Below are 144,179 nucleotides of genomic sequence, written 5' to 3'. Positions count from 1 at the left end.
TATTTTGGGGAATACTCTGACTTCCTGTGGCACTGTGTAAAGGAAATGAGCAGCCTGTTCTACATTTCCAGACCACTGGCTCCTTTTCCAACTTAATCAATTCAATCCCTTCCTTTCTACCAATAGAAAGCCAGATTTGGTAAGCTTCTCAACAGAACAGAAGCTGTAACTCACTAACGTTCTCTTAGACAGTTAGTGACTCCTGTCTTAAATTTATGACACTGAGAAGGGACATTCTCCGACCAGTAAGTCTGTTTGGGGTTCCCTGTAATCTTTACTCCTACTTATAAGAGGGAGTAACACGATTTTACTTTTGTCTCAAGGAACCCTCTTAATTTCAGCTTTAAGAGACATCGATGCAAAAATATTACTAAAGGAATAATAGGCTTATTGTCTAAGAAAATAATTGGACTGACAACTTTGAGAAGTTTAGAAGAAGGGATGAGAAGCCACAACTGAAAGAATCACAGGAAAATTCTGAAAAAAATATCCCTCTTTGGAATGATGCTGAAGACCCACTCCAGACTGGGAGATACAGGCTTATTCTCTAATGTATTTTATTATTATTATTATTATTATTACCTAAAGAAAGATTTAAAATATTATTTACATGGGAGCAAAATAATCCTATATGAAAATAACTTGCTAACTTAGACTCAGTAACAACTTCCTTATTCCTCAATATTGATTTTGAAACACAGAAGCATAGTAAGTTTAGGTATAAGAGCAAACATGGATTCTGATAATGGACAGAATGGGGTCTTACTAGCTACTAGCACAAAGCATTACTCAACTGATCCTTCCGATTCTTCATCTATAAAATGGGAAAATACTACCTTTTTTTAAGAAAAATTGAAGTCTAATTGGCATACAATGTTACATTAGTTTCAAGTGTACAACATAGTGATTCCACACTCTACATTATCCCATGCTTGCCACAGTAAATGTAGTCACTGTCACTATACAATGTTATTACAATATTACTGGCTATATTCCCTATGTGGTATTTAATTCATCTCCATGACTTATTTATTTTATAACTGGAAGTTTGGCCCTCTTAATCTCCTTTACCTATTTCACCTCCCTCCCCCCATTTCTCTTCCTCTCTGGCAACCACCACTTTGTTCTCCATAATTATCAGTCTGTTTCTGGTCTGTCTTTCTTTCTTTCTTTCTTTCTTTCTTTCTTTCTTTCTTTTGTTTTTTAGATTCCACATATAAGTGACATCATACAGTAATTGTCTTTCCCTGTCTGACTTATTCCACTTAGTATAATACCCTCTAGGTCCATCCATGTCTTCACAAATGACAAGATTTCATTCTTTTTTTAATGGATGAGTAATAGTCCTATGTGTATTGCAGCACGATTTACAATAGACTAGATATGGAAGCCACCTCAGTGTCCACTAACTACATTTTAAAATTGTTATGTGAGTTAAATAAGATGATGGACATGACAATATGTATATACAGTGTGCTTCTACTTCTCGGCTCTGTGATTTCATTGATTTACTTAACCTCTGGACCTAAACTACCTCAGGGATTATTAGGAAAGTTAAGTACCTTATACCTGTAAAGTTCTTTGAGGAATGCCTGGTGAGTTTACATGCTGACCCTGATGCTGATAATGATGGCGGTGGTGGTGATGGTTGTAGTGGTAACGACTCAGTGACCGCCTTGCTTAGAACAACCATCAGTCGATTTTCATCATTAGTTTACAGTCTCAGTGAATGACTTTTTAACTGAAAGACCCCCATCTTTGGGCATTTATTGTTCATCAACTAATAAATCATTTGACACCTATCTTTACAATGCATTAGATTATGTACAAGGACAAGCAAAGCACATACATTGAACTAGAAGGAGCATCAGGCTTAATATAAAGAGACAATTCTAGCCCACACTCTGACAATTTCTATGAGAATTTAGGATGGATTATTACCTTAAATTTGATCAAGTTCATTACTTCTGCTTTCAAAACTCAACTCATTGAGGGACTATTACAGTTCTTCTTGTCTCTTACCCTTGAACTATCCCATGACCTTAAAGCTTCTACTTGTGCTGCCAATTCTGTTCTTTCTCTCTGCAGCATCCTTTTCAAATTTGACATGACTCACTGACCACATCATGATTGTCTTGGAAGAACTTTCTCCACCAGGCTGTCTCATAGACCACGGACCAGTTAGATTTGTTGGCCTTCGGACTAGCACTCATCGCAGTCCAAAGAGCTGACAAGAGTAGAGGGGTCAGAAAATACAGAATAAAATTTAGAGTATTCTCTGTTCTGCAGGGCTGATGTGAGCAAACATTTTCCCTAGAAGGCAACAGATATAGGAGGCAATATGACTGATACATTTGAAACAGTTGAATGCTATATGCCTGGGCCAGCATTTGGCACCAAAAAAAAAAAAATTAAGATGAATAAGACCCTTTTCTTCCTCTTGAGGAATTCAAATTCTAGTGTGTTAAACAGAAATTTCACACACAATGGGGGAAAAATCAGTGTGTAACTGCTATGATAAAGGTATGCGCTTTCTGCTAGGGCAAAATGAAGGAAGAGGACTTTGCTTGTTTTGGATGTTCAGGAAAATTTACTTCAAAGGATATAGTCTCTGAGTTTGAACCTTAAAGAATGGGAAAGAATCAGAATGAAAAAAAAAAGGTAGGTAAGCCATCCTGCAGTGCCAGACATGTCTGAACAAAAGCAAAGCCTTGTGGCAGAGCACTAGGGAGGGAGCGTGTGCCGCCCGGCCCCTCCAGCAGCTCAGCATGACGTGACCGGAGTCTGGAGGGTTGGCAGGTGATGACGCATGCATGAAAGGGGAGTGTGAAGAGAAAAAAAAAAAAGAAAAAGTGGGAGTTAGGAGGGCGGTTAACAATGAGAGAGAAGAAGTAGCTGACGGATGGGAAATGAGCAAAAGTGCGAGTAAGAGAATTTCTAGAGAATTTCTAGAATTTCTAGAGCAGATGCCTTACAGGGGACAGAGGACCTCTCTCTGAGAGCAGAGGTTAGGAGAGGATCACAGGTAGATAAACATTTAGATGGGGAGCAGGGATATGGCTGCATTCTGCCTAACAGCTTTGATTCTTGTGCTAAGGGTCTGAGGGGTTTACCTGCTGTCAGGGAGGGTATTTGGCAGTGAGAATCATGGGAAGGGCAAATTTGGGCTGTATGGACTAAAGATCCTGAGAAAGGAAGCCATAATTAAGGGCAAATAAAACCACCAGTGATTAATAAATAATCAGATGTAAATAAAGTACCAGGCAATGTAAAGTCCCATCTAAGATGGTATGCTATTACTTTAATGACAATAATAAGAAAAACTGGGTGATTTTCATTGACAATAGCATGTTCTCTGGCTCTAGGAGGAGAGAATGCAGACTGAATGCAGTATTGATCTGCTCCCATCTCTTCAAAAGTTCTTGGTTATTGTCCTGCTTTTATTAGAAGAAAAGGTGACAGGTTTTCACATAAAAGATTCAGAGATCAACCTTGGGGTTCAGGCTGCCAAAGTTTATGGGAAAAGCCAAGTGGGGGTCCGTGAGAAGTGAACTTCCAGAATAATGTAGGGGATCATTGAAGAGGAGAACTTGATGAGATTGGACAACTGGCCCAAGGAGAAGGACTATTACAGAGCTGTAAGACTGAGCTTATGTGATGAGTCAGTGTTGTAGTATGAGATTGTTGGGAATTACTGATATAATAATGCTGTGCCTAGTGCTATGGGGGTCTAATAACACCAAACAGGTCTAATATTCAAACACAACAGGAGAGAACGCAAATGAAAGAAACATATCTACTCTGCCTTCTTCTCCGTGATCTGGCACGATCTTCTTAAGGAATGGTTAGTTAAAATTTTACACTTATTACATAATTCCTGGGGGCAGGAACAGGACAGGATGTTTCTTGCCTTGGTACATTTGCAGAAACTGTGGATCAGGAGAGAGTAAAACAAGAACCACAAGATAGATAAGTATCAGAAACCTCTATCCTCCAGCTCCTTTTGTTACAAAGGTTGCCATGGTGCTAGAAAGGGACAGAACTCAGGGCAAACAAGAGAATGTACTGTATTATGAGGAATTAAGGTTGTTGTTGTTTTTTTAATATTTTTTTTCTCTCTGAGTCAGGCTGGGTGAGAAAATTTCCTGACTCACACAGTGTGTTGTATGCCATGTTAACGGTAATGTTTTCCAAAATACCATACACCAGAGTAGCCTCTGCCTTTCCTGTTTAATCCTGGGACTCTTCAGGGACAAAGCTATAGGGCTGCTGAGTGCCGTTTTCTGGTGATAAAGATTTCTGACATATAGGACTTCCGGGTAATGACAAGGTCAAAGATGGGACCAGGCTGTAGATAATCAAAGTCCTTTAGAGATAAAGGTTTCTGGCTTTTAAGTTGTAAAACCACCTCTGCCCTTTGTTTTCAAATGAGTAATTTCTGGCTGATGACAGTAAACACTGTAGCACCATTTGGATGTATCCTCTGAAGGAAAATTCCTGTTCTGGGCCAAATGCTGCAGCAGTGAGACTGTTCCTGCCAAAGTGAATTTTTCCCTTCTTTGTTCCTCTTGATAATCCTGACAATCTTTTTTATGTACACAGAGCTGAAAGCTATAATGGCCCCAATTTTATAGATGAGGTAACTGAGGCTCAGAGACAGAAAGAAGCTTCCCCCAAAGTCTACAGGATTGCAGGATGCAAGGACTGAGGAGGTCTTAGTCCTCAGGTCCTGCCGCCTGCCTGCTTGCAGAGCCGGCCTGGTCTCTGGGAAGGAAGACCGAGTCTCCCTCCGCCCCACCCCGGCCTCCCCCCGGTGAGTTTAGGCGCGCGTGGCGAAGTGTGGGGGTCCTGTGTACAGCCAGGTCTCGAGGACTTTTGTCGTCATCCAGAATCACTGGTCTCTGAGCATCTGAGCAGGACAGTCTCCAAGAGGCTACACTCCCCTCGAATTTTTTTTTTTTTTTTTTTTTTTTTTTTTTTAGCACACTGGCACATCTGTGTGCGATGCGGTGGCCGGAGCCGCAGCATCTGACCCCCGAGGCTCCGCCAGCTGCGTCTGTCCGGCGTGCTCTTCTGCTTGACCCGCACTCCGGGGAGGCGCCGGGCTGTTTAGCCGCCGTATCCCCTGGCAATCTGTTCGGGAAAACAGACCGGAAGGGCTGCCGAGGGCTGCGCCAGCTTCAGAATCCTGCTGCCATCTAGGGATGGGATGGAGAGCGTCTTCCCGCGGGCGGAGCGGCGCCGGCCGCCAGGCCTCGCGCGGGGGGCGCCGCCGTCCCTGCCCCGCCGCAGGGTTGCCAACTGCGCGCAGCCCGGGGCCCGCCGCCGCGGCCCCCAACGTCCCCCGCCCCCCGCGGGGACCCCGGCCCGCGCCTCCCGGCCCGGGCTGAAAGCCGGGCAGCAAGTGCAAGCACACACAACGGTGTGAAGGAGGGAGAGCGAGAGCAAACAGCCGGGGAGCCAGGGGCAGACGCGCGCGAGGACACACGCACACACACGCGCGCGCACACGCACACACACTCTCCAAGGACAGGCGCGAGAGCGGGAGTAAGCGCGGTGACAGGGTCCCTCGGGAAGCCAGGCTGTGCCACCCTAACGAGCCCTGTGTGTGTGTTCACGGAGTCTCTGTCAGCACGCGGGGCTCCACGCGCAGCCTAACAAGGTCCACAGCGTCTTGCGACTTGATTTTCCATATGTAATTTTCAAGGTTTCCTCTTCCGAAGGGCGGGGTGGGGGGTGCGGGTTGCGGATGCCTCCTTTAGGAAAGATTGTATAGAAAATCCGGAAAAAGGAGACTGACGGAGTTAACTTTATGATCTTATTGCGGTGTAAGCATCGCTTTCTTCTACAAGCAGAACAATGGGGCTTTCAAAGGAGCGAAGGGGAGAGGGTTGACTGGAGGGGAAGGGAGGTGGGGCACGTGGACGGGGGACGGGGCCCTGCTGTTGACTGCGAGGCCCTGCTGGGAAACTTCAAATCAAATGCTTTCTGAAAAGAAGTGTTATTAAAAGTAACTTTAATCCTTCCAGCCAGACGGCTCATAAAAGCATACAATTAAGTCAAACAAATGACAAGAGCATTTTCTCCCCTACCTGTTTCCCTCTTCGGAGAGTAATTACTACAGGCTAGTCTTGTCTCATTTTGTGCAAACGGAAACGGAGTGCTTTGGTAGGTGCCAGGCTCTCTTTTTCTTTCCTGCCTCTTCCTTCCCCGCTGCCCCACCGCACACCCTTTCAGCTCTTGGTACCAACCAGCCTGTCTGCAGATCCAGCCGAGAACAAAGGGGCGAATTTCAATATTTCCTCTTTGTGCAAGGTTAATTGAAAATCAAAAAGTCACTTTTCAAATGTCATATTAAGCCCGCCACTGCATCAATTTCCTTTTGGTTCCCATCTCTGTGGGCCAGAGAAAAGTGTTTGGGGGGATGGTGGGGAGGCGGGGAAAGTAGGGACACAGTTGAAGAAAAAGAGGAAGAACGAAGTGAAAGGATAAAAAAAAAAAAAGAAAATATCACAGATAGACACAGACTTTGATTGCAGATACGCTAACATGCAGTGGAAAATTGTTTCCCAGAGTGTCCTCGGTCAAAGGCAGCCTTTGCATTCGATACTGTTACTTGATATTCCAGAGACAGAATTGCATCCTAAACCTAGGGAGATTAGGCCTCCATGTTTTTACGTTTCAGTAGATGGTTCACAATATGATTGTCATAAATGCCGTGTTTTAAAATCTTAAAAGGGTAATTTAATAACCTGACCATCTTCATCCTCCTTTCCCATTTGTTATTCCCCTCTGAAACAGGCGCCACACACACACACACACACACACACACACACGGCTTGTGCACACAAACACATCCTCAGAGCAGAGACACAGTCCCACAGACTTTTGACCCATTCCTTTCTGTCACAGGTTATCTTGGAAGTTTGGGGGCTGGAGTTTAGGGGCCCAGCATTGTTAACTTGGCTATTGTTCCAGTAACTGTTCAATCTCTCTCTCTCTCCCCTTTTAGCTCCCTCTCTCTCTCCCTCTAGCTTTCCCAAGACTCCATTCCTTCATCTTAAAATGGGGCATCCTATCTACCTCCCCAGTCACTGCTCAGACCGCATGAAGCACCATAGGAACAGAACAAGTGCATATTAATTCTCAGGTTCCCCGGGCCCTGACCCTGACTGGGTGATCACACCACACCAGTTCAATATTCTGAGACTGGAACTGGTCTTATTCCTACCAGTGTTCCCAAGGTCTTGACAGAATGGCTGAGGAAAGGTTGCCCCTTGCCTTCAGCATGCCCCTGTTCTGTGTGTCTCTCTCCACTCATTACTGGTCCTCCCTGAAACCAGTTACTTCTGTGCCCAGTCACTCTAGTCCCTCTAGGATGCACTCTATTGGTGCATCCCTCCTAGGATGCACCAATGAATCTTTTCCCTTAGGATCACACTTATCATAGTTGGCTTATCTAGTGGGAATCGTTTGACTTATCACAGAATGAACTTTTTAATATACCCACAAATAACTTTTTTTATCTAGTCAGGGGCAAGAGACAAAATTGTGGAATAAGTTCATTCGGAAATAACCCACCTGCATAAAACAGGCCTGTAAACCTTTCCTTTTCAATTATATTTTGTTACTATCGTGATACCACGATATGTCCACTAACCCTACATGAAGGATGGGTGAGAAGAAGTTGGCAATTCTCTAAGCTCATTACAATGTGTATATGGAGAGATGCATAGTAGGACATCAACCATCCAGCTTGTGTCAGAATTCTACAGCATTGTCTTCACTACAAGATTCAGTAGATTAAAACACAGGTTCATCCCTCAGAGTTTTACCAACTTACACTGTATGAACGTGTGCTGTGTCCTGTTGGACCCCTTCTTATTTAAAGCTTTTTGTTAAAATATTCCATCTACTAGGCAAGTTTTCTTAGCATAAAGCTGACCACTTCTTTCGGCAGAGCCTGTTCCCATATACATTTCTATTAGTATATTTCTAATATAGATCACACATACTTGTTAAAATATGTGTGTCCTTTCCCTACTCTTTAAACTTGTTGAAAACAAGGATTGTTGTATCTTCCATCTTCCTAACCCAGGAAGTTAGAGGTAGATGCTTACTAAGTCATTGTTGGAAGGCGAAGAATTATGAAAAACAAAACAAAACACAACACAAATCTTGGGCTGTACCAGCATAATATCTGGATAATTTCTGCAGCAGTTTAGTGATAAAAACAAAACTGATGGTTGTGTTGGGTCAGCAAAATGTGGTCAGATGAAATAACTCCAAATGATTGTCTTAGAATTGTAAATATGATCCAAGTTGACAAACACACATGTGTATCCAAAAGTGTTCTTTTATCAGATGAGGCTATTGACTTAACACAGGGTTACATTGAAAATGTGTTGATACGGCCTGCTATTTTCTTTTTTTTTTAGTTAAAGGGTTTCTTGATCATTTCCTGAGCTCCCTGTCCCCAGTACTTACTTTCCATAAAGAGAAAGAGAGAGAGGAAAGAAAGGAAGGGAGGGAAGAAGGGAAAGAAATCAACTACATTTAACTCATACATTTACTCTGGAGTTGGTGTAGAATTCCGGCAAACTGGCTGGACAGCTCTAAAGAGAATCTTTTAAATACCAACCTTTAAAACATTAGCACATTTACATTAATGTTAAACATGTTTATAATATTGTTCCTTACTAATATTGTGTAATATTTTCAGAAGATTCTTTAGAATATTTGTAAGGGTCTTATGTATGTGTATTGCAAAATTAACACATTCGTAGAATTTATCTTTAATGGCATCACTAGGTATTGCAAACTATGGCTATGTGTAGTGGAAGAAAAGTCTCAGGATTTTCTTTTAGTAAAACTGAAATCTTACATTGACACTTACTTTAATCTTCTATATAAATGTAGGCAAGGAACTAAATCACTTAGATACTCGATTTTTTTTTCCCCCAGGCAATGGGGCAATAATCTTGAACTTAACACATGGATTATGATAAGAATCAAATGAGTGAAACCTGTGAGATTGTTGTGAAAAAGTTACATGTACAATATAACTAGAAAATGACATTTTTTTTAAAAGATTTTATTTGTTTTATTTGACAAACAGAGATCACAAGTAGGCAGAGAGAGAGAGAGAGAGAGGAGGAAGCAGGCTCCCTGCTGAGCAGAGAGCCCGATGTGGGGCTCGATCCCAGGACCCTGGGATCATGACCTGAGCCGAAGGCAGAGGCTTTAACCCACTGAGCCACCCAGGCGCCCCAAAAAATGACATTTTTAATGTACTGTATCTTAGTAGCCTATGTGAACATACAAATGCCTACTGTATGATGACATTTTTGCTCTTTGGAGGCCAGGAGCTGGCCTGCAGGAGGAGTCTCCTTGATTTTCTTCCTTTCTTTCTTTCTTTCTTTCTTTCTTTCTTTAAGGTTTTTTTTTTTTTTAAAGATTTTATTTATTTGACAGAGAGAGAGATCACAAGTAGGCAGAGAGGCAGGCAGAGAGAGACGAAGGGAAGCAGACCCCCTGCTGAGCAGAGAGCCCAATGCGGGACTGGATCCCGGAACCCTGAGATCATGACCTGAGCCAAAGGCAGCAGCTTAACCCACTGAGCCACCCAGGCGCCCCAGTCTCCTTGATTTTCTATAGCAGTAAGAGATGCTAGATTTGAGTTTGCCATATGACAATTTTTGTTATGTTTCGGTGCATACAGAAGCTAAAATCTCAAGGAAACATTCCCTTCAAAACATGGGTATAAATGCTGCACGGTCGGAATGGGAAGGAAGCTGAGGGAAGGTGGGAGAGCTAGGATTTGCCAGACCAATGTGTCTTCTCATTTGCATTGCATGCTTTTTATTTCCTCTCTCGCTCTTTCCTTTTGAAAATCTCTATATCCCCCTTACTGCTAGTATTTTGTGAGATATTCAAAATGTGTATTTAATCCATCCAAGTTTGTAGTCTCCAGTGTCAAAGCTTCTGCTTAATGCTGAGTTAATGCTCGGTCGTGCCAAAGCTGGAAACTTTCAACGCAGCCCTGAAACCAGCTGCGACACATCACGTAAACGGAGGCTTCAGCTCCAGAGACTGCTGCCGGCATGCAGTAAATGCATCATTTTTTAAAGCTTTGTCAGTGCAATCTAAGAGCTGTGTAGAGCGTAATTGGGGATCTTTGAAAAAAATTCATATTTGAAACCATTTTACAGGACTTGTCGGGGGAGGCTTGCTTGAAACTTTGTCTTCTACATATCTCACAGGCCCAGAAACAGGTGTATCACTTTGAGCAGTTTCTGCTTTTGATCAGGTTGTGTTTCTTTCCCTTCCTTAGCCGTCTTTCTCCTTTGAGGACCACACTGTGGTCAATACCTGGAGACTCTGTCTGTAGTCTTAAGAGTTACTGATCTTGGAAGAAGAAGAAACTGTTATAGCCTAACCTCAGTCAGTACTGCTCCAGGGGTGGTCTGTGGACCAGTGGCATCAGCATGTCCTAGAGGCTTGATCGAAATGGAAATTTTAGGCTGAATCAGAGTCTCTGGGGCTGTTGCCAGTAGTTTTTATTTTCACGAGACTTCTGGGTGATTTTGCTTAAGAGTAAACTTGGTGAAACACAGTTCTAGGGTCCCCGGGCTCAGAAATATCCGATCTCGCATCCTTCGGAGATGGTCAGACAGTCTTGCTCAGAACATCTGAAGGATGGGAGACTTATTGCATTAAAAACAAACTGTTTTATTAATAAAAACTGTTAGCTTCCTTTTAAAAATTATTGAGCACATATCAGCTTCTATAGCATTTATTTGTTTTATTCCTCTTAACTCCAATGCTTGGCATATACTGGGCCATCAATATACTTGCATTATAAAGAAGAAAATATTGATCTTTGTTTTGCCCTCTAGATATACCTATCCAATAAATCCACTTAATTCCTTTCCCCTGAGGCAGCCCATCACATATGTGAAAACTACTAAGATATCCAAGTCCTCTCTACTTCTGGTTAATGATGGCTGGGGTTCTTACTATCTCCTAAGAGGCACTGTGTCTTGGACTTGCCTCTGGATTCGGGCTCTTTCCATGCTCAGAACAATGAAAATCGCAGGACCTTATAGAGATTTGAAAACAAACCAGATTTCTTTATCTTATACAAGGGCAAATCATTTTTTAAGTAAAATGAGAACTTTAAATTTGGTAAAATTGAAATTTTGGTAAAATTGAAATGATCAGTTCTGGCCCTTTGAATTTTTGCTCTATTATCACTTCTTTGTTGATAGTATTTTCTCCCCATTTTAGAGATCTAAAATAAAATGGGCAAAAAATAATAAATGCTTGCTGAAGAAAAATTTTAGACTAAAAGGTATAAAAGAGAAAACCAGATACCCATGATTACACAGCCCAGAAGAAATAGCAGTTAGTACTTCTCTCTGTAGATAGATAGATAGATAGATAGATGTATATTTATATAGGTAGGTAGATACATAGATAGATAGATGATAGATAGGATCTATGCCTACAATGGATATATGTACATATAATCAGTTAAATCACTTAGAACAAATGATGATACCAATACAAATACATATATATCAGGCATGTCAGTTTGGGTCTAAGTAAAAATTAGAGATATCCAATAAACCTTATGAAATCTCTGGAACCTCCTGGAAAGATGAATGATGCAAGCACCACAGCATGAATTAGAAATCCTTTAGTTAGAAGTGACTGTCTCTTGAGTTATCTCCCAACCTAATCCCCATTTGACTCATATTAATGAGCTGTAGAGATTACATGACATGTACTTTGAACAGAAAGTGCTATTTTACCTACAATTCTTTATGCTGTCAGAACTCAAGCAACACAACTGACAACACTGGGAATGGGAACCCCTTCCCCACCTCGCCAGAAAGTAATACTCAACTTTGGCCTTCAGAGAGCTAATTGGTATCACAAGATCTGGAGAGGGTAGCCAGAGAACATCAGGCCCAACCAGAGCCTGGAGCGCTGACACTGGATACAGAGAGAAACAGAGCACAGTGAACTGTGATGCCTAGAAAAGAATGTCAGCATCCCCATCATGCCAGGAGGGACAGTGGCTTCTGAAGGGAAGATGCTCTGCCTGATGCAATAGCAGAAAGGATTGCTTGGCCAGTAGGGCAGGCCAGAGCCCTGGTTGATCAGGTTTAGAGACGACTTTAGATGATGACTTTGAACTGAGCATCCACAAAACGCTCCCACACAATCTTCAGAAACTTGAGACAGTGAGATTTGATATAATTGTTAGGTTCATGTGAACAGATGGGGCAAGAATAAGGTAAATGTAAAATATATATTATAGATCTGAGGGGTTTTTGTGTAATTTAATAAAATTAGTTCTATATTCTAAATAATTTTATAACCCATTTTTAAGATTAACTCTTTGCCAGGAACATTTTCTTACACCCTTAAATATATTCCCAAAATATAATTCTTAGTAGCTGCAGAGTATAAAGTACACATACCATAACTATTTTAATGGATTTCCAACTGTGTGACTGTTATGGACTGAATTGTTTCCCTTCTAATCCATGTTGAAATCCTAAGCCCCAGAATCTCAGAATGGAGCTGTATCTGGTGATAAGATCTTTAAAGAGGTAATAAATCACAATGAGATTAGGGTGGGCCCTAATGCAAAATGACTGGTGTCCTTATGAGAATGGGAGAGTAGGACTCAGAGGCACACAGAGGAAGGCCACATGAAGACAAAGGGAGAAGATGATCTACAAGCAAAGAAGAGAAGACTTAGAAGAAACCACCCTTTCCAACACTTTGATTTTAGACTTCCAGCCCCCAGAAATGTGAGAAATAAGTGTCTCTTGCTTGAGCCACCTGTCTGTGGTACTTTGCTCTGATCTTCCTTCTGAGCTAATGCAGTGACTATTAGTTCTCTCACAACATTTGCTTTCATAAATCATGCTTGAACATTCTGGTATATAAATAGTCACTTACTTTGCTGATTATTTTCTCAGAATCAATGTCTATAAGTGGAATTATTGGATCCCAAGGTGATTAGTAGTTTGGAATCTTGATTCTACCATAGAGGATACTGATTATTCTTTATAACTTTCTTGTTCCACAAATGTAACACATTTTATCCTTTATCTCCACGTTGAACCACACAAGACCAAATATAGTGTCCTAAAGCCCAAAGTTAAAGCTCTCCCTTCTGATTAACAGGCACACCTACACCCACACATTGCACTGTAGTTATTCCCTAGGCAGTAGATTCATTCTCACTCAGACTACCTTTTATCCATCTTAATAATGTGGAGAAGATGCCTCCCAGAATCAGAAGATTCCTCTTGGGGAAATAAAGACTAGAGAGCTGTCTCTCGAGAGTACTTTTAACATCCACATGTCAGCTGGAAAGGGAAATATTATACATACAAGGGTCCTTTAGCTTGTTAACACCTTAGGATGTTTGTGTTATTGTTTGTTGGTTTGATTTTTCAAAGCAGTTAATCAAGTCATTGTTTACCAGGAAGGAATAAGATGTTTCTCTACTTTTCTTCCAGGATAGCAGTACTGCTATTTTTTTGTTTTGTTTTTGTTTTTTTGATGGCTATATCAGTGGACCCCTCTAAAAACAATAGATCTAGACTATGGAAAATGGCTACACTTAACAGAACCCCCATAGAGGTGGTAGTCGTCCTTGTAGGAGGGTTACTTGGGACCTACCAAGACCACTGGAACACGACATAATTGGTATAGATAATCAACAAAAGGTACAAGGTATACTTTGATAATTCCCTTAGGAAACCAAATTCATTTGGGAACACATGTGGGGAATATTCCAAAGATTCTCAGGAGGGGAAAAAAAAAAAGAGAGGATGAAAACCCTTTAAGGGTAGGTAGTGGTGAGCCAATAAATAAGGGTTGTCACTAGTTTAAACCCTAGGTAAAAGAGGCCTGGGAAAGCAGAGAGTGATCAGGCAGCACTAAAAGCAACGAGAAAAATTACAGGGTCTAGTATGCAAGTTTCTGGCATTTCCTCAGAGCAGAGCCCCTGTTCTAAGGGTGACATGGGATTGGAATGGATTGTCCAAAACCACCTGGACCTCAGGGTTTAATACTGTGGCTTAGTCTCCATGGAGGGCAGCTGTAGCAGGATGGTGAAAACAGAACCTCTCGGTTTTACACATTCACAAAATTAAGATATTTGAACTCCTATCAGTTAAGATCATTATGTATTGCTACTTTGACTCCTTCCCCTTCTCGTACTTCCTACTTTTGGGAATGGCATCAGAAATTTTGGGATCCAGCTAAGAGGAAGTTGAGTTGGGGATACGTTTGGTTTGTATTTAGTGAGATACAGTTTGTGGTTTGCAGCTCTTGCGTGGAGGAGTAAATTCTTGCTAGCTATCCCAGTGCAGCTATGGCTTCCAGGACTATTCCCACTGCCCACTGTGCTGACTCACAGGGGGCAGTGATGTGATAAATGTGCAGGGTCAGAGACTGACTCAGCATGATTTGGCCACGTGGTACCTGGCATCCAAAGGATGACAGATATGGAGAAAAATCAAAGCTTTATGTACAAACTTAAAAATATGGAGAGCCAGAGCTAAAAAAGTCTCCCAAACCTTACTGCTCAGGTATAAAGAAATTTGAAAGAATTTGATAATAACCTGAAAATTTTGCCCAAATTTACTAAAACAAATTGATATAACTGAAAGACATTAAAATAATATCAGCAGTAAAAATCAAATTTCAATCATGGTAGGAGAAAGAGAAAATTTTCTAGTATCTTAGAAAGAATATTATAAAATCTTTGTTGTCCCCAAATGTAGAGAAAATGTTATAAAGAGATCAACTGTAAATGCATTCACACAATGGGATACTACCCAATAATAAAGAGTACAGAACTGTAGATACACAACCATTTGGATAAATCATAAAGACATTTTGTTAAGGAGAAAAAGTCAGTCTGAAAAGTTTACAATAGTATATGATTCCATTTGTATGACATTCTGGAAAAAGTAAAACCACATGGAAGGAAAAAAGAGTCAGTATTTTCCAAGGGTTAGGATTTGGGGGAGTATGTTTAACTCTAAAGGAAAAATATGAGGAATTGATAGGGTGCGATTAATGGTTCTATATATTCATTGTGTTAGTAGTAGCATGAATCCATATCTGTTAAAATTCATAAACTGTACCCTTAAAGTTAATTTAAAAGTATGTTAATGAGAAGTTTTAAAATACTTTAAATATTAAAAATATTCAAAAATAACATTCTCTGTGTCTATATATAGTAATACCTGTGGGATTTTAAAGGTTTTAAAATTAAAATTTTAAATCTTGATTTCTCTTATTATACTACACAAATATTAATTTTTATACATTTTTGTCCATAATATTGTGTTGTTTGAGGTTTTTTCTTTCTTTATTTTTTGCTTATTTTATATTATTTTTCTTAAAGAGACTGTTTAATTAGATAGTCCTCAAGTCCCACCCAAAACTTAGATCTGCTCCTGAAGGTCTGGAACAAACATTGAATTGGAGACACTATGTAGTGAAAGATTAGTTATTAGTCATTTTTTCCGTTTGCCGGGGACTTTACTCTAAAATCCTAGCATCAGCCAGTGGTTATATAGAAATGCACTGGCAGCTACTATGGGAGAAGGTAGATGAAGGAGACACTCTTAGACACTATGATCCTATGGACAGAGCTCCATAGGGAAATGTGCAAAGAGAGCCACAGGCAAGGAAATAGGGTTTAGTGATGACAGGACAGCAGAGTGTCTATTTCTAGGAGGAAACTTTGCTGGCCATGCCACAGAGGATGCCTTTCAAAGACTTCAGCCACAAAGTTTCATCTGGAGGACATTCAAGGGTAGGGTGGCTAACATGGTGGAAAACTGTTATGATGAAACTAGAATGAAATAGGTTTCCGTTTACTAAGTAAGTTTCCATATTTGCTACAGAAAGTGGTTTTTATTTTGAGTGAGAATGAAATACTTCAGCAAAGATCCACTGGGAGAGTAAGATAACCCAGACATCAGTAAGGCACAGTTATGCCACAACATTTTGTTCCGATTTTGGGCTTGACCACTGGATTGGAGGGTGATGTGTAAAGGATCAGGACCCCAAAGAGGGAATCCTGGGAGTCAGAGAGATTCTGAAGTCCATGGACCTCGGTTACATTTGACCAGAAGGCTTTGGAATCTGATGATTTAGCTCAGGTAGAAGTGTGCTGCACTGGATAGGGAATATGGGTCATCTTTATGAACATGTAAAGGAAGGAGATGGCATGTGGACTCTGAGAGTAACAACTACTGTCACCATGCCCTACAGTGGCTCAGAGCTGTGAACAGGACAATGACACCTTACAAAGTACAGGAACAGATAAGCCCACTATGGAATTATACCTAAGGGTCTCCAGCATACTTTAGAAATAGATAAATCAAGACAGAGTCTGTGGCCCCTCTCACAGAATGATGACATAATCACATCGTGTAATTGGAGCACCTGGGTGCCACTCCTCCCCCCCCCACCCGCCTCCCCAGCCAACTAAACGGAGAAGAGAAGTGTTACTTGTGGTGACGTACAGAGAGAAAGAGGAAAGTGCAGTGGTGAACATCTTTGTCTTTGAAGAAAGATGGCATGAGTCTGAATCTTCACCCTGCAACTGATTATCTATATCACTCCACAAATGTCTTACTCTTTTAGCCCTGATTTCTTCATCTAAAACAAGAACATAATAATATGAACTATCTCATTGGTGTGTTGTATGCAGAGTACTTCATACAACACCAGCCATATAGTAAGTATGTAATTGCTGTTGTTGTTCTTAAACATTGGATTTGCCATCTCCAATGGTATAAGGCTTCTTCATACAGGTGTTAATATATTTTCAGCTTATGATAAGCTTATTCAGGGAATGTCAAATGGAAATTGTCTGAAGTTTAGATATCTTGGATAGAAAGTCTGGTACTTCCACTGGGGGATTCTGGACAGTGGCTCTGGAACATGCACTGGTATTGGCAAGGAGAAATCTTGGAGGTCAGAGTCCAGAAGTTCACTGATGCGGTCAGTAGGAGTTGAGCATGAATATTGCAGAATGTCAGAAAAAGGAAATTTTTTTCCTTCATCTGGCTACCCAGATGAATTTCTAGGGCTCAGATGTCTCCAGCCACTGGGTCAGATTTGATGGCTAGAGATAACCATTTCTGCAGGACAAAACAAAAAGGAGGTAGGGAGAGAAAGAGAAAGACAGAGAAACAGAGAAAGAGGGACTTCCTTCTAGATGTGGGGTCCATTAGATAACCTTGAGGTTCTAACTTTCATTAAGTTTAGTAAATAAGGAGGTTATGACCCTTTGGATGAGTTCTATTGAAACCCATTCTCACAGGCTCTTTCCTCGGTTTCTTTTTCTGGGGCTTAGCTGATAGCTAAGGTGCCAAGAGCCAGTGTCCAGCTTCCTAAGATGTTGACAAATAAGAGTTCAGACACTCTTTTTCAGTAATAATCTTTGTATCTATTACACTGATGCTAGATTTTTAAAAAAGAAGAAACAAGAACCTCTGAGATTAAATAGTGATTTTCTCATTTTTATATCCCATACTTCTTATTTTATAGTATCAATATAGAAACTAAATGAAATAGCTCCTGAGCAGCTTTCTCTAGAGGAATAAAATTTTCCTAACCATTTCAGGAATATAATTAGCAGAAATAGTACTACTAATCAACAATTATACAGAATATTGATTGTGCTCTTCTCTTCTTGGCCAAGATACATAACCAGTGGTGTATAAATCACCCTTATCTCAAGTCTCTTCATTTGACACAAACCTCTGCAGTCGAGATTCTCATTCTAGTCCTGCCATCACTGATGACCATGTATTACTCATAAACAGTTGAATAATAAAGCAGAAAATAATCAAAGACAAGAAGGCATTGGCCACAGAGGCAAGGCTGCCCCCAGCAAAATGTGAGGCAGCCAGATTTTAACCTCCTGTAAGGCCATTGCCTCCTTTGATTAGTCCTTCCAACAAACCTAGGAGAGAAAGCAATACCCTCAGGTGACGGCAAATGGAAACTGAGGCCCAGTGAATTTTAAAATGTATCTGAGATAGCGGGAGCAGCGCCCCAAAGAAAGTTGGAAATAAGTTATTTTTTTAAAGATTTGATTTATTTATTTGACAGACAGAGATCACAAGGAGGCAGAGAGGCAGGCAGAAAGAGAGGAGGAAGCAGGCTCCCTGCTGAGCAGAGAGCCCAACACAGGGCTTGATCCCAGGACCCTGAGATCATGACCTAAGCCGAAGGCAGAGGCTTTAACACACCGAGCCACCTGGGTGCCCCAAGTTATTTTTTTGTACCAGTGTGTATAATGTCAGAAATACCAGAGAACTAGTGTGTTTATTCAGTTAGAACCATAGAGGCCCTGACAGTTTGGGGCTTGTGTTATAAGTAGCTGGGACTTTACCAAAGACTTCAATTCTTTTCATCACTACCATCATTAGTGTGGCCATCACACCTCTCTCACGGAATTTGCTGAACTTCAGCTATTTGTCCGTCTGTTGGATTTCCACACTGGACTGTGAACCCTTCAATGGCCAATGTCTATTCAACCAAAAAGCACAGCTATTTCACAATAATTGGTTACTGAATAAATAAGTGGCCACATTTGGCCTAGAATATTTTCTGCAAGTTTTAAAATCTAGCAGAGATTTACAAATGATATAAACAAAAATTAAAGTCGGAATTTTGATCTAACCCTATGAGGCGTTCATTTTTATTAATCAACATTTCAATGATGAGGAAGTAACCAAACACTGAATTCTGAGTAGAAATGAAGAGGGCTATTTTAGGAAACCTGATGTAACATACAAGGCCATGCACATTTGGGGATGTTGGCCCCACCTGGCCGCGTGTCTGACAGCAAGTTAAGCATATTGATGGTTACAGTCTTTGTATGAAGCTGCCTGAGACATCTCACTTTTAACTAACCTTGAAAAAATAAACAGGAACTAAGAAGATTACTGAATGGAGTAAACCTGGGGGAGCATAGGTCAGACTCTGTAGGATCCTTTGGAGGAAAAATGTACACAACATAATTTCTGGTAACCAGTTAGAGTGGGAGTAGTTCCATTTGGAGCATTTGGAAAAAACAAAAAACAAAAAACAAAAAACCTGGAGTCAGCAGAGCGAGGGGCTGGAGTCCGCTTGCAACAGAGCTACTCTCCTACAGCCACAGAGATTCTGCGTCAGCACCTTGCTACTTTCTCCTTAGTGTTCGTAATTCTTGTCCCAACTGGTATCGTCTGAACATTTGGGAGGGGTTTAGTAGCTTTATCCTCTGCACTAGAGACATCTGATTTGTCTGTATGTTCTTGCATCTCTACCTCAGGCCACTTTGGTTGGTTTCCTTAGGCAGATACATCCTGAAATATCCTTACCTACTTATCCTACCTGTATTCCAAAACCACCACAAGACTACTCTCTGTGAAGTCACATTTGTTTGATGAATTCTGGAAATGTTCTCTTTACCAGGCATTCCTATTTAAAAAGATATATTAAAATTCAATGTAACATATCCTTCATTATTTGCTTCAGGGGTAGAATTTAGTGATTCACAGTTGCGTGTAACACCCAGTGCTCATTATGTCAAGTGCCCTCCTTAATGTCCATCACCCAGTTACCCCATCCACCCACTCACCTCCTCTCCAGCAACCCTCAGCTTGTGTCCTAGAGTTCAACATCTCCTACGGTTTTCCTCCTGTCTTCATCTTATTTTATTTTTCCTTCCCTCCCCCATGTTCATCTGTTTTGTTTCTTAAACTCTACATGTGAGTAAAATCAGATGGTATTTGTCTTTCTCCGACTGACTTATTTTGCTTAGCATCATACCCACAAGTTCCATCTTCATCGTTGCAAATGACTGAATAACATTACCAGGAATTCCTCTTTTGATCCAACATTTCTAGTCTGCTCTTCATGAACATGAGCCATCTGCACAGCTAGCTCTTTCACAGACTTTACAAATTTCTATAATTCACACACACACGTGCATGCACAAGTGCACACATGCACACGCACATGCACACACTCCTACACCCCATCAGATTTTCCTTCTCTAACTTGTTCTCTGTCTGAGTATCCCAGTTAACACCTCAGATTGCCCTCAGATCTGGGAGTTCTACCAGGTGGCCTGGGGTGAAACATGTCCCCACATTATAGCAGTTCAACTTCCTGGAGGGTCTGTTTCTGTTTATTAGTCCATTGCAGTACGGTGTCACTCCACATGGAAAGAGTTACCAGAACCACATTTCTCCCAGCACTCCACAGTGCTTGACTTTATATATTACTTCTCAGTAGAGTTCCAGATGCTATGCCTATAACTTATGTTTTGACACCATACTTCTCAAGCAAGATTGGCACCCACTCTGATTACTCATACCAGGCCAGTTTTCCCAGCAGTGTATCCTCTTGCTATTAGACTCCTTGGGACCAAGCTCATTTAATTTGCAATCACTTCTCTCCTTAAACATTTGTTTGAAAATGGTAAATTTACATTTCATTGATGTAGTCCTTAAAAAAATCGCCCTATGATGTATTCCCTCTTGACTACCAATTTAAGATCCATATTCCCTTTGTTCTATAAAGTCTATCTTCCTTCTTTTCTTTTCCTCAGTTTTCTTCTAATGCATGATCTACTTTGCAAGATTTGGCAATTGCTCCCTGTCCTGGTCATTGGTGGAATGTTTTAAATGATCCTTGTTTTCCTTTTTCCAGGCTCATGGGAGGATTGCACTTTCACACCCATTTCAGGTTGGGCATATCCACTTGGCTTGCTTTTTTGTTTTGTTTTGTTTTTGCCAATAGAACTTTAAGAGCCAGTGCACATTCATGTTGTTCTTTTCTTCTACTTTGGGCATTGTGAAAACACAGAAATGGAACCTCTCTCACACTGATCCTTTGACTTGGATACATTTAAGAGTGGAGCCACCCAGCTGACCTATGATGGTCAAACAACATGAGCAAAAAATAATTTTTAATGTGTCTTATTTCTGAGAGTTTTGGGTAATTTTTTGCTCTTGATAACTAAGTCCAACCTGGCTGATATATCTTTAAAAGTTTTGTGTCCTAGGTTACATTGTCAATAGGATTGTAGAACTTAGGAGAAATGATTTTCTTCTATTTGTTTTATCTCTTTTATGTATTTGACAGAGAGCTAGAGATATGTAGGCAATAATTCATTTGTTCAATATAAATTGATTCAACACATATCCCCGTTTTATCTCTTGTGACAGTGATTTTTTTTTTTTCTTTAAGAAAGAGAATTGGATAATGAGAGTGCTTACTGAATGTAGTCAAGGTCATTTGACATCGAAAAATTGGCCAAATGTCATCCTAAGGAGAAAGTGAGAAGTTGCCAGGATGTAGAAACTAACTTCACAGTATAAGTAACAAATGGCTAGTGGGAACCTCAGGGCATCAATATGAGACAAAATCATCAAAATAACACTACCTCTGTGTGTGTGTGTGTGTGTGTGTGTTTCTTAGTGTCATATGTCATATGTTTTAGGACCACCTAAGAAAGTACTAATGAAAGCTGAAGTAGGACAAAAAGACACCATGACATCTCAGTGGGAAAATATATTGCATAGCTATGATACAGTTAAGTAACAATGCAAAATATATAATGCACACAACACGAGAAGAGCAAAATCATTCTGGAGGGAAAGATCATATGAACTTTATGGAATTGCTGAGACTGAAGATGAGCCTTATGTAGGTAGGAGACACATAAAGGAAGAAGCATTTCACCAAGTTGATCTTGTGGTTGGGTACTTTAAGAGTGGAGCCACCCAGCTGACCCTTGATAAAGACCATAAACAAAATACGTTAGAGAGAGCGTGGGAAGATCATGAAGCACCTAGTGTATTAGGTGTCCATTCATTCAACAAATATTGATTGAAATTTTTCCACACATTGACCATGGTGGTAATAAAGTGGCAAACAGTCTATCTAGAACCTCTCTATCTTCACTGAACTTTAGTTAAGGAAAAACAACAAACAGATGATTGTTTAACTTAGAATTTTGTTGAGTGCTGTGGAGAAGTACAGTGTAATTTAAAAGTACAGGTCAAAATGGTCTAGACTTGCCTGGAATGGCAGAGTAGGGAAAGCTCTTCAAGGAGTAGCTTAGAAGGTATTAGCAAGAGTAGAGCTAGAACACAGGACACCAAATTGGATGAGCCTGAAATTAGTTTAGTCAGGAAGACAAGGGCTCTATAAGAAGTTTTGTTCTTCATACCAAAGAAAGGGTGTTCTTGAGGAAAGCAAAGACATGACCAAATTTGTATTACTTTGTTTCCCTTGTCAACACTCCTCAGAATAAATTTCTCTATCTGACAGAACTTGGTTCATTTAGGGGATGATCCCATAGAAACATTTAAGGCCATGTCTTGAGAAATAAGAGTTAAAATGGCAGTTTCCAGTTTCCTCAATATGCCTATTAATGTTGTATCAAAATCTCTAAACCATGGTAGTGTTCAAATTAAGTCTTTTATAAATGCTGAATTTTCAAAAAAGGGGGATGACTTCCTTGAAGATTAGTGGGTAGCAGCGTATTTTTTTTCTAAGATGATCTTATGTGCGATATATTTATGTGTTCATATATGCATGTATGATGTGAATTATATATATGCAGGAAAATACCAACACTACCTCTTCTGAAACTTTTGTACTAAACAAAAGGGAATTATTGGTATTCACTCACTTGGAAATAAATCTATAGAGAATGTATTTGGGTTGTTTCCCTTAATAATTGCTTTCAAAATGTCATTGGAGCTGCTTTTTTCATTCGGGTTCCAGAACAACATAGACCAGCTTTATTTTCTGGGCATCAGCCAATTTTACCTTCTCCTTAGAGGCTGTCATTTGAAGTAAGTGGAGCGATGTATGGCTGGGACCTGGGGGACATTTGTTGAAAGCTTGGCATCATTTCTTCACTTCATTGGAACTTCTGTAAGGGAGGGACTTGATGCTATTGAAATCTTTCTGAAATGAAAAGATGACATCCCTGGGAAGCATCATAGCCTAAAAAGTGTTTCAAAGTCATCTTGAGGGAAGACTGGTATGATGGAAGCTGCATCTTTCCACACCAGGACTGTGGGGTCAGACTCGTGATGCTCTCAAATGACAGCAGAGGTAGGCTGTTGCATCAGCTGTAGAGGAAAGTGATATTAAGCGGGCAGACTGCACAATGGGAAGGAAGGAGAAATGCTCTGAGGAGATGCTGAAGCAAAGATTCAAACAGTGTAACTCAGGCAGATGGTTGGGCAAACCCACTGGCAGATGGGCCAATAGTATACACAAGAATCAGGAATCATGCGGGGCATCAAAACATGGGTTAAAGCCAACTTTTCAGTGGTGAAGCCTGAGGAAAAAAAATGAAGACGTTCTGGCTTTTGATTACCTGTGGTGGATGGCATAAATATAAGGAGGAAAATACCCTAAGCTTGGTGGTCTATGTTGCAGTTTCCCTGTGAATGCATAGGAAAGTGTTGTGTGGTGTAGGAGGTTCTAAAATAAACCATGAGATGCAATTGTTCCCCACTTAGATGAGAAAATTTTATCAAGCACTTACTATATATCAAATATGAAGCTAATAAAAAAGAATGAAATCTTGCAATTTGCAATGATATAGATGGAGCTAGAGTGTATTATGCTAAGCGAAATCAGTCAGTCAGAGAAAGACAAATACCATATGATTTCACTCATATGTAGAACTCAAGTAACAAAACAGATGAACATAGGAGAAGGAAAAAAAAAGAGAAGGAGACAAACCATAAGGGATTGTATTAACTATAGGGAACAAAGTGAAGGTTGCTGGAGGGGAGATCTGTGGGGGATGGGTTAAATGGGTGATGGGCATTAAGGAGGTCACTTGTTGTAATGAGCACTGGATGTTAAATGTAAGTGATGAATCACTAAATTCTGCTCCTGAAATCAATATTACACTATATGTTAACTAATTTGAATTCAAATAAAAACTTAGAACAAACAAACAAAATATTAAGCCAGACACAGAGGTAAACATGATAGCCTATGGATTCTGACTTACAGAACTTATGGTTTGGTGTCAAACACAGATACAACAAAACAATTCATTGTCATAAATGACACAAATGGAAAACTGTAGGGCCCGTTGGGAGCACAGATGAGAGTTCTTTTGGTGGGTAGAAGGGGCTCATGGAAGTGTTTCAATAGAATATAGGCAGTAAGTTGAACTTGATATCTGATATCAACTAGAAGAAGACTGAGAAGTGGGTAGAGGAGGGAAAGAAGGCAAGCTTCACAGAATGGGTTCCAATCAGGAAGAAGAGCAACAGTGTTTACAAAAGTCTGATGATGAGAGAGTTTGTTGCAACTCAGACATACATGGAGATTTATTTATCGTTATTTCTGATGTAATCGTGCTTAGTGAATGGTTTGGAGATATAAAGTGCAATCTAGTTCTTAAAATGGTTTCTCTTTTGCTTGTTGAATTCTAAGCCACTTAGAGGTGGGACATAATTACATTATCAAATACGAGTCTAAAAGAACTCTCTGGGTAGAATTCTTTCATGATATTATTCTCTCTTCTCTGTGTTCCTTCAAAGTTTAGCCTCTGTTACCAGAGTTTTGGAAGAGTGGAACCAGTTCTTACTATCTGGAAACACACACGTAAATACTCACACACACACCCAGAATAATCTATTTTTCTTTCTTCATAGTTCATTCTATGTCACTCCCTAATACTTTCTCCATGTGAAAGAAATAAGTCCAGCAAAATGAGATTTTTTTTTCGTCACAATTGAAACAATATTTAGACTTCCTAAATATCCATTTTAGAGAACACGTTAATTCAATTCACAGCATTTTAAAATATAATTTTAGGGCGCCTGGGTGGCTCAGTGGGTTAAGCCTCTGCCTTCGGCTCAGGTCATGATCTCGGGGTCCCGGGATCGAGTCCCACATCGGGCTCTCTGCTCAGCAGGGAGCCTGCTTCCTCCTCTCTCTCTCTGCCTGTCTCTCTGCCTACTTGTGATCTCTCTCTGTCAAATAAATAAATAAAAATCTTTAAAAAAATATATAATTTTAAAATATAATTTAAAAAAACTGGTTAAACACAAAATGGATGGCGAAACATAAGTGTGGTTAAAAATGCATCCAAACATATCCATGGGGTCTTACAATTAGTCTTATTACACTTATGTATGAATACAGAATTAAATAATGTAACAAGGTTCAGATACCAGCACACTGTCAAGGATAAATGAAAGCTCATATATGAATATTTTGTAATGGATTCATTGCCCTAAACATTTTGTTCACTTGGATGGTATTTTCCCCCTATTCAAGCATTCTGAAACTGTTTTTTTCTTTTTCTCTTCCCTTCTTGTTGGCAAGAGAGAGTAAATAGGGCTCTGCCAAGGAGGATCTTGGATGAATATTGTCTAAGAACTCCAAACTGAGTGCCAGGGTGGACTGGCGTCCATTTTGGTGGGCTTACAAGTTCTGAATATTGGTATTTGAATCCAGATGGGGCCCACTCTGGACGTAGGTCAGCAGGACTTGGAGTAACTCTGGCTGAGAGCTGATCTACATACAGGTCACACACAGATCGTTTTGTGGTGGTGGAGAAACTGGGGTCTGCTCATAGGGGAGTCCTGTTGTAGAAGAACCAGGAGTGAAGTAGGTTTTACTTTTTAAGGAGCAACCCATTAAAAATGAAAACAAGAAGAGGCCTTTGATCTGTTCTTGGAGCCCTAGAGAACCACAACCAAAAATGGAATTAGAATTCCATAGTTCGAAGGTTTGTGACCAAACTCCTAATCCACAGCCAGTACTTTTCTTTTACTTATTCAGCCCAGCACTTTGAAGATCTGAAATCAGCTTCTTTTCTGTCATGATAGGTTTTACAGGAAGCTACCCAAATCTCCCCAGTTTCAGCATTAAATGAGATACATAAAAACAAAAGTTAATTCACTGATGTTAACTGTCTTTATAACTTATGGAAAGAAGAAAGACTCAAAGCTCACGTCACCCTCAAATTTACACCTAAGTTAAAGAATGCTAAGCTGTTTTCTTCCTTCACTGTTATACTATTTTGAGAATTAAAATGGACTGTACAACATTTCCACATACATATCACTCCAGAAACTGCCCATAAAAGAAAAAGAGCTTTTCATCATTTGGGAAGGTATTTCTTTGATGGGTTTGTATTCATCAATAAACGATATCTTGCTTCAAAATGCAGACATGTAGGGCTGCTTCTAGCATCTCAGCAGGCTCTTAGAGTGGATTCCATAGCAGCTGATAAAAAACAGAGGAACCAGAGAGAAAATATTGCAGTCTGCCTATAACTCACCTCGAGTGAGTTACCTACCCTCACCTCTCTTTCTGTCTGTTGATTCAGAGTACAAAATAGGGATGAAAATAATATCCACTCTATTAGTGCTTTCTTACAACAAAATAAGACAGAGCTTGCAAAACATTTAAAACTCAGCCTGACATTTAATAAGTGATCAATACATGTGTTGCTGCTGTTGTTTCTATCATTGTTGTTGATCTTACAAAGCAACTTCTGCCAGGGAAGTTGATGACTTTGCATTTTCAGAATAACTGGAGAAGTATAACATCTCAACTAAACCTGAGACACTGCTTAGGCAAGAGCAGAAGAGAGAGAAACATCATGGAGAAAAGGGTTAGTTGAATACATGAATGAAAAAATGCCTACCAAGATGTGGAAAGGGAGCAAAAGAATGTTTATGAAGATCAGCATGCATCTACCCTGCCTAGGATTCAGGCCAGTGGCCCTATCTTAAAAAAAAAAAAAGTACAGACAACAGAAACAAAGAAAAATTAAACCACATGGCCAAACCGACAAGATATTTGTAATTTGATCAAAAACCATCTCCGGTTTTGTCTATCATCCTGGGAATAGCTCAAGTTTTGAAGAGGCAATGCCAAAATAAGACTATGTCTGTTCCTGAGAATTTTCTGGGTTTCATTTTCTGATTAAAAATCACAACTGCTTTTTGGTGGTGAAACTGTGTATCTCAAAGCCACCAGTGAATACGGTTTACATTTGTGTTCATTTCTAAAAATAAAGGGAAAAAAACCTGAGCAAACCTTTCTCTGTGCATTAAGCCTTCTGACCTTTATTGAAATAACAAAACAGTTATTCAAAGGACACAAGGATGAATCAAAGGTAACTTTCTATTTGCCAACATTCAAGGGTGGGGGGGATACCTTGCCTCCCCTTCTCAGAGGGCTGTTTAGACAGAATATTTGCAAAGCACTCAGCCCTCTCAGGAGGATGTTGAATTATGATTTTTTAAAATTTAAATGTCTGGATATAAAAAAGTTTGATATGTTAACAATAAAAAACTGCATTAGCGACTTGAGAGCATCTTGAAGAAACAACCAAAAAGCATATGGGGAGAATAATCAAGAATCTTGATTTTGAGTCCCAGGTGCTTCTGAGTAGCCAGGTGGACTTAGGCAAAATACTTAAAGGAATCAACATATTTTGTTGTTAGTGGTAGTGGTGGTTTGTTCTGTTTTGTTCTGACTCCAGAATTATATGCAAAATATACAAGTTTCTGAGAGAAAGGGACTTGGCGAATCCTATGAAGTCTTTGAAACAGCTCTCACATCTATCCATCTATTTTCTGTTCCCAATGCTATTACCTAGTTCAGGTGTAACAATTGTAATAGTCTCTGAACTGATCTTCCTAATCCAGCCATCCCTTCTTCGATCTATCTGATATATTTACCTTTATCATTTCCTTATTTATAAGCCACGAATGATCCCCCATTGCTTCAAAATTAAGTACACAAGTCTGTCCAGTATTCAAGGGCTATAAAGTACGCTTCCATCCTTGTTTTCTATATGACCTTTTATTTTTCTTCTAATAATTTATTTTCCAGAAAAAGTTGGCTTATTTTAATCTCTGAGGTACTTCTTGCATTTTCTTGCATTTGTATCTTTGATAATATGGATCCTACTTCCCTGCACCCTGCACAATGTACTGAAAACATACATGCAACAGGTATGCATGTGTGCATGCACGCACACACACACATACACACACAATCCAATTGATCAGTTTTGGGAAGGTATCCAGGTAAAGAACTCACTGAATTATAGAAATCATTTGCATTTCCATACATTAACAATGAGACAGAAGAAAGAGAAATTAAGGAATTGATCCCACTTACAATTGCACTGAAAACCATAAGATAACTGGGAATAAACCTAATTAAAGAGGTAAAAGTTCTGTTATCTAAAAACTACAGAACACTTATGAAAGAAGTTGAGGAAGACACAAAGAAGTGAAAAAACATCCCATGCTCATGGGTTGAAAGAAAAAATGTTAAAATGTCTATCTCACCCAGAGTAATCTGCACATTCAATGCAATCCCTATGAAAATACCATCAACATTTTTCACAGGCTAGAACAAATAATCCTGAAATTTGTATGGAACAAGAAAAGACCCCAAATAGCCAGAGGAATGATGAAAAAGAAAACCAAAGCTGGTGGCATCACAGTACTGGACTTCAAGCTATATTACAAAGCTGTAGTCATCAAGACAGTGTGGTACTGGCACAAAAACAGACACATAGATCAATGGAACAGAATAGAGAGCCCAGATATGGACCCTCAACTCTATGATCATCTAATCTTTGACAAAGCTGAAAAGAATATCTAATGGAAAATGATAGTCTCTTCAATAAATGCTGTTAGGAAAATTGGACAGCTACATGTAGAATAATAAAACTGGAACATTTTCTTATATACCACACACAAATATAAACTCAAAATGGCTGAAAGATCTCAATATGAGGCAGGAATCCATCAAAATCCTAGAGGATAACACAGGCAGCAATTTCTTTGTCCTTGGCTGCAACAACTTCTTTCTAGACATGTCTCCAAAGACAAGGGAAACATAAGCAAAAATGAACTACTGAGACTTCATCAAGATGAAATAGTTCTGCATAGCAAAGTAAAGAGTAAACAAAACTAAAAGGCAACCTACAGAATGGGAGAAGGTATTTGCAAATGACCTATCAGATCAGCTAGTATCAAAGTTCTATAAAGAACTTATCAAACTTAACACCCAAAAACCAAATAATCCAGTCAAGAAATGGGCAAAAGACATGAACAGAAACATCCAAATGGTGGCCAACAGACACATGAAAAAAATGCTCCACATCTCTTGGCATCAGGGAAATACAAATCAAAACCACAATGAGATACCACCTCACACCACTCAGAATGGCTAAAATTAACAAGACAGGAAATAAATAATGTTGGTGAGGATGTGGAGAAAGGGGAGCACTTCTACACTGTTGGTGGGAATGTAAACTGGTACAGCCACTCTGGAAAACAGTATGGAAGTCCCTCAGGAAGTTAAGAATAGAGCTAAGGATGAATACTGACCATTTATATAGACGTGAATGGAACTGGAGGGTATTGTGCTGAGTGAAATAAATCAGTCATGGAAAGACAATTATCATATGGTTTCACTCATATGTGGAATATAAGATACAGTGCAGAGGATCATAGGAAAAGGGAGGGAAACTGAATGGGAAGTCATCAGAGAGGGAGAAAACACATAAGAGACTCTTAACTATAGGAAACAAACTGAGGGCTGCTGGAGGGGAGGGGGTGGGAGGATGTGGTAAGGAGGTGATGGGCATTAAGGAGGGCACATGATGTGATGAACACTGGGTGTTATGTGCAACCGATGAATTACTGAAAACTATAGCTGAAACTAATGATATACTCTATTTTGGCTAATTGAATTTACATAAAAATAATAATAATAAATAAAAGGGAAAAAAGAACTCACTGGTTTCATTATTTAAGAGACATTTTTTTTTTCTTCTTAGTGCTGAGTTGTAGAGGCTCTGCCAAGATTTGAAGGTAACGCCATTCCTATTGACTCAATATGCCCTTGGGAATCTATTAAATACGTGATTTTGACATGAGACATTTTAACTTACATCATCTGATTTTCCATCTTTAGAATTATAATTGGTAAATCACATATTGAGGGAACACTATACACATCAGATTGTTTGCTGTCACAAACCTGGGAAGAAAAAACCCTCTTGAGGTTTGGGACTGAATGGGAGATAAAGGCTTCACCATGGTACTTCTAGAGAAATGCTGAAGTTATCTACATAAGTATCCAGCCACTTATTATTATTTTATCAGGAAAGCATTAGGAGCTGAGGAAAAGCCCTGATTCTTAGCTTCTCATTTCTAAAAGAACAGATAAACTATGCTCTCAAAGTTCTCTGACAGGACCACTCTCTGATTCTAGAAACCCAGAGAATATGTATTAGTTGCCAAGTCTAAGAAATAGGATTTCTTTCTTTCTTTCTTTCTTTCTTTCTTTCTTTCTTTCTTTCTTTCTTTTTAAGATTTTATTCATTTATTTCAGAGAGAGATCACAAGTAGGCAGAGAGGTAGGCAGAGAGAGAAGGGGAAGCAGGCTCCCTGCTGAGCAGAGAGCCCAATGCGGGGCTTGATCCTAGGACCCTGAGACCATGACCTGAGCCGAAGGCAGAGGCTTAACCCACTGAGCCACCCAGGTACCCCAATTTCTAGGCTAACATATTAGAATACTAATTAATTCTTACCCTTATTATTATTATTATTTAAGTTTTCCTAAGAATTCAAGGAAGTGACAGATTTGTATCAATAAATCTCAATTCTAGTGATTCATCTATTACTGCTTTATTTATAAGCTTGAACACTCTTTTATTGTATGTTTAGATGTCTTTCCACTTGTAAAATGGGGTAATAATAATTATCATACAAGGTTTGTATAAAGCTAACTTGAGCTATTGGATTAAATATGTAGATATAGGTATAGCTATAGATATATAATGTGCTATCATTGGTTAGTCATTCTCAGACTTTTCCCTCCTTACAAAAAAATCAGATGTTGTGAACATCTATAAATATCTCTTCAGTAATGGTAAGATGTATTATCCTACAGACTTACAAAAAAACAAAATAAACATCTGTGTATTTCTATATGATACAAATAAAGAAATCATCAACATATTTTTCTCTGTTCTTTTTAAATTGCTTGAAAAAGAACAACTTTATACTTTTCGATGATGGAACAAATGTAGGAAATTGTCCCTCAGATGCTCATACTGAGATGATGCTGGGCTATGCAAATTCAATTCTTTTGGCAAATTTATGTAGTTATCACAACTGCTCTGTCACACAGAGCAGACTCAAGAGTGGTCTGGAAATGTGTAATTTTAATGATAATAATACACATCTACTAACCAATCTTTACAGATCAAGATATTCCTAATGAGAATAAGGCACCAGGTCTAAAATAATAAACCAAATTCATTTTTGTATTAAGAGTCTTCGTAGAAAAGAAAAGAATCGCCACTCAATCTAAATGACAAAGAAAAAGGCATTTTACAAAGATAGGATATAAAGAGTCATATGGAACCCAAAAAGAGGAATTTGACTTAACATTAAGGACAGCTAGGAATTCAGATCCAAATAGACTCTCTCTCCATCTTTCCTTATATTTCCTTCTTTGCCACAATTGACCACTTAAATGTTTTTCTGATCTAATGAATGGAAGCAAATCCACCAGCAGCTCTCGAAGTATAAAGTAGAGCCTCTATCTCTATTCACAGACTTCCCAAAATTTTCTTGTTTTTTTTTTTTAAAGATTTTATTTATTCATTTGACAGAGAGAGAGAGAGATCACAAGTAGGCAGAGAGGCAGGCAGAGAACAGATGGCCTGATGTGGGGCTCGATCGCAGGACCCTGAGATCATGACCAGAGCTGAAGGCAAAGGCCCAACCCACTGAGCCACCACAGGCATCCCCCAAAACTTTCTTGAGCCAAAGCTCAAACATTTGTGACAGGGAAGGTTTAGCATGCATAACAAGCTCATCCAACAATCAATTCACAGATTGCTCCCTGTGAAACTACATGGATGGATTTGGCAAAGGGACAATTTCCAGAAACAAAAGAAAGGAAAGGCACAAAGTCCCAATGAGAGGTCTTCCCTGATTTCTTTGTCTAAAGGTAATTCTTGGATACCATATAGTTTTTGTTCCTGTGGTCTAGATGTACTAGTATTTGATTACACATTGTATTACATTTTTGTTTATTACACAGGTACACACCTTGTTTCCACAACAAGCTACAAATGTTTTAGTGTAGAAGCATACCATATTTCTTTTGGGTATTGCAGAAGGCTTAGCATGGTGCTAGCATGGTGCTGTACATGCAGGAGCCACTTCGATAATAATCCTTAAAATTAAGTAGATCTTTTTATGTGGGTAACTTCAAGTGTGTGTTTAGTTCAATAAAAAATGGCTTAACCGAGTTTGTTTTTCTGCAACCATTTTTTGGGAATTTACAGATAGGTCAGTTTAGCAAGATCAATAGAACCAATCATTCATGTTGAAGCAAGTTCTAAACCCTTTCCAATGGTATTATTTTTTCAGTGACTCCTCCATATGTGTACGAAGGGTCAGAAGGAGGACAGGAGTTTTAAGACAGTTGCAGAAACGAGATTGACAGAAGGACAGAACAGATTGAAGTAGTTAGCCAAATGATACTACATCTCAAACTTCAAAGGAGAAAAGTACCTGTAAAGGAAAGGTAGACTAAGACTCATGATGAAATATCATATTCAAATTTTTAAAATACTTGCAACCCAGAAAGGTTTTTGAACACACTTGACCAAGATAGTATTTAATTTAGAATGGTTCAGACCAAAATTTTTCTAAATAAAATACTCGGTTTTAAGTACTTTACGAAATTGTATCTCAATCTATACACACATTGATTAATATGGTAGCTAAAACATATGCACATTTTTAGTTAAAATATCTTGGAAGTGGATACACAACAACATTTTACTAAGATTTTTTTCCAACAATAAGAATACTTTGTTTTCCTCAAAATCACTTATAAGCATTTTCACTTAGGACTTTTAGCAAATACATGTCTCTGGTGGAGAGAAATATAGACATTATTATTTTTGCTATTAGTATTAGGATCAGTATTATTGCTGATTACAATCATTTTGGTATCATCATTTCTATGAAATTTTGGAATACTAACTGTTCCTAGCCTGCATTATAAAATGTTATTTGCTACAAAATGTTCCATGTCTGTTTTTGTGAGTTACCACCCATTGCTATGTATTTGGTATTTACAGAAAAATCTGCTTCTGGTTTATTTACCTACGTCTAACATGCTAATTTTATTTATTTTTTTAAAATATTTTATTTATTTATTTGACAGAGAGAGATCACAAGTAGATGGAGAGGCAGGCAGAGAGAGAGAGAGAGAGAGGGAAGCAGGCTCCCTCCTGAGCAGAGAGCCCGAAGTGGGACTCGATCCCAGGACCCTGAGATCATGACCAGAGCCGAAGGCAGCGGCTTAACCCACTGAGCCACCCAGGCGCCCTAACATGCTAATTTTAAATTTTAATTTTCTCTCTGTTCCCCAGGAATAGTTTTTGATATGACTTTTTACTATAAGTAATACAAAGACGGAGGGAGATGTATGCTTTCTCAAGGGCCAGACTCTGTTTCAGGAACTGGTAAGATATCTTTATCATAACAATACAGTAAGTTGAAGAGACTTGAGTCTTTTACAAAGTTTTAGAAATGCTTCTCCTGCCAACCATAGTCTTTACTTTTTAAAATAAATCATGGCTAATTTCCTCTCAGGTGATGGTTTTTGTTGGCAAACAGATGAGTGGGAGTTGGGAACTCAGGTCTAACCTACTTAAATCAGAGGGAGCCTTAGCGCAAATATTCTTAAGTAAGCATTCATTGTCTAATCAAACAAAACTGGCTTACTCAATGTTCGGTAGCATGTCTTTTCAAATCCTGGCTCAGGCTCTTGACTAATGTGGGCTGCTCACTGTGATCCCATTGGGGCTGCAGAAATCTCCTATTTCCTTTCATTTTCGGCTATGCAGCTGCATTTCTAAGCCATGACTACATTGCTAAATGAATCATTGATTTGGAAAATCTGAAGTGACCTTCAACTTGTTCTCAAGCTCTTCCTCAAGAGAAGAGAGGGAAAATCAACCAAATATCGAAGAAGTTATTTTTCTAAAGGTATTTTTGGCGGGTAGAGTGTCGGGAGACCAGTCTGTATACGTGTTAAATGTGTGTGTTGGAGGGAAAGTACAGTCTGTATTCAGAAGTGACCTTCTTCATAATAATCCGTGTTTTGGGTATAGTTCAAAAGGCAGAGTCTTTTTCTTGTAGTTCAGAGGCAAACACTGCCCTAGCTTCTCAGCTGCCCTATTAAACTGTATGCTACTCAGACATCCAATAGTTCTTCACTCGAGAGGCTTGCTTCTGTTCGGGATACTTACCCAGTCAGCTCACTGATAGTCTTTCAGAAGAGTCAATACTGTGAAGCTATATGATGAGAAATTCTACTTTCATTATTTTTCTTTAACTTCACCTTTCATTTTCGGTTATGTGTTGAGGTATAAGGTCTGTTTTGCCAACGACTCTAGACTTGCATATAGCCGTGGGAGCAGAGCAGCATTCCTTCAACACTGACTTGCTCCTCTACATGAGGAGGTGACCTAGTTAGACATATCAATATTCAATGAAACATATAGATTACCCTGATGGAGCTGCTCAATGAAGTTCATGTAAGGTCAATAGAAGATGCAGGTATTATAGCCACTGAGTCACTAATTGGTCTCATGCCTGAAGTGTCCCTTTTCAATACAGTCTTGTTAACTTCATCTTCCTGTCCCTGAGTCTCTTTCCCCTTTGGTGCTGAGTGTTTCCAAAGGCTCTTCTGGATGAAGCAAGTATTAGAAAAGAAATTGCTAAATAAATATCAACACTTAGATATAAATGGCTGACAAGTCTCAATCCTTTTAAAAGTAGAAGAATCTGGGGCACCTGGGTGGCTCAGTCAGTTGAGCACCTGACTCTTGGTTGTGACTCAGGTCATGAGTCTCAGCCCTTCATCAGGCTCTGTACTCAGTGAGAGGGTCTGCTTGAGATTCTTTCCATCTCTCTCCCTCCCTTTCTAGCTTCCCACCTTCAAATAAATAAATAAAATCTTTTTAAAAAGAAGTGAAAGAATCTGCAGTTTGCCATGCTTGAATGTTTCTACTGTGTTCCTGGAGCGGTAATTTAAGTTTCCTTTGAGTTGACCTAAAATGAGTGACGATGTTACCTAGATGACCTCCTAGGTCCTTTCTCACGCTAACAATGCACAGATTTTTGTCTAAGAATTTCCTAAGAGGTGTTGTTCATTTATTATTAACTCCATTTTAGAGCTAAGGAAGCGGAAACTCAGAAAGGTCTAGTCGCAGAAGAGAGTGCAGCCTTCTGACTTGCGGGTTTAGTCACATTCCTGATCCAGAAGCTTCCCAGTTGTTCTTACCTGTTGTGAGGCTTGTATTCGCTAGGTTCTTCTCAGGAACTTCCCAAACCAAACCATGTTGACAAACTTTGCTCCTGCCTCTGCGGCCTCCTAACCTTATCTTCTCACAGTGAGTCATTTTGCAATCTCTCATCCTGTTCTTCCTGTTCGGGTGGGTGAACGCGAGCACTGTAAAAGGCAAGCAATCAATATCGGGGGTTAGACAAAGCTCTGCAAGCCAATCTGCAAGCCCGAGCAAAGCTTCTGGTGTCCTTAACTGTAACCTTGGCACATGAAAAGCGACTTCCATTCCATTTTACCAACGTTTCGGTCAAAGATCAATTGCCATTGTAATTATATCATATATCACAGGACGAGGAATCAGTGAAAGGGCAGGCCCTCTAAACTAATACATATCATTAGCATTTAAGGAACACGAAAAACAAATTGAACATTAGTCCTCATGTAACTCTTTTTTCTAGAGCAAATAATTTTCCAAATTAAAATGAATAAATTAATGAAATCGCCACATGCCTGAGAATAAACCATGTTGGTAATGTCATCGAGCCCTCAGCAAAGTTTAGCTCATTGTACTCCTCTGTCTGATCATTAGAACATCTAATCAAGGAGAGCTTAAATACTTCAGTGAGCTCTCAAAATAAATTTGATCTGAGCAGCTCAGGTCTCGTGGATTCCTAGGGTTACTGACTGGGTGAAACATGTTTTTGTTTTAATCCCCGTCTCAGCTCAAAGAGGATTAATGCCCATAATTCTCCTATCCCCATTTAATTGAGAAATGAAGTTTGAAGAGGCACCTCCTGGAACACTACACTTTGAAGTATGACCTATCAACTGTCTACACAATAAATCTCCCTCTGCTCACACACATTTACACACACTCTTCCCACCCAAAGAGGGAAGAAAGGCATCGTGTGTGTGCATGGATGTATGTTTGCATGCCTTAAGTTACAAAACTTAAACCATTGCTGTTTTCTCTTTTCCTTTTTAGGAATTATCCTAAGGAAGGCATTCTCTGAGAAGCTCAAACTGTCTCAAACTGCTGTGACCTCGCACGCTAATACCCCCATTGGTACAACTCACCATTTTATTAAAAGCAATACAATTCTTGCATTCATTTTATCTGATCTGGATTTTTACTTTTGCTTTGTCCATACCAGCAGAGGTAAAACATCCAGAGGAAAGAAAGAGAGAAGATACCACACCCTGGAACTACCTCTTCAGGAGTTAGACAGGCACTGGTAGAAAAGGACCAAAATTCCAAATATAGACCCACCCTTGTGTTCTCAAATAAACCCAGTGCTAAGATCTAATATAGAAAGGGCACAGAGAAGCACAGGAATATTTAATGTCAGTCTCACTTTTTCCATACAAGTTGATATGAGGATTTAATGAGGAACTTAGCACAGGTCTGTGGGCACAGCAAGTCTTCAGCAAGTTCTGGCTCTTATTATTTGTATAAAGAATATTCACATCTTGCACCCAAGCCTTAAGACTTCAGGGACGACCAACTCTGACGTCCCGTGTCATTTCTGACATACTCACAGAGGTGACATATTATCATTTCAGCTATAACTTCTTGGTCACACAGACCAACCCTAGCCAAGTGTGGGATGGCATTACCTAAGGGTGGGAATACTGTGAAACAGGGGCCACAGGAGGCCGTCTTGGAGGCTTGCAACCCCAACAACCTAAGGGTTGCTGAAACCTTTATCAAACTGCTCCTCTGATATTTTAGCCTTCAAGGACCAGGTTTCTGTGAAGTTGTTGTATATGGGATTTTTGCAAATGATGGCATACCCATAAATATCAGTATTTAAGGACTGAACTGAATCTCTGTTATGAGATTACAGATTTGTAATGTAAGATCTCACTTGAGCTTCAAAATAACCTTTTACAATAAGCAAGAGAGGCTATACTATAATGATTTCATAGATAAAGAAACTGAAGATCAGAGAGATTTAATGATTGACCCAAGATCTTAACTAGATATCTTCTTAACATTCCTGTGGCATTCTTCTGTGACTAAACTGCCTTGTTTATTTGCTAAACTCCTACCTCCTTATATGCCTGTCAGAGGGTTTGCAGCAAATCACAAGTACAGAATCTTTGACTCAGGAGTATTTTCTCCACTTTCTAAAAATCACTAGATTTTAGCAACTGTTTTCTGCTTTTTATTTTCCTCCCATATTTGACCCCACCCCCCCATCCCCACTTATAGATAGATATACATGCACACACACTCCTCTTTCTGGTCTCTTGTATTAATAGCAAACTAAATTTCCTTCAGAAAATATTAGTGGTCATTGTGTCACAGAGAAATCTCCCTTCCATGCAAGTTAAAATATGTAGAAACGTTGTAGCTTTTCTTCCTTTATTCTAAAATAAATTATGAAAGGTTGTATATTCAGGCTTCAGGCAGAATTTTTCCTGTTTGGGGAGACATTTTCAACTTTCTATTTGAATTGGTAGCTATGTGTATGAGAGGAAAATGAATACTAATGGAAAAGCCCAGAGTGGATTTGGAAAATCATTACAACTGTTCTGCCATAGGTTTGGGCCTTTGACAAAACACCTATTCAAGGATGGAAAATCCACTGTTTCTCTTCTGCATTTCTTTTTCTGAATAGAGCTGGGTTGAATAACCAGCGCTGATAAAGGATTCAGAGCAATTGCCTTACTAAGTAATAGTGAGCCCATGTTCTAACCAGTGGGACAGACACTGGCCTTCAGTATATCTGACTAGGCTGCTAGATTTGAAGTGGAGAAGCTGGGGGAGGAGATGGGTATAAAAAAAAAAAAGAAGAAGGGCCCCCGTAATTTTCACTCTTCCTACAACATCCTTCACCTAAGCACCAATTAAGATGCCCCTCTCTTAAATTCTGCATACCTGCAGATTTATTTATACCTCTAGACATTTTTTCTAGGTTTCTCCCTTGTGCTTACAATACATGCCTGCCTTCTTTCTGCATATTCAAACACTATTGACCCTCCTTGAAACCTCCTCAACTAGTAATAATCATTTACATCCCTGCTAGTGCTTATGATTTTCAAAGTGCTTTAACACAAGCTAACTCAGTGATCCTCACACAACCTTGGAAGTTTAGCCCAGCAAGTATTGTCTTATTGTTTTCATGGATGAGAAAAAGGAGATTGAAGTGGTTCCATTAGTAAACAAGGTCATGGAGCTCAAAAGGAAGCAGCCCTGGAGTTGATGCCTCCTACTGCTTTTCAACCTGCATGAGGTTTCCCTTTTCTGAATGCTTCTGAAAGCTCTTAGTCGGTCACATTCCAATGTAGCCTCTAGGTACTAACTGCCTGGTGGTTTGCTATGGGCACGTCACTCCCTGGTGACCTAGAAATAGATTGCTCCTCCACATGTTGCATGCAGCCTTCTTCTCACTTACCCAAAGATGGCATAATAGGAAGAAAGGAAACAATCGTGCTAACGGGGAAGAGTGAATTAGATGTTGTAGGCCCTTTTCTCTTTTCTGCTCCAGCAATTCTTGAAGAAGAAAACAGTCAGTTGAGATCTAGAGTGAAACGCTTCACTCACTCACTCATTCATTCATTCATTCAACATAGTCCAGGCCTACGATGCAATGTTCCTTGTCTTAGTCCCTGGAAATACGAGTTCAATGTGGCATAGTCTTGATCTCCAGGAATTTACAATTGAGTGTGGAAAATTCCATCTTTTCTTTGAAATGAAAACAAATGTAAGCATCAATGTACTAGACAAAAATATATTGTACATTTTTTCAACTACATTGCATCAGGAATAAGCACACGATTGAGGCGAATGTTGTATATGTTGCTCCTACAGGGCACTCCAAAACTGAGTATTCATGTTTAATGGTTACATTGCACTTACCTTGAACTGAACATTATCCATCAGGATTTACATTTGCAGTTGGGGGATTATGAATGTTAAACTTTTCTTTTTCTCCTTTTCTCTCTTAGACCCAATCTGAATGGAAAAGACAATATGAGTGTAATCAAATACTCCAGGAAGTGTGTCTTGGATAAAGACAAAAGAAAACCATGCATTCTACCTACCTTTTACGTGTTTCACAGATTATATGAAACAATTTTGAAAGGCTTGGTTCTTTGACCAATTCTTTGATAAATCCAGAAGTCAGACTTAGAAATTATACATTAGCTTTTTGCCCAGACAACCATGGTACAGATGTAAATTCACCCTCCGTGAGTGTACTCAACAGACACTCAACATCCTTTGACCAGCCTATTGCCTTTTACAGTTTATGATCTTATGGTCACAATTCCTGTTCACATTCTTAGAGATTCATATTCTCTTCACTTACTAGATTTGAACTCTGTAATGTCTCTGGCTGATTTTTCAATAGATGAAGATTTATGAAACAGTCACTATGCAGAAAACATATTGGGGAATTTGGGGACGAACCTCCAACAGGAAAGTAACAGTAAAAGAATAGCAATTGTACAAAGCTCGATAGAGATGGTCCTCCAAGGGAGTAATGTGAGTGGGGATGGGACACTAGTTCTGGAGCACTAGGGGTGAGAAAACAATTACCACTTGTAGGGAGCTTCATCTCAGGAGATGCTACAGATGAACTGCATCCCCCCAAATGAATACAGTTTGTACAACAAAAATTGTACTGACAGAAATAGTAGGCTAGCAGAACATCCTAAGCAGGTAAGAACATTGACCATGATTTTCCATAACTATGTGTTGTTCAGAACAATATTGATACTGATTCTCTGTTCTATATATTTAGCATATCTGTCAGATCCTTTGTTTGGTCCTTAATGTATTTTTCCATATAACAGCCTTCTACATAATCTGATACTTACTTAAAAAAGTTGATGTCATTCACAAAATTATACTCTATATGCAAATTCCAGAGTTAAAATTGAGGCCCACATGTTTTACCATGACATAATACTATGTTGTTTTATTGGCAAATTCTTGTATTCCCTAAAAAGCTCATCACCTCATGGCGACATTTCAAAACTGCTTCTGTAACATTAGGATGATACTAGAGAGCTTGAAAACAGTGAGCGGTTATTCCCATGATATATGATCTTCCTGGACCTCTACCTCATAAACCCCTAACTTCCTTTCAAATCATATAGAAAGGCCCATTTTTCCTTCTTTGTATACAACATTCATTTTTTCTCTCTCTCTGGGCTATTATTTATTATTTAACTTGGTTACTGTATTATTTAAAGAAAAAAAGTAGTTTGCAATATTGCCTGTGTGGGAGATGCTATACAGGGTAAAGCAATATTGATTGCATTGTAGCTATTAACTACTGTTCTAAAAACAAGGAAGGAGTGTGAGACAGTGAAGCAGGGCAAGAGTTATCTTCACCCTCCTACAGCTAAAAAAGGGAAAAAAATTAGTAAACCACATTCCAAGTAATTCAAAAACTTTGGAGGGTATATAAAGAATGACCAAGATTTTGTAACTTGGCTCCCATCATATTTTTAATAATAACTACTAAGTCCTTCACACAAATATACTATCTGTAAGACTGTTTTTCCTAGAATTCCCTAAATAACTTATTCTGGTTCTTGCTGATATTTTCCTTCCTGAAAAGTTCAGATATACAAATACTTACAAGTATTTCCATTCCTTTATTTTTCACCATTAATGCCTCTGGATCTCTCTGTCTGGTTGTAAATGTAGAAACTGGTGGATTCTTATTACCAGTGAGAGTTAAACAAGCAAATGGAATTATAAGTTTCACAAAGGGAAATCTTCCTAAGTGAATTTGTAGGAAGTCTTGGGACACAAAGAACCCAGTGGACAAAATGCAGTCAGTAAAGCAAGAAATGGAAGAGCACATTTTTTATCAAACTGAGAAAGAAAAGAAACAGATGTCAAAAGCTCAGTATGAAGTCAAAACATAGGGACAGTGGAATCCTGAATAGAGAACAGAGGTCAAGAGATTAAGTGGAAGGTTATTTCTGGAAAAAAAATCAAGAAGAGGTGTAATTTATCACTGACATTTAATTGGCCTCCATGGTGAGATGCATGGAGATACCACCAGTATTTAAGAGGCCATAGACAGGGCAGACAGAATTAATCAATCAGATTTCCAACTGGACTCATCCCTGTTAGGTGTTATGGCAATAGAAAAGATATCCTTTTTAAAAGGAAGTTAGAAGACCAATGTTGTACATACATCAATTAGAAAATTGTTTCACAGTACAAAGTATTGGTTTCTATAGTCCTTTCAAAATACCTTGCTCATAATGATTGATCAGTAAATACTTGTTAAATCAACATGAAAGCTGTCTGTGTTTTCCAGATTCTATGTACTATAAAATTGGAGGAAAGGACGAATTTAATGAGAGGTTGACAATTAGGAAGGTCTAAAAGGAGGTGGAGTTTGAAACATGTGCTAGATAGTAAAAGAAAGAGACAATATGAAGGAAGACCGTATTGGAGAAAGAAATGTGTAAAATCATTTCTCCACTAATTAAATCACTCCTCATGTGCTGTACCAAAATTCCAGAGTCAAACTCTCAACTGTCTAATCTCATTTATTATTATTTCCTCCAGAAAATACCTGACTTCTCTCTAAGTAATTCCACACTAATATCTGTTTCTGGTGTTCATTAATGAATACCACATAAATCTCCTTTCTTACTTTTCCATGTGTGTATATCGTAAATACAAAGTCCTAACCTCTTGAAGTCATGTCAGCGCTCAAGAATGACAGATCAACCGTTTTTGGGCTCTCACACTCTTTACCCTATGAATGAAGAGTATCATAGGCCTACATTCTACAGTGTCTAAATCTGAAGCAAAAACCCAACCCCACTGCACCAGTTTCTATTTAAATGCCATTAATTTAAAGACATGCACACATGATGGTCAAAATGAATATATTGATTTCTGTACAAATTAAGGTTTTGCTAATTTCCACTGATATGATTGAAACCATCAACCCAGTGATAACAACAAAAGAACTAATTACATTGATGATCATTTAATTTTACTTTTGATAATGCATATGTTTTTATTTAGACTAATACAATGTAAATTATAATCAGCTAGTTTTAAATACCCTCTCGTTTGAAACGCCTGCTCAATGAAGAGGAACCGCAGAAATGTGAATGTCTCCTGCTGCGGCGGGTTGTGGGAAGGCACCGACTTGAATCTCACAGTGGTCGGTGGCCTGATCATTGCACAATCAGCTTGTGAAATGAGGGACTTGTATTTGTTTATACCTGCCTACACAGAAACACACTAATAGTACATTCTGTTGGTTTAAGAGAAAAAAAATATGTGAAGGCTATTGCATTCATTCAGTTCTACACTCATTCATTCATATATCCGTCCTTCCATTCATTCATTGGTGAGACCCTTGTGATACAAAACTGAAAAAATTCATGCAACCTATCACAGTGAGTCTCACATCCTAGGTGCATGATTAAGTACCTCTATGAGAAGACCAGGGAACATAATTTTATTAAGTATTAGGAACAAGCAATGTGCCAAGGGCTGAGCCTAAATATACTGAGGAGAAACAGGCAAACCAGGGAACTGGATGTGACTTTTGAGCTAAATCTTAACGATAAAGGACGTGGTGCAGATCATTAGAACAAAAGCAAAAGTATAGGGCTTGAATGTTTTTCCTATTGTACTGGGAGTGGGGGACACAAGAAAGTTCTATGTATCTAGAAAATAGAGCACATTTGGCATGATGATGGAGGAAGACATGAGGAAGTAAGCTGGATCAAGTAACTTAAATGTTGTGAAAGGCAACTTGAAACAGAACGTCTGCTATAAGTAGAAGAAAAGTAATTAAAACCAAAATGCCAACTAAGTGCCACATTTCATAAGGAAAATTATGATGGTATTGATAATGAGAAATTAGTGAGGGAGGACACTGGGGGAGGGAAGTGGAAATATCCCATAACACAAAAGTCTGTGAGCCAAAATAGTGAGAACAGAATTGTACGGGAGGGGTGAGATGAGAGACATTGCACAAAGAAACACACACACACACATACACACACACACAACTGTATTCTGCAACTCTCTGTGCTAGAAGTTACTATTGTTCTCTAACTACTGGACGTCTAAAATGAAACAACCAACATTATTTTACATAGTCCATTGGAATACTAGGGTTAGATGTGTGGCCACATTGGTTTTCTAAGTTGTCTTAGTACTTTACTTACCCTGTCCAGTGCAGACACAGATAATTAATTATAGATCTGCTCAGCAGAAGCCTCAAGAAGTTGGCATCATGGTGAAATATTGACCAAAAGTACCCTTTCCATAAGTAGAAGGACGAAAGGGGAATCCAGAAGGGTCAAGCCAAGCATTCCCAGGTTTTTCTCTTACATTCTCAATGCAGACACTGATTCCATCTCCCAGGGAGAAGAGTAAGTGATAGTTGTGGAGTATAGTCACTAGTGTGGAAATCACCTGTGAATCTTGTTAAAAATGCAGATATTGATGAATTAGGTCTTGGCAAGGGCCTTAGATTTGTATTTCTAACAAGCTATGGAGAAGTTTTTATGCTGCTGATCATTGGGGTAGTTAAGACCCCTATGGGGTCTATAGGGAGCCCAGGTTGGTTACTGTGGCAAAGCTTCCCAAAGTTAAAGTGGGGTCTGTGACTCTAAGTACAACATCCTAGTTGAACAAGGTGCTCTAATTCTCTGATTTCCTACAAAATTCAGGACCAAAGAGCTTTTTTTTTGCACATTATAACTGGCTAGGCTCACAATAACCAGTAATTGCTGAAATTTTGATAAATGTGCCCCAATATAACTGTAAGAGGATAATTCAATTAAACACTCATAAAACATCCAGACTTAGAAATGTTGATTCCAACTCTTTCATGCTTTTCATATATTCTCCCTTCTGGCTCTAGAGGGTTTAAATATTTTTAAATTAGCTCATTCTGCCCCCAGAGGTCTTCATTTCTTCATTTGTTTTATTTGATCACATTAACTTATGAGCTGCCTGATATAATTTTGGAATATGTTTGGGGACAGAAATGCAATAATGGAATTAGCATTTTCTTCCCCAAAACTTGGGCTTCAGTGTGGACTCTGCTTATCTGTCATCCTTACTTTCTTCATCCCAGTGCTCTGCACATAATAAACCCTTAATATGTATTTCTTGATTGATGTATACATTTGAAATTTTTCATTACTTCTTTGGGTCTGAAATATTAGGTTTCCCAAATCTATCTCTTCTTTCTCCCAGCAGAACTTTACTCAATTCTCTCTTCTTCAAAGTGCTAGTAAGCATCTCAAGTTTATCCTTTCAGCTTGGAGGTGATAATTTTCTATTCTGGGGGAAATGAATGCGATGCCCCAACATTTGTGCACTTAATTAAAGCACAAGGAATGCTTAATTAGTGTAATAAATGCAATTAAAAATGTCTCTCATGGAGAAACTGCTGCTCAATTTTTAGAGCAACAGAGAGGTGATGGCCAGGTGGGTTAATTAATCAGTGTTAACTTTCATTTGATGAATACTTTGAGGTTCTGATACAATGAGATTATACAAATGCCGTACGCTGCTGTTACTATGTCGAGCTAGAATACCATTTCGATCTTACTTCCTTAGGCCCCTCCATGTAGCAGGATTTTCCTTTTCAAAGTTGACTTTTGCTCTCTTTAGGTGTAATTCTCTTATTTCTATGTCCCAGTCATAACTTAAGCTCTATCACAATGGAAGAGAGTAGATGTCAACTTTCAAAAACTTGAAAGAGATTTGTTTACTCATTCAGCAAAGCATGGCTTCATTTCTTTTGAGAGAGAAAAATCTTTTGCTGTCACCGTCATTAAACTCTTTGAGTACCAACATCGTTCTGGGAGCAGAAAAGACTCACTTTCCATGTTATGCCATTGAGTCTCAAACTTCCATCAGTCAGTCATTTTTCAGCACCCACCATATATGTTTTATGAAAGAAGTTTTGGTTACTTTTTTTTTTTTTTAAGATTTTATTTATTTATTTGACAAAGAGAGATCACAAGTAGGCAGAGAGGCAGGCACAGAGAGAGGTGGAAGCAGGCTCCCCGCTGAGCAGAGAGCCTGATGTGGGGCTTGATCCCAGGGTCCTGGGATCATGACCTGGGATCATGACCAGAGGCTTAACCCACTGAGCCACCCAGGCGACCTAAAGTTTTGGTTACTTCTGATGACTCTTATTAATAGACTTTGAAAAAATGATTAAACCCCTTTACCACACCTAGTGCAACATATTTCTTCTTGGATCAGATTTGTGGTTGAAAAAAGAATAAATTAGTACCAGAGATTTGAATGACTAAAGGAGTTAACCCTGGTTCCAAGGGCACAATCAGTGACTTCCTTTCTTGTGCATGCACACTGGTGATAGCCTCTTGGCACTGGGTAGCTGGAGAAAACAAAGGTCTGTGGCTGCCGTTGCTCTTTGTCAAGGATTAACACAAAAGTACTGACTGTGCTATAATAGGGAATCAGCTTGCCAAAACACTACACGAGGCTGAAGCTTCTAACTCACTGAAACTCTACTTAAGTTATTATATGCTTGGGTGGTTGCAAGAACAACAGATAGCTATGTAATTAATGCAAACCATGTCAGCCTCCCTCACTTCCTTCTTGTCTTTGTGCAGACCAGTAATGAGGCGCCTCCTGACACACAATCACAACGCACTGACAAACCATCGTGGTGTGTGAAAAAGACACAGAAAAATCCAAGAACCATGACAATTCTAGCAAACATAGTTCCTCTTCACCAGAGATTTCACATCATAGCTGTCCCTGAGGCAGAGACTCCTGGCTGGAGGAGTCATTATTTGCCAGACTACTGGTCAACTTCCAGGTCTGAAGGGCTCCGATGCCATCCTATGGAAAATAAAAGTTAATCTACAGGAATGGTTTTCTTCTTTCTTCTTACATTAGTATTGCTGAGAAAATATTGCAAACAAATAAAAGATAATGATGTTAACTTTTATTATTAATTAAAAAGGTGGGATTTCACCCGATATCCCATGATATACAATACTCACCACTGAGCCTTCTGGATCTGTCCATTAGCATCACTGTCAACTGACATAATTAATGCACTGTTTCCTTATAGAACTGTGCTAGTTGCTACAGGTAATACTTAAAAGCATCAAAAAAAAAAATAGTCTTTGACCTTGTGCTTTATCTTAATGCAATTAGTGAAATGAAATTTGTATGTAAAAGATCCAGAATTATTAAATTCAATAAAACCTAAGTCTAAATGGAAAACATAGACAAGATACATCATGAATGGCTTAGAAGAGAATGACCATTGGAGAGGGTGAACCAAATGCAATTTCCCTAGGAACAGTAGACTCTGAAAGAAGTGAATTTAAGACAGGAAGATATGTGGGAGAATCAAGAGGACTCCATACTTACCAAATCATAGCCACTAAGAATGTCCTCATAGATAGTGATATGATAAGCAGTAATGCTCTGCACTGGGAATAAAATTGGTTATTAAAGGAGGAGAGACAACACAAATGAAAGTTAGAGTTAGAGACCTTGAAATATATGCTCTAGATTTTTAGAGAAGACTAACATGTGAAACAATAGTGAATGATTAAAAAGGAAAGATAGCAAGGTTAATTGCTAAGCCCCATAGTATAACTCTAGCCTGTATAAAAATTCACACTAAAGAAATATCAAATGAAAAGGACTATCCTGTAGGATAACCTGAAGGTACTAGGTCTTGACTTGCATTCTGACTGTTAGCTAATATTTGAACTTAACAGCTTATAGAGAACAAATACTAGATGGAAGTAAATCATAACATAAGCCACAAAGTCAGTATTAGATATTGCATGTTTACAGGGCAGTAAAGAACTTAGTTCAATTAAAGAAAAGTTACAGTAGGGAATAGTGATCTACTGAAGTTTATAAAATAACAGGTGAATAGTATATTTTATATAGATTAGTCAAGGTCAGTGATTCCATGCCTTGAGTTTTAGACCCCAGAGAGGCTGTGGAAATAAAGCTGCCTGTTTACTTGGCTCCAAGTACATGTTGAAACATGTATCTACTAAATAATGGATATATTTGCAACATACATGTACTTTAAATATGCATAAATTTGTGCATAATGCATAAGTGTGAGTAGTACAATGAAAATTAATTTAATAAATGAAATCTCTTATCTTATGCATTTTGTACTTTCTCAACTAACTATGTGTGGTTATTGTTTCATACTGGGAGGCAAACTACTTTCTCAAATGTTAGGCCAACTTAACACTGATTTTTGTTTTTATAAAATGCATATAAAATGCATACAAGGGGTGCTGGGATGACTCAGTCAGTTAAGCATCTGCCTTCCACTCAGGCCATGATCCCAGGGTCCTAGGATAGAGTCCCACATCTGGCTCTTTTCTCAGGGGAGTCTGCTTCTCCCTCTCCTTCTGCGCTGCCAACCCCCCCACCCCCGCCATGCTCGCTCTCTCTCTCTCAAATAAATAAAATCTTTAAAAAATGCATGTGAAATGGTTAACACATTTTCATTGTTTATTGTTCACTGAGTTATAGTAACCAAATATGACCCTGAAAACTGTTTTATTTTTTAATATTTTATTTATTTATTTGAGAAAGAGAGAGAGAGAGCACGAGCAATGAGAGGGGCAGAAGGAGGGAGAGAACTCCTGCTGAAAGCCCCACAGGGGGCCTTGATCCCAGGATACTGGGATCATGACCTGAGCTGAAGACAGACTCTTAACTGACTGAGCCATCCAGGTGCCCCACCCTGAAAACTATTATACTTAATTGTTTTTTCTTTTCAAGTCTCACTGATTATTTCAGGATCCATTTAAAAAATATATATATTTATTTATTTGACAGAAAGAGACACAGTGAGAGAGGGAACAAAGGCAGAGGGAGAAGCAGGCTTCCTGCTCAGCATGTGGGGCTGGATCCCAGGACCTGGGGATCATGACCTAAGCCAAAGGCAGACACTTAAGGACTGAGCCACCCAGGCACCCCCAGGATCCATTTCTAATATATTAATTTGTACAATATGCATATTCCCAAATGACATGAGGGCCTTCCTACTCTATTTCTCCCTGTAGAATTAGACTGTCTTTTCTTTGTCAAATGGCATTCGTAGTACATTTTTGAAGACCAGAAAATAAAGATAAGTTTAGGATTTAGCTGAGACTGGCACATTTCGAAGCCAAACAAGCTTTTTTCATGTACCCCACACTTTGGCTTTTCATCACTTACAACATGTCATCTTGCTAAGCACAAATATTCCATCCTCCAAAAAGCACTAAATATTGAAAACAAGATTTGATGAGATAGGGTAAGTAAGATAGAAGTGATATGATGAAACAGCTCAAAATCATGAAGAAGTTCTATTATAAACAAATAAGAAAAACAGCACCCATTTTCCCAACCTCATCCATACCCCTAACACAGCTATCTACCCCTGTAACTTATTTCTGCAATAATAATACATTTATTCTTTTTCAGGAAATGGAGAGTCCTGCTGGATATGTGCTTGATAGCAGGGTACCAAGTCACTTAGAAGTTGAAGTAAATATTTTAAATTGAATTTACACTTTGACTTGGGAGCTTTTCTTTCCAAGCTTCTTTGGCAGCAAAGGTTCACTCAGTAGGACTGAATTGCTCAAACCCTGGACATTCCATAGAAAGGCCTGCCTGTAAGACTGACCCTTGACCAGCACCTGGGAGGTAACTAACTTCTGAAGGAGTGGAATATTCTCCTTGATAATGAGATTGGCTTTGTATGCCTTAGGTGTCAGGCTGTGAAGACCAGTTAAATCATGTAAATTAATCCTGACAATGTGATGTCTGATAAATACTTGTTTCTCTTCCAGAAGCAAAGGGAACTGGAGTCTGAGATCAGTCATCTGGGAGACATATGTCCATAACGACTGAACCCCAATAGAGCCCCTGGACACTAAAGCATGGGTTAGCCTCCCTAAGCGGCAACATTTCACACATGTTGTCACACGTTTTTGCTGGGAAAACTAAATAGACTCCCTCTGGCTGTGGATATGTAGAAGTTTGCGTCTGGTTTCTCCTGGATTTTACCTAGCCATATGTGTAATAGATTTTTGAGTTATCTAAGTCCTTCTAGAGAGTTATCATGCTCGAGAATGGTCTTGGCCGCCTTCAATACTATATAGTCTTTGCTAATTCTCCATAGAGACTTCCTTAATTTGGCCCTCATTGTCTTTTTTTTTTTTTTACCCCCTAGTCTTACTCTTATCATCAATACAAAACAATTTAAAAGATTGACAGAATGCTCTTTGGATTGTTTATTATTGTTTCATATATTATTAATTTATCAGTTAAATTAATTACTTATTTTAGCACAAAGCCTATGATTGCCTTTTTCTCTCCAAAACTTGCAATGTTTTCATAGTACTCAGCACTAACTAAGGCCTCAATCAATACTTTTACTTTAGTGACCAGTCAAGAAACTGATGGAACTAATAGTGAAATAGAAATATCTATTTGTGATTGATCTAATTATGTTTGACCACATATTGGCAGTTGTCCAGAAACATTCTGGATTCCTATTATTGGACTGTCTAAGCATTGATGGAGCCTATTTTGGCCAACTTATATCTGTGCCTTGCACATAATAAGCACCAAATGTTTATGAAATGAATGTGTGTAAAGGAAATCTTTTGTTGGATTCTGTAAGAAGCATGGTTGAATTTCCTATGATGACCAAGGAAGGAGAGACTGAATGGAAATTCTGAGTTTGAATTAAATATTTTGGGTCGAAGGATTGTTTCATGAATCTCAAATAATCCTATAGATTATTTTGCTTCCCTTTCTGTGTGCTAATGTAATGCATAATTTAATGGATAGTTTATATGATATAACAAAATTTCTGTGCTATGCTGGCAGTAACTCTCAAGTAGTTTTGAGTATTAAGTAAAGGCTCTTTCTCATCATATTTTTTAAAAAAGAGTACATATTGCTCTGCACAGATTCTAAAATTCAACTCAATACACCAGTATGGAAAGGATGTAATAGAGGTAACACTAGGTATTACCAAGCTAATATAGCCAGGAAAGTGACAATGAAGTTGAAGAGAGTAAATTTTTTCTAACTAAAATAAAAAAAGGTATATATTTGGCTCATTGGCTCATTGTCTTAAATCAGACTCAGAAACCTGAGGTCAGTGCAGAGTGATCTCTTAGGGAATATGTTCCCAGGAGAAACAGATAAAGGAGTGAGGGATGCCAAGCAAAAAAAAAAAAAAAAAAAAAAACCAAAGGAAATTGGAGGGAGAGACAAACCATGAAAGACTGTGGACTCTGAGAAATGAACTCAGGGTCACTTCCTTGGGTGATGCAAGACTTTCTTCACTGACCTCTTCTTTTTAAGTCCCCCATCCTGATTTTATTCTAACATGAGCAGTATGACTTTTTTCCTACATGGTTACCACTGGGACCTGCCCTCAGAGGTCACTTCATTCTAGATGTCTCTAATTATAGGTTTTGGAGGGTTTTGGAGGGGAAAAGGGTGGGGGGTTGGGTGAGCCTGGGTATTATGGAGGGCACGTATTGCATGGAGCACTGGGTGTGGTACATAAGCAATGAATGCTGGAACACTGAAATAAAATAAAATTAAATTAAAAAACAAACAAACAAACAAAGAAAAAAGCGAAGTAAGCCAAGTAAGAGTATGGTTTTAGTCAAAGTCCTGTAGAACACGATTCCTCCTGTCCACAGGGGGATTGGGTTGTGTAACAAACACCTCAGCGTTATTGCTTCTCCAGGTCAGGGGGCTGAGTTTTCAAGCCATCAAGTTATTCACTAAGGACTGCCTCAGGGATCTGAGGATCTTCCAGGCATTCTTCACTTTTGTGAGCATAAGAAAAGCTCCCTCTCTTTCTCAAGGACATAATTGTGGGAAGAGTCAGAGGTATAGGCTGTTAGAAACAAAATTTAAAAAACAAAACAAAACAAAAAACCTAAAAGGGATCCAAGAGGATCCAAATGGAGGAGCACTGACAATTTTCACTGCCAATTAATAAAAATATGTAGTTATTAAAAATAAATAAAATAAAATAAAAATATGTAGTTATCCTATAAAATAGAATCAGTGGATTACTTGTGCCTCAAAGAATGATACTTGCAAGAATGGTTGAACAAGAATTTGAAAATTGTTTGCCGTAAATACACCAGCCTTAAAACAAGTTGTCTCATTAGTTGTTAGGAGATACTGATCAGGGTGGGTATGGAGTGAACCTAATGGAAAAGAGGATATAGTACAATAAAAGAGGAGCATCTAGCCAGAAACAAGATGAAAAGATGTTTAAATCAGCTGTGACTTGGAAAGTCTTTGCCAGGAATATGTTTACTTACAATACAAATACAGAATAGGTTTGGAGTGTGACTCCTTTGGCTGAAGAAGAGATTTTGAGCCTACAATCACTGTTATCCAAATAAATAGAATTTAATTAAAAGCATATTTAAGTGCTAAATTTGAATAGTACATGAATTATGTTAGGGAATATTTTGTTTTTGTTTTTAACTGTTTGTTTTGTGTGTTTTCCTGCTGGCAGTTTTCTCTTCTATGGACCTCTGTGAGAACTTGGGAACGAATTTTTCTGTGAAGATCTGAGGACAACCTGGGTTGTGGAAAATGAGAATTTCTATAAGTGGTAAATTGCAAGAAAGAATTTAAAAACTCTATTCATGTACATGTGGCCCTTTGATTTTGAATCTGCCACTTCTCTTCTCCAGAGAAAGTGTGTAGTCCTCTACTTGTTAGGTCTGGGATGGTTTTGTAACTTGGTTAGACAAGTAAAATTCAGCAGAAGTAACGTTGTATAACTTCCAAGTTCAGGCCTTAAGAATCTTCTATCCCTTCTCTACTCCTTTTGAAATGTGGTATTGTCAGGTGAAGAAGCTTGGTCTAGATTGTGGAGGATGAAGCAGAACTGAGTCTCCTTAAGGCTGCCCCCTGCCCCCATAACTGAGCTGCCTGCCAGTAGACCGTGGCCACATAAATGATCCCAGAAAATCTCAGCAGAAGAAAATCCCAGCTGGACCCAGACTAAATGGCTAACCCACAGAATTATAATACAATAAAATGGCTGTTATTTAAATCATTTAGTTTCAGGGTGCTTTTTAAGGTAATAAATAAAAATTGATACACCGTGGCACACAACACATGCCAGGACACACAGTGTGAGTCTTGGTGTCTGGGTTTGCACCAAGTCTGCTACAGACATTATGCTTTTATACCAGAGGCTCTTGTGAAGTTGCTTCAAAAACCTCTGAAAAGAATGCAATCAAAATCAGAGTATGTTTTGCTCTACCTGTCCCTCCCTTAATTACACAGACTGCCACACTCTTGCATATACCTTGAGCAATCAAACCCAGGAATTCCTCTGGAATATATCTTGGGTCAGGACTTGGTAAAAGTCTTTGTGAGAAGGAGTTGAGAGAACAAACCTAGAATTATATGTGTTTTTTCTATAAATAATAGCTATTTATCTATCTATCTATCATCTATCCATCCATCTATCTATCATCTATCTATCTATGCCATCCATCTTTCATCTACCTATCTGCAGTTGAAGAAAACTAATCCAGTTATTGGCTGATGCCTTTATTCATCACAAAGGGATCATCCACCCAATTACTATTATAAATACATGTAATGTGTCTTGATCAGACATAAGAAATTACCTATTATCTGTGGAGCTGATGGAAAAAAAATGGGGCACAACTGCACCTTCACTTTTCCAAAGTACCTGTGAATACCTTGTTCAGCAGCAGAATTCTGAAATCTGTAGAAAAGCTTATTGCCATTAATCTCAAAGCCCTCCTCATCAGTCATGTTATGATGTTCTTGGTAGCAAATGCTCTAATTAAGATTATAAACAGACTTCACAAACATTTTCTGATTGCCTTCTCATTAAAAAAAATTTTTTTTTAAGTTGTCCTCTTGGCTGACACGGTTTATATTTGTTCCTCTGTTATGATTTCCACACAGCAAAGTGAGAACTTCCAAATAGAAGGGAAGACTTAGGGAGAAAAATAGCAGGTGCAGACAAGTAATGTCAGTCTGTCTAAACTTTGTGGCTGTTCTACTCCTTGAAAGATGATGGAATGTATGTCTCTTTGACAAATCCCAAATAACTCGAGTCTTTCAGCGATGTGTTAGAGAGTAACTTAAGGAAAAGCACTGGACAGGTTAGGTGAATAAAATATATCCTCTAAATGTGTGGGAAAATAAAAATACCATGTCCTCATAAAGTCAGTGATCATAAGAAAACATATTTGCTTTACTGACTAGTTATTTTGTGTATTTAATGTACTTACTTTAAGGGTCTTCTTTCAACATGGGAAACAGACAAAAACTGACTTAGATGAATTCATGTTCATATTTATACATTCAGCTTTCTTTTTGCTCACTTTTCACTCCCAAACTCTTTTATTTTGTTTCACATCCATGTTGTCACTTTTTGTGCAGTGTTTCATACTGTTAATCTTCTCACTCCCAATATTTAATTGTCTTAAAGGAAAATTTATCTGCCCAGTATGGACATATGGCTAATCTCAACAAATGTACTATGTATGCTGGAAGACAGTGTGCTTACTGCAGCTGTTTAGATGTAGTGTTCCATAAACACCAATGAGGACAAGGTGTTTCATACTGTTTAAATCATTTTTGTACTTACTGCCTGTGTCTGATTTTTCTATTAATTGCTGAAATAAAGGTGTTCACATCATCTACTATAGTTGTTGAATTTTCTGTTTTTCTTTTAGTTCTGTCCCTTTATGCTTCATGTATTTTGAAGCACTGTTATTTAGTTCATAGGAATTTATGATTTTTATGTCTTTTGGATAAACTGACCCTTCGTCATTATGCTGTATCCCTTTTACCTCTGATAATATTCTTTGTCTTGAAGTTTGTTTTGTCTCATATTAATACAGCCACTCCAACCTTCTCAGGCTCACAGCTGCATAGCATGTGCAGTGCAATTACTGGTATGGTTGAATTTTGGTCTATATACTGTTATTATTAGTTTCCCTATTTTTTCTGTATTTTGTTGTTGTTCATTTGCAGCCCTTTTTCTACCTTCTCATGAGATAAGTAAATATTTTTCAGAATTATATCTAATTTTTCTATCTTTTTAGATATAACTGTTCACATTCTTTCTAATAGTTGCTGTAGATATTACAGTATGCATCTTTAACTCTTACATTCTGATTTGCTTGATTACTATACCACCTCAACAGAAATATTGAAACATTTAACTTGTTTATTTCTCCTCTCCTTTAGCTATAGTTTTCATTTGTATTGTATCTATCTTCATTATAAATGTCACAAGAAAGTTTTATATATATACAATACAATGATAATATGTTATATAATAGTGTGTGTGTGTGTGTGTGTGTGTGTGTATGCATAAAACACTTCTAGTAGTTAGAATTTAAAATAAAGAAAAAAGTTGTTTTAGAAATATATTTACTCATTTAACTATGCTTTCATTCTCCTGGAGATTTTTTTCTTTCCTCTATTATTTCTCTTAGCCTAAAGATTTTCTGTTCACATTTCTTACAGTGAAGATATACTTGTAATGAATCCTCTAAGTTTTATCTAAAAGTGTCTTATTTCTTAAATAATGTTTTCACTAGATATAAAATTCTGGATTGACAAATTTTTTACTATGTTTTTCTTCTATCAGCACCTTAACTGCTCTGTCTCATTCTACTCTGGTGCCCATTCTTTCCAATGGAAAATTCACAGCGATTTCAGTTGATGTTTAACTGTACATAATATGATGTTTTTCTCTGGATATTTTTAGGATACTCTTCTCTATTTCTATCAGTTTTACTATGATATATATAAGTGTGGTTTTCTTTATATATATTTTTCTTGAGTTTATCTAATTTTTGTGCATATGAAAATTTCTGCTCTCTCCCCAAATGGTGCTGTTTGTGTTCATTATTTATTTGACTCTTTTTCCCCCCTATTCTTCCTCCCCTTATTTCAGGAATACATGTGTTGAACTTTAAATATTTCTCCACAGTGCCTTGAACTCTTGAAAAATTGTATTCTATATTTTTATTCACTCCTTAAGATTGTATAATTTCTACTAGGCTGCCTTCTAGTTTACTGTTCTTTGTTCTGTCATGTCTATTCCTCAATCTAGTCAATTTTAACTTTCATTTTGTTTCTAAAATTTTCACTATTTTAATATACATTTAATCATTTAATATTATATATTACTAATATATTTATATATCAATATTTAATATATATTTGTCACTTCTCTTTTGTGGTTTCCTCTTTTTTAATTTATTAGAAACATATCTTCTTATATGTCAGGGAATAAAATTATAATAGCCTCTATTAAACCTTGGTTTGATAATTCTGACATCTGTGTCAACTAGGGTTGGCTTTTGTTGATTATCCTTTCACTTGAAATGAACCACACTTTCTTATTTCTTTGTATTCATATGTTAAGTAATTCAGTATTGGATCCCGGATGTTATTAAATGTTATTGTGTTGAGAAGGTGGATTCTATTACATTCCTCCAGTGGATGTGTATGTTTTCATTTTTTGTTTCAGAAGACAATTAACTTGGTTAGTCTCAAACTGCAAACTCTGTCTTGTTTACAGGGGAGTGTTGCTCAAATTGCAGTTCTGTTACTTTACGGCCTCTGTGGAGAACTGATTTTATTCTGCTCCCACATGTCTGGTTCAAGATTCAGCTAGAGATTGGACTAGGGTTCATACACACACTTTTGAGCTATGCTTCTCTAATTCCTTCATCCTTCATCTGCTGTTGCTCTGGGTTTTATCCTCTGCTTTGTGCCAATGCCAAGTTATCAGGATTTTAAAAGGAATATCAGTTATCTTATGCCTTTGTGCAAAAGCATTTTTCCCTAATTCTGCAGCCATATTAACAAGAAATACCTGGTGCTGGTCCCTTCTTCTAAATTTTAAATCCCTACCAAAAACTGTTAAATTGCAGGGATTGTGTGTGTGTGTGTGTCTGTGTGTATGCACACACGTATATGTGTACATCCAGACTTTACAGTTGCTACCTACATGACGTTTAGTCTAGTAGGGATTCATTCCACTATACTGAAAGAGAAACTTCGTTTATCATGTTGGCAGAAAAATGATCAAAACTTTACAGTGAGTTTCTCAAAAAAAAAAAAACAAAACAGAAAACCAAGTGAATTTCAAATAAATTGTGTGAGTTTATATAGTCATTTAATTTTTAAGCAAATATTTGTTAAGCATACTTACTTGCAAGGCAGTGTAATAGCAGAAAGAAAAAGAAATATCATTCCTTACCTCAGAAATATGACATTTAAATCACATTCAACAAAGATACTTTAACTTTAAAAGTATTTTAAATCCAATGCTTTCATTGAGCATAGTAACATTTATATGCACAATATAGTAATGTCTTCATTGCTAGAAATAGTCCCTCTTTGCTAATCTTTAAAGTAATTTTAGAAGAAAATATTTTAAGGCAGTAAAATCAAGTATATTTCAATATCTGCAATGATATGCACCTTCCATTAACTTTTTACTGCAACTAACTTCAGCAGACAAAATTTAGTGAATAAACTATATTCTTTCTTCCTTTTCTTTTATGCCTGCCAGTCCCCCTCTGCCTCTTTCTATTACTTTCTGAAACAAATATTTGAAGTTATGTGTGTGGCACATTCCAAAGCAATGGAGATGAAAAATAAATAGATCAGGTAAGGTATCAGCTAATAGAACTTATATTTTATCAGAGGGAAAAAATTTGGAAAAACATCGGATATATTAATGAGTGTAATGTAGAAAACAAACAACATGATTTAGTAGAAAGTACTGAGATAACTTTCTGACACAGGGTGTTGAAATGGAAGCTGAATTATAATATTCAGTTATTATATTAAAGATTTTAAGAGCTAGTAGTGGTCAAAATTGAAAGGTCATCTAAAACAGATGGCATAGCCAATGCAGTGGCCCTAGGAAAGAACAAGCATGGGGTAGTCTAAGAACTGACTACAGGCCAGCATGGCTCTGATTGGAACGGAGCCAATACAGAGGAAATAAGGCATAAGATGATATGGAAAAGATAGGCATCACCTTATCATATTGACCTGTGTGTTCCAAAATACGAGTTTATATTTTACTCTAATTGCAGATAAATGGTATTGGAAGATTTTAAGCAGAGAAAAAACATTCTCTGATTTACAATTCCAAAATGATCTTGGCTTTTGTTTGTGGCATAATTTACAAAAGGGAGCAAAAGCTGACAAACAAAGGCTAATCAAAATAGTTCAAGAGATGGTAATGATTTGAACAAAGATTGTCATATAGAAAATAGACAAAAAATGTGGAGATATTAAGTTTTAATTTAGAGGAAAAAAATCAGTTGGTCTTGGTAATGGTAAATTGGACATTATGGGAGATGAAAGAAAGGTTGGAATAAAGAAAGACAATTATACTTTGGCTAAAGCTACATAAGACATTTCAAAAAAAAAAAACAGTTGTATTAATTACAACAGTTCTGTTTTAACTGTGTTTGAATTTGAGGTAGACACCTAAGTTCAGATGCCAAGTACATAAAGGAACAATTTTTGTAATTTAGTAATTTAAAGTTTTATAATTTAGAGGAAGAGTCAGATCTAGATATAGGGATATGGGTGTTAAAAGTATATAGAGGGCATTTAAAGCCTTATAGTTAGATGATATTTCTAAAAAAAATAAATGTACATATTAAATGGAAGGATGTCAAGACTAAGTTCTAGGGAATTCCAACATTTAGTGGTCCATCGCAAGAGGAATATCCAGGAAAATAAATTCTAAAAATTAGTCATTAAGAAATAAGGAAAACCGTGACAATGTATTGTCACTGATTGGAGAGAAAAAAATTTTGTTAAGAAGAGAGGGGTTAAATATTTTATTTTTTTAAAAGATCTATTTATTTGTTTTTTGGGGGGGGCATGTGAGTTGGGGGAGGGGCAGAGAGAGAGAGAATCTCAAGCAGACTTGGTGCCGAGAGCAGAGCCTGATGTGGGGCTCAAGTTCAGGACCCTGAAATTATAACCTGAGCTGAAGTCAAGAGTCCAACGCCTAACCAACTGTGCTGCCCCAACGCCCCAGAGAGTGGTTAACTATTTTAAATGAGACATTAATTAAAGTAGGTAAAGACAAATAGGCATTGATATAGGCAATAGGTTAGTTGTCAGAGACCTTAAGAGCAGTTTCAGTGTTATGAAGGGGCATCAGATTTTTATAGTAGGTTGAGTAAAGAAGTTATTAAGAGAGAGAAGGAGAAAAAGAAGATAGATTTTAGATAAATCTTTTAAGAATTTAGCAGAGAAATGTGGAAATGACTGAAAGGGATGTATGTGAGTTTTTCATTTTTCATTTTGTCATTCTATTTCACTATCTTTCTCTTTCTGTCTGTCTTTTTTCTTTCCTCCATTACTGACAGAAAAGAGAAGATACTAGAATATGTTTGTAGCTCATGCAATAATATAGTCATTAGAGATAAAGAATTGGAATTAAGTGATGACAGTGGTGGTACTAAAGTAGGAAGAATTATTAAGGAGAAAAATCCTTTGACAATAGAGGACATGGAATCTGGGATATAAAGTAGAGATATGGAGTTTTAAAGGAACATGGAATTCATCCACTAGTGTATTTCTGCAATGTTTGTTTTTCTTATAGGTTATAGAATATGATTAAGTGATGCTATTTTGGATGTGGTGTTGTGTTGTTCGGATTTTCCCCTTCAGGAATGAAGTATCACTTTCACAGATGCTGGGGGAATCAAGGATTGGCAGTTTTAAGCTGAGATTCACTCCATGGATGGCCCTTTTCTGAAGAGACCAGTTCACACAAGGCCTTGTCCCTTTTCTGTTGGTAGCATGTATCCAATGACTGGTCAAAGTCTACCTCATTTGCCTGAAAATCTGAGCAACTCTATAGAGCAATCTCATCTTTCAGAGTTCTCCACAGTTTCAGCTAAAGCCTTTTCTAATAATGAACAGGCCAGCTTTTGTCAAATACTGTTCCTTCACTTACCCGTGAGAATTGGATCCTGATAATGCTCTCCAATATACTTTTATATGCAAATCTCCAACTAAGAGTCTGTTTCCTCGAAAACCAATCTATGATAGTTGGTAACAGGAGTAACTTATAAAGAAGGCCCTTGTGAAAATGAGATTTTGGAGCTCAGGTAATCTGGCAATGAGAACTCAACCACTTAGAGTAGTCATAGGAGTTCTGGTGGTCTCTGGAGCATTGGTGGCTTCTGGCATGGTAGTAATACAGCAATTGTTAAAACTTTCATAGATGTCAAACCAAGGTTGTATATCAATAGGAAGGAATGAATTTGCTGTGTTTGGAAATTATGGGGAAATGATAATTATAAGAGCTACAGAATTTAATGGCGACACTGAGAAATATTTATGTCTTGGAGAAAGATGAAGAAAGGCTAAGGGTGATTCATCACCAAAGGCTAAGCATAAATCCCAGACAGCATCCTTGTCATAACAGCTGAAAAGACTGAGAATGAGGCCCAAGACTTAATTATAAGCATGGCAGAATTGAATTCTCAATCTAATGGGAGTTATGGGCCTGTGAGAAAAGAATGGGGATGTCTGAGTTGAGGTACACAAACCTGAATCCCCAAATTCCTTTGAATATTCTGGATTTTAGAAGTGGTCTGCTCCTCTATGTTAAAGGTTGACACTCCTCTCCTGCCTGACGATGATGCAGAATTTTCTGTCATGAAAGACAAGTTCTAACAACCTATTTAGAGAACATTTGGGACTTCTAGGAGAAGAAAGAGATCTTACCTTGAAGAAGCTGAAAAACCTAACCTCCATAGGTAGGCAAGAGTTAGTAAAGTATGTGTGGGACAGATCCCGAGGGTGATAATTCTGGAGGGATAGAGCCTAAAGTTGGATAATTGGGACCTTATTGAATAGGAGCATGCTTCCATAATTTAAGGTTTAACATCTTAGAAAGGATCCTGGGATACCATGCTAACATATTGCTAGGATTGTCTTTGGAAATTTGGAAAAAGAAATGCCCAAAATATAGGATGTAGGAATGACAAAACTAGTATAGCAGATGGGTGAAGAAGGGATCAGTAGGCTCAGAGATTCGATATTCTGCATAAAGGTAGAAAGACTAAGATGTTCATGTTCTGCAGGAGAACACAGGGAGAAATCCTGGTGAGGAGTATGCTGGTGAAAGTGATCCAGCACCACTGAGAGTCTCAGATCATAGATGATGGTAGGAGATGCTAATATACAGGAAGCTTGCTAAAAATGAGGTTGGCAGGATCCCCATATAGTAAATGTCAAGCTTCAGTGTTCAACAGTAAGAAGACAAGTGGGTGCAATTATTATACTAAGCAACAAAACCATAGTGACAGCCAGAAAATCTATACCTGTAGAGAACTACAGAGATGTTTCATAGAGTAAGATATCCCTATGGGCAAGATAGACTGCCAACAAAAATATTGCTTAATGCATACAAAAAGAGAAAATCAAGTATGGATCACCAGAAAGGTAAGGGCTGCTGCCTCAATAAAAAATCAGGATTCCCTTGCCCAAATTCCAAACTTTATCCACTTTGTTTCTTCTGTAATCAATTAACTGAAAGAGAAACTGGATCTCTAGGGAAAACAACCCCATAACACCATGGGAAATATATATGGTAATGATGCCTTGTGTCTTTCTCCAAAAAGATTGGACCAGATGAACGAGAAGCAGTGAGTATACGAAAGTCCTTTTGGGAGACAACTCTCCATGGTCTCTAGAATTTCTGCTTGTTTCCAAGCAAAGGCACTGAGTGCAATTGTACCAGACTATCTTTTCAAGAATCTTTGTTTACCAATGAGACTGGCAAAATATAGTGTCTCTCACCCTCAAAATATAGGATAGGTTTGTTACTGTTCATAGTAATATTAGACAGTCCCCTTCTGGACATAAGTAAGGCAGGCTTACTACTCAATCTCAAAGATTTCAGTTCACTAACTTAAGTACCTCAGCTGTGATGCAAACCTACTGTGTTTGCAGAGTTTACCTGGGCCCCTTCATGTCACCCTAATGGGTTTTTGTTGCAAGGAAAACTGAGACAAACACCAAATTCATGCTATGTGGTGAGTAACATGATTCTTCACCTCTGATCCAAGAGTTTTGCATCTTTAACCAGCATCTATAAAGCTGTCACAATATAGCTTGAAAATAGGATAAAGTCTTAACATTAGGATAATATCTTAAACATTCTTTACTGTTCTTAACTGTAGGCCTTCCTAGGATTCAGACTTGTCACATCGATAAAGTCCCTGGGGTCCAATATTCTAGGGCATGAGACATCATTACATTCCTCACTGCCCCCATACTAACAAGGAGACATAATATCTGGTAAGTCTTTTTGAGTTCTAGGAACATTTTCCACACTTGGGAATATTTCTTTGACATATATATCAGATGACACTAAAGGATGTCAGTTTTGGTGCATTCCAGAATTGGAAAGGATTCTGCAACCTATGGTATGAACAGTATTTCTGGTGGAAACAGATGCTGTTTGGTGTATATGGAAAGCTCTAGCAGAAGAATCACAATGTAGCTCACTAGGTTTCTGGAGAAAGACCGTATCAGCTGTACCAGACAAATTTATGCCCTTCAGAAAGCTGGTTTGATATGAAACAGGAGATCAATAACTTGACCATGTGTTATGAAGTGGACTTGGGACCAGGAGTGCCTATTAAGAGCTTGATTCTATATACCACCAACTAGTGAGATGGAGCATTATCAATAGCGATCTAATTTAAGAGAAGAGTAGTGCATCTAGGATAAATCATAGGGAAGTGTGGAGGTCACAAGCAAACTGCTTCAGTAGGTGTCCCAGATACCTGTGTCATCCAATATGGTTTCACCATAGCCTCTTCCCTGGCACACACCAATGATGGCATGAAGATGACCCCATATGACCAGCTAACATGGGAAGAGAAAAGCTATTTATTTCATAGGTTGATTGGCTCAGTATATGAGCACAAATCTTAAGTAGATTGTAACTGTCATACGTGTTTCCTCATGGGCTGCCAGAAGAACAATGATGAGTGGAATTGCCCCACTAGTCAGAGGTTAGTGTGGTGCACCTGACAACTCACCATGTATAGAAAGATGGGTAGTAGCAAATGACTTGACTGGTTGTAGCCAGAGAACTGAAAGGAGAAAGATTAGAAGAGCAAGGAAAAGACAGTCTCGGGAAGAGGCATGAGGAAAAATCTATGTATGTGGTCCCAAGTTGTGAGGATCTTCGTGATACATATTAATACCAGTCACAGAGTATACATCTCAGAAGAGCCACTTCAAAATCAAGAGTAATCGACTGATGTCACCTACTTTTGGTCATTGGCCATCCTGATGCATCTAGACATTAAGGGAGAAATCAGAACTATGCAAAACTAATGAGGATTTATCAGTTTCTTCAGGATTTATCAATTTATTCTCTACCAATGTCTTAATGTCATCACTTTGATGAGGTCAACATTCACTTTGATAAACAAATCTAGCTGTGCAGTGATACCCCGTCCCCTCAGCAGCCCTCGTTCCACTCTGATCCTTCTGACAATCATGATGGAAAAGTTACAAAGGTTAAGGAATTAGATATAATACTTATAACTAGGCTTCCCAGCTTTCTTACTGGATTCACTCTTTATGTCCTTGAAACCATTTCCACACTCTTGTTTGGGACAAAAGAGTCCACTGAACTCTCATTTTTTGTTCCCCAGAAGATAAGATTAAAAAGTTAATTATAGCAGAGGAAATATATATAGAACTAAAGAACACAGGGGCCAAATAATGATTATGAAACAGGTTGCATCCTGTATTAGCTTTGAACATAGATGAATTACCCAGCCTTCTTGAATCTTAGTTTACTCATTTTTAAAATGAGTAAAATTACCTCACTTAAACCATTTTAAAAATGAGGTAATTCAGAGGAAGCACTGATATAGGGCTTTATATATGGAAACCATTTATTAGGTATAACCTGATAATATTATTAATAAACTCTATGTTAAAATAAGAATAGTGGCTGTTAAAATAGGATGTAAGATTAAATGAAGATGAAATGATATAAACATTATTTCACATTTGGATGTACTAAAATATTGTTAGATCTTAACCATTCTCTGGTGATATTCTTAATAAATGAATGAACCACACTTTGGTTTAGCTCAATATTTACTTGCATATCTTCCTTATTCTTTCACCACACACATATACACACACAAAAAAAAATTAATTCAACATTTTAACTGTATATAAAGTATTAAACTATCAAACATATTAATTTAATCTCAGACTGTGGGATTTTATAATAATTCAAGCAATGTTATATTGGAATATACATCTTTGCACTGGAACAAAACAGTTTACTGAGAAAATGGATAATATAAGTAGTACCAAAAAGGAAAGTTTAAGGTGCTTAAGAGAACAAACCCTTACAGTTCTTTAATTATTCATATCATGAGGAATAATATTGACAGTTTACAATGTGTTGGCACTATGCTATCCTATAAATTTTTTAAACTTAATTTTTATTTTATCAATGTTACACATGCTTCTACTTTTTATTTTAAAAATCCCAATAAACATTCCCCAAAGTTTTATAAAATATGTCATTTAAAAAAGCAGTTTTCTGACCCCTCCTTCCTCCTCGTATTTTCTGTTACCCAAAGGAAGTGACTTTTGCGTCTTTTAATAGACCTGTTTACAATTTTCTTTATATCTCTAAATAATATGCTTATATAGTTACTTTGCAATTCTTTAGAAAGATGAGACATTAACACGGTCTTTCTCACCTCATTTTGCCCTCTAATATATGTACTTTTCTTATATCTCCATCATCCAAAAATGACTATGTGATAATTTGGATTAAATCTATATTTAATAATTAACCTATCAAATCACTTCTTGTTTTCCCTTAAGTCAATAATTTCCCAGTTTCTTTTTTTTAATTATGGTTTTCTATTAATTTTCACTAATTTATTCCATGTTTTCTTCCTTCTGTTGAAATTGTATTCCAGTATATGAGGATCCCTTAGGTATTCCCTCTGTGTCCCCTTCTCAAAATAATGTTTGTGGGCATCTCCTGACTTGCTTCAATCTCAGTTGATCAACCTCTAGAATTGCTATCCAGCTGTCTTTTGGAATTCCCCTTTTGCCATTGCATAGGGGATTTCTTGGCATCTTTCCTGGGTCAGAAACTGTTTCCCTTATGCTGCATCTCCATTTTTGGTGCATTTTCCTGTTTTTGGAAAAGAGTGTCATGCTGTCAATAAGGCCGTGCACTTAGGGGGGAAGGTTTTGTGTCTCACATGCCTAAAATGTCTTTATTCTACCTTCACTCTTAGTTGATAGTGACTAGGTATAGTATTTAGGTTGGACATAATCTTATCTTGGAATTTTGAAAGCATTTTTCCATTTTTCTTGTTTCAGTTTCTTTTCTTTTTTTTTTTTTTTTTACTTTTAATTTTTTATTTTTTTATAAACATATATTTTTATCCCCAGGGGTACAGGTCTGTGAATCACCAGGTTTACACACTTCACAGCACTCACCAAAGCACATACCCTCCCCAATGTCCATATTCCCACCCCCTTCTCACAAACCCCCTCCCCCCAGCAACCCTCAGTTTGTTTTGTGAGATTAAGAGTCACTTATAGTTTGTCTCCCTCCCAATCCCATCTTGTTTCATTTATTCTTCTCCTACCCACTTAAGCCCCCATGTTGCATCACCACTTCCTCATATCAGGGAGATCATATGATAGTTGTCTTTCGCTGCTTGACTTATTTCGCTAAGCATGATACGCTCTAGTTCCATCCATGTTGTTGCAAATGGCAAGATTTCTTTCTTTTGATGGCTGCATAGTATTCCATTGTGTATATATACCACATCTTTTTGATCCATTCATCTGTTGATGGACATCTAGGTTCTTTCCATAGTTTGGCTATTGTGGACATTGCTGCTATAAACATTCGGGTGCACGTGCCCCTTTGGATCACTACGTTTGTATCTTTAGGGTAAATACCCAATAGTGCAATTGCTGGGTCATAGGGCAGTTCTATTTTCAACATTTTGAGGAACCTCCATGCTGCTTTCCAGAGTGGCTGCACCAGCTTGCATTCCCACCAACAGTGTAGGAGGGTTCCCCTTTCTCCGCATCCTCGCCAGCATCTGTCATTTCCTGACTTGTTTATTTTAGCCATTCTGACTGGTGTGAGGTGATATCGCATTGTGGTTTTGATTTGTATTTCCCTGATGCCGAGTGATATGGAGCACTTTTTCATGTGTCTGTTGGCCATCTGGATGTCTTCTTTGCAGAAATGTCTGTTCATGTCCTCTGCCCATTTCTTGATTGGATTATTTGTTCTTTGGGTGTTGAGTTTGCTAAATTCTTTATAGATTCTGGACACTAGTCTTTTATCTGATATGTCGTTTTGCAAATATCTTCTCCCATTCTGTCAGTTGTCTTTTGATTTTGTTAACTGTTTCCTTTGCTGTGCAAAAGCTTTTGATCTTGATGAAATCCCAATAGTTCATTTTTGCCCTTGCTTCCCTTGCCTTTGGCGTTGTTCCTAGGAAGATGATGCTGCGGCTGAGGTCGAAGAGGTTGCTGCCTGTGTTCTCCTCAAGGATTTTGATGGATTCCTTTGACACATTGAGGTCCTTCATCCATTTTGAGTCTAATTTTGTGTGTGGTGTAAGGAAATGGTCCAATTTCATTTTTCTGCATGTGGATGTCCAATTTTCCCAGCACCATTTATTGAAGAGGCTGTCTTTTTTCCATTGGACATTCTTTCCTGCTTTGTCGAAGATTAGTTGACGATAGAGTTGAGAGTCTATTTCTGGGCTCTCTATTCTGTTCCATTGATCTATGTGTCTGTTTTTGTGCCAGTACCATGCTGTCTTGATGATGACAGCTTTGTAATAGAGCTTGAAGTCTGGAATTGTGATGCCACCAACGTTGGCTTTCTTTTTCAATATCCCTTTGGCTATTCGAGGTCTTTTCTGGTTCTTTTCTGGTTCCATATAAATTTTAGAATTATTTGTTCCATTTTGTTGAAAAAGATGGATGGTACTTTGATAGGAATTGCATTAAATGTGTAGATTGCTTTAGGTAGCATAGACATTTTCACAATATTTATTCTTCCAATCCAGGAGCATGGAACATTTTTCCATTTCTTTGTGTCTTCCTCAATTTCTTTCATGAGTACTTTATAGGTTTCTGAGTATAGATTCTGTGTCTCTTTGGTTAGGTTTATTCCTAGGTATCTTATGGTTTTGGGTGCAATTGTAAATGGGATTGACTCCTTAATTTCTCTTTCTTCTGTCTTGCTGTTGGTGTAGAGAAATGCAACTGATTTCTGTGCATTGATTTTATATCCTGACACTTTACTGAATTCCTGTATAAGTTCTAGCAGTTTTGGAGTGGAGTCTTTTGGGTTTTCCACATATAGTATCAGAAAGGAACAGAGACCATATACAGTAACAGTCACCTTACAGGCAATACAATGGCCCTAAATTCATATCTCTCAATAGTTACCCTGAATGTTAATGGGCTAAATGCCCCTGTCAAAAGACACAGGCTATCAGAATGGATACAAAAACAAAACCCATCTATATGTTGCCTCCAAGAAACTCATTTTAAGCCAGAAGATACCTCCAGATTTAAAGTGAGGGGGTGGAAAAGAATTTACCATGCTAATGGACATCAGAAGAAAGCAGGAGTGGCAATCCTTATATCAGATCAATTAGATTTTAAGCCAAAAACTATAATAAGAGATGAGGAAGGACACTATATCATACTCAAAGGTTCTATCCAACAAGAAGATTTAACAATTTTAAATATCTATGCCCCCAACGTGGGAGCAGCCAACTATATAAACCAATTAATAACAAAATCAAAGAAACACATCAACGATAATACAATAATAGTAGGGGACTTTAACACTCCCCTCACTGAAATGTACAGATCATCCAAGCAAAAGATCAGCAAGGAAATAAAGGCCTTAAACGACACACTGGACCAGATGGACATCACAGATATATTCAGAACATTTCATCCCAAAGCAACAGAATACACATTCTTCTCTAGTGCACATGGAACATTCTCCAGAATAGATCACATCCTCGGTCCTAAATCAGGACTCAACCGGTATCAAAAGATTGGGATCATTCCCTGCATATTTTCAGACCACAATGCTCTAAAGCTAGAACTCAACCACAAAAGGAAGTTTGAAAAGAACCCAAATACATGGAGACTAAACAGCATCCTTCTAAAGAATGAATGGGTCAACCGGGAAATTAAAGAAGAATTGAAAAAAATCATGGAAACAAATGATAATGAAAATACAACGGTTCAAAATCTGTGGGACACAACAAGGGCAGTCCTGAGAGGAAAATATATAGTGGTACAAGCCTTTCTCAAGAAACAAGAAAGGTCTCAGGTACACAACCTAACCCTACACCTAAAGGAGCTGGAGAAAGAACAAGAAAGAAACCCTAAGCCCAGCAGGAGAAGAGAAATCATAAAGATCAGAGCAGAAATCAATGAAATAGAAACCAAAAAAACAATAGAACAAATCAACGAAAGTAGGAGCTGGTTTTTTGAAAGAATTAATAAAATTGATAAACCCCTGGCCAGACTTATCAAAAAGAAAAGAGAAAGGACCCAAATAAATAAAATCATGAATGAAAGGGGAGAGATCACAACTAACACCAAAGAAATACAAACTATTATAAGAACATACTATGAGCAACTCTACGGCAATAAATTTGATAATCTGGAAGAAATGGATGCATTCCTAGAAACATATAAACTACCACAACTGAACCAGGAAGAAATAGAAAGCCTGAACAGACCCATAACCAGTAAGGAGATTGAAACAGTCATTAAAAATCTCCAAACAAGCAAAAGCTCAGGGCCAGACGGCTTCCTGGGGGAATTCTACCAAACATTTAAAGAAGAACTAATTCCTATTCTCCTGAAACTGTTCCAAAAAATAGAAATGGAAGGAAAACTTCCAAACTCATTTTATGAGGCCAGCATCACCTTGTTTCAGTTTCTTTTTGTTTGTTTCATTTTAAGAAATAGGATGCCAATTTGACTTTGGAAGCTTAAAATTAACCTGCTTGCACTGTTGTCCTATAATTCAAGATGCTGTGTTTTTGTATAGATGTATTTTCATTCATTTTCATTGACGCTTCATAGGATCTTTCAATATGGCTACTCAGTTTCCTTGTTTTTGTTTTTGTTTTTTAAAGATTTTATTTATTTATTTGTCAGACAGAGAGAGATCACAAGTAGGCAGAGAGACAGACAGAGAGAAAGGGGAAGCAGGCTCCCTGCTGAGCAGAGAGCCCAATGCGGGACTTGATCGCAGAATCCTGAGATCTTGACCTGAGCCAAAGGCAAAGTCTTAACCCACTGAGCAACCCAGGTGCCCAGTTTCCTTGGTTTTAAGAATAACTCCAGAGGTTTTCCTTTGTTTTGTTTTCTGTTTCTTGTTTTAATTCCTTTCTCTGTTCTTCTGCTCATTCTCTCTTAAGCTCTGTTATGCAGACATTGGAACTCCTGTACCAATGTTCAGGTTGTTTCTCTAATATTTTTCATCTCAGTCTTTTGCTCTTCTTTTTGCCTTTTTTTTTTTTTTTCAAATTTACCTTTCAATCTTTTTATTACATTTTTCATTTCTCTTATAATTTCCATTCCCTAAAGTTCATATTTGTTTTATTAATTTTTTTCAAATTATCCTCCTATTATTTCCTAGATTATCTATCTCCCTACAGTCACTTGGACACTGAACTTCTTCCTCTTCTATATGGATGTTGAAGAATTTTTTTTTCCAGAAACTTATTTTTCCTGGATTGTTTCTTTTCCCACCCATTTGTTCTTATTTGTTTATTTGTTCTGGCTTCTATCTTGGTTATTGTTTGCTGTCTACTTGAATTTATGAGTGTAAACTAAGAGTCTTATTGGAAGCTCTGAATTCTTGGGTGGGAATTGTCAACAGTAATGTTCAGTCAGGGTATTCTAGATTGTCTGTTTCACTGAGCAATTGTCTATATCAGCACATTTAGAACTTTTCCCATGAGCTAGTCATATTCTCCAGAGAAATCTCTTGATTTCTTTTGCCTATAAGATAACAAACTGGCTGAAATTCTGGTGGCTATGTTTCAATAGTCCCCAAATCATGGTGTGCAAAGTGGTGTACCCTTCCACAACTGTGATTGACATTGTCTAGTCTAGAGATCACTGAGATCTGCACCCTCTTCAGAGCATAAAATTCCAATCTTCTGATGGGATGAGAGGTGGTACTTAGTCACCTAGGCAAGTAGGAGATGGAATCTGGGAAGACTGTAAATCAATGTTTTGCAGTGAGACAGGTTGGTTGATATTTTGGGCTGGACGATTCTTTGTTGTGCTGCATATAGTGCAGAAATAGATCATCACCGATCCAAGTTCACTGAATGCTAGAAGCCCCCCTTAGTCATTATGATAACCAACTAAGACTCAGAGAGATGGAACTGAGTAGATGGAGAAGTGACTTCTAAACACCCTTTTATCCGCTTTTCTTATTTTAAGTCCTATATAAACCCTCTCCCAGAGATACCACCAGTTCTTGAGATTTTTAACGACTCTGCCAGAGTGCGACCAATTCTGGCATGTTTTAGGGTTTATTCAGTGTAAATCAAATTGTTTCTTTGATTTAGGTGCTGCCAGTTTTGAACTCAGCTTTTGGAGGTTTCATACATTATTTAATATCTATTGACTTTCCCAGCTTCCAAAATGTTATTGCTAATGTTTCCTTTTCTTTGTTCTCTTTGCGAGTTTATATATTTTTTTAAAGAATCTCTCTCTCTTTTTTTTTTTTTTTTTGTCACTTTAGTGGGGTTTCGGCAGGGAATGGAGGTTAATGAGCACATTCTACCTACTGTCTCTAACTGTTATGATACGTCCCTTTTGTGTACTATTTCATTTATGCCTGCAATAACCATCTGAGGAAGAAACTTAAATTATCTCCATGTTTAACCAAAGAAACTGAGGCTTACAGAGCTAATTTTCCTTACCTTAATGGCCCAGCTATTAAGAAACAGAGCAATACATTTCAGCGAGTGCTCTCACAGCCTGCTCTCAGAGGGGTTGACTGTGTGTTTGCTTGGTTTCTGAGGGATTCTTTCTGTTTCACATGGGTGCAGGGTGAGCATAATGTAGAGAGGGTAGTGTGGACAAGAAGCAGTTTCAAGAATTGGAGTATAGGTTCCTCCCAGTGCCTCATAGACCACAAATATTTAGAAGCTCCATTTTGCTTTGGCACCCTACACCTTGCTGTCCTATGACATTTGAGCATAGATAGTCTCAAAAGTCAACGTTGTTTTAGATAATCTCTTCAGACTGTGCCCTATTTGAGTTACCATCACCACATGCTACCCCCTGTTCAGACTCCATGTCTTATTCCTATTCTTCACCACTGTATAGAAAATTTTAAATATTATCTTCTGGGGATGTGGTACATTGTCCTTAGAAAATCTGACTAAAGGGGTGTCTGGGTAGCTCAGTTGGTTAAGCATCTGACTCGATCTCAGCTCAGGACTTGACCTCAGGATTGTAAGTTTAAGCCTCAAGCTTTAAAAAAAAAAAAAAAAAAAAAGGAGAAGAAGAAGAAGAAAAAGAAAGAAAATCTGACTAAAGTAATAAATTATCCCCTAAAAATAAATTCCTGACATAAAAAATTCTGCATGCTTTTTTAGGGACATTGCAGACCCTCTGAATACAATCTGAATACAATCTGAATACAATCTAAGAGTCCCAGAAGTTTATGGATTCTTTTATCTTAATAATAGTAGAACTATATTCTGAAAAGCACCCATCTCAAATTTTACTTTTTTGTGTATAAGAACTAGATAGATTAACATTTTTCCCCTGGACTTTTCAAATATGCTTTTGAAAAAGATCCTTTGAAGCTACTGTAGGCAAAAGTTATTTTAAGTCACTGTTAGCTTGTTTTTTCCTTTCTGTTCTAATGAACAAGTGAACTTCTACAAATTTCAGCTCATAATAATGACTATGAGAAGGAAGATAAAAGTACAGTGTGTGGAGGCTTACCCTGTTTCTTGAAACTTTCTAGAGTTTTCTCTGTTTACAGGGTAGGATAACTTAAACATCGGTCAATTCTCCTGCTAACATGTTACAGCTCAGGCAATCCGCAGTAGGTTTCCCTCGCTAAGTAAATTATGATGGTTAATTTTGTGTTTTAACTTGACCAGGCCACGGGGTGCCTTAATACTTTGTCAAACATGATTCTGGTTGTTTCTGGGAGGGTGTTTCGGATGAGATCAACATTTAAATCAGCAAACTGAGAAAAGTAGATTCACCCATCTTATGGGGGTAGCCCTCATCCAATCAGTTGAAGGTTTGACTAGAAGTAAAAGCTTTACTCTTTCCAAAGTAAGAGAGAATTCTTCCTGCTTGACTGGGGAATCATAATTTTTCCCCCTTTGGACTTGAACCAGTGTGCTGTTTCTAGGTTTCAAGGTTTCAAGCCTGACGGTCTTCAGACTAGAGCTACACTATTGGCTCTCTGACTTCTTAGATCTTTGTACTTGAACTCATATGACACAATCACTTCTCCTGGGTCTTCAACTTGCCAACTCACCCTGGAGATGGTGGGACTTACTGGGCTCCATAACTGCATGAACTAATTTCCTAGAATAAATCTTTCTACAGATAGATCAATAAATAGATAGGCAGATAGGTAGATACTATTGGTTCTGTTTCTCTAGAGAATCCTAACTGATACGTATATGTTAGAGAGGAGGAGATTTAGTGGGAAGAGAAGGAAAAGTGGTTTAAAATACAAGGATGGTGTACATTTTGCCTGTTAAAATAAAAGATGCCGTGCCATGATGCTCGCTCCACAGGTAATCCTGAGATACTGTGCTGAGCAGAGTTCTGTGGAGACTCATGACAAATTTATTGCCCACAAAGCAACCACTTCACTGGACGTTAACAAGAAAAATATTTAATTTATCTGCATGTCAAATCAGTATCCCAGCTTTTCTTGTACTTTGAAGGCTTTTTTTTTTTTCTCTTAAACTTAAATAGGAAGAAAGCAAGAGTTTTTTGTTTTGTTTTGTTTTGATTTTTCCCTTCCATCACATCAGAATGATTTTGTAAGTTTACAGAGCCAGAGGAGATGCACTTTAAATATATAATTGTTTAAATATTCTGTTTTACTTTTTGCAGTAGGTATAAGGAAACATACATCAGAAAGGGAGGGGCTCAAGTTCTGGTTCTTCACCTTTGTAGTTGTGTGAGTACAGCTAAATCTCTTATCCTATCAGGGTTTTGGTTTCTTCTTTTGTTAAATATAGAAAATACTACCTTCTATTGTTTTCTTTATGGAGTCCTTATAAAAAGTAAATAGGATAATGTATATGAAAGCATATGTACCATGTGTCTGATAATAAGTATGATACATTTTAATATCAAAAAAGAGAAGAAGAAAAAGAAGAAAAAAGGATTGGAAAGTAACTTTGCTAAGAGGAAAACAACAGTTTTGGCAGCATAAAAAAAGATGACTATCATTCATCTCAAATCTCTAATGCTATATTTTCTTTCATATGTAAGTCTATGCATAATTACAATTAGGCCTAAGATTTGTGTCTACAGGCCTGTCGGTATCTATGTTACAGATATACACAAGCAGATTGAACTGCTTGCTTTCTTTTTCTGAGCTTAGCTGGAATGGTTCCAGAATGAAAGGGATATTGATTAATCCCTCAAACCCCCTACAGGCCTAAACATCAATGGGATTATCTCGAAAAGCCTAAAAAAGAGACAGAAAGATCACAGAATGCTAGAGTTAGAAGGGATCATCAAATCCTACCCTCTCTACTCCCGTTTTGTAAACTCCCCAGATACAGAGAGGAGTTTTGAATGAACTGACCAAGTTCATTTGGGTAATCAGTGAGTGGGCTCACAGGTACATTAAGTTGGTCTCTGTCTACCCTCACACCACACTGCTCTGACTTAGGTGTTCATGTCTCCAAGGAGAGCTTCCAGGCCTTTTGCTATGTGCTATCCTTGACTTCCTCTCAGCAGAGTTGAATTGGTGCATGTGATTTTTTTTTTCTTTTTTTTTCTTTTTTTTTTTTTTTTTTTGGTCTGGAGTTTAACTGTTTAGAGAGAAAGCACAAAAACTGTGTTTTGGCCCCTGAAGAGAGGTGACGATTGGAAATAGGAAAGGATATGTAGAGATGTAATTTTTTAAAAAAATGTTTCAGAGAATTCTTCCCTTGGGAATGGAACTTTCCAAGCCCTTTATCAGGGCCCTAGGGAAGTGTTTTTCACAAATAAGTACCTAGATCTTCTCTTTCCACAATATTAAGGGTCTGGTCTTTGTATAAGGGTCAAAGCATCCATTGTAAATAAAGCTGGTTAGGGTGGTGTTGAGAATGGGTGTTTCCAAGGGTCACTGAATCACATGATGACCTTAAGAAAAAGAATAGAAATGTTTCCCTTCTTAGCTCCTAACCCCTCTCATAAAGCTTAGGAAAAGGAATAATAGAATAAAAATGCATGACCTGCTTTCTTTTTTAAGACTTTTTTTTTTTTTTATAGCAGTTTTAGGTTCATAGTGAAACTGAGAGAAAGGTACAGAGATATTGCATATCCACTTGCATAAACTCCCCAATTATCAACATCTCCCACCAGAGTGGTACATTAGTTACAACTGATAAGCCTATGTTCACATATCATTACCACTCAAAGATCATAGTTTACATTAAAGTTCACTCTTGGTGTTATACTCTGTGGGCTTTTCAACAAATGCATAATGAAATGTATCTACTATTATGATATCAGACAGAGGTGTCACTGCCCTAAATGTCTTCCGTGCTCCACCCATTCATCCCTCCCTCTCCTACAACTTCTGGCCACCACCGATCTTTCTGCTGTCTCCATAGTTTTGCCTTTTCCAGAATGTCATCTTAGAATTATACAGCATGTAGCCTTTTCAGACTGGCTTCTTTCACTTGGTAATGTGCATTTAAGTTTACTTCCTGTCTTTTCCTGGAATAACATAGCTCATTTCTTTTTAGTACAGAATAGTATTTTATTGTCTGGATGTACCATAGTTTATTTACACATTCATCTATTGAAGGCCATCTTGGTTGCTTCCAAGTTTTGGCAATTATGAATAAAGCTTCTATAAACATCCATGTGAAGGTTTTGTGTGGACATACGTTATCAGCTCTTCTGGGTAAATACCAAAGAGCATGATTGCTGCATCATATGGTAAGAATTATGTTCAGTTTTATAAGAAAGTGCAAAATTGTCTTCCAACATGGCTGTACCATTTTGCATTGCTACCAGCAATGAGAGTTCCTGTTAGTCCACATCTTCACTAGCATTTGGGGTTGTCACTGTTCTGGATTTTGGCCATTTTAACAGGTGTGTAGTGGTATCCTGTTTTAATTTGAATTTTCATAATGACATACGATGTGGAGTATCTTTTTATATGCCCATTTGCCATCTGTATATGTTCTCTGGTAAGATATCTGATAAGGTCTTTGACTTATTTTTCAATTGGCTGTCTGCCTTCTTATTATTGACTTTTAATAATCCTTTACTTATTTTGGATATCAGTCCTTTATCTTTTATGTATCTTTTATAAATATTTTTTCCCAATCTGTGTCTTGTCTTCTTGATCTCTGGGCAGTATCTTTTGCAGAGTAGAATTTTCTTAATTTTAGTGAGGTCCAGCTTATCAATTCTTTCTTTCATAGACTGTGCCTTTGATGTGATTCTAAAAGTCATAGTCATAGTGATCATACAGATTCTCTCCCGCATTATTTTCAATCTATATTCACATAAAACTAAATTTTATGGTTTTATAGTTCGCCTTAGTTTTGTAATTTATTTTGAGTGAATTTTGGTAAAGAATGTGAGCTCTGTGTATAGATTTTTTTTTTTTTTTTTTGGATGTGGATATCCAGTTGTTCCAGCACTTAACCAGACATTTTTGAGAGAAAGAAACATTGTGGTTGGCCCTGGGTGAAAGTATGAAGTTCATTTTCAGTATCCTATCACTTTTTCTTTGCATGCAATTTCCCCTAATTGCACTATTTGTCTGAATTCTCAGATTCTTGTGCTTTCTCAGGCCTTCTTTAGAGGGTAGGAAAAGGAAATTTCTCTCAAGGCATTCAGGAACTCAGATTATTGCTTTTTTAGGATTGTTTTCACTTCAAGGATGTTTGAGAAAGATGACATTATTTCCTTAAAAGGGAAACATCTCTCCTGATTGCATTTTCAGTGGTACCATCAGGTTCTACAGGCATTTGGGATGGCATGGTGGTGAGAGTTTGAATTCTAATAACGAAGCAGGAAAACATTTTTTTCACTTTGGTTCCAGTGTCACTCTTTTTGCCGTATATTCTCATTTAAAGATTCATTGCCCGGAGGAGAGTTGTACATTGGCTATATAGCCTGCAATTTTCTGAAACTTTGAGTATTTGCTCAGCCTCACTAGAGTCTTGTGAACAACCCTGCATTCCGACCTGCATTGTCCATTAACATCACCACTAATAACACTTGCATACACAAAAGTAGGCATATATGTTAAAGAAGATGCAAGTAATAGCCTGTTTGTTTTTGATCCTGGTGTTTATTAGACTGGTACCCAAAACCAGATACCACTACTTCTTGGCTCTCTCCAGTTGTTGCTTTTCTTCTATTGATTTTGGCTCCTTCATTCTATGCTATTTCTTACCTCCTTCCTTTGATGAGAACTATCTTCAGATCTGAGTTCTTATTCCTCAGTCTGTGATCCAATGCTCCCTACCCTTTGTTATTAAGGTAGACATCAAACAGCATAACAACACTTTGTTAATATCAGCTAGCAAACAGCTTTTGATTGTCTGCAATATCTGCTCTCAGAAGTAATTTTTTTTTAAAAAGATTTTAGTTATTTATTGGTCAGAGAGAGAGAGAGAGAGAGAGAGAGAGAGTGAGCACAGGCAGACAGAGTGGCAGGCAGAGAAAGAGGTAGTAGCAGTCTCCCCGCTCAGCAGAGAGCCCGATGTGGGACTCCATCCCAGGACACTGGGATCATGACCTGAGCTGAAGGCAGCTGCTTAACCAACTGAGCCACCCAGGCGTCCCTCTCAGAATTATTTTATCCAGTCAAATATTCTGGTGCTTTGAGATTAATTTTAGCTTGCTTAGCAGAAGATTCTAAATCCTACTTACATACTGTACTTAAGTGTATCTTCTTCCATCATCTGCCCGACTTCTTCCACTTACTTTTACATTTCTGCCATCACAATAGCCAGGCTTCCTCATTATTGTTCTCTCACATAACTTTTTCTATATGAGACTCTTAATAAACGTTGGGCAAAACTTAGGAATTTACTTCCAAATTTGCAGTCATCTTTGAACAGTTCCTCCTAAATTTTCATGCATATAGGACTAAGATAAAGACTCTGGTGCAAGAATAGAAGAAAAATTACAGATAAGAATAACCCCAATTTCCTTTGCAGAATGCCAGCCCTCACCATGAATGGAGACACTGAGCTATATTCTACCAGAGCCAAATCTATTTCCTACTCACACCTTAAAGGGATATTAGAAAACTGGAGTCATGCCCATAATGTTTGCCACATGTTCTGAAAGTCCTGAAATTCACTCTTCCTTAATACTCCCACTTCCAACAATTTCATCCCATTTTCTTCAAAGCTAACTTGGTTTACTGCCTCATGACCTCCGACCCCATCAACACCTTCAAGACTGTTTTTTCTGTCTCCAATTCCTCTTGCCTTTAACTATGTGTTTTCCTTTCACCATGTTTACTGTCCTAAAGCACATATTTTTCATTCCAGCTCCTAGTTCAGGACCCTGAAGTATCTCCCAGGAAAGGACCTGTGTAGTTTTGAGTCAGTGGTGCCCACAGGTGCTATCACCTCTGTGTTTTCTCAAGCTCTCCTTCCATGTGAATCCCCTGTACCAGGTGGATGGATGGGCCTACTTTCCCATCACAGAATTCCTGGTAGATCTCAGCTTTTGTGTATAACCGATATCCATAGCAGTTCTGTCTGCCTGAAAAGTTCTAGTTTTTTCCCCCTGCTTCGCTCTGATGCATTTTCCAAGGCTTAACTCAAATTCTCAATTTTTATTTCTTTATGAAGACTTCTTTAGCAATCTAAGAGAATTTCCCTCCTCTTATCTTCAGCCACATTTATTACTTGCATTAATCATGTTGGCACAACTTAATCATTAGTGATTCTGGTTATTTTTTTCATATGCATCTCTTTTGTTTACCCAGCTGTACGGTAAGTCCACAAAGCAATCGAAGTAAGCTCCCTGTAAGGCATATCTGATTATATCATTCCCTTGTCTAAAACTCTCCAATTGCTCCCCTTTGCAGTGAGGATGAAGCCCAAATTCTTGTAAGACCCTTCATTACCTGACTCATGCCCATGTTTTTAGCTTCATCTACCTCTGTGTTTACTGTTTCCTCTCCTACAAACTTTAAGACAGCAGATTTATGTTATGGATTTTATATTCTTTCCTCCAGTCCTACATATAATCAGCTCTCAAAACCTTGAACTTCCACTGCTAAATATCTTTAGAAACTATCCCTTTGTCTCCATCCCTATTGCCCCTAATTTAAAATATAACAAAAATGACTCTTTTCCAGAATAGAGACTTAAACTCCTTGTGTCCTGAGTAATTTTTTAAAAAGATTTTATTTATTTATTTGACAGAGAGAAAGAGATCACAAGTAGGCAAAGAGGCAGTCAGAGAGAGGGAGAAGCAGGTTCCTTGCCAAGCAGAGAGCCTGATGTGGGGCTCGATCCCAGGACTCTGAAACCATAAACTGAGCTGAAGGCAGAGGCTTAACCCACGGAGCCACCCAGGTGCCGCCCCTGAGTGATTTTTTTAATATAAAGTGCTGAGTTTGAAGTGATTCTGAGTTATCAAAAATAGGTATTGAGAGTATGAATTTGGATATGTGTGTGTGTGTGTGTGTGTGTGTGTGTGTGTGTAAAAAATTAAATGAGAGTCATTGTCAAATTACTAATTCTAGGAATAGATGACAGGAACAAGGAAGAGAATATAGTGTGAGTGAAGGAGAGGGTGTAAGTCAGAACACCAAAGATATCTAACATTTAATTAATGGAATCTGAGAAGGAGCAACCAGAGAAGGAGAGGAAAAACAAGCTAGTGGGGTTATCATGAGAGATAAGAAGAGAAAGTGACATAAAGCAAGGTTTATGGTGCCCAGTCCTAAAAGTAGATCCAAGACAGATAAGGATAGAGATGCAATATGTTAACAATATCCATGTGGAAGAACAGGTCAAACTTATTGTGCATTTACTATATGCCAAGTACTTGACCCATGTGAGTTTATCTAAATTTTCTAAAACAGTGAGGCAGATCTTTGCTTGTAGGACAAGAGGTTGTTTTTCTGTGTATGTGTGTGTGTGTGTGTTTTCCAAGTCAGGAGAAATTTGAACAAATTTAAATGCTAATTGGTAGGACCTGCAGAGAATCAGGACTTGCAGAGGACAGAGGAGAAGATAGAGAGAGGGAGTTCAGCCAAGGCAGGAGCAAGTGGACGCTGAGCCGAGGTGGAGGGGTGAATATAGACCAAAAGCAAGAAAACCACAACACCTTCCATTTTCACCTGGGCCCTGGCTGGGTGATACATGAGCTGCCTGAAGTTGACAGAAAGAAAAAGATACCATTTCTTTCTAAGGGCTTCCTTTTGAGGGAAATGGAGGGATGAACTCATTTGCTGGCAGTCAGATATTAAAGGTAGGAAAGTGATCAATGCATTTGGAATCTGAAGATCTGGGTTCAAATTTCCCAGCTTTGATGATTTTCTCACAGTATCTGAGCTGGTCTTTTAGCTGCTAAGCCAGGCTCACATCTCCCAACTTAGAAAGTTGTCATGGCAACATCTAACCCAGGGCCTACCACATAGTAGGCATTCCAAAAAATAATAGTTAAATCTGAATCTACGTTGCCCTCCCCCTCACCCTTTTAGCTTATTGAATTAGAAATCAGTAATGAGCTGTTTCAAAGCTTTCTGCCAACAGCCATTGAAAGGATGAAAAGGAAAAAAAGAAAGAAAGAAAGAAAGAGCTTTAGTAACTAGACAGCGCTATATTCTCTGTAGAAAGGAAGGGTGCTCTGACTTAGTGCCCACCATGCCCAGGGCCATTAATGAAGCCTGGCTCCTTTTTTCTCATCATTGCAGCCATTAAAAAGGAGAAAGTCTTCTTGGCAAGGAAGTGCTATTTTCAGAGACAAGATTAGGCTCATTTGGGGCAGGAGCCTTGCTTCTTCAGTCCCGGCACCTCTGAAGATTAGGTTAAAAGGTAAGAAGGAATGACTCAGAATAATTGCATTGCTTTACTGTGAACTTTAAGATCTTTTAGTGGAGGAGTTTTACAAGCAGTGATAGATAGTCATGGAGAGAGGAAAAGTACAAACCCAGGGGACAAGAACAGCGATGCCTGACTGAATTTCTACACAAAAAGAAGGTTGGCCAGACTTGTTATGTTTTTCTACCTCCCCCAAATTCACGGGCATACTTTTAATATGCCTTCGTCTTCCCAGGTTCTGAAAACAGACTTTTTCTCCTTATCTACCTTCACTATATAACTGCATGTTTTCTATGAAGCAGATTTTAGAAATCCCATTCTGAGATTGGGTATATCAAAGTAAATACTGTCTATACATGCAAAATTCAGTTGTTATTTTATAATTGGGGAAAATATGTCCATAATGATAGCTCTTAACTAGAGAACCTAATGTCTTACTTTTCAGCACTAATCCAGAAAACTATCAAAAAATATGTATTGATCCTTTATTGAGTTTTTAGCTTAATGCTGAGTTGTTTGAGGGATGCAGAAGAAATAAAACTAGGCAGTCCCCTCCGCTTATGAGTGTACGGTCTACTTGGATAGAAAAGGCATGGTTTGGCTGAACCCCTGATGATAAGGGGTAACACATTATCACAGCTACTCAAGTACAACCTGTTGTAATTATGGTCACTTTCCTTATCTGTCCTTCTTCTACGTCCATCTCCACTTCTACCTCAAGTCCCATAGTCAGAGACATGGGGGGGAACCCTCGACTCCTCTCTTTTTCTGATCTTCCACGTCTGACCAATTGACAGGTCCTATGGTTTCTACCCCTAAATATCCCTGAATGTGTCTACTTATCTCTGGCCTCTGCTGCATCCCCCTGTTGAGGCCACCATCTATATTCACCTGGAATCCATCTAAGGTTTGATGAGCGACTCCTGGACTTCCACCCATGCCCTTTGCCAATCCATTCTACACGGTGAGCCAGAGTGACCTTTCTAAGTGACAAATGTAAGAGTGTCCTCAAGTTCACACACAGCCCCAAATTTCACACCTCTTTTCATCAAGCCAATTCAAAGCATTCTGTTTAAAATCATCTGATCATTTGTCCTGGGTCTTAAAACTGCCTGGGCTCCCCCTTGCGGCTTGAAGGCCCTTACTATTCTGGCTATAGCTTGGATCAACAGGCTTCTCTCCAGCCACTGAACAGAAGGATGTACAATCTGGGCCCACTGACTCCCTTTCTTCCCCTCCCCTGACTGCCAGCCCTGCCCTCACCCCTGGACATGTTCTCCTGGTTCAACCTATAACTGGCAGGCTGGGTACCATAGAGCAAAAGCTCGCAAGCCCTGTAAATCTGGTGGCTAAGTCTAGAGCAATGGGTTTCTGTGTCTCAGCTGTGTAACAGTAGGCAAGTTATCTAACCTCTCTATACCTCAGTTTTCTCCCATGAAATGGGGAGAAAAATAACTGAACCTACCCCCTAGGGTACCTACCCCATAAGCTTGTCATGAGGAAGCCGTAATGTAATTCAGGTAAAGTGCTTGACTCATAATAAACATTCCATGAAAGCAGCTCTTATTTTCATGACATATCGTACTTCTTTTTATTATTTTGTGTTTGCAGTTTCCGTTCTAAGGTAAAAAGGTTCAGTGTGAGTTATGTGCCCTTGTTAAATTAGTTTTCTGATTGTGGTTTTTGATTAAATGTCATGTAAGATTCAAAGTAGAAATAAATAATCATGCAGACAAGATGTTATACCACAAAAGAACCACAGAACACAAATGAGGGGAATTTTACCATTTGTGTCACTGTCTAATTCACCTGAAGGACTGCGAGACATTCAGAAGAACTTGATATTCTGTGAATTAGTAAGTGAGTTAACTCATTTGATCAAATATTCAAAGATGATAAGTCAACAAATGTTCTCTATTCATTTATGACAAACGTGATTCACACGGCACACAGTAGCATCGATGATGGCAGACACACATTCGGAGCCTGCTTAGCCCTCAAAGCAGAGTCACGTACGGGGCTGCATGGAGATGAATTGACAGAAGGATGCTGTGGGATAAGCTGTTGTGAAACTCGAGGGTCTGGGGTGAGAAGGACAAGGCTGGGAAGAGCAAGAGAAACATAGTTGACAGAAGGGATCGGCTCTGACAAAGATGTTGGATTTTTCCCAAAGGAAAGTAGCAAGGACAGTCATAGATGCACCCATATAAGAAATTCAATGGTTATGCAGAACAGAGTCCATGACAACAATGTTTATCACAATTAGGCAGAATATCACCTTGCAGGAGAGCAGTTCATTCATGGCAGATTCCCAGATAATGGCTGGGGATGGGAGGTGAGAAATTCGGTTACTTGGGGATAGATCTAGCAAGAACTGATAGGGAAATAGGATGCCATCCAAGCTGATGAAGATCTAGGGCCACAGACCGAAAAGCCCATTTTTTATTATGCAGGATAAAAGAGAAGAGGAAGGTGTAGGAATTAAATGTGATTTAATGCAAGGACAAACCATTCTGTAAGGATACCCTTACAGAATCTAAAACTCATCCTTATTCTATCCAGTCTTGCAAATATTTCGTAGCTCAACTACCAAGAGCCATTGCTATGTTAGGAGTCCATAACTTCACAATTCCTAACTTATAAACGTCCCCTCTTTGTCAACATTGGCTCAGAAAATTGGGCCATGGACTTGTGGTTCTACCCATAAGAAAACTCAACTTTGGGAAGCTGAAAAATGTCACAGTTAAGAGAATCAAAACAGTGACTGCAAACTTCCATCACCCAAATCAGCATGGTCAGACCTACATACCATAAAACAATATCATGTTAATCACTGAGGAAAATGAAGGAAACAACCATGTCGACCCTCTAGTATTCCGAGTACTGGGAACCATTTTGGTAAATTGTATGTTAGCTTGAAAATGAAATGAGAGCTTCCACTGTTTCTGATTGAACTATTGTCCTTACGCACAGGTAGTTCTTGGAAACATGATTCCAGTTATGGTTAATTATATATGTATATTTTTTAATTATATATAAAATTTTAGAAAAGAAAGAACCACTAAAAATAATCAAAGGGCTGTTTTTTATTCCTTCTTTATTTGTTTCATTTGCAAATGAATGTCTGTGATCTCAGAATGGTAAAAACATGTTTTAAAAATCTAAGTGTTACCTTTCCTTTATTTGTTTAAAAACTTCTTTAAAGTAACCATATAGCTTTTGCTTTCTTCACCATGGTTATGTTTCTTACAGCATTATGTCTGTGCAGAATATTCAAATGTGTTCCTAAATAGTTGATAATTGCTATGTACTTTCACCATTTACGCAAAGATGCGTAATTGGAGTACTTCTTGATTTCAATGGTTTAATGTAGCCCTGAAAATGAAAATAAAATACTATTGAACCCTCAAGAGAAGCTAATAGGTGAAGCATGATGGTTCAATATCAATAAAAATAAACTTTGATATGATCATTAGAAACTCTCTCTAAAGGTCATCTGTCTTCATTAAAGGCCAAGAAAAAGGACTAAAAGACAGTTTTAACAACTTTTTTTCTTTAACTCAACTTTTCTTAGGCAATAATGTACAAATCAAAATCACCCTTCTTTAGCTACTTAAATGTATAGGTCTGTAAAACAGAAAAAGAATACTCTAAGAAAACTATTTTAAGTGCCATGTTCTTTGGGCCAAAGGTGTCCTTGTAAATCTATGGGATAAACTTTTTCTGCACTAACCAGAGACCCTATGTTCCAGAAAACAGAACAGACAGCTGGAAAGCATTTTCAGTTGTCTTAAGGAATAAACATGGTTTCTAATTCGTTTTCTAAACTGCTTTCAATAATCTTCACTCTCCAAAAAGGCGAGTCGAGACTGGCTGATTGGAAGGAAAAGGGATTATGAAAGCTCCACATAACGTGTCTGGTTTGGCACAGCCACAATTGAATACTTTAGCTTTCCTGCCAGGATGGTTAAGTTAACACTTAATTAGTATGTGTACCAAACAAAACGTGCTTCTGGGCAGCACATTTTTAAAAAACTTCCCCCCACTGCCCCACAAATAAATAGCCTGGTTTCTTCCCAAAATATTCAAGGAAAAGGCTGTGCTTGCCTGGGGCAGAGGCCAGATGCCTTGACTTCCAGCTTCCTTCCATCAAAGCCGTGCAGTTTGGAAATTAAAATCTACAGCAATAATGAAACATATTAAAATGCATGCAAAGTCTTGAGGGCTTATAATATGCTAAAAACCGGCAATGCATGTTTACATCCATATATCAACTTGGATGTGCTGAAAAGATTTAAAGTGTAAAATATGCAAATATGTGTCATATTGTCACACTTGGTCTCTCTAATGGAACTCCCTTTCATCTCAAGTCGTCTTAATTTCATGAATATTACATGGCCCTCACACCTTTTACTCCTGCTGTTGCTAGGCTGAGAAGATTATGAAAATATGTTAATAGTAACTTTCATCAAATAAAAGTTGCAATATTCCAAATAAAGCATTTTCCCCCTCCTCTTAAAATACAAATGGTGAAGGGTTTCATGCTATTTTGTTTCCCTGTGGGAGACTAGATAACTATAGGCCAATTAAATTAATGAGAAAAGACCATGCAAATGGCAATATTTGTGCATAATCTTGGCTGGCTGCACATATAGACAGGTATATAGTGGTTTTTAAAATATTCTTGAGGAATGAAAATAGTCCCAGATCTGGAATACGGATTGTATATAAAAATGAGTTTTAAATTAGGCTGTCCTACACAAAAGCCCATGCTTTTATATTTAATTGTCGAAAAACCATAGAAGGTAGAAAGAAGTGGCAAGTTTGAGGTATCTGTCCTCATTTATGAAGCTGAAGAGGAAAATAATATTGACATCTCAGATAAAAGAGAAAGAAAGAAAAAGGAAGGAAGGAAGGAAGGAAGGGAGGAAGGAAAAACGTACTCTGTTCTGTTCATCTTGGACACATTGTCCTGATCCTTTTAGAATGACAGCCTTATTTCTTTTTCCCGACACCTGCTGAAAGGCTCATTTTAACTTGCCTTACTGATAACTTTAAATGCACAGTGGAAGGCAAAAAGAATGAGAAGCATACATTTCTTGACCTAATTCTCACCAACGAGGAGGTACTGGTGACTATGCAGAAATTATAAGAATCTGAGACCGACTGCCACCTTGAACTCCGTAAAGGGGTGAGAAGGGAGATCCAATACTTTGGGATTTAATTAGAACTTTATTTTAGAAGAGCCCTGGATTTAATACATTTGAAGAAAAGATTATTTGTAACCCGTGAACAGATATTCTATAAATGATTAAAGAATAGGAAACAAAACCAGGGTTATTCTGACAAGATTTTGGCCAATAACGGAAACGAGAAAGTTAAATAGCATTTGAAAGGAGCCAGTTTCTTGGCTTTGCAGAATGGCCCAGGAACCTTTCATACAGGCTTTGATTCTTTTTTTTTTTTTAATATTTTATTTATTTATTTGACAGAGAGAGATCACAAGCAGGCAGAGAGGCAGGCAGAGAGAGAGGAGGAAGCAGGCTCCCCACTGAGCAGAGAGCCCGATGTGGGGCTCGATCCCAGGACTCTGAGATTATGACCTGAGCCGAAGGCAGAGGCTTAACCCACTAGCCACCCAGGTGCCCCCAGGCTTTGATTCTTAAGAGTTTGCCCAGATGATGGAAGGAAGGGCAGTAGACAGGAGGGATAAAACAAGAGTACACACGCAAGGACCTAGTCGAGAAGACTGCAGTGCAGAATGTGCGGGGCTCCCCGGATGCAGAGGGCAGTAGGAAGGATAGTGGCAACTATGTTTCAAAAGATTGCCAGGAGGGCGCCTGGGTGGCTCAGTGAGTTAAGCTGCTGCCTTCTGCTCGGGTCATGGTCTCAGGTTCCTGGGATCGAGTCCCGCATCGGGCTCTCTGCTCGGCGGGGAGCCTGCTTCCCTCTCTCTCTCTGCCTGCCTCTCCATCTACTTGTGATTTCTCTCTGTCAAATAAATAAATAAATAAAATCTTTAAAAAAAAAAAAAAGATTGCCAGGAGAAGGAGAATAAACTCTGGCTAAAGACAGACGGGGCAATGCTGACAGACGACAAAGAGAAGACAGGCTTCCATAACTGCTTTTCTTCTGAATTGTTGCTGTCGTTTTGCCGTTTTTGTTTGCTTTCTTCTGTATTGTTGCTCTTCCCTAATAGTAGAGTTTTCAGGTTAGACTTGTTGGACAAAAATAAAAAAAGAAAATACAGCCCGTGCTGTGTGAAGCCAGAGAAAAGAAGCACACATACACTTTCAATGGGTTTTACTTTATTTATCTGAAATTCATCCTTTTTCTAAAATAATATGTAATCTTAGCAGAAAGTAAAGATACCTCCCCAATTTGGAGAGAAAGCAACACTCTATCTTTCTCCATCACTCAAAGGTAACTTTCCCCCCTAAATTCATACAAAATTTAGATTACACTATTTAAACAATTTTAATGCTACATTTTAAAACTATCATTTCATGAGTAGTTCCCTACATCATTAAGGATGCTATATAAATCTCAATCACTACACAAGGTTTCATATTATGTTTTTTTTAATCAGTATTGGATATTTAGTTTGTTCTAAAATTTTGTCAAATAATATAAATGAAATACAAAATATTGTTCATACATTTTTGTCCATATTTAAATATAGTTTTAGATAAACTCCTTGTAAGGGAACCAACACAATTTTACAAAACAGCCATGTTACTAAGTTTAAAGAAACATAATACAAAGAAGATGAGATAAATTGTCCTCTGAAATACAGTATTTCCTCCTTGATTACTTCTTTTTCCTTATTGGCTGAAATGCGTCAAGTGAATTTTAACAGAGAACATGGATAAGACTTCCCTTTCTGGTTCTGGGGAGTTAGGTGATTGAAAACAAACTGCTTTTGAAAAATAATGAATGGACCGAGGGGAAATGTTAAATAACATCAAAACTCATGGAAGAAGGTGTCTAGTATGTAGTTAAAAATAACACATCACTCGAAAGAACAAAGTGATATGAGTAGAGTAAAAACTGCAGAAGGCAGAGAACTGCTTACTCCCACTTTGGATACCGGGAGTGCCTAACACAGGTTACAAAATGACCATATTAAAAGAAATAAACAGAAAGCTGACAATACCTGCAAGGCAAAGGAAAGCATACAAGGGAAGATTTGAAGAAAACAAAAGACGACTAGAAATATAAAGTAAAATAAAGCAAGTTAAAAACTCATTGGAAATCTTTAGCAGTAGAAATGACATATTCTAATTGAGAATTAGGACAGTAAAAGATAGAGAAGAAGATTTTGTTCCTACTAAACCCAGGAAGAAAACAAACATAAAATTCAATAGACAGAGAGGGTTTTAGGGATTAAAACAAGTCCAAGAAGAACAGTGAGACCAGGACTAGGAGGAGATAATACGCAGAAAGATAATGACTGAGAATTCTTCAGACCTGATAATAAACCACTCCACAGAGTCAGCCCCAAGCAAGATCAATTAAATAGAAATTTATACCTGGAGACTTCATAGAGAAAGTGTTGAAAATGAAAGAGGAAAACCAAAGCCAGCCAGCAAATAAAACACAGATTTCCTTTAAAGAGTGGCAGATAGCCTTATGGTGAGTATTAAGGAGGGCGAGTATTGCATGGAGCACTGGGTGTGGTGCATAAAGAATGACTCTTGGAGCACTGAAAAAAAAAAAAAAAAAGAGTGGCAGATAGACTGACAACTGTCTTTCACAAATGCAACAATTGAAGCCAAAAAACCATGGAACGATACCTTCAGAATACCGAAAGGGATCGTCTGCACATTGATTCCATATGCAAGGAAAATACCTGTTAACAATAGAAATGAAAATCAGGGCATTTTAAAATGAAAGCTGAGAGAATTCATCACCAGAGATCCTTATTAAAGAACTATTAAAGTGTAAATTCCAGACAGAGAGAATGTGATTATTGATAAGAATTTCAGTGATATTTTACCTGTGATACAAAAAAGAATGAAAGTAGTACATATGTAGACAAATGTGAATAGATACTGACTACATAAAAAAGTAATAATCTCTAGGGTATATTTCCAAATTGAATTAAAATGCCAGGCATAATGCCATGGGATATAAATATCGTGGGTGTAAATAAGGTTGATGTTAATCCAAAAAGCTATCAGACTTTATTAATTTCATACTTTGCTTAGTTATCTATGGTATTTTTATGCTATTTTTTTTCCAGACTTAGCCATAAAAGAAAGAATGAGAGTGAGTAACTATAGGTAGAATAGATAAGAATCACAAATTAAAGTAATAGATGTAAATTAAAGTAATAGATGTAAACTTACACTGCAGTAAATTTAAAGATAATCCAGGTAAAAGGCAATCATGTCAGTGCCAGAATAAAAAAGCAAATGCTATTTATAAGAGATACATATAAGCATAATCCACGGAAAGGTTGAGTTTCAAATGCTACATGTTGGCCAAAGTAGATTTTATACAATAAAACACACTGGCTGTTAAGATAATTACTTTATAATAATAAGAGTTTCAAATGATCAAGAAGATGCAAACATTTAAAATGTATACTATTAAGAATATAATCTTAATTTATAGACCTAAGTTTACTGACTTAAAGAAATAGAAAATTTACAATCTTTGTGAATATGTAATTGATATAGCAAGGCAAAAGACTGATAAGGAAATAGGATTAGTCTAATGAACATATATAGAAAATTACCCAATTAATGCAAAGCAGACATTTTTTCTTCAAACACAAATAGTATGTTTATAAAAACTGTCCAGAAACTTGATCATAAAACAAGCCTTAACTTATTTCAAAGCATTTACATCATAGAGAACGTGGTCTCTAACTACTATGTAACTGTAGTAGGTGACAAAGGATAGAGAAAGATATTTGGACATTAAGAAACATTTCTCAATAACCCATACATTGAAGAAATGGAACTAAAGTTCAGAAAATATTTTAAGTTAAATGATAATGAAAATGCCACTATTCAAAATTTGGCCTTCAGATGGACATTTGAATGGTCTTGAAAATATCCATATGCATGTGTGCACGTGTGTGTGCATATGTATGTATCAGAAAAAAGATATATAATGCTTTATATACATATGCATGCTTTAGAAAAATAAAGCCTGAGAATTAATGAACCTTCCAGCGTTCCAGAAAGCTTAAAAAAATAATAAAAACAAACAAAAAAATAACAAAAACAACCTCTTTATGAAAGAAGTGACAATAAAATCTTAGCGATAAATTACAAAATAAAAACTTTATAAATAGAAAACAAATACAATACATGCACTCGATAATGCTACCAGTTAGTTCTTTGAAAAAAAAAATCTTTTTCAATTGACAAACTTCTGGAAGGATTATTCAAGCACCAAAAAAAAAAAAAAAAGAGAGAGAGAGAGAGCAAGAAGGTGAGAGATTAAGAGATGGTAGAGATAAACAATAAAAGCATAAAAAGCACATCGCTTTAGGTTCTTGCCCTAAGGAGGGACAACACATATTTGTTAACTATGGTACAATCTACCAAACTTCCTAAAATTACATTTTTTTGCTTGTTAGTGAAGACCAACTTCACTCTTCCCTTGTATTGTACAGACAAGCTCTCTCCCTCAACTTTGTTTAAAGAATAGGAGGCAAATAGACCATTTATTGTTTCTCTTTCCTGAGTAAGGCCTTAGAACAGCTAATTATTTTTCTCCCGGTTCTAAGTGGATGATACATACATTTCTCAAAATGAGGAGTCTTCGATGACTTAGAAAGTTCCCCATCCATGATTATTGATGACATCTGGGTTTATGATTTAAATCTTGGTGTGTTGCCTCATACCAGTAGATGGACTCAGTCCTGGTTACCACAGTGACTGCTCGGCGGGTACCAAAGGACACTGATGCTGGGCAACAGCGCATCTTCAACATTTAGAGCCAATATAGAAAAGTAAGCATGGACAATCCTACTCTTGACCATTACCAAAATGCATGCTGAACCAACTAGCCCACTAGGCCTTGATGATAAAGCAGAGATGGTCAAGGAGGGCATGGCAAACCTTTCACTTACAATCATGCACTTTCTCAAAGTGTTCCTTTTATTATCTGTTCTAAAGCTCATCTATTTTTAACTGCTTAGATTTATTATGAATGGAGTAGCAAATTGTATAAGGTCAGGCAACCCCTGATTACAACCTCAATAAATCAACCCAGATTCATTTTAATGAGATACATAATTTCTTAGTGAGTTTTTCTCTTTTTCTTTTCCTCTTCTTCTTCTTCTTCTTTTTTTTTCACTGAGTTCATCTCAGTGAAAGCTTTTCAAAAACCAGGGTTTAGTAATTGGTTGGAAGATTCTTCATTTTATGCTTCTTGACTCTGCTCTTTCTAATTTCTGCATGCAGTAAAGCAAGAGCCATTCTAAGAAACTAGAACAGATAGATTGATATTCAACACTCAGAATTAAAAAATGTACCTAGAAAAAAGAGGTCATAGGTTTTCAGGTTTATTTTTCTTCTGCCTAACCCATCGCTACAATGTGCACACAGGAGTGTTGTCCCAGGTCAAGAGATTTGCCACTGATTATAGGAGAAGAACAAACAACTATCTGATCATGTAAGCAAGAAGAACCACTACCAGCAAAATTAATCATGAGTTCTGTTTGAGTTATACCAAACAACCTGTAGGAAGTTTTTTCTCTACTCTATTGATTTAGCTGAAAAATTCATTTGGCTGTTTGTTGACAGAGGCCATGTGAAAGAAAAAAATAAATCATTATGCTTATGATTGCTTATAAGTTTTACATCTGCAATGCCAGATAGACAATCGAAGGAGTGCATATATAATCATTAAAGCAAATCATACAGGTGGGCTTCTGGAACTCTACCACACTGCAATTGCATGTGCTTCCAAGGAAAATCTGAACGACTCTGTCTATGTCAATATATACAAAATATATACAAAATATATACAAAAAACAATATATACAATATATACAAAAAATACCAAGACTCACTGAGCTTTACTTTTCTTTGGGGAACACCTCAAGAACAGCTTTGCTATGAAGCCTCCACTTTTTTGTGAAGTGTTTCACCATTTGTCACATAGCCCATGTCTAAATAATAATTTCCATTCTTCTCATTATTTTTTTCAATTCTTCTCATTATTAATATCTCTCCTTATTCTTTTTTTGTTTTTAAAGATTTTATTTATTTATTTGACAGACAGAGATCACAGGTAGGCAGAGAGGCAGGCAGAGAGAGGAAGGGAAGCAGGCTCCCTGCTGAGCAGAGAGTCTGATGCGGGGTTCCATCCCAGGACCCTGGGATCATGACCTGAGCCAAAGGCAGAGGCTTTAACCCACTGAACCACCCAGGCGCCCCAATATCTCTCCATATTCTTAAATCAACTTAGAATAGAAAATAAATGTCCAGTCTTTCTTTTAATACTGTGTGATGGATGTTACAGAGTCAAAGTAAGTTTAGGATTGGCGTTTTTAAAACCTAAATAACATATCACTATTTGCAGTATGTTTATTATCAACAACAGCAAGAAAACTCTCTATTCAATTTTTTGTCGATTACCACATTTGCTATCATTGTCTACATATTACCTATATATTTTAGTCAGAAAATTTAATTATCAAAACTAATAGACATTACGTACAAATATTTCAGTATTTATATGAAGAATCTAAAACCACAAGAAGTGACAATGGTGACAAAATAAATACCTGGGACCCAACTTTCCTGAACTAGAATCTCATATAGTTTCTACCAAACAGTGTGTTTGGTCATCAACCTGGACGAGAGTTTTACAAACAGAAGAAAGATCCAGAATAGGAAAAATCAACCACACCAAAAATCAGATTATGGGGTGAGTGGTGAGTTTTACCTACTGAAGGAAAATGTTTTTAAAAGACCCCAATTACATACTGGAAGGCAAAGACTAACGTGGCCACATGGAAACTGTGAAAACATAGAGGCAATAGAGAAAGGGATTTTCTTTTACTCCATTTTAGACTGATACAAGTGAGAGCACTTTAAAATAATATATATTTTATATATATTATAATATATATAATATTATATGTTCCAAGATTCATTTTTTGTGCACACCCAGTGCTCCATCCAATATGTGCCTTCCTTAATACCCACGACCAGGCTCACCTGTCCCCCCACACCTCCCCTCCAAAACCCTGTTTGTTTCTCAGAGTCCATAGTCTCTCATGGTTCATCTCCCGCTCTGATTTCCCCCAATTCACTTTTCCTTTCCTTTACCTAATGTCCTACATGTTATTCCTTATGCTCCACCGGTAAGTGAAACCATATGATAATTGACTTTCTGTGTTTGAATTGATAGTTATTGTTATCTAGTTAATGTCAATATGTAGATACACATATGTAATATAGTCCAGAAGAAACAAGGTAATCTCCTTGCAAATGTTACTCTGAAGTGAGGTGAATAGCCACATTGACTGTCCAAACCTCAGAAAACTCAGGAATATTTTCTGATATGCTTTTTTGTAAGGTACACAAGATTTGTCATTTGAATTTATATTCATAATTAATATATTTGCTCAGATAGTCCAGTCCTAGAGATCTACCCAACATACTTTAAAACATAGCTTCATAATAATCCTTATATAAGAAAGTTCATAGTAGCTTCATTCATAATAGTGTGAAATAGAAAGAACACAAATGTATATCAATAGAAGAATGATTGAAAAATTTTTGGCATACTAATACAATTGGATGCTACTCCATAATAAAAAAGAACCAGCTGCTTATCTAGTAATTAGCATGGGCAGAAGAATATCATTCTGAGTTAAAGAGGTGGGACACAAGAGAGTTAATAATATATGGTTCTATTTATATGATATTCTAGAATAAGCAAAACTAATCTACAATGATGGAAAATCAAGTCAGTGGCTGCTTCTGTGGTGATAGTGTTGTCTGCGAAGGAGCACAAGAGAGCGTATTCTGGGGGGTTAGAAATGATTTGTGTCTTGATATGCATTTGTCAGACAGTATACTTAAGACAGTTTGCTAAATATAAATTTTACCCTGATAAAAATTAACATTCATGGTTGGTTTTCTTTATGTGTACCTGGCTCACAGTGGAACCTGTACTGGACTAGTTATTAGGAAGACTGCCATTTTATCTTTTCTTCACTCTCTGGTTAATAAATGGCTTGACAGATTTTCTTCTTTTATTTTATAGAATGTATATTTCTTTACTGTTAGAAGACATTTTGGGAAATTGTTCTGGGCTTATCTATATAAATAATATTAAATTTTAATAGGTGTGTCTTACAAATTTCTGCATAAAAACTTTAAGGGGGTTGCTCTAAAACATAATAATAATAGTTCAATTAAAAAATGGGTTATAAACAATGAAACCTCCTGACCAGCCTTGAACTTTTCAAATATATCCAAGTTTGTCTTAACTTTTTTTATTTTTTTTTTTTAACTTTTTAAAATGTAACTTGACAGGCCTTTGCTTTATTTCTCCTCTTCCTCCTCACCACATGATGCTGTATGGCTCTGGGCTAACATCTCCTGCAATTACAGTTCCCCTTCTTAACATCTCAATCAACCACTTCAATATTTTGGTCTATTCTTCCCTTAAATTTCTGTGAGTCCTACACAGAAGACCTAATTCCACCATCTTGTGCTCAAGTTGCTACATTTGGGGGGAATAAGTCCTGATAGTACTTTCCAAGTTTAAGAAATTCAAGGTGTTCACAATGTACTCTATAAAAGATTTCTCACTCATTTCAATGATTCTGGTTGTAGTGAGAATTAAATTGAGTGGCTTTTAGTGCACTCCCTAGAAGACCAGTGAGAACAATGCTATGGAAATTAGGACACCACACTTCTCTTTCCAGGTATCACACATTCCCTGCTCAGCAGTTAATTTCATTCCTAGAACATGATTTACTCATATACAGAGAAATGATTGTATTAAAAATAAATTTAGTGTCCCTTCTAACCCTAATTCTAAGGGTGTGCTTATTGTGATCAGAGGCTAAAAGAGAGATAAAGCACTCTAAACTTAAAATCTCCAAATGGACACAGTGTATATACCCACTTCATGATTAAAGGTAAAACATGTGTTCAGAAATGTTCAATGAATTGTGTTTTCCCCAGGGACCATGTCAATGTGCTATATAAAGCTTGTTGATTATCACATATAAGGATCTAAAAAGTAGACACAAGCATTACTTTTTTAAAGGGATCTTATAACTTCAAATACCATTGATCAAAGATACATTAAAAATGCAATACTTCTGACAACTTTTTTTAAAGATTTTATTTTTATGTAATCTCTACCTTGAGGTTCGAATTTACAACCCTGAGATTGAGTCTCACGCTCGCTCTACCCACTGAGCCAGCAAGGCACCCCCCGTGACAAATATTTTTAATTATCCATAAATCAACACATTAATAATTAACACTGAGAAAGAGGAAGAATAAAATTGAATTGTTGCTCATGATGTAAAAATAAAATGGAAAACAACAAAAAAAATGATAATGATTTTTTTTTTGTTGTTGTTGTTGAATTACTTTTACTTTCACTTATGGCTTTGTTTTAAGATCTGATTCTGGAGAACAGAAATCAAATATCCTGATCTGTGTTCTCCAGAATCAGATCTTAAAACAAAGATTTAAATGAGTGTAGTTTATTATTTTGGAGGTGACATCAGGAAGGAGCAGGGAGCAGAAAAAGAATGGAAATTAATCACATTGGAAATTAATGTGATTAACGGAAATTAATGACACCACACGCAATTGAACCAGCTGCTACAGTGGCAAATTTTGCCCCATCCCATGGGTGGATTCAGGGAGCCAGTGTAAAACACACTTCCAAATTATTCCAAACCAGGTGTAAGGAGCAGCATGGTTACATCTCTACTCGCATCACTGTTCAAGGGCTGATTTCTGGACATCCACTCTTCAGTGGTCCTCGCTTGCTCTGTGCTTGGTCTGAGCATGTTCCTGTGGCCAGAAAGCAGCCCCACAGGAAAGCTTCAGTGCCTCACAGCCATCTGCCTTCTGTGGGTACAGCTGTGACTCCTGAAAGGATATCAGTGCACACCAACAGCTACAGGAAAGATATGTCTGGATAAGTTGAGGCCAAGTGGGGCAGCTACCTTCTTGGATCAGGTGACATTTTAAGTGCATGAACTCATGAAAAGGCATGCATTGATTTTCAGTGGAGTTTAAATCTAATCGTAGACTAACTTTGAAATATCTCAATTCCCTAGTTACTAGAAAACCCTAACTCCAGTATACCAGACTGAATCAACTTCAATTTTCTCCTCACAGTTGAAAAAAAAATATTGGTTAAAAATCTAATTCTTTGTTTCTTTTCTTTTTTCTTTTCTTTTTGGAATTACATGCCGTTTTACTGTCTGAGCCAGAACGATAATCCAACTTTCTTCACTCCTGGGCTAGAATTTTACATTTTACACCATAAATACCTGTGGGTCTCAGAGTGTGATGTCCAAAGGAGTAGCATCAGCATCAACTGGAAACATGTTAGAAAGTCCCTGGGTCCTATTCCACACCTACCAAATCAAGAGCTCTCTGAATTGACCGAAGCTATGTGTTTTCACAAGGTGTCAGTGTGACTTGGATGCATGCCAAGGATTTAGCACCATTGATACCTGCTACTAAGATTTTATCTACACATAAATAGAAAATAATATTCCTCCCACTCTCCATCCCCAAAACCATGCTAGATAAGTTTAAAAAGTACATTGTATGCTGTCTTTTTCCTTTCTGATTGATTTTTTAAGAGTATGTGTAATAACAATGTAAGTTTTATCCAAATATTTCCATTGAAATATATCCTATGTAAAAAACCCTAATTTAGAAGCTGCTTAGTAAACTGGATTAATGATAGGAAAACTGTGTTCAAATTTGTGTGACTTTTTGGAAGACAATTATTCTCCTTAGGGTCTAAGTTTCTCAACTAATAAAAAAGAGCCTTGAGCTAGATGGTTTTTGAATCTGTCTACCTCCATATTTTCTCCTCTAATAACTAGTTGTAATTGAAGGATAATTCTAGCAGAATGGTAAAGCAGTCCTGTGTAGCTATAGCCCTCCACAATTCTGTGTCCATTGCTGGATAGTTGTTTTAAGGAAAAGAAAAACAAAAACAAAAACAAAATGTGTATAATCTGGGATTTGAATTCCCAGAAAACTTTCTTTATGCCAAAGTTTTTCATTGAAGCTGATCTATTAGCTTGTTCTGCTAACCCTTTGGTCTGAAAAAGTGCAGTCTGTGACCCTGGCTATCCCCTAGACTCTTCCAGACTGAGTCATCTTCTCGGGGCCAAGGTGTCCTGGTAGATGAGTTTCAAACATCAGTAAGCTGCAAAGAGAGGTTTCTCTTGATTCATGGCTGACTCTCTGCACTGCCTGCCTTGGCAACTCCTCTTCTGGCCTATCAGAGCTCAGCTTTGCAGAGCTGTTTCTAATATTTAACTAACGTTTTCCCTGATGCATCTTTAGTACGTTACACCATGTTCTCTTCTTAATAGTGTGAGTCACCCGCACCAGCTTCAGGAGGTGCACTGCTTGTAAATAAGCCACAATCAGCGTAGTTTCCAACTGATGCACTGCAGCTCATTCCTCCCCCACAGTGAAGGAAGTATCTTTGAAAAGGACCAAATCACTCTTCTTCCCCCACAGTGTCATCACTACAGAGCTGCAGGATAAGCTAGTGGTCACTTTGGAGGCTTTGTGCTAGCAATCAGACTCATTTGGTGATTCATATGATTCATTATAAAGTATCATCAGGACACTCAGAGATAAGAATGCATAAGCAAACAAAAAGAGAGCATGCATCATGGCAACGTATAAATGTAACTCATTCTCTATTTTGATGCTATTGAAAAGAATGTCTCCTACCTAATCACTAAGTGTTCTCTAGTCAAAAAGTGCCTAGCAGATTGTAAAAATGTAATAAATGCTATTTTAATGAGGGACCAAAATGATCAAAACCTGACTCATCGCTGAACACTGCTGAATGTCTGAGATTCTTCCAAGAATAAAGTCAGGGCTTAATGGCAGACAAGCCAGAAAGGGTGGAGATTTTCTGTCTCAGGTGGCAGGGACATTTCATGCCACATTGTTCTCCTCTGACGTAGTTTAAGAGTCACGTATACCAGTAGAGTTGACAGGCAAAATATTTAATTTTATTTTTATTGGTAAATTTGGCGATGCTTATGCAAACCACAGTCTTCTTACTTAAACAGAGAAGAGAAATAAAAGAAGAAAGCAATCCCATCTTAACCAGAATAGATAGTTTACATAGAAATGGACACTTTATAGAAAAAGTGTTCAAATTATTTATCCCCTCTCCAGAAGAGGCAAATACGACCTCCATCTGACAGGTGAGGAAACAGAGAGATTAAATGTTTTTACACAGGCTCACAAGCAGCAACAACAGCACTCGTGCCAAAGGCTTACCATGCTGAAAAAGTGAGTCTTCCACTCCACCGTGGTTCTAAAATCAATTCCCAAAAATAGCATCTCTACTTTCTATGGAAAGCCATACCCATCTCATTTTGGCACTCAAAGTGTGGAGGGATTTACCCAAATACCAATTCCAGAACTGATGATCATTGACTTCATGTCTCAAGACAGCCCTTCACAAAGGCCGCAACGAATGGTGCAAAGGGGAGCTCATATGGTCTAAGCTGCTTCAGAGACAACTTCACCATTTTTTTTCTGAACTAGACACAAGGAAGCCTATAGCCCTGAGAACTATTGAAACCCATGTTGAAACAATAAAGAGAAAACCTGCAGAAAATGGAAGAAGCCAAAGGAATTAGAGATGAGAAATGTAAAAGAGAACCAAGTACTGTTCTAAGTATAGGGGAGCTGAGTTGGTCTTGGAGAGACTCTTCTTAATTGTTGCTGGACCACCTTTTTACCTTCTCTTCACAGCTTACAGTAAGTCCACTGTTTTTACTCTGGGCCATCTTTAAAAGCAATTTGCAATTCTCTCTGTTTACTTCCTTTGTTTTCCACCTATGTGCTGATGATCCCTGGATACCTGAATACGAAAATCTAAACGGAGCATGGAAAATGGTCTTGCTTATAGAACAAAGAAATGTAGGTTTCATTTTTTTAGAAGAAAAGCTCGAGAGAGGCCAGCTCATTGACAATTCAAGTTGACCTTACCATCTAACACAATTCCTGTTTTAAAGTCTTTCTCCAGATTACAGTTTCTTCCTCTTCAAGGATTGTTTCCTGGTTGATGCCAGTTTCAATGACCTCTGGGTCAAACGACCCCCATTACTGTGTGACCTAGTATGGGAGAAACTGACTTAAAGGCAAACCAATGATGTTCCAGTCAGACACAGGAGGCTGCTGTTCTCTTGGGAAGTAACTGAATATATAGCCACATTTCTGGGTAGTTGCAGTCAGTGTTCCTCCTATTTGACTAGATAAATGCTAGGGCCAGAACCAAAAATCAAGCTAATGTTGAAAGTAAGATGGTATATATACAAACCCATTGTGTTGGTATTCTATAAAGTAAATGCACTCAATAAATTGAAGACTCTGTCTTGAATTACAGTGCTTAGATAAAAGGCACATTTGGATATTAAGTGATCACATCTCTCTCTGAGCCCTTTGTCATTGTCATTTGACACTTATCTATGCTATATTTTCTCTTGCAGTTTGTAGGACTTGCATTACTTAAACTTTCAAAACTTTCATCAGTTGGGAGTTTTCAGTTCTTTTATATCCTCCACAGTCTTGCTAAATATTCATGCCCACTAAAGAGGGATAAAAGCATTAATTCTTGTATTTGAACACCTGAGTGTAAAGTTTTTGACCTAATATTGTACACTTTTACTATATTTATTCTGTTCTACTGTCTGTAAAATGGGGATAATAGTGACTGTTCCTCAGACCTCACTAAGTAACTGAGGATCTCATAAAATAACACATGTGAACTTGAACTTGAATGCAAAACTATGCATTGGCTATTGCATGCACTTCTGATTTCTCATTTTCTAGCCTTGTTCATTCTTTTTGAGCTATTTTATACCTTTGTGTAACTAATAAATAGACAAACCATCTTTTCCAGTAGAGTTCCCACTGACTTCCTTCCCTGTTGTGGAAAACACACTCTTGCATCTATTTGCTATTAAATGTAAACATGTGTTTTTTTCCTATTCTTTTCATTTGAACAGGCTAGACTATCTGCCTGATTCTTTCATTTGAGAAATATCAAATCTTGAACATATGTTTATTTTTTATATCTGTAAGAAAGTCATGATCTTACCATATTCTGAAAATTATCTTTGAAGACTCTCAGGGATCTTCCCCCGAGATGTATGATGTATTTACCTATCAAAGCCAGGCAACCTCTCTTGCTAGAGGAGAGCATCTTGGGGGCGGTTTGTGCCTCGACAATAAAAGAACACAAAGTTCTTTTATTAGATCCTAGAGGTGACTCCAAAGAGGTAATAGAACTATAATGACTCTCTGTTTCTCAAATGTTCATTTTACTCTCTACTAATTTTGTGTTTTGCATCTCCCCAACCCCCACCCCAGCCATTAAACTATTCCCCATTGCTGGCAGCAATGTTTGGGAATTTAGTTTTATACTCTGATTATTTCGATGATCTCTGTACAGGATTAATAATTGTTTATAGAAACCTCTAGATTGGGTGAGAGACCATAGAGAGTTTGGTTTATTAAACTTTTTGATTAGGAGTTGAATTTCTTGATCTGATCATTTGGTGATTGTTAGTCTCGATGATGGAAAATTTAGTTTATAAACTTTTCTGTTTGTTTGGAGCTCCAATCAGCTAGAATTTTTCCACTGGGAAGGATATCAGTTCCATCATTGACTGATAAGATTTTGTGGTTCTTTATTTACTCTTGATCCTTGGCTGAATTTTAAAATCGAAGCTCTATTTTTGTCTGTATGTCTTCGTGTCTGTAACTCAGATAGGCGTTTATCACCAATTGTATAAATGCATAATGTTTTCCTACCTCTAGATGATATTGATAAATTAGACTATAAAATCTCTTAAAGGAACTTGTTCTGGTTGGTTTATAGAGATAAATAAGCACTTACATAAGCTGAATATTCTTAAAATTTCCAGAAAATAAGGAAATTGAACTTTAATACTTTAAATGGGCAAAAAATGTATTTTTACAAAAAACAATTTAGAAATACTTTAAGAATTCAAGGGAACATAATTTAGGTAAGTCTGGCAAATGAGACTACTTAAATATTTTGGGTTTAATGAAAATGCTCTGGGTTCTCTGATTTATCACCGTTAAACATAATGCAAGCAAATATTTTTCTTCTTTGTGTGTCTGTTTTTCCTAAACTAATATGTTACTGATCAAATAAGCTAGCATTACTTCTACTTAATGTTCAAGATTATGAAAAATGTGCACCTGTGTTTTTGAATCTCTATTCAGATTAATTTTCTTCCTATACTGCTTTGTCGTTGTCAGCTTGAAGAAAATTTCCAAGATATGTAGATGACTTAAATCCTTGAGTTGATATTAACTTGAGTTCATTAGTGTATGTACATTCATTGAATATTTAGATCATTTCTAAGTCAGATGGAACATTGACACATTGATTACTAAGCATGATTTTAAGTTTAAGAGATTTTGCTTCTTATTTTTATATGCTTCCTAGAGGCTAAATCTTTGCGGCTGTTTAAGGACCTTGTTCTTTCTTACCACTTTGAGAAGTTATACTCTAAAGGATGTGCTGGTTATAGGAAACTAAGTTATATGAATGTACAATCTTTGCTAGTCTGTTGCAGATTGCTAGTGTCTGGTAACACCAATCAGCCACCTCTATTTTTCTTCGTGAAAGAGAAATTACTTTAGTTAAAAGTTATAGTTGCTGTAAGTAAATGAGAGTGGCCTAGGAACAACAGTGGTAGAAATGTTCAGCTCTTGCTGTGAAGTGACAAGATGTGTTCTTGTTTAGTAAGAGGAAAAGAGACTAGTTTGGTTCTAAGATGAAGCGACTATTCTAGAGGGTGGTGAAGGACAAAACCTGGCTATATACAGAAATTTGCAGAAGGTTCACAGGACAGGAATTTTATTTGCTTTCGTTTATAGTGTGTGCAAATAATCAATGTGAAAAAGCCAAAAAATATGATGAAATCTTAGCAAAGTTTTCTCAATTTTGATGGGATTGTTTTCTTTCATTTACTGTTTATTGTCTTAGCCTATGGTATGTAATTCTGTGTAATCTGCACAGATTTTGTGTTTTCTGTGCTTTGTGTTCACTTTATCATGACCTTGATCATTAAAAACAAAACAAAACAAGGGCTCCTCACTTATGGAAGAACTAGGGTTCTTTACAATCTTGTTTTTTCTTTTATGTTTGTTTTTCAAATGAGTAGGCAAATACTGTTTCTATCTTATATGTTCAAATCTCCTGTTTGTCTATCGGTTTGTTTGGTTTGGGTTTTGGTTTTATTATTTGGTTTTCACAAAATGAATCTTAAATGTAAGGAAACAAAATAAAATGAAACTGTCGTGATAGTTTTTGCACCAAAAATTATCTTTGAAATTTCCCAGAAGTCTCCTGACAAATCACAAAGACTGGTCTACCTTATAAAAGAAAGGTGTAAGAAACAATTATATTTTTTTCATATGTTAATGTCAATGACATTGAAGGGGAAGGAAGGACTTGTCAACTTTGAAGAGATGTCTCTCTTCTCCCAGGTAAAATCTTCACCCCAATATTGTTGTTAATATAAGGAAATTGTATGCTTAAGGGAAGTTGCTGGAAAACTGTCATTGCCTGAGCTCTCCCAAGCATGTTTCTGTGTATCAGTGTTTGTGTTACTTTACCTTGTGATATTGGGCAACAATGTTTTCTTATTCTTTGTCTCAATGACTGATAGGAATCTCTTATTGAGTATTACTTCATGGCAGTCTAGTTATTTGCATAGATTCAAAAAAATTTGCTATCCTTTTCCAAGACATCATTGGGAACACTAGTTATATGGCCCACTTGTACTCTGGAACATCTTCTTTGAGAATGATGCGCATTTAGTGAGCTATGACTAACCACTTTTAAGTAACAAAGCTTAATTTTATGGCATCAGTTTTTACAAAAACCATTTGGGAAAACTGGCATGGAATCTGGCTTTTGGAGTTCTCAGTCTTAAAATTCAGTAAGGGAGTTTACTTTCAGGCAGGCTCAGGAGCTTAGAGTATTAAGGGATCATGCAAAGTTAGGCATTTCCCCCAATTTAAGGTACTCTGGGTAAAATTTGATAGAGAGGATTTCTTGGTTTAGCTTTCTAAACTAAAGAGTCTATTAAAAATTTAATCTGAGATTCCTTGTGAAAATTTCCAACAAAGCAAATGTTAAAAGTTCTATGTTAAAAGTTCTAACACTCTTGATGCACCTATGTCAATAATCAAGCTAAAGCTACTGAGACCAGTCTTATTTTGTAATCAAGAAAAAAATATTTCAGATTATTTTGACCAAAGAAGAAGAGTAGGGGGAAAAACACACACAAAAAACCAAAACAACCCCTTGTACTAAAATGGGAAAGTATATATTATCTATATCACACTTTTCTGTAATGACTGTAGCCTTGTTCATTATATTGAACTATTTTGCCCCTCTTTGTTAATTGTAAGTAACAAATAGGCAAACCTTCTCTTTCCCAAAGAGTTTCCACTGACCTTCTCTTTCCTCTGTGGAAAAGCCAGTTTTGCATTCATTTGCAATTCAATTCCTTTATTCCATGTAAATGTGTGGTATTTTTTTTTTTACTCTTCTTTTGAACTGGTTATAATATCTGTCCTGTTTCCTCATATAAGAAAAGTCAAAACGTGAACATGTTTATTTTCGTATCTGTATGACAGTCCTGATTCCATCTTTTTCTGAATATTATATTTTAATAGTACTATACAAATGTCAGATGCTACTGATCATTATCAACACTCCGGATCTGCTCTTTGTCACTTTGTAAGGACTGTTAATATTAACAGCAATGAAAAATATTAAGTGCAAAAAAACCTTCATCACTGTGATTATTTAAAGAAGGGTGGATGGTTTTTTTACATTAAATTAAATATGTTTTGGGGCACCTGGGTGGCTCAGTGGGTTAAGCCTCTGCCTTCGGCTCAGGTCATGATCCCAGAGTCCTGGGATGGAACCCTGTAATGGGCTCTCTGCTTGGCAGGGAGCCTGCTCCGCACCCCCCTCTCTCTCTCTGCCTACTTGTGATCTCTGTCTGTCAAATAAATAAATAAAATCTTTAAAAAAAATAAATATTTTGGGGGGAGAGTGAGTTGGAAAAATTCCTTTATTAATTGGAGGAGGGATTTGCTAAACAGGAACACAGTATATGTCAACTTCATCTTGCCTTTCCATTTATCTCACTGCCCAGGCCCTCAACCGAATGAGTGGAGTGTCCCATTGGCCTCGCCTCACTGGTCCTGCATGAGTTCTCAAAAATACTGCTACCAGTTCTGACATTTCTTCTGCCAGCTTTTCCTCTATCCTGGGATGCTCTTCACTGAGTTTGCTGATTTAAGTTTGTACATATTATCTTGGTCCCCATTATGTTTTTGTGTCTATGTCATTGCTATTCATATTTTAGTATTGCTTTTGGAAAAATAAGTACCTCTAAAATATAAAAAGGGATACTGAGATCTTTTCAACAAAAGGTACATATTTTGTGAGATATTTTGTTATTATTTAGTATATAAATCAAGTTTTCAAAATACAGATGCAGTGTACTTGCAGACTATCTATTAGTTATCCCACACTGTGTGAAAAATATAAAGTAATTGACAGTCTTGGTGATGAGATATATTATAACTTTCCCAGCAAACAAGTTGGAAAAGTTAATTAGTTAATATATCTCGATCTTAATATATATACAGAGGAGATAGAGAAAAGTTAGTTAGTTAATTGTATATAGATCTTAATATCTATACAGAGGAGATAGAGACACAGAGAGAGACAGAAACAGAGAAACCACTGTCTTAGAGTCACTTCCCATTTCCCATTATCTATAGAGAGAAGTTTATGTTATCTTCATCCCCGTTGCTTCCCTCTTTGTATCTGTGCTTTTCAGTCTTTGGCCATCATGCTATCTCTCTGACCACTTGGACAGAAGTCAGTTCCAGAAGTTGGGACCATCTACTTTAGGAGTGAAAGCTTCACTGAATGTGATATAAGAGCAAATGCTCTTCTCATGTTCTCTTAGCATAGATGAGCCATGGGCATCAGGAGGGAGATCCACCAGCAGTTGGCTCCACTGTTGCTGAGACCAGGGTTGACCATTCCTTTAGTTTTTGGGATACATATACTTAAAATTACTGCTTTGATATCAGATCATAGATCATTCATGACCCCCATTCTGTACATCATTCTCTCTTTAGTTCTGAGTCTCGCCACAGCGGCAGGATGAAATCTGAGGTATGAGAAGTGATAGAAGCTGTAGGCTGGTGAGTATGAGGGCGAACTTCCTCTCTCCAGTCATCCTGATGGAAGAAATTCAATCCTGAGGAGTTGGAGTATGAAAGAGCATGAGCTCTACAACTTCTTTCTCTTACAATTTAAGTAATAGAGGACTCATCTAACTAAAAGTGAAATTCTGTATTTTTAAAATACACAGTGAGGAAAAGTTCTCACTGAATTATATTTGTCAACTCTGGAAGGTGGGATTTGAGAAGTGAGTCTATTAGAGTGTGTTTTCTTTCTTTTTTTTTTTTAATTTAAAAAGATTTTATTTATTTATTTGACACAGAGAGAGAGATGATGATGAGAGAGGTGCCCTAGAGTGTGTTTTCTTTTTATTTTTTAAATTTTTTTATCTTTTACTTTTTATAAACATATAATATATTTTTATCCCCAGGGGTACAGGTCTGTGAATCGCCAGGTTTACACACTTCACAGCACTCCCCAAAGCACATACCCTCCCCAATGTCCATAACCCCACCCCCCTTCTCCCAACCCCCCTCCCCCCAGCAACCCTCAGTTTGTTTTGTGAGATTAAGAGTCACTTATGGTTTGTTTCCCTCCCAATCCCATCTTGTTTCATTTATTCTTTTCCTACCCTCTTAAGCCCCCATGTTGCATCACCACTTCCTCATATCAGGGAGATCATATGATAGTTGCCTTTCTCCACTTGACTTATTTCGCTAAGCATGATACATAGAGTGTGTTTTCTATATTAAAAATGAAACTCTCCATTTGACCTCTTTATTGAGAATGTAGCCATATTGCCAAGTAAAAATTATAAAGTCTACTCCATCCCCAAGACACCTGGTATAAGAAAAACATCATAGAACCGAAAACTTTGGGGCACCTGGGTGGCTCAGTTGGTTAAGCGTCTGCCTTCAGCTTACGTCATAATCTCAGGGTCCTGGGATGGAGCCCTGTGTAGATCTTCTTGCTCAGTGGGGAGTCTGTTTCTCCCTCTGCCCCTCCCCTGTTCAGCTTTCTCTTTGCCTCTTTCTGCCTCTCTCTCTCTCTCTCTCTCTCTTAAATAATTAAAATCGTTTAAAAAAGAAAGAAAGAAACACATTTAAACCAGGAGGAAACCATAGGAATAATGTTACTTACTGTATTAATGAGGAGAAAACTTCCTCAAATCACAGCTCTGGTTGGAGACAGGGGCATGATTGCAATGATTTCCTCTCAATTATATTTCTCACTGTATGTAGAGCTTAGATGTCATTTAATCATGCATGCCTTATATGAAAATCTTGATGCCCCGTTCAAACTGGCAGTATTACTGATAACATAGTTATCAGTGATCATGTAAACTCCTACAAAGACTGTACCCTTGTGTTTTCATACCCCATAGGATCTAGTCAAGTCTCCTGCACCCAGTCAGTGCATTTGAAGAAAGAATGATGTCAGGAAGCAGGGAGAAGTCGCCCCAAATTACTTGCTTTTGGATGAAGATGTGAGAGTCAGCAGATCCTTAATCTTGAAACATTCAGTGGCTACTCTAAACCTGATATTGGTGTGCGAAGGGGAGTGAATTTGAAAATAAACTTTAAAACAAGTATAAACAAGAGGGAGTGAATTCAGAGAATTGACTTTAATCCTAACATCAAAAGGACATCTGCGGAATGAAGCTTTCTATTAAATAACGAAACTCAAAATAAAAATAAATAAGTTGGCCTGAATACACTTGCCAACAGAAGCTGCTGAATCTTCCACACCTCTTACAGAGATTAATCCTTTCCTACAGGCCAAAATCTAATTATAAACCATTCTAATTAGTTAGGCAGCAGCACTGCTGTTCCTTTTTGAGGAAAAAGTCTAGGAAGAGATGCTACTACTGCATGAGCGCTCCGGAACAAGGCCGAAAGAATTTAGGTGTGAACCCAAGTCAGTTGTCTCATACCAGGAGGCTTATTCTCTCCCATCATTGGGTTGCTGCCTATATATTTTTATGGGGCATCTGCGGTTTATTTTGCTGCTTTAAGTTCACCATAGCTTCAGTCTCACTGTAGCAAGCCTTTAAACCCAAAATAAGCATTATGTAAAATATTATTTTGACTTTACATTAAATGGATCTTCAAAACTTTCAAGTGCTCTAGGGCAAAAAAGAAGAAAATATTCTAGGGAAAAGCCTTAATATTCCAGATATAATGAGTTTGTTTTACATTATCTTGCTTATTTTTTTTTTCCTCCGGACTATTTTCACTTGGGTTCTTTTCATATCCCAGTTAGCAAAGGAATTGACCAGAACTAAGAACAGCCCTAGAGCGGTAGCGAAAATTCCGCTGTGCTTGTCAGATACTGTCTGACCACTGATTACTGCCTCAGGGGAATTTGTTTCCTTTATAAACTTTTTGGTGGGTTCTCATCACCAGGGAAACAGTTTTTTTCTCTCCCGAGAAAGCTCATGAGTAAAGCATGAGCTTCTTAATTTTCTTCTTATTTTAAATCTTGGGTTTGTATGCTTTTTTAAAACATGAGATGAAAGATAGTTCTCTCCATAACACTGAAATCAGGGAAATGTTACAATAATTGGTGAGACAAATATGTTCTACCTGGAAACCCTCAAAGGTCTATCTGAAGCACACTAGATAAGTACAACAGGAGTTTGTCCCTTTCCTTACTTTTTATCTATTGAAAATATGCGAATTAATCAATTCTATACTATGGTAAAGCTGGGGATTAAATATGTTGTGTTAGTTTAAGTCCTATTAGGAAGAAGAATTCACCCTGGTTCAAATAAGAGTAATGTAGGATTTTTTATAGGAGTGTACGCAGGTTTAGGAGGGCAAAGAGAAAATAGTAAGGCACTTGGATATTTTAGTCATATTGAACTTCTCATTTCTTCCTCCTGAGCCCCAAACATTTCAGTGGTTACTTTTGAAGTCAGGTGCTTCTATGGCTCTGAACTTGGACCTCTGTATTTTGTCCCAGTCTACCCAAAATAGCCTCCATCCCCGTCTCCATCTTGAGACTCCTATGTCCTCCTTAGAGGATCAACTCAAATGATTGTCTATATTTGTGACTCCTCCCTCTATGAGGATTAATCATTTTCTTAGCTAGAATATGAATTATTTTAAAGGTAGGAGGATGGTGTACTCATATTATGCTGTATATAGAGTCAAATAACAAGTATTCTGAATTATGACTTGGAATGCTGGTCATCATTTATGCTGATTACTGATATTTATAGTTCTCGTAAAGACACAGTAGGATTGTGTTTTCCTGCCCTTTTAAAGCCAGGCATGGACATGGTATTTGCTCTGGTCAATGAAATATGATGGTAAATGATGCATTTTATATTGAAGTAGAAGACTTTAGAACTTGTGCACAATTCCCCACATTTCTATTCAACTTCCAAGATGTTCTAGATGTTGGAGCTCCATTGGTCTGTCCTCTAGAATAAGTAGAGAGTTCTGTAGAGCCTCCTATTGACCCAAGATGGACACGTGAGGTAAGTGACAAGAGAAAAAGTTATTTTAAGTCACTGTAGTCGTGGGTTGTTTATGAAAGTTATGTATCTTGCTATGATGAACATAATAATTTTAAGCAATACCATTGTTATATACTGAATGTTTGTGTCCATGCAAACTTCATATGTTGCAATCCTATTTCTCCCTATGATTAGGATTATTAGGAAATAAGGCCTCTGGGAGGTAAATAATTAATAAGGGTATATCTCTTATATCTCTTATAAAAAGAGATATGAAAGCTTGGTACCACTCTCTTTGTTCTCTGCCATGTGGGGATATAACGAGAAGATAGCCTTCTACAAAACAGGAAGGTTACTCTCAACCAGAACCCAACCATGCTGGCACCCTGGGTTTAGACTTCCAGTCTCCAGAATGGTGAGAAATATATTTCTCTTGTTGATAAGCCACCTAGTCTATGATAATTCATTATAGCAGCCCAAACATACCAAGACTACCCCTACCCAGTCTGATGGAGCATTTTAAATCTCACTGGCTGAAAAGGAAAAGAGAAACCAAAAAACAAAACAAAACAAATGTTATCAAACAATGTCCTCTAAAATCATGAACAAAAGCAGCAAATAGAAGAATGTTAGTAGGTAAATTCTTCAAGTGATATTAGGAAGAACAAATATATCACCGTGAACAAAAATATGGCTGTGCTTTAGTGTATATGGGTAGAAAGAGGAGGATGTGGGCCATGAAGGAACCTATTTGCCTCCAGTAGAAGTTTTGAGATGAAGAACTGTTCTGGAAATATAAACGCATAAGTAAAGCTGGCCCAGATTATCAAGTGAGCAGAGTTCATAAAATTCTAGCATCAAAGGATTGAGAAGATCTTCAAAGGTTACTTGGTTCATTCACCTCCTTTCAAGTAGGATCACACCAAAACCATCCCAGAAAAATGAGAAGCTATTCTATTTTTAAAGCTTTCTATAGAAAGAGATTTTCTCTGACAGAACTGTTTTTCAGCTAGTGTTAAAATCTCTATTCTGAATGATATGCGTCACTCGCATTCAGGACACTTAATATAACACTCACCATCTGTATTAGTTTCCTAGGGCTGCCATAACAAATTACCACAAACTGGGTGGCTTTAAACACAGAGATTTATTCTGTTAACAGTTCTGGAGGCTGGAAGTCTGAAATTAAAATGTCAGTAGGGCCATGCTCCCTCTGAAAGCTCTAGTGAAGAATCTTCCTTTGCTTCTTCCTAGCTTCTGGTGGTTCCCAGAAATCCTTGGCTTCCTTGTCTGTGGGTGCATCATTTCAATTTCTGCCTCCACTGTCAAGTGCTTTTCTTTCCTTCATGTGTCTCAGTGTGTCGTCTTCTCTTATAAAGAGAAGTCATTTGATTTATGGCCCACTGTAAGGCAGGGTAAACTCATCCTAAATTAACTAATTACAACTGCAAAGATGTTGAGGTTTCAAATAGACACAAATTTCTTGCAGTCAATATTCAACATACTCTAGCATACTTTGTGCTACTTATCCTGAAGCTGAAAATATCAATGATTTTTCTTTAAAAATTGAATCCATAGTTGATCTTTCTTGCAGCCAATATGAATTTTATAGCATGTAATAGAGATGATTTTCATTTAATTACTTTTCTTGGTGGTTTAAATTAATGCAAGATCATTTTCAAAGGTCAGCATGAACATAGCCATTGTACCAGTTTTTGGTGGGAGGAGAGAAGTCAGCCTAAGCTCCAGGAATTGAATTTGGGAAAGGAATAACTTAGTCCTACTAGTTGACTGAATGAAACGAATATTGAGACATGCAGTAAGTCAAGATGTGTCATGGCCTAATCTGTAGTGTGGGGATCTGATGGCCAAAATAATGCAAAAGATAAGACAGAGAGGCAAAGCAAGACATGCTGAAGTACTTAGGAGGATTTTACGGGGAAAAGAGGACATAAAGAATGGATAAAAGTTCATGAAAGAACATCTATGATAGTCAGTTGGGGAACTACATGGTAGAGCAGTAGAATTGGTAAAGCCGTGACAATCAGCAGAATTGACTCGAGGCAGAGGTGTAGCCGTAAAAGAGTACTTGTGAAGAGAATAGCTGAGCTTTGGTTTTTAAAAGTGAATCAGGGCCTGCATGGGGAAGGATTTCAATGTCAAATTAACTTCAAGCTTCATCCTGTAGGTATTGGCGGGGCCCTGGAAGTTAAGTGAGCCCTAGAGATATGTAGATGATGTGAAGAGAAGCTGAACCTGGGGATAGAGTGGAGGTTATGTTTTAGGTACAGGAGTCCAAAGATTGTTTTAATAGTCCTGAAGAATCACGAGGGCTTGTTCCACGATGAGTACTAATGGGAGGTAATAACATGTCTGTTACACCAAAATTATTTGCTCCATTGAAGATATTCCACTGAGGGATTTCCGTTGTTTCTAGTAAGGTCTACAGAGAAAACACACTTTCCTTTTTATATATCCCTTCATTCCTCAGGATATAAGATTATCACTATCACCCCCAATGTGTGAAGTCTGTTGCTTTGGCTCCTCTCCACTTAACATGAGTTTCATTTGAAAGAATAAAAAAAAGTACATTCTTAGCCTTCAGTGTTGGAAAAATCCCCTTATTCAGCAAAAAATAATGTGAGGTTGCCCTGTTAACTCAGCCTTGCAGAAAACATTTCTGTCAGTTGGTGTGAGCTTTGTTCCTTTCACCTCAGGCAGGTGGTAAAGGCATTTTGCAGAGGAGGATTCCAAATTAGGTTAAGCACCAAAATAGGGAAATGGCCTGGCTCAGCTTGGTGGGGAAATATTGGACTGCTGGAGTTTATCCAAGTTCACCTCTTTGAGCCATGTTTCAGTGTAACTCTTGGGAGAATAAAAATGGAGAGAAAGGTTGACTGTGATGCTCTTTTCAACTTCTTTTCACTGGCTTTGCCCTAATGTTCTAAGGCTTGAACATTCCAGTAAATGTCTTATTCCAGCTATACATTGCTTCCTCTGGGCTGTCTCACAGACATTCCTTCTAGAGGTGTCGCTGCTCTTCATTCCAGGGGCATGTGCACATTAACAACGTCTTTTTGGAGGTTGAAACTTTCATAAGACACAAAAAGATGATTTTCAAGTGGTGAAATTCAAGATCTCAGAGTGTGGAATCATACATACACACACACAGAGCCAAGACATATCTAAATAATAAAGTTTAGTATCGTGTATTTTCTTGACTTCTTAATATTGACTGAGATGTCAATATTCTTATTAATTGGATTCACTCAAATTGTGGCACGTGACTGTAGTTCATTTTCACAAGTATATACTATTCCATAGTGTTATTATTCAACAAATTACATGACTTTTCTCTTGTTAATGAGAATTTTTGCAAGTATTCCCCTACTCTCCCCAGATTTGTACTCATATAAATGGTGTGACTACGAACATTCTGTTGTATGTCTTCTGGTGAACCTGTGCAAGTGTTTTCTCCTGGGAATGTACAAAGGAGTCAAATTGCTAGGGTTATAGGTTATTGGAATGTTCAATGTTATATGATAATATCAAACTGTGTTCCAGACCGGGTTGTGCCAGTTTATACTTCCACTAGCAGTGTTTAAAAGATCCTACTGGAGGTGCCTGAGTGGCTCAGTCCTTAAGCATCTGCCTTTGGCTCAGGTCATGATCCCAGGGTTCTGGGATGGAGCCCCACACCATGCTCCCTGCTCAGCAGAAAGCCTGCTTCTCCCTCTCTCACTCCCATTGCTTGTGTTCCCTCTCCAGCTGTGTCTCTGTCAAATAACTAAATCTTAAAAAAAAAATTAAAAAAGATAAAAGATCCTATTGATGTTTCAACATTTGGTAATATAGACACTAATATTTGTCAATCAAATGGCATTAAATATAACCCTGCTTTGGGTTTCATTTACATTATTCTCATTACTAAAGCATTTGAGTGTCTCTTCCTATGACCATACATGTTTCCTCTACTGTACCTACTTTCTAAGGGGTATGCCAGATTGTCTTTATGTCTAGTTCTCTACCTTAGTTCATTTTGTCTGGGTTACAAAAGGCTGGGAACTCATTTTCATTTCTTTGGATTTTCCAAAATGGTATCCACAAAAGTCTTGCCAGCAGCAATTTCCTCCATAAGATGAATGGCTTCTGTGACTTCCTGTGTCTTTTCAATTGGAAAGCCTATAGGAAGAATTAAGAGTTAATATGATGCTATGCTGGACACTGAACAAGAATAAATACATTCTGCCTAATTCTTACTTTTTAGGAACCTGGAATCTTGAACAGTCACATTGATTAAATCTCTCACTATTTCCCCTATCACTTGATGGTTTACTGGCTACTTCCAAGTTTTGTATATTCTGGTCAAAATGGAGGTGTTGTGTGATTTTCATGTATAACACTCAAAAATTTGAGACAACGTTAACATGTATTTTAAACATGCTAATAATAATTCTGTTTTTAAGAATAAAGAAATGGAGTAAAATAGTAATCTGCCATGTTAAAAATGGTCATTTCTCCAGGAAATCTTTCCAACTGCCCGTTTGACTTTGTGTGTCTCATATATAGGCTCTGTCTGACCACTTTTCCTATCATAGTGACTGAAGATGTATACCACAATCAAGATTCCAGAATTATACTTCAATTTGAGGCTTTTCAGAATCTAACTTCAAAGGTATTCAGAAGAAGAGCTTTGTGGGTTACTCAACTTCAAAGTGTATTTGAGATTATTTAACATTATTAAACAGAGCAATCTAAGAGACAAAGACACAGGCAAAAGTCAAAGCAGTTTTAAAGGCATCATACATCATTGTCTTAGTTATTACTTTTCCTTCCAACTGACTAAAGGCGGTCACCCATTCCAACTGTGCCCCAAGAGCATGCTAGGGGGTGTGTTATGTGTGTGTGAGAGGAAAAAGTGTTTTGTACTCACAACTTGGCCTTATCATTTCCTTAGATTTCTCTGCTTTATCTTAAATGTTCCCTGATGCATCTATCTCCAGGATATTGACTAAGCATATGCATTCCTCTTTAAACAAATACAATAGCCTATTTCCAAAAGTCATACCATGAGACACAGCTGTCACAACATCTGACAAATACCCATAGTCAAGGATATGACCTAGCAAATCTGAATGCACTCTCTCATTTTTCTCATATTTTAACATTTATCTCTCCTTCATTCAGTAGCATTTGTCAACCTGCCTCTATCCATGGCAACCCTTCCTATTTTAATGTTCTCACTCTTATCCACAAACTAAATTTACATTTCTTGCTGTTATAAATTTTATTTTGTTGAGAAACATTACTTCAGGAAGCTCCGTGAACTCCCGACGGCAAGACTTTCAGAAGGAAAAAGTCCTTCCTTTATAGACCAGAAAGAGGAGAACAAATAAAAACAAACAAACAAACAAAACAAGGTAAGATTTTACATCAGTTTATGAAATTGCTCTGCCTATTCTCATCTGCCTATCGAAGGACATTGGTAGAGGATTGGGGATGTCAGTGAGCTGAGTCTAATGCTGAGTCTAATTCTGCAAAAGTGTTTGAGGTTGAGGCACCTGGGTGGCTCAGTTGGTTTAGTTTCTGCATTCAGCTCAGGTCATGATCTCCGGTTCCTGGGATCCAGCCCCAAGTTGGGCTCCCAGCTCAGCAGTAAGTCTGCTTCTCCCTCTCTTGGTCTCTTCTCCTGCTTGTGCTCTTTGTCTCTTTCTCTGTCAAATGAATAAATAAAATCTTTTCCAAAAATAGTGTCTGAGGTGTTGTGAATTTGTTTATTGCAGATGGAACATAAACACATGGGTACAGTATGATATTCAAATATATATATGCGCCTGGGTGGCTCAGTCATTTAAGCGTCCAACTCTCCTTTCAGCTCAGGCCATGATCTCAGGGTTGTGAGATTGAGCCTGCTTGGGATTCTCTCTCCCTCTCCCTTTGCCTCTATTCTGCTCATATACTCTCTCTCTCTGTGTCTCAAAAATAAAATAAAGTAAAAATTATACACATACATATAGTTAAATGTTATATAGATAGTTAAATGTGTTTCATTTTCTATGCGTTTTCTTCAGTTAGTTAAAGTCATAGAAATCTACAGGAACAGAGATGTTACAAGATCATTTGCCCACAAGTATTATTTGATAAGCAGGGTGACCCCATAATTTATTTGTCCAAGAGTGGACACTTATGACGATGAAAAAGGTTTGCATTAATAATTAGAGAGTGGCAGGGGCACCTGGGTGGCTCAGTGGGTTGAAGCTTCTGCCTTCAGCTCGGGTCATGGTCTTGGGGTCCTGGGATAGAGCCCCACATAGGGCTCTCTGCTCAGTGGGGAGCCTGCTTTCCCCCTCTCTCTCTGCCTACTTCTCTGCCTACTTGTGATCTCTGTCAAATAAATAAATAAAAATCTTTAAAAAAATAATTAGAGAGTGACAACAGGCATGAACAGGGACTATGACAGACAATGAGGGGTAAATGGTCACCCTAATCTTAAGGCATACCAAAGTTAAGTGGTTTTGTCATATGCCTTGCAAGCGCCACACAACACCAGAAACCAGGTTTCTTAGTGTCTCATTAGGAATGCATTGGAACAAATGAGTTAGCTGCAATTTGAAAACATGCACTGATCATTTTGCCCAAGGTCTGAAGATGAGTCACGTTAAACCACTGACCTAAGATAATGGGATTAATCTTGCAACTGCATTCTCCCAACTTCTCACTGGATTTAGGATGGTAAAGAATTCTGACAGCATGGCTTTCCTTTGGGCAAACCAAACCAGGCTGACATGATCCACTCTGATTTGGCCAACTTGTCAGTGAGAGGCAGGATGAACCTCTGTACATATGTACTCCTCTCGCCATCTCCCTGGGTGCGTGGTGGCTGTGTCCTGGGCCTGAAACAGGGAGGAGTGATCAGTTAAGGTGATTTTTCACCCACCATTATTTCTGCTGCTGTATTTAGCACTGTAGTATACGAAAGGCACCGCTGTCATTCTTGCTCCTTTTGCCTTTAGTTTGCCATAAGCTGAGTAATCTATTGGGTACCAGAAATATGTTAGGGTATTTCACATACATCACTGTAATTTACTGTGTTTCAATATTTGAATATTTTCTCTAATCAAATGAATTAGATGAATTTCTTTCTGCATCTTGCAGGCTTCCTACTACACTATGGGCCTTAAGGTTCCATGGGAAGCTTTCTGTAGGACTCTTTCTGCCAGTTTTCTCATAGTCATGAAAGGCTTACCAAGATTTCTGTTTCAGAGATAACTCCTGTTAAATACCCATCTTGACTCATCAAAAGAAGCAAAAAGAAAGGTAATTCCTGACATACTTCAGTACCCATATTTTAGAACAGTGAAGACACATTTGGATTTTCAGAGATGTATTTTACCAAAGAAAATTTGTGGGAAAAGAGTCCAAGATGAGTCTTTGGTTCATATTGACAAAATCTGTTGAAGAAGGGCACTTGGGTGGCTCAGTTGTTAAGCATCTGCCTTCAGCTGGGGTCCTGATCTGGTCCTGGGATCAAGCCCTGCATCAGGCTCCCTGCTTAGCAGAAGCTGCTTCTCTCTCTCCCACTCCCCCCACTTGTGTTCCCTCTCTTGCAATCACTCTCTCTGTCAAATACATAAATGAAATATTTTTAAAAATATTTTTAAAATCTGCTGAAGAGTTCTATGAGGAGGACTTCCCTAGGCCTAATAGGTATCTTGTCCCCCACAGGGTAAAATTTTTGAGAAGGAATAATTCAAGGACATAAGTGACCATATTATAAGGAGGAGACAGGTTGCAGCATAACACAATTCAAAGATTGTCTTTTCAAAGTTTCAAGTAGCAAGAAGGAGATCAAAATTTTTCGTGGAGAAAATGATATTTAAGGTCGGATTTGAAGAGAGAGGAAAAGTTCTTACTTAGACAAATAGAAGAAGGCAAATCATTTTTCTGGGCAGGAAAAAATAGCATGAATTACAGCATGGAAACACGAAAATATATAAAGGATTATGGTCAGGGAATAAGCAAAATCAACCCTTCCTGGAATTTGGGGGCAAGAGGTAAATTGTGCAAGATTAATGGTAATTTAGATTACTTATAAATCTCTTCCCAGGAGAAACATCCTAGTAGATTCAAAACAAATACTACTTTTTAATAAAAGGCAACTTCTAAGATATTAGACTTTTTTTTTTTTCTTAAAGCTGTGTCATGGATGTTATTTCAGTTAATTTCCATAACATATCTGGTAAGTCCATTATTTCCATTCTGTGGGTTGGATTGCTGAAATAAACAGAAGTTCATTGCTAAATTGACGGGGCAGGCAATGCCCTGTCCTTCCTTCTCTCTCCCACTAGAAGTAAAGTGCTTGGTGAGAGAGCTATACCCTTCCACATGCGGGAGGCTTGATTTCCTGTTGAGATTTTATTTGGGTTTTGAAAGTGGGACAATGTTTTTGTCAGGAAACTTCAGTGGATTAAGCCACTGCTTCAACCATGTTAATAAGGCTGCTGCACTTAAACTGTGAGCAGAACCTTGCCAACTCCAAACTGCTGCTGCCCAGTGATCTCAACAGTCCACCTGCTGTGCACCTAGCATTTCAGTCCCAACTCCTGGGCCCAATAGACTGAATATTGGCTCTGGCTGCTGGCCTTGGCCTCTTATACACTGAGGCTGCTGCCTACAGTCCTCATTGCCTTCTTCAGGCCCAGCTTCCAGTCCCCTAATGCAACTGACCCGTTTCTGGGCTGGCAGAGACGATTGTGCAGATGGGGTCAGTGCGGATGTCCAAGCGACAAATCAAAGCAAATGTAGATGGGAATGTAAGGTGTAGACCAGACCTTGGATCCAAATATAATGGGGGTTTAGAGAGATTAAACCTGCTAATTAGTGACCTTGGAACCACCGTCATTGGCTAAATAATAAATAAAAATATAGATGAGTTGGTTTTACTAGTAAATCTAACTCAGGGACTATGAAAAATGTAATGGATTCAGCTCATTTTAATTCCTGAAGGTCATATGTAGGTGTATGAAATGGTAGGGCCATATATTATTTGCATATGTTTAGCATGTAATTGATACTCTTCTGTTTAGAGTCCTTGCTCTCAGACTCTTCTTATTTTTGTTTTTACTTTTTTAAAAAATATATTTATTTATTTTTGAGGTGGGGAGAGGCAGAGGGAGAGGAAGAAGGAGAGAATCTCTAGCAGACTCTCTGTTGAGTGCAGACCTGATGCAAGCCTCGATCTCACCACCCTGAGATCGTGACCTGAGCCAAAATCAAAAAGTCAGGCTCTTAACCAACTGTGCCACCCAGGTTCTCCTCTTTTTATTATTATTTTTTTTAATTTCAATTTATTCAGTCTCTATTTAATTGAAAATTTCTTTAACTTTTTTTTATTTTGGAATGATCTTGTTTATCTCTTCCCAAACTTTGTTCCTTGCCCCACACCCCCAAGTCTTAACAGAAATACTCTGGTGGAAACTTGTTTAGTGGAATTAGCATCTACACAGAAAATTAGTAGGCTTAAATTAGTAAGTCCTATAAGTGTTCTGAGCTTTCTAAATTTCCCCTTCCCCATTCTATTCAGGCAACATCCATGAAAGAACTCGCCAGTCCCCCAGAGTGGGAAATACACAACTTTTACTACAGGAACCTCTAAGCTTGAGAGGCAATTCCCCATGTTTTAAACAAGTGAATGAACCTCTTTGTGTTTTCCTTGCCCTGATAATCTCATGGGAGAAACACCTACTGTCCTATGGTCCTTACATGGTGGTGATTACTAGGATCAATTAAGATAGGGTATACAGACACACATGGTGAATTCTGGACCTGTCATTATTTAATTTTTTGACATTTTATTTATATGGAATTTGACATTGATTTATATTTTTGAAAAATATTACATTAGAATACATATCTATCTTAATCACTGAGTTTTTCATGCCTCCTGCATTTTGCTCCTAACACGAATGCCTTACTTGCCTCACTCTGGTCCTCCATAGCAAGCACTTGTATGATGAGAGAACACTAGAATTCAGCCAACCAGATACTGCTAAAGAGAGCTACTGAGTGTGCTGGATATCTTCAACAGGTAAGAATAAGCACTGGCACCCCAGGACAGTTAGAGAAAACTGCCATCCTTAAGATATTATTAATGTTGAATCCCTTTCCAGAAGAAATGACTACTTCTGACCTCTCACTTCCCATGAGGAAGAAGTACCAATGTTTTAGCCTAGCTTCTCCTAAATGCACTACAGTATCCCCTCCTAGTACCCATCCAGTGTTCTTAAAATCTCAATCGATCTGTCCATTCAGCTGACCATCACTACTGCTAAGACATCCCGCTCTTATTTCAGATGCCAAGTTCATGACTACCTGTTCTTCTTTCCTAGAATTTATTGTTCCTATTGAGTAGAAAAAGAAATACTTACCAGTGTATCAGTTTCAACGGAATCTTTACTTCTCTGTCAGATCTTCCTAGGTGATTCCAGATCAAAATGACTTACCTTCCTAGTATCCACACTGAGGACTGCTTAATGGGATAGGAGCTATGAACGTTCATTAACTGTTTATATGACCTGCTTTATTTTTTTCTCCAACCAGCTGGTAAAATCCCCAAAAGCAGAGTTTTCTTAGGTTTTTACTTCCTCACTATGAATTTTTACACACACACTCACTCACACACATTTTCTGTCTTTATGAGGGTCTATAATATTCTCATATATTTCAAACTGTCATTCATACCACATAATTTCTCTCTTTAAGCATTTAATTTAGGATATGGCTATATCTTGTCCTAAAATATTTCTAGTAGTTTCTCATGAATTAGTTTAGTTCCCTAACTTGATTATTAGTTCCTCTGTGGTAGGCATTCTTTTTTCTTCTCTTTGGTCATCTTTAGTAACTCCCAAAGACCACTGGATTTTCTGGCAATGTAGCTCAAACCCTTGAGGAATAAATACATAGCTCTGGTTGGAGTAGAAAACAAAATAAAAACAAAAGAAACTATCATCAGCTTTTCTGTGATTCAAAATTGCTCCATAGTTCAGGAATTTACTTTTTAACACTGATTACTTGTTTAGGATATTTACTTTCAGTACGAACTTTTCTGAATTGTATAGATAGTTGCTAAATTGTATAGATAGTTGATAATTGTATAGATAGTTGAAACAATGCTCTTCCATAGAGACAAAAGAAAATGACAGAAAACTTAAGAAACATAAGTCTTTCCTTTTCATATTGTATTTACAAACTCACAGGAACTCTTCTGAAATTCAGTAACACACCTAACAAAAGTCATCTTGTAATCTGTGGCCATTTTTGCCAAGAGTTACCCCAGACAGAAAGACATCGGCTTGGAGTCTATTGATAAAGTTCATCTGTAATTAAACTTCACAAAATATAAGTTCCTCTCAAACTAAAGTAGGAGCTCAACCAACAGATCAATACAGGAGTTGCAGTGTTAATAGTCAACTTATTAAGCCTAGCATGATTGCCTGGCCTTATTTGTATCTGTTTAGCTCCAACTTTCTTACAAGTAGCTTTTTCTGACTCCATAACTTGCAGTGGAATCATTCTTCCAAAGAAAGAAATATGATTTCCTAAATTTAGTTGAGTGACCTTACTTTGAAACCAAATATGAAGGGAAAAGAACCCTTAAAGAGAATGCTTAGGCTGACATTTTACCTCCAAAGTTGCATTGGATCATCTTAAAGTATGCAGCTTTTAATTGGAGCATTCCTTTTCTCCCCTAGTGGAATTCATCTTTCATACTGAAGCTCTCCCCTTTATTTACATTTTCAGCCAAAGTGTTAACTGAATCAGAGGTGTACTGGGTGTCCTGGCACATAGGCACCAATTTTTTAAATTTTCAGAATGTTTAAAATCCAGTCATTAAACAGTGCTACTATTAAGAATGAAATTATATTCACTGTACTTAAATATAGTACATTAAAAACAACAAAAAGAATGCTCAACACATATCTCCATATACAGCTTACTCTGTTACAATATCTATGCTTCTGAAGATAGTTTGTTTATTCTATCTTTAAAAAAAAAAAAAAAGATTTACTTGCTTATTTTAGAGAGGGAGCAGGGAGAGGCAAAGGCAGAGGGAGAGTTCGAGCAGACTCCACACCGAGTGTGAGCCTGATGTGGGCTTGGAGCCTGACACAGGACTTAATCTCACAACCCTGAGAACACGACCTGAGCCGAAACCAAGAGTCAGGGCTTAACTAACTGCACACCCAGGCACCCCTTTTTGTTCTATCTTTATAGTGGAAATGTGGTATCGTGATGCACAAAGACGCAGCTTCTCTTTCTGACCCCACATTCAATTGCATCACATTGATGGCTTGAAATTCACGGAAATCAGCAAACACTACAAATTAGGGGTTGATTTATTGCTTTGTTGATTGTCTTGACTTAAGAAAGTGATAAAGCAAGAGTTATTAATGCAGATTAAACCTAAAAATGTGTTGTGTTAGTAGCTCTTACATTATGAATAGCATAAAAACTGAGGAAACGTTTTTCCAGTATTTGAAAACAATTAAGTAAAAAAATGTCATTTTTGAGTAAGTGAAGTTTCTGCATGTCTTCATTATTTTACTTTATTCTTATTTGTAAATAGACAATATCAACCCACATTAAGTCCAAACTGTACTCAGTAGTCATTTGCAACCAAAAACTGACCTCAGCTGTAAGAGATGAGCAAAAATCAAACATTTTAAGAATCTCAGTCAAATATAAGTAATGTGTAGTATTGGTTATATTTTGTTATTATTTATGAATTATGTGCCATATGTTTTATACTTTTAAAATTTATGATACAAGTATATATGTGTGTGTGTGCACACATATGGACAGAGTTTGTTTTTTTTTTTTTTTAAGATTTTATTTATTTATTTGACAGACAGAGATCACAAGTAGGCAGAGAGGCAGGCAGAGAGAGAGGAGGAAGCAGGCTCCCCGCCAAGCAGAGAGCCCAATGTGGGGCTTGATCCCATGACCCTGGGATCATGACCTGAGCTGAAGGCAGAGGGCTTTAACCCACTGAGCCACCCAGGCGCCTGGATTTGTGAATTCTTGATGTCTCAAAGCCTTCATAGCCTGAAGGTTCATCAGTGAGATGAGAGTCAGGAAATTTCTATTTTTGGGTGGTAAGATTGGAGACCTTTGTCTATTTCCTTTAATCAAATCTTATAACTTTTGACTGTCTATGTGATGCTTATCTAGTAACAGAGGACTAGACACCAAAGGCATATTTGGTATAAATTCCTATACAAAAAGATATGAGCTTGCATCCCAGCTCAGTTTATAGTTCAGTGTCTACTCTCAACAATTTATTTTACTTCTCAGCAAATGCAAAATTGAGGGAATAGACTACTTCAATGGTTTCCAATTGTCACTCCATATCAAAATTACCTACAAAACTGTTCACATCAAATGATTCTTTTCCGTCTAACCAGATCTACTAAAACAGAAACTTTAGAAACAGGATTAAGAGACTGGATCCTATTTTAATGGCCACCAGATGGTTTTCATGCCAGATATGGAACCCCTCTACTTCAAAAGCCTTTCAGGTCATACAATCATAATGGTAAATTGACTAGTAAAGATCTGGGAGCCAGATATTTGTATGTGTCGATTATCCATAACTTACCCATTTTCCTGACTCACATCTATTTCTTCTCATAGATGTTTCTGGTATGTATGGCACACCCTCTAAGTAGTTTTTCTATTCTAAAATTCCACCCACCACAGGATACATGTTCCATATTGCTTAAAAGTGATCAGCTACTTTTAAAGAAGCTAAGTGTATATGTGTCAATATTTCTAAAATTTTATGTGGGGCACCTGGGTGGCTCAGTTGGTTGAGCAGCTGCCTTCAGCTCAGGTTATGACCCCGCGATCCTAGAATCAAGCCCTGCCTCAGGCTCCCTGCTCAGCAAGGAGCCTGCTTCTCCCTCTCCCTCTGCCTGCCACCCTGCCTACTTATGCTTGCTCGCTCCCTGTCGAATAAATAAATAAAATCTTTTAAAAAATTCAATGCATAATTTCAGAAATGATAACAAATCCTTACTAAAACCAAGATTTGTTGATTCCTAGGCACTCATCTAATCAACAGTTTTATAACCATACCAAAAAAAAGAAAACTATTCTTTGATAAATTTGTTAGTGTACCCTGGTTAGCAACTAGTTTTTTTGTTTGTTTGTTTGTTTTTGATGTTCAGTTCTGCAAGAGTTCCAATCATTAAAAAAATATTATTAACAGTGCTTTCAAAAATATCTCTTCCCTTAGGTCTTATAAGACAATTCCTCAGTTTTATGTATAGTCATAATAAAAAAGATTTAGAAATTACTTTAAAGTTTGCCCATATACCTCACATAAATTGTCATATATATTTAATTTTTATAACAGTCTGTAGACAAAATATTATCTCCTGTATGTTTGATGAAAGGTAACTGAAGCTCAGAAAGTCATTACAGAGAATCAGTTATGGAGATAAACTCAAAAATAGGAAGATATCCTGGTTCCATGCCATATGCATTTTCATAATTAGGAAGTTATTATTTTGGAATAAAAACAACGTTTGCAATATAGGTTAAATAATAGTTATTCTACATAGCTATTAACAGTTTCTTTAGAAATTCAATTCCTATATGCTTAACTGGTCTGTTTGGACAATTTTTGGATTTCTTCCATTTGAATTTATATATATCTAGCTTGGGAATACTCAGTGGTTTACATTTTTTTTCTGACATGGTTGTCCAAAAAGGTAAGGAGAAAGACAAGTACTATTGCTTTTTGCTGTCTCATTGGCTAAAATGCCTGTCGCTTCTTACAAATTGACTGAAATTCCTGCCATCTGCTGCTATAAACCTCATCTAAATGTAAATTAAAATAAATACATTTCTTGAGGAAAAAAAACTTTAAACACCATAAACCTTGGCTCATTTTGTAGTGGCTTAATGATTTTTCTGCCAACCAAGTTTCCCAGCTTCCAAAGAGATGTCTAATGACATCAGCACACGTGCCCTGGAGCTAACTGTATGAAGTCCAAGCTTCCAGTCTCCTGGAATGAAAGATTCAGTGGAAAGATACAAGTGTTTGCCATTTGAAAGGGAAAGTACCTGAACTTGGAGTATTAAGACAAATTATAATTGTTGATTAGTTCTTCAAACTGAAAAATGAACTTGTCCTCTTGCATTCATGCTTTTGGATAGACTGGACTCCCCTTTTCTGATTTTTCATTTACTCCCTCAATAAATATATATGGAACTGCAACTTTTGATGAAGAGTGATTCTATACAGTAGTTCTCAGAAGAAGAGTCTTGCTTCTGAAATATAAGTCTTTGTCTCCCATTCCTGCTAAGGTGTAGTTTCTAATGCACTTTGAAAAAGGCTGATGTCCTGTCCAAATTTGAACTAACAAATTTGAAGATTCTAGAGGGCATGTTAGCAAATATGATTTTTAAAAAAGTAAACTATATTAGTTCTGCCTCCTTAAACATATAATCAGTTTTGATCTTAAGAGCTGGGTACATCTTGGCTTCGGTAGCCTTTGCCATGAGGACTCCTACCTGAATTTTCTATATAGCTCGCAGGTTTCCACTGAAGTTGTTGACTTGTATTGAAACCCAGTGAACTTGACTCACTCCCTGGCATCTGAATTGGCTAACTACACCTCCACCTTTGTTATATTGATTTAAACATAGATTTATAATCTAGAACTAGAACATTTTCTACTTGTTTAAATATTGTCACATGTTGATATATTCCTTCAAGAGTATAAATTCCTTGCTTCGTGGCACACCTCCATATCATCAATACAAAGCAAATGTTGGCAGAGTTTATGTCCCCTTCTTGATTTGATTCAGCTAGAACACATCCCAAGTATAAATGGACACAGAAATTAGGATTACATGATGTTTTTAAATGTCTGTTTCCCCAGACTATAATTTCCTCAGAGTCAGCTACCACACCTTGTTTTTGTTCATTACTCTCTATCAAAATTCTAACATAAGGTCTGTATAAAATAGGTTTAAAAAATTCTTGAATGTTAAGCAAAATTAGAAGGAAAAAAAGAAAGAGGTCATTTGGGTAGCTCAGTCAGTTAAGTGTCCAACTCTTGATCTCAGTTCAGGTCTTGATCTTGGGGTCATGAATTCAAGTCCCATGTTGAACTCCACCCTGGGCATGAAGCCTACTTTAAAGAAAATCAGAAGAAAATTTTATGATTTTGTCATTAATTTAGACTGTGTAGGCATGGCTAACAGTAACATTTATATATGTATTTTAAATTTATATTTATAATAAATAAATATTTATTTTCCCTTTCTCAACTATAAGCTAACTATAAGCTAAGCCCATACCTGTCCCCATCAGGATGGCCTGCATGTGACAACAAAGAATCCTCAAATCTCAATGGGTCCCAACAACACAGATGTATTTTTCACTTATTCTTCAGGTTCCTCAGGATGACTAGAGGTTGTGAAGAGTGTCATTCCCACTTGGAACCAGGCTGATGGAGAAGCCACTATTAGAAACATTGTTATCTCTGTGATAGAGTGAGTGAAGAAAAGGTCTGTAGGGTCTCAGTGTAACTGAGTGCTTGGGTTTCATTATTCAATGGCTGGAGCCAGTCAAATGGCCAGACCATAAAGTAAGAAATACAATCCTACCATGTGCATAAAACAGAGAACTACATGCACTTGGAAAACATCCTAATGTTTACCAAAACATCTGCTCATGCAAAATAGAGAAGATATGCAACAATTTAAAATATAATTTTGGCTTAAATTTTGTCCTGGAATATGCTAATGATGGAAGACAAAATTTTAAACATCTCAAAATAATATTTATTTTTGAATATCTCTATTTTGTGCATATAGATAGGAACTGAATCACAACTTAGGTAAATAGGACATCACTCAAATTAAATTTACTTCCCTCCCATTTGGGGGAAAATGCAATCCATAAAATAATCATGCAGAGAGCTAACCTTGTCATGTAGGCCAAGTCCAATCCACGGAAATATGAGATGGGATCTGTGGTAAGAAGAGAAGGTAAGAAATTATCTGTATATGAAGTAGAGGAATAAAAGCTTTTTGAAAGACAATGTTATACAGATATTAATGAAATTATTAATGGTTGTGGTTAGAAGCCAGTTAAACTCTTATTGAAAAGAAGGCATTATCCTCTACAATCAGACTTTTTAATACGTTAGGTGTCAGTGTTAATCTCATATTATTTCATAATTCTGACCACCATTATCATAATTGAATAAAAAGAGAGGGCATTTTGCATGTCTGTGTAAATCAGCAAGAGCTCCTACTTGGTTAGTGGGAGTGTTGATTCCTACTAAGGAAATATCAAGGAGGAAATTTACCTTTCATACAGAAGATCTTTCATCTTTTTTTTTTTTTAAAGATTTTATTTATTTATTTGACAGGCAGAGATTACAAGTAGGCAGAGAGACAGGCAGAGAGAGAGAGGAGGAAGCAGGCTCCCCACTGAGCAGAGAGCCCGACGTGGGGCTGGATCCCAGGACCCTGGGATCATGACCTGAGCCGAAGGCAGAGGCTTTAACCCACTAAGCCACCCAGGTGCCCCAGAAGATCTTTCATCTTTAAAGAGCTAGATCTCCAAGACCATTCTATTTGCTCTTTGTTCTTTAAAAAAAAAAAAAAAAAAAAATTTGTTAAGGTGTGATTGACATGCAAAACACTGTACATATTTAATACACACAACTTGAGTTGGGAAACAAGTATGTATCTGTGAAACCATCTCCACAATCTATGTCATAAACATATCCATCATCTCCAAAAGTTTCTTATTGTCATCTTAATGATGTGATGATAACATTTAACAAAAGATCAACTTCTTAGCAAAATTTTAAGTATATAATATAATATTGTTAACTATAGACACTATGATGTAGAGTAGATGTCTAGTTCTTATTCATCTCCTATAACAGAAACTTTGTACTCTTTGACTAATGCCTACCCATTTCCTCTCCACCTAGCAACCACCATTCTATGCAATTGCTTCTGTGAGTTTGACTATTTTAGATTCCTTATGTAAGTGGTATCATATAGCACTTTTCTTTCTGTACCTGGTTTATTTTCTATAAGGTCTTCCCGGATCACCCATGTTGTTACAAATGACAGGACATGGTTTTCTTAAAGGTTGCATAGTATTTATTGTATGTACATATTTTTCTATCCATTAATCAACTGATGGGTATTTAGGCTGCTTTTATATTTTGGTTATTGTAGATAATGTTACAATAAACATGATACTGCAAGTATCCCTTTGAGATCCTGATTTCAATTTCTTTAGGTATAGACAGAAGTACTATTTCTGGATTATATGGTAATTCTATTTTTAATTTTTTGAGGAAACTCCATACTGTTTTCCATAGTGAGAGCATCGTTTATATCCTCACCAGTAGTCTGTAAGGTCCACATATTTTTCAAAGCTCATTTTTTATTTTTGATAACCTTCCTAACAGAGGTAAGGTGATACCTCATTGTGTTTTTTGTTTGCATTTCGCTGATGATTAGTATTGTTGAGACCTTTTATGTACTTGCTGGTCATTTGTATAACTTCTTTAGAGAAATATCTATTTAGTTCTTTTATCCATTTTTAATTGGGTTTTTGTTTTGTTTTGTTTTGTTTACCTTTTTTTACATTTGGCTTTTATTTTAATATTGTATGAGTTCCTTATATATTTTGGATATTAACCTTTATCAGATATATGGTTTGCAGGTATTTCCTCCCTTTCTGTAGGTTGCCTTTTTACTTTGGTGACTGTTTCCTTTGCTGTGCAGAGGCTTTTTAGTTTGATGTAGTCCCACTTGTCTATTTTTGCTTTTGTTGCCTGTGCTTTTGATGCCATGTGCAAGAAATTATTGCCAAGACCAATATCAAAAACTTTTCTTATATTTTGTTCTAGGAATGTCACAGCTTCAGGACTTATGCTTAACTCATTAATCTATTTAGAGTTAGCTCTTGCATATGGTGTAAGATAAGGTATATCTATAGCTTTATATCTATAATATATATTAACTCATTCCATATATAATTAGCTGAAAGTGGATTCTAGACCTAAACATAAAAGCTAAACCACAAGGATTTTAGAAGAAAACTGAAAGAAACTATTTTCTTGACTTAAGAGCAGGCAACAATATTTTAAGCAGGACACGTAACAATAACCATAAGATAAAAGAAAGAAATGATTACTGAGAGTTCATGAAAACTTAAAAGTTCTACTCATCAAAACATACTGTTAAGAAAATAAATCAGCAAATCACAAACAGATAGATACATAGATAGATACAGATTTTTCTTTTCTTATAAGGAAATCTAGTTATTCCAGCATCATTTGTTAATAATACTTTTTATTGCTTGTTGCGATGCTTTGGCTCTTTAATTGCAAAGCAAATTACAATGTAATTGTGAGCCTACTACTGGATTCTCTATTTTAGTACTTTTATATATTAGTCAATCTTCATGCAATATTACCCTTTCTTGAATGTTGCACCTTTATATAATATCTGGGAAGCAGGCAATGTAAGATCTACTTCTCCTACTCTGGTTTGATTTTAAGAAAGAAAATCTGGAAAGGATTTCTGGAATGTTTTTCCACAAAAATTGCCTTGGATATAGATGGTTCCAGAATTTGTTTACTGGCTCACCAATATCCTTACTAGACTCATCGCATTTTCCTATTTTGTCCTAATCAATGAGTAAGTGATATGTTCAATGAGTAAGTGAGCTTAATGACTATGTTCTCTTGGTCCCTAAGCAGCTTCTGTCACAGCCTTCCAAGTGGCTATGTGAAAATGTCCAATGAAAGAAACATGGAGCAAGAGTTATCTTCTTGTGTTTTATAATAGAGACAAACTTTTCCCAGAAGCCTCCAGCAGACATTGGCTAGAATTGGGTCATATGATGACTACTATAGAAAGAAAGGACTAGGAACATAAGTATTTGGGATTTTTCAAGGCTCCATCTTGAGAGGCTTTGAGAAGAAGAGGAAAGGGAATGGTGTCTACAACAAAGGTTAATAGTAGAAGAACATGTCATGTTTCTTAGACCAAAAGGCATTAACTTATGCAAATGAAGTAACTACTGGTAGAATTTGAAATTTAAAGAGCAGGAAGTTTTTTTTTTTTTTTTAATAAAGAAAAACTCCTAGCAATCCTAAAACTATATATTAGGTTAGTCTTTCTATGGATCTTTCCCTTTCCTTTTACTGATGATTTTTTATTTTATGAATTATTCTCAGAGCTCTTCTTAAGTCCCACCAAAAAAATTATAAAGCAAAAGAGCTGATGTGTGAGTAGCAAACTACAGAATTAGTTATAGGTAAATGCAGGCTTAAAATTGTGGCGAAAAATGTACCTTGCCTCCCCTCACAGGACAGTTTCTGCATTATGGCAAGTACCAGATCAGGAACTGTAACTGGGCAATTTAACAAAGAGAAACAGAATATGTGAATTTTCTTCCTTTGAGTTGAAATGTGACTCTCAGTTTTTGAAAATATTTAAACATTCTGTGCTCCCTGAGAGAAATGAGAAAAAAATTTAACTATAAATATATGTAACCATATATATGCACATATCCATAGAGACATAGTCCCATGTACCTATATATCAACAAAACGTCACTCCCTTGATGACAGCTTGTTGTATATTTCTTTCCTTTAGCAAAATTCTGGTAAACCGACATTTCAAGTTCATGCAAACAAATTCCCTATGGAATGAATTTATTATTTGTATCATTATTAATATTACTCAGCTCTAAGTACGCTACCTTCAAAAGATTCCACTGCCCTTTGTTGTGTGAGAGTGTATGTGATTTTGATTAGCAAACCTGCACACCTTTAAGTTTCCTTCTGAGCTTGTGCAGTTAAAATAATTATAATAAAATCTATTAACTGCTTGTTACTGCAGGGGGAAAAGGCACTGCATCCAAGCTTCCATCTGCAACCATTGATTCTGAAGTGGTGAGTGACAGTTCCCTACTGCCTAAGTAGGTTATAACAAGCTAGCTTCGGGCTGCAACAGCCAGTAGAGTGCAGAGGAGAAACGACTGGCCTCCAAACTTGTCTTAAGCCTCAAGAAAGAAGGAAAGGGGGGGAATCTCTGCCAATAACAGCAGTGCCTGCTCTCACATTCAGCAGCAGGAGCTTTGTAATTGCCAACTCGCTTTAATTCCCACTCACACCTTGGGGGGACAAGGCAGAGAACTCTCTCTAACGGATAGTAATAAAACTATTATTCATCTAATCACCCACAAACATATGTGTTTCTTTTGTAACGACTCTGTTGCCCTCATCCCCATAAAACACACACACACACATAAGTCAACTCATGCAAATGACAACACAATAGTGAAGACAATGTAAACCAAAGAACAGGCTGCTTTGCAGACATACAAAAATTCCACCTCACATTCATCCTTTATGTACAGGATATAATTCCAATGAATTCCTATCAAACCCGCACACCATGGTAAAGACCCTGTGTGCAGTGATAAAGAGAATCCATGCTATTATTTATATCTTTCAAATAAAATCACTCCTTTTGCTTCAGTGATTGGCCTGCACATACCAGGTGAAAGTGCATTTCAAATCAGAAGCTGGCCTCATTTCTCTCTGATTTTGCATATGGCTATATAGATGAGCTATAAGCCACACATCGTCACCGCTCAACTGTAATCTCTTTTCTTATTTCCTTGTCTGTATATATCATAGTACAAACTCAAATGGTCTGATTTCTCTCTGTCTGTTTCTATCAAATACACACACACACACACACACACACACACTCTCTCTCTCTCTCTCTCTCTCTCTCCTATCATTGTATCTTGCTCTACAGGAATTATATTTGTGCCTATTTGTTTGTGCTCCAGTATTTCTTATTAAAGAATAACAGGTCAGTTCTCTTCACTGTGTGTAACTATAAAATAATATTATGCCATGGTGGGTGACAGACAACCAGGTGTATCAATCAGATAAGTGCTGTCCTCTAGAAAACACTTTGGGAAGATTTGAATTTGCTACAAAACTGAAGGTCAATATCCTTGATTTCATCCTTTTAAATATGTTTTTTAAATCACACTGGCAAAAAACAGACCAACTAAATTAAATTTGAATCAAAATGGTATCCCAACTTAGTCTTAAAACTAGTCTCTTAATAAATGTTCACCATTTTTTAAATGAAATCTATGTTTAAAAATTAATTTTCCACCACTCTGTTTTCTTGAGAACGTGCCATTGGCCGCCATGTAAATTTAATTGTACACGACTATAAGTATCCTCTGAATAGGCACATATCTATAAGAAGAATATTCTGGAAAATTGGTGCAGTTACACGGATAATTGAAACAATTGTTATAGCAATCACAATGGCAATAATCAATATTTCAGTATTTCAGGGAGTAGTTGGTTTTTAAGAGAAGTTTGACTGGGCCAGTTAATTTTTGCAAATGTATTATGAATTTTTCACAGGTAACCACACATGCATACACACGTAATTATGTTTGGATTATCAACACTAGCTAAAAGTTATTGGAATTTTTGAAAATTTTAACAGACTAATATTATTTCCATTTTTGTGCTACTGCATTGTGTTGAATATAATTTTACAAAAGACTGGTTAACAGGATAAATTTACCAAAAGTGAGACTTTCCCTTTATTACCCTGAACACTACGAAGTGTCATCAGTTTGAACGTACCCTGACCTATGAATCCGGGAAAGTAAGCTAGAACACAAAGAAACTCATGGACCATCAGTATTTCTTGTTCACCCTATAAAAGTGCCCTATAGAGAAATAACCCTATTTCTCTCCAAAAGCCTCTGGAACTTTCCGCCATGGAGTTTGGTATACATTGCAGTACTTATTGCTTCTTGTGCACCCTTCATGAAAAGAAACCACGTATTGATACCTTGATCATTAGGGAGCACATATAAAAATTCTCATCCTAAACATGTTCATTGTACAGTGAGTATGGATAATATGGATACCTAAACCCTACAGAAAATCTCTGGTTGTAGATAGTAGAACGGTAGTTCATTTTTACATACCTGTATGCTTTAAAAGTACCTCTGAATACCTTTTATAAGTCTGCTATATCCCATTTCTAATCATGAGAGGAATATGGCAATAATAATCACCATCTGCCCAAAATTCACTCAATTCTAAGCATGTATTTGCCATTCATTATGTTAAATGCTTTACAGGGGTTGTTTTACTAAATAATCTATAAAGCAGGTTTATTGTAACTTTCATTTTAAAGATAAGGAAATGGAAGTTAACTGGGATAGTTATCCTGAAAACTGACAAAACTTAGTATCTTAGTTTGATTTCCTTAAAAGGAAACCCTAGTTAAAGAGTTAAGTGGAAGTTCTTAATTGGCAAGTAGAGGGCACAGCAGTGGAGAGAAGTACATTGAGAAATGGAAAGGATGGAGGCCAATATGAGGCACATTATTTAGGAGACTATCACAATCCTTGACCAGAGCTTTAGCGTATGAGGAAACTCTTAGAAACGGCAGACTACATCCCTCAGACTTATCCCAGTTCAGGAGGGTGGAATCTGGGATAGGTATCCATCATTTCAGCTCAGTCATGAGGGCTGCTGGGAGTATAATTCCCCATAACCATATAGCAAGGTTCTCTGCTTCAGAGAAAGCCTCCAAGCAAATAATGGCAATTGGCAATCTTCCCACAGGCGTGGGAGTGGCAGGCATATATCGGACATTGTAGCCAATTAAAACATAGGTTTTAATAGTGGCTCAAAGATTTAATACAGGACTTAAATGATCTGGCTGGAAAGCTATTTCAGTGCATGTGTCTTAAAACTACATTTGTATGATAATCATACTGATTTGACTCAGTTTGTATTTTTATTTGGAGTTGCTTTGGTTACAAGAAAAGAACTGATAGGGATTTGGGAATTTTCAAAGCTCTAAGCTACCCCTCAAGCCATTGCTGCCTAGTTTGTATCCAGATCTGTCTACAAAGCTCATGCACTTAACTACCCTACAAATATCTCTGATAAAAGCACATCTCTCAACTAGGGAAAGTTGACTCCAATATCTCCTTTCAGAGGCTCTCAGGCTTCTGAGAGCACCGTGCCCTTCAGTCTTCCCTGCATGCATTAAAGATCCTAAAGCACTTTAGGCAGTGACTACAGTAGAAATGTACCCATTTGATCTGTTGGGAGAAGAAGAGGTCAGTGGCCTCAGGGGAAGACACTTGTTAGCAAAACTATCTCCCCCACTGATCTGACATAATACTTGAAAATTCACCAGCTGGGACTGGGTTCTTAGGGAAATACATGTTATCTGCAGGATTCCCCTCTGCCTGGTTGGTAATACTTTGATTCTAACTTCTCCCATGAGAATTTGCATTTTATCAGTTTATCATAAATTATATTTTTAGATTCACAAATTTCTAGAATTGTCCTGATGTCAAGAAATAAAAGATGGGAATATTATGATGGAGACGACTCATGAGGAAAACATGGGAAGTTGCTCAGTGGTAATATATGGGCCCTTGGTCAGGACTAAAAAGCAGGCTGGTGTTGAAATTCCATGACAATGATTTCAGACTGAGAGATAGGGAAAGAAATGGGAGAGGTATCCATAAAAATAATTTCAACATGGTTTTCAGCTTTTCCCAAGGGCAAATCCGTCTTTAAGACCCATCCTAGAACAAAGAGGCAACTTAGACTCATGCACTGTTAGAGATAAATATGACAGTAGAGACCATGAAATTCAATTAAAATTACAGAAGAAACTGAACTCTGACAAGGTAAGTTAACTGCTCATAGGGGTGGTTTGGATAAGGAGTCTGGAGAAAGGAGACACTAAGGCTTCTGGTTCTTCTACCCACCCTGTCCATTAAAATAATTACAAGTATTTTTGTTTCAATTTTTCAACATAAATACAGGGAAGGTACAGAGAGGAAAAAAAAAAAAGAAGGAAAAATAAAAAGAAGAAAAATGGGCAGAAAATGAAAAGGATCAAAAAATAATGCATCATGGCATGATGGCTGTCCTGTTTATTATTAGTTAATAATTAGTGTATAATGCAACTGAAAGGGTCTCAGATGAAAGGGATCCGAGTAAGCACCCTATGATCATAATTTTTAAAAATCAACCACTGAAAGCTTTCAAGAGCTGAAGTCTCCCCTTTGGCTTTCAGCTGCACTCAGGTTGAAAGATCAGAGGCCGCATATTGGGGAGATGGAGATCATCAAACAGACGTTGAATAACTGGCATCCTATAAAAGGTCATCTCAAGTCAGTATCAGAAAAATGAAAGGACAGACTAGCTGACTTCTATCTCATATACTACACAGATGTTTGAGCTAAAGGAGATTTTCCGCTCAATGTAAATATTTTCTCGTTTTGCTGTATTCACTGGCTGTGGATTTCTCCAGGGTCTTTGGTCTTTTGGTGAAACAACCAATTCAAAAATCACTCGTGGCATCAACTGGTGAGAAAATACAGTTTCTTGTGTAAAACACATTATTACTCTAGAACATACAATCTGGGAAACACATGTTGAAAAATATTCTGAAAATTAAGTCGGTTTCCATTTAGTTCAATTATATTTCATTTGTTTTTCATTCAATTCAATTCCTCTACGAGGCAAGTCACAACATGTGACGATACCTGTGTTAGCCACAGAGTAGTCCTCAGCTAGCAAATACTTTTGAGGACACTCGAATTTAACTACTGAGACCAGACACAGACACAGCAAGCATTTGCCCAACAGTATGGATTCAACACCACAGGCCAAAACAGAGCACATGCCAAGGGCAGAGAAATAAGGGAAAAAGCATGGAGAAAGATCACTCTGGATTGGGAAGAGAACACAGTCAGTGGTACAAGAATCAGGAGGAAGAGGAAGAGGTGCGGTGAAGGTGAAGGAGAGTTACATTAGGGGAAAGTAACTTTACGCACCAACACTATCCATGTTTAATGAAAGCCAAATGGAGCACCTTTTAAAAGATGCCCAAGAAGAATGTAAAGACATGACAAGAAATGGATAAGAATACAGTGATTCAATGTGAACCGTTCCTTAGAGATTTGCAATTAAACATCGAGTAGGAGAGGTGGAAAATGGTATCTTTGCAAATAGGGCCTGATGACATGTGGAATCTTCTCAGAGGATAGAAAGCATTGCTTGTTGTTTGTTGCATGTGCCTCACAATAAACCACTGAGAACTAAGTCATTTTTTTTTTTTAAAGATTTTATTTATTTATTTGAGAGAGAAACAGTGAGAGAGAGGATGAGCTAGGAGAAGGTCAGAGAGTGAAGCAGACTTCCCAGGGAGCTGGGAGCCTGATGCGGGATTCGATCCCGGGACTCCGGGATCATGACCTGAGCCGAAGGCAGTCGTCCAACCAACTGAGCCACCCAGGGTCCCAGAGAACTAAGTCGTTTTGATGCAGATTTTTATTTTTAATTTTTATTAAATATTTATTTATTTTTCTGAGGCGGGGGGTAGAGTATGAGCACGGGGAGGGCCAGAGGGAGAGGGAAACGCAGACTCCTTCCTGAGCAGGGATCCCAATGACGGAGAAGTGTGTGTGTTGGGGGAGGGTTTTGGTCCCAGAACCCCAAGATCATGACGTGAGCTGAAGGCTGATGTTTAACTGACTGAGCCACCCAGGCACCCCTTGATGCAGATTTTTAGAACTCACTCTCAGTGTTCTGTTGCGGCTGCTTCACAATTACTCAGCATTCCTAGGAGTCTGTTATCTCACGTTATCGCCACACAGGCACAGCAAGTGAAAAGTGGAAGCGTTGGCCAGTATTTGAGACAAAACAAAAGAAGGACAACAGGCTGGAGATAGAGTTTAAAACTTTTAAGCTTACTATCTAATCGCTCTAGACGGTTTGCCTGTATCTCAATGGGCAGGTAAATTCTGTTTCTCCAGTTAGGCACAATTATTAGTCAATGGAGCACAGAGCCATTAAAATCTACTAAAATAAATCCTAAGGAAAAGCAAGCTTCCAAGCACAAAGTTTATGAAAAATCTAAATGCAAAATCTCTTGCAAACCGCAAACTTCTCTAATTCTACTTTTGCTAACTAGGATGTTTATCAGTGAGGAAACTTTAACCCCTAAATCAGAAGCAGCCCACAGAGCTCAACAACACCATGCTCGTCTTCATTTTGTTTGTTTGCTTTTCACTTCTTTCCATAAATTGTTTTCTTCTAATAGCATTAATGAAAATGAAATTGGACATTGTGATTGAAAAATAGTCTCCCGCTTTGAAAATAAATGTGTCCGCTTTGCCTTGATACTTATTTTCGCTAACCATAGGAGATCATTATCTGGTCCCAGCATTCAATTCTGTCCATGTTACACGAGCTATTTTGGTCTTCATTTTTAAGAGAAATTATTTGTCGGAAAGTCTGTGTTGACCAGGTCTCAGCAGACCACCGAGGGAGGATCAAACATGCCGTTGAGCTTAAGAATCAAGAATTAAGCCTTCCACAAAGCCTGTACTTTACAACTGTTTTCTGAATTCAATTAAAGAGACACGGTGAGGGCCTCTCACCAGTAATAGACCCTTATATTGTGTGATTAAACCTGTTGATTCCATATTGTCTGTGATTTGTTTCATTAAATATGTTTCTAATTTTTGTCAACGCTTTTGTGAGTCATGTTGGATTACACATTTTATCTGTTCTATAGTATTTATTGAGTAAATATATTTATCCATTCTCTCGCTTATCAGCACTGGGGTTGTTTTCATGTTTTTGTGTTCTGTTGCTCTTGTCACATCAGAATAAATGTTCTTGTGTGTATCTCTTGTGTGCACAGGCCAGAGAGACTCTCGCATCTGAGAGAAGAGCGAAGGTAATGTTCATGCACATGTGTGACTGACTTTACATGTGTCAAATGGTTTCCCAAAGGGCTTGTACTTAATTAACGCTGACACCAGCAATGGGGGAAGATTATTTTTATGCCATACTCTAATAAGTTAATAGTTTCCAGTGAAATTGTTGATTTTGTGGGTAAAGAAATTGCATCTTTTTATATAGTTTTCTATTCTCTGAAATACTTCTGCATATTTTTCTATATTAATTTGCAATTCTTTCATATTCTAGACACAAATTCTATGTGAGTTGGAACCATATTCTTCAAGTTATGGCTTGTCTTTAATTTCTTCATGGTGGTTTTCTGAGAACTAAAATTTGTTAATTTTAATATAGTCATTTATACTGTTTGTTATGTTTTGTGGAAATTACACCAATTTGAAGAGACTCTTTCATAATCTATTGTCATAAATCCATACTTCTATATCATCTTCCAAGAGTCATTTACATTAGCCTTTAATGTATCTGAAAATAAGTATGATATGAAGTAGAGATTTAATATATTTGAAGACAACAAAATATTATACCCAACAACATTTTGGAGCAGAATTTTTTTTTTTTTTTAATTTGGCAGAGATCTACAGTATTCTCTCTCACAAATCAAGCTTCCATCTCTGTCTGGCTCTGTTTCTGGCCCTTCAGTTCTGCTCCATTTGTGAGAATATGAATTTATCCACTTGTCTAACCCAGAACAAAAAAGTTGCTATAATTTCTTATGTCTTCCTGCGTCTATTCTTCAGAGGTGTTTTGGTTATTGATGAAACTTTGTTCTTATGCAAACATAGTAGAAAGAGCTTGGGAAGTATATTATAAATTCTCTGGCATTTTGATTACAATTATATTTACTTAATTCGAGAAGTGACATATGTTGATACTGCTTTCTTCATAACCATAGTATATCTCTCTATTTATTTAGGTCTTCTCTGATGATTTTCCATTAAAATTCCTCCATAAAGGTCATGCACATCTTGAGGTAAATGTATTCCTAGATTACTGACTCTGTTGTTTAAAATTCCAACTTAAATGATAGTAATATATTAAAGTTATTTTGCTACAGAAATATTAAAATGTCAATAAGTTGTGTGATTGACCTTATATCTAACCATCTTGCTAAATGCTCTTCTCAATGTTATTTTTTCTATAGACCAGTTGTGTATTATGTAAATGTTATATTTTATGTAAATATATTCTTTTTTGTTTATGGCAATTTTTTTCCATTTTAAATTCTTATAGCTAATTTTTTATTTGCTTATGTCTCTGTCTAGGAGTAGCAACTACAGAACAATATTGAACAGATATAATACTGGTAGATTTTTTTATTTCATATTTTTTCTGTAAATACTTCACATATAATTAATTTATGATCTATCCTAATATCTGTAATACACAAAGTCTTTTGAGTCTAAATTTTTTTTTTAATATTTTATTTATTTATTTGGCAGAGATCACAAGTAGGCAGAGAGGTATACGGGGGTGGGGTGGGGAAGCAGTCTCCCCACTGAGCAGAGAGCCCAATGTGGGGCTCATTCCCAGAACCCTGGGATCACAGCCCGAGCCAAAGACAGAGGCTTTAACCCACTAGCTACCCCGGTACCCCCCCCACCCTGAGTCTAAATTGGTTTTATCATAGTCATCATCATCATCATCATCATCACTGCTGGTTATTTGTATGTTTGGTGATTTTAATTTGGGAATTATATTTTATTAAAATTAATCTGTGGGATACTGTACATTTAACTCCAGACAAATATTGCTTTGAGTTCTACTGGGAGCCAGGGTGTGACTCTGGACCTGTCAATGTCTGTATTCCCTTTGAGTGGACCAGCTTAATTTTTCTTCTCAAATTCAGTTCCTTAAGGTCACAGAACCCATAGACTTTTCCTCTGGATTCTAGAACTTGTCATTTACCGTACGTAGCATTTTGGTCTCCTTTGTCTATAGTTCCTTTGTGCTTTAAGTCACTATCATTTACTTACTTAATTAGATTTGTCATTTATTTATTTTTCCTTAGATATTCCCTTTGCTCTCTTACAAGCTCAATAATACTTTCAGAGTTATGTTTATGGGAATTTTTCCAGAATGTTTCTTCAAATTTCTTAGTCCTTCATATTTCTGCCATACTTTTCTACAGATTGTTTTTTCCTAAATAAACATTCCCTTAAAAATAGTTTTAATCACCTGGTCCTTGAAACATGCTGAGTCGTTTTGTGTGCTAAATTAGTGATGATTGGGGAAAATGTTTATTTTGAATTGTGTTGAGGGCAACAGTGTACCTTTCCTGTCTTGAGTCCAAATCTCAAACTTTATTTGCATACAAACAAAACAGAAAGTATCTTTAACATTCTGATTTTTGAGTAGCAGTTTAGAGAAACTCTTGAGTACCAGAAAGACACTCAACTTGAACATGTATATTTTTCACCAACACTATCTTTTACCAGTGCTTTCTTTTGCTGTCCCTGTGCCTATCCTCAATTCCACCTCCCTATTCCCTTTGTTCTTCCTAACCCAACACCACCCCACTTTTCATAGTTAATTATCTTCACCTGATACCCCACTTCAAATGACACCACCTCTGGTAGGCTCTCCCACAACCCCTTCTAAAAAAGAATGTTAATTTTTATTGCACCTTTCTGTTGCACTTCTGCCTTGTATATTTCATTATATGTTCTTTAATTTGCTCCATCACCAGGCAAAGTGTTCACAGAAAAACTGGATTTCCTTATATTTAATGTCTTACCCTCAGACTTAGCACATTGTGTGATGCATGGCAGGCACCCAATTAATGCATTTTGATTTGCAGTACCTCTTCTTCTTTTTTTTTTTTTTAAAGATTTTATTTATTTATTTGACAGAGAGAGATCACAAGTAGGCAGAGAGGCAGGCAGAGACAGAGAAGAGGAAGCAGGCTCCCTGCTGAGCAGAGAGCCTGATGCGGGACTCGATCCCAGGACCCTGAGATCATGACCTGAGCTGAAGGCAACAGCTTAACCCACTGAGCCACCCAGGCGCCCTGCAGTACCTCTTCTGATAGAAAAATAAAATCCACAGAAAACATTTCTTTCTTTTTTTTTTTTTTTTTAAGATTTTATTTATTTATTTGACAGAGAGAGATCACAAGTAAGCAGAGAGGCAGGCGGATTGGGGGTGGGGGTGGAAAGCAGTCTCCTCCCTGCTGAGCAGAGAGCCCGATGTGGGGCTCTGTCTCAGGACCCTGGGATCATGACCTGAGCCAAAGGCAGAGGCTTAACCCACCAAGCCACCCAGGCGCCCCCACAGAACATATTTCTTTATTTGAAACCTAATTCTCTGAAGCAATTTTAATATCATAGACACAGCTATAGAAGGAGATCCTAATCCTATTTTGTACAGCCTACTATAAGAGTACGTTGTATCTGTCTTTAGTCATTCAATCTATACAATGAAAATATTTGCTTTGTTAAAGAGAACCACAGTCAGAGAGTAGTTAAAGTAGTTTAAAAATGATTTCATTAGAGACTATTACAATAGTGAAAAAGGGCTTGGTATAGAACCAGGCTCAATTCTGAATACAGCCTGGATATGTAGGAGTTTATCACCAACAAGCAGAATGAGGGAGTCAGTGGATGGAAAATTATTAAGAGAAGACATCCAGGGGTAGGGTAATTCTTACAAAATAGATTTAATAAGATTCTTGCTGAAGACAGGTCAGGGTCATCAGATACCCAGGGTGGGAGATGAAGATTTAATCAGATATCAAGAGCAATCAGATTCCAAAGGTGGAGGATTCTTGCCAAATTGACTTAGGAGGATTCTTGCTAAAACTGAACTCAGCAGGCTGAAGACAAGGTCCAAGGATAAGGCCTTGCCAAAAAAAGGAGTTTGAGGAGGTTTTCTAAACTTTGGTCGAAGAGAGTCTTTTTAAGCTTCAATGATTTTTTAAATGTTTATTATAGCTGCTATCATATTATAACAAGCATTTATGAAGAAAGTTTACAGTTGGAACTATTCCATGGGAAGAAAATATCTATAAAGGTTGCATCTATGTGCTCCCAAACACACTTTCAGAAGAACTGTAACCAGAGGCCAATTTTCTATGTCAAAGGTGAATATTACCTCTTTAAATTAAAACGACAGTATATTCAGCATAGCTGAGCCACACTCTTTCATCTCTTTGCTGCTGCTGCATGTAGCAGCTTCCTTTGTGTAGAAGGATGAGTGTCTGACTTCAAAGGACGAGGATTCAGTAGGACTTCAAAGGTGATGTGACAGATGGTACATGAGGAAGCATGGCCCAATGCCTATTCTCACATTAAAAGGTGTTTTTTTAAACATGAACTCTGTTGACATTTACACATGATAATGAGTATGGCATTTCATCTGCCCATGCTTCTCTGTTGTAGTCCCACGTTAGTTATCCACTGAACAAGAAAGAATGCTGGGAGCCATCTTGAATAAATGGAAAGTTAGACAAAATGGCATTCAGCAACCTTTCAACAAATATCAGGCTTCATTTATTGCAGTGTCTTCTTGTCAATAACACAGACAATTCCAGGGTCTTAAATAGCAATTCTATTTAACTTATCCAATTCAATACCTCTTTATTAAATGCTTGTCATGCATACAGCGTTATATTAACTACTGTGAGAGATTTTAAAAGACAGATATTGCATAGTTCCTGCCTAAGGAAATTTATGTGAGATTTTAAAGACATGAGCATGTGAAGCAATTTGAGGGCTATCCAAGATGCTCAAATCCCTGGTACACTCACTGAGACTTCACCAAGAGGAAGTACATACTGAATATGTTTGCCAGAGCTTTCACAGAGAAGGACCTTCTGCAGGAAATCTAATGGCAGCGAGCTGCTGAGTTACTTTCTCTCCCAGGCAGGTAGGATTCATGAGGAAAAGAGGACTGGGACAGAACAGAGTAGAGGGAAAATGATGCAAATAATGATGTCTCAGTTTTTTGTGCAAATCACAAAATTTTAGAATGGTTGATCTTGTTTTTACTTTATATGTTCCTGAAATCCAAGCTTAAAGTTTTCAAAAGGAGAAAAAACAAAGGAAAGCACAACTTTCTATAATTGTACTTTTTTAAGCATTAGAAATTTAAAATCACACTTTCAGTTGTGTATTCTTACTGGACTCCTGGCTAGGGTAGGTCTAATGAGACTCCTAGGGAAAAGGGTAGCTGTGAATTCCCAGTATGCAGTCGTTGCTCCCCAATTCTGTACACAAAAACACAGCAATAGAAACTAACAAATTCTTCATTTTTTTCTAACCATGAAATGAAAAGATCACTCATACCACAGAACTTATGCATACAGACGATTTAAACTGTTTTCAGTTTATATAAAAAATATCATTCTTAATTTGTTTGGCATTTTATTATTTTGGTTCATCTAAATAAATGAATTCTGAAAGGTTACTGTGGAGATACCTATCAAGCATCATCTCTGGCAATGAATAGAAGAAAAAAATCGAGGCTATGTACATTGCAAACTCTAATCTAAATGTGTCATTAGACAGAGAACAAGTTGTTAATGTTGTCCTTGAATTTGACCTTGTCAGAAAGAAGTGTAGACAGTGCTCCACAAGCTTCAGTCTGAACTATCTTCCAGATGTTCTCATCATTCCTCTCCCAATGTGGAAATTCATCACTGCTCTCAGCTGACGTCCAAACCATACCAAGCACATATGATTTTTCATACCAATACAACTACTGGGCTACAATGGTTGTGAGATGACAGTGCCTTTGGAGAAGAGTTTTGTCAAAGACTAATATAAACTATCTTCATCTATGGAAAACTTGAATATATACAGGATTACATTATGAAGAAAAATAAACCTCACATTTACACATAAAGTCAGTCTGATGTCAAAGGAAAGGGTTTATGGCAAAAAAAAAAAAATGTAGACGGTTATCATGCTTGGGTTGAACAAGTGGTACAACTGGGAAAGAAATTTGGGTGTAAATTGACTTTTTATGACTGGCCTTTAAGTATTTGGGCAGAACACATCCACATACATGTTAGAGAAAGCTGAATCTGAGACGTGATCTACCCACGTTGAAGACTAACTCCTTTGTAAATATAACCTGTGAGTATTTCCTTAATATGCAAACTATTTTCACATTGCTTTGTTTTTCTAAAGACCAATGTGTACCTGAATATAATTACAATTTTAGCCACTGAAACTTGCTGATGGGTATTTTTTAAATTACCTAGAACATCAGAAGAGTAGTCTGCAGAGTTGGGTTTTAGTAACTTTTCTAAACTTTAAAGCTACATGAAATGGGAAAGCAAATTATATTATAGCCTCTGTTTTCTTTTTTTTTTTTTTTTGAGATTTTTAAAAATTTATTTTAATTTCTAACTTTTTTTTTTTTTTAATTTTTTATTTTTTATAAACATATATTTTTATCCCCAGGGGTACAGGTCTGTGAATCACCAGGTTTACACACTTCACAGCACTCACCAAATCACATACCCTCCCCAATGTCCATAATCCCACCCCCTTCTCCCAAACCCCCTCCCCCCGGCAACCCTCAGTTTGTTTTGTGAGATTAAGAGTCACTTATGGTTTGTCTCCCTCCCAATCCCATCTTGTTTCATTTATTCTTCTTCTACCCACTTAAGCCTCCATGTTGTATCACCACTTCCTCATATCAGGGAGATCATATGATAGTTGTCTTTCTCTGCTTGACTTATTTCGCTAAGCATGATACGCTCTAGTTCCATCCATGTTGTTGCAAATGGCAAGATTTCATTTCTTTTGATGGCTGCATAGTATTCCATTGTGTATATATACCACATCTTCTTGATCCATTCATCTGTTGATGGACATCTAGGTTCTTTCCATAGTTTGGCTATTGTGGACATTGCTGCTATAAACATTCGGGTGCATGTGCCCCTTTGGATCACTACATTTGTATCTTTAGGGTAAATACCCAATAGTGCAATTGCTGGGTCATAGGGCAGTTCTATTTTCAACATTTTGAGGAACCTCCATGCTGTTTTCCAGAGTGGCTGCACCAGCTTGCATTCCCACCAACAGTGTAGGAGGGTTCCCCTTTCTCCGCATCCTCGCCAGCATCTGTCATTTCCTGATTTGTTGATTTTAGCCATTCTGACTGGTGTGAGGTGATATCTCATTGTGGTTTTGATTTGTATTTCCCTGATGCCGAGTGATATGGAGCACTTTTTCATGTGTCTGTTGGCCATCTGGATGTCTTCTTTGCAGAAATGTCTGTTCATGTCTTCTGCCCATTTCTTGATTGGATTATTTGTTCTTTGTGTGTTGAGTTTGCTAAGTTCTTTATAGATTCTGGACACTAGTCCTTTATCTGATATGTCGTTTGCAAATATCTTCTCCCATTCTGTCAGTTGTCTTTTGATTTTGTTAACTGTTTCCTTTGCTGTGCAAAAGCTTTTGATCTTGATGAAATCCCAGTAGTTCATTTTTTCCCTTGCTTCCCTTGCCTTTTGCGTAGTTCCTAGGAAGATGTTGCTGCGGCAGAGGTCGAAGAGGTTGCTGCCCGTGTTCTCCTCAAGGATTTTGATGGATTCCTTTCGTACATTGAGATCCTTCATCCATTTTGAGTCTATTTTTGTGTGTGGTGTAAGGAAATGGTCCAATTTCATTTTTCTGCATGTGGCTGTCCAATTTTCCCAACACCATTTATTGAAAAGGCTGTCTTTTTTCCATTGGACATTCTTTCCTGCTTTGTCGAAGATTAGTTGACCATAGATTTGAGGGTCTATTTCTGGGCTCTCTATTCTGTTCCATTGATCTATGTGTCTGTTTTTGTGCCAGTACCATGCTGTCTTGATGATGACAGCTTTGTAATAGAGCTTGAAGTCCGGGATTGTGATGCCACCAACGTTGGCTTTCTTTTTCAATATCCCTTTGGCTATTCGAGGTCTTTTCTGGTTCCATATACATTTTAGCATTATTTGTTCCATTTCTTTGAAAAAGATGGATGGTACTTTGATAGGAATTGCATTAAATGTGTAGATTGCTTTAGGTAGCATAGACATTTTCACAATATTTATTCTTCCAATCCAGGAGCATGGAACATTTTTCCATTTGTTTGTGTCTTCCTCAATTTCTTTCATGAGAACTTTATAGTTTTCTGAGTATAGATTCTGTGTCTCTTTGGTTAGGTTTATTCCTAGGTATCTTATGGTTTTGGATGCAATTGTGAATGGGATTGACTCCTTAATATCTCTTTCTTCTGTCTTGCTGTTGGTGTAGAGAAATGCAACTGATTTCTGTGCATTGATTTTATATCCTGACACTTTACTGAATTCCTGTATAAGTTCTAGCAGTTTTGGAGTGGAGTCTTTTGGGTTTTCCACATATAGTATCATATCATCTGCGAAGAGTGATAATTTGACTTCTTCTTTGCCGATTTGGATGCCTTTAATTTCCTTTTGTTGTCTGATTGCT

The sequence above is a fragment of the Mustela lutreola genome, chromosome 11 (assembly GCF_030435805.1).
Source record: "Mustela lutreola isolate mMusLut2 chromosome 11, mMusLut2.pri, whole genome shotgun sequence".
Classification (NCBI taxonomy): domain Eukaryota; kingdom Metazoa; phylum Chordata; class Mammalia; order Carnivora; family Mustelidae; genus Mustela; species Mustela lutreola.
Note: the sequence above shows the minus strand (reverse complement) of the source record.